Source organism: Chenopodium album, chromosome 16 (assembly GCF_948465745.1).
Source record: "Chenopodium album chromosome 16, dcCheAlbu1.1, whole genome shotgun sequence".
In the NCBI taxonomy this organism is placed as follows: Eukaryota; Viridiplantae; Streptophyta; class Magnoliopsida; order Caryophyllales; family Amaranthaceae; genus Chenopodium; species Chenopodium album.
Window position 1 is genome coordinate 108,473 of NC_137849.1, and position 132,274 is coordinate 240,746.

General features: G+C 37.0%; 6 protein-coding genes and 1 non-coding gene across 11 annotated transcripts; 3 read left to right on the forward strand and 4 right to left on the reverse strand.

Annotated features, from left to right (window-relative positions):
* Positions 1–4,726: 4,726 nt before the first annotated feature.
* Positions 4,727–24,737, reverse strand: LOC145585961 (leucine aminopeptidase 1-like). Its single transcript, XM_081642652.1, has 10 exons — positions 24,431–24,737; positions 23,723–24,128; positions 23,425–23,619; positions 22,969–23,191; positions 22,267–22,393; positions 21,972–22,067; positions 18,341–18,418; positions 13,167–13,227; positions 12,550–12,737; positions 4,727–5,178 (listed from the first exon to the last, which is right to left on the reverse strand). Exons 1-10 carry the CDS (start codon positions 24,662–24,664, stop codon positions 5,047–5,049), a joined length of 1,740 nt encoding a protein of 579 aa, XP_081498778.1. The 5' UTR covers positions 24,665–24,737; the 3' UTR covers positions 4,727–5,046.
* A 972-nt stretch (positions 24,738–25,709) lies between these two features.
* LOC145584555 (ras-related protein RABA5a-like) lies at positions 25,710–29,913 on the reverse strand. 4 transcript variants are annotated; one of them, XM_081641372.1, is made up of 6 exons: positions 29,773–29,901; positions 29,449–29,545; positions 27,311–27,374; positions 27,197–27,217; positions 26,759–27,107; positions 25,710–26,209 (listed from the first exon to the last, which is right to left on the reverse strand). In XM_081641372.1, exons 5-6 carry the CDS (start codon positions 27,096–27,098, stop codon positions 25,875–25,877), a joined length of 675 nt encoding a protein of 224 aa, XP_081497498.1. In that variant the 5' UTR covers positions 27,099–27,107; positions 27,197–27,217; positions 27,311–27,374; positions 29,449–29,545; positions 29,773–29,901; the 3' UTR covers positions 25,710–25,874. The 4 variants fall into 4 exon arrangements, with proteins under 4 accessions (XP_081497498.1, XP_081497496.1, XP_081497495.1 ...); XM_081641370.1 differs by lacking the exon at positions 29,449–29,545 and having other exon boundaries at positions 29,773–29,913; XM_081641369.1 differs by having other exon boundaries at positions 27,197–27,374; positions 29,773–29,900.
* Positions 29,914–56,559: 26,646 nt separating this feature from the next.
* LOC145585964 (protein ACTIVITY OF BC1 COMPLEX KINASE 3, chloroplastic-like) lies at positions 56,560–66,809 on the reverse strand. 2 transcript variants are annotated; one of them, XM_081642654.1, is made up of 9 exons: positions 66,670–66,809; positions 66,057–66,477; positions 65,747–65,974; positions 65,201–65,536; positions 64,309–64,864; positions 63,982–64,168; positions 63,530–63,899; positions 63,055–63,206; positions 56,560–56,888 (listed from the first exon to the last, which is right to left on the reverse strand). In XM_081642654.1, exons 2-8 carry the CDS (start codon positions 66,447–66,449, stop codon positions 63,078–63,080), a joined length of 2,199 nt encoding a protein of 732 aa, XP_081498780.1. In that variant the 5' UTR covers positions 66,450–66,477; positions 66,670–66,809; the 3' UTR covers positions 56,560–56,888; positions 63,055–63,077. The 2 variants fall into 2 exon arrangements, with proteins under 2 accessions (XP_081498780.1, XP_081498781.1); XM_081642655.1 differs by having other exon boundaries at positions 66,057–66,495; positions 66,670–66,802.
* On the forward strand, positions 59,659–61,423 carry LOC145585928 (uncharacterized). The gene is made up of 3 exons (XM_081642629.1): positions 59,659–59,856; positions 60,336–60,397; positions 61,057–61,423. Exons 1-3 carry the CDS (start codon positions 59,659–59,661, stop codon positions 61,421–61,423), a joined length of 627 nt encoding a protein of 208 aa, XP_081498755.1.
* A 101-nt stretch (positions 66,810–66,910) lies between the features above and the next one.
* Positions 66,911–84,514, forward strand: LOC145585963 (uncharacterized). Its single transcript, XM_081642653.1, has 12 exons — positions 66,911–67,353; positions 67,731–67,901; positions 69,768–69,911; positions 70,947–71,052; positions 71,201–71,349; positions 73,813–73,938; positions 74,432–74,575; positions 75,232–75,319; positions 76,380–76,753; positions 78,020–78,340; positions 80,662–80,883; positions 84,006–84,514. The coding sequence occupies exons 1-12, from the start codon at positions 66,925–66,927 to the stop codon at positions 84,138–84,140; spliced, it is 2,409 nt and encodes an 802-aa protein (XP_081498779.1). The 5' UTR covers positions 66,911–66,924; the 3' UTR covers positions 84,141–84,514.
* Positions 84,515–87,265: 2,751 nt separating this feature from the next.
* LOC145585929 (xyloglucan endotransglucosylase protein 34-like) lies at positions 87,266–89,074 on the forward strand. The gene is made up of 4 exons (XM_081642630.1): positions 87,266–87,461; positions 87,562–87,662; positions 88,402–88,595; positions 88,672–89,074. The coding sequence occupies exons 1-4, from the start codon at positions 87,266–87,268 to the stop codon at positions 89,072–89,074; spliced, it is 894 nt and encodes a 297-aa protein (XP_081498756.1).
* A 10,419-nt stretch (positions 89,075–99,493) lies between these two features.
* LOC145587087 (small nucleolar RNA R71) lies at positions 99,494–99,598 on the reverse strand. The gene has a single exon (XR_014101127.1). It is a non-coding gene; the product is annotated as a small nucleolar RNA R71 (small nucleolar RNA).
* Between the last annotated feature and the right edge of the window lie 32,676 nt (positions 99,599–132,274).

The window sequence follows — 132,274 nt, forward strand, 5'->3', positions numbered from 1 at the left end:
AGGTTAATTCTATTTACTGGCATTGTTCATGTTTTGTAGAAAATTAGATGCAAAATGTTGAATTTTTTGAGGGGATAATTTCAAGAACATTTCTTTTTTTTCTTGCAGATTTTTTTCTGGGAATTTTGAAGCTGATATGCTTTTGTTAGAGCTGCATTTTGCCTTTTGTGATCTAAAATTGGTTTCCCAATGATAATATCTCTGGGATTTCAGGTGGAGGGATAGGGATTTCAAGTGATACGTGGCGGTGGGGTTTTCAAGTGGCGGCGGTAAGCTGTGTGGTGGTGACTGAGAGGGGTGGGGTTATTGAAGTCGTATATGGAGGTGGTCGGATTTTGGGGGTTACGGTTGTCGAATTTTGGGGGTTACGGTTGTCGGATTTTGGGGGTGGCGGTTATGGAGCTGCATTTTCATGGAGGTGGAAGGGGAGAGGAAGAAGAAAGGGGAAAAAAAAGGTTTTTTGAATTTAAAAGTTTTTTAAAAAAATAAATTGAAAATATTTTTTTGGACAAATGAACTCATGACACATGGCATGTGACCTGCTATTTTAGGTCAAGTAACCTGCTTAGACTAATAGAATAGAACACCCTCTAAAGCTTGGATTATTGTAGAATAATCAAAAGGTCGGATTAATAAAAAAGATCGCGCAAAGGTTGGATTATTAGAATCAAATTTTCCCTTTCAGTTTGGGGTAAGATAGAAGTTACTTCAGGCAATTAAATGAGGGCTTTTGCTCGAAATTATAGCGTAAAAAAATTAATTTGGAATAATTCTATAAATTTAACTCAGATCATTTATCTTGAACAAATTTTTTACCTCGGTTTTCTAAGGTTCACTTAATCATTAGGATTACTCCGAGTTCATTTTTATACGAATGAAGATATGTTTTCTCTATGTCAATTCAAATCCTATACGGATGATGAATGAGATCCTAGATCAAGACTTCTTCCCATGGTATTCCTCCTGTAATTAACAAAATGATTACCAAGAAACCACAGAGCTTTCATAACATTGTTTCATTAATTAACTAGCCTTTTTTCTTCATTTAATTTGCTCACATATACATCACCATGTTTAATATTTATGCTGAGAACATAATTCTTGCTAAGAGTTGTGGTAACTAGGGTTATACACTCATTACACCTAACATAAAACCTAGAAATCGTTACCTTCTAAAGTCCCGTTCACTTCACCTTATTTTTAATTAAGTTTGCTTAACTTAAATTATTCATACTAAACTGAAATTATTTTTACTAAATTGAAATTAATTTTGCTGAATTGAAATTATTTTTACTAATTTTCTATTATATTACTTCTTTATAGTTACTGATTTTTATTGAAGTGACATTAATTTAATGAACTGAACTGAACTTATTTTTACTAAACTAAACTAATTTGGAAAATTTACTTTAAATAATCCAACTTTTGCTCCATTCTCCCAAAATAAAACCTTTGGATTATTCCAGAATAATCCAAGCTTTATACCCCTTCTTTCCATAATGAACCCAAATGACCAGTTACCTATACAACCGGTCATCCCTTAATTTCTCCTCCATCCCACTATTTTCCTCCATTACCACCACCCCAAAAGCTCCACCGGTCCACCCCCCATGATGACCACCTCCTTCATCTTTCCTCCATGACTAACAACACCACCGACCACAAGCACCGAAAACAACCACCACTAACACTAAAACTGCACCAGCAACACCAACATCTAAACTGCACTTGGCCCAATCACCCAACAACACCAACACCAAAACTACACCTCACCTAGAAAAATTGTCCTCAAACAACCCCTCACCTCAATAAGCAACCACCACCCCCACAAGGCCACACAAAATTAGCCCCCCGCCCAATACCCACCGCCCCACCCCCGAAACAACCCCTCACTTACACAAATCAGCCCCGCCTACCGAATAAGTACGACATCCATATAATCAGCCCGCCCAAAAATAGTGGATTGGGGTTTTTCGGGGTTTTTTTTTTTTTTTTTTTTAAAAAAAAAAAAAAAAATTTTAATTTTTTTGTTTTTTGGTGTACAACTTTGCATGATATGACAATTTTTTTTTTTTTTGGAAAATTTAACAAGAATAATCTACCTTTTGATTTTTCTAGAATAATTCAATCTTTGCTACCTATTTTCTTCTAGCAATCCTAACAAGTCACCCTACCCATCAAATCGGTTACTAAGTCGTGTCACTTTTTTATTTGTTATATTTTTATTTTAAATTTAGGAGTAAATTTAATTTTTAAATTATGATAATTAATTTATATGAAAATTAAAAATTCCCCCCCTCCCTTCTCTCTCTTCTATCAGCTTCTTTCTCTCTCCTCTCCATTACCCGAGTCACCACCTTCCTCCATTACCACCTCAAATCGCCTCCACTTACCCACCAACAATAGCACTTACAACTACCTCAACACACCAACATCACCAACTCAACACAACCCCTGCTGCCACACAAACTCCCACCAGCTGTAAGCAGTCACGCGCATCATGCAATGACTAGCCTGTCATCACCCACTAATTCATATGAACACCACAAACCTCACTTCAACCAAAACTCCCACCCCCACTACGACCCTCCACCAACCACAACCACAACCACAACCACAAGCTATTACCCATACCACCCCACACTCATCAAAACATGTCAACACCACGATTCTCTCCACCCTTATTCACTAGTCACCACCACCATCACAAACCCCAAATGATCCACAAATTTTAAATCCTAATCTTACCTTTTTTTGAATTATGGCTTTATTTGGTTAAAATTAACCATGAAAACTCTAGCTGGTTAAGTTTAACCATCGAAACTTCACACTTGAGAGATTTATGATGGTGATGAAATGAAACAAAAAAGGATGAAAGGCAGCGGCGGTGCGAGGTGAAGGCAGGGAAGGGGCGGCGGCGTGGGGGTGAGGTGGTGGTTGTAATCTAGGTGGAGCTGAGGATGAGGGAGAAGAGAGTGAGAAAGGTAGGGATGAAAATAATGTTAAAATTAAAAAGATATGTTTAAAATAAGGGAAATTCTCAATGGTAGCCTTATATTTTTACTTTTTCTCAATGGTAGTCAACTTTATTTTTTATTATCATTAGTAGCCCTTAGTTTTTTAAAAGTTGCAACCGTAACCTTATTAATTAAAAAACGTTAAGTAACTATTAAATGTAACTAGAATTAGAGCATTTAACCATGTTTTCTTAAAATAAATAAATAATAATAATAAAAAAAAACATTTAACCATGTTCAATTTTTTCTCCCTCCTTTCCTTCATGGCTATCACGATCTTTTCCCCCAAATACCCACCTCCAAACCCCTGAAAATTCACCAACAAACCCATTTCCACCCCTTCAACTTCGAGATCCGCAACCCCATTTCCAAGGTTAGCCATACACCATCGCCACCCTGCCACATATTCTCCGGTAAACAACTGATCAACAAATCCATTTCTCTCTCCTTCTCTTCATGGTTGCCAATTGCCATCCTTCATTTCCCCAACTACAAGCCTCGACCTCCTTCCCCTTCTCCCACCACAAGTCACGCCCTCATTTATTTGGAAATCTTAATACTAATTTCGAAATTGAAAAAGGATTGTGAATTCAAATTTGAACAAGGAAGAGAAAAATCTTTCTCAATTTCTCGAGTCTAAGGCTCTCTCTGAAGTTTTCGATCAAGTTTGGGGGGAATGGAGGGGGCGGTTCAAGTTTCGACGTGAAATCGTAAAGGGTGGGGGAAACGGTGGGTATCGAACTATCGATATCGGGAAAAGGGTGGAAGAGATGGGTGGGGTCTCGGGGTGGTGGTTGTAGTTTCGGGGTAGAATTTCCAGTGGGGGTTGGTCGACGCTAAAGGGCAAGGGTTGGCCAGGCGCCGGCAGTAGAGGTGGAGACGGTGGCTGGAGGAGGGGTGGTTTTTTTTTTATTATTTTTTTTAATTTATTTATTTATTTTTATTATGTTATTATTTTTTCAAAAGTTAACCTTGGTTTGTATTAAGGTTAGATTTAACAGAAATTTAACGAAAAAACATAATTAAGGTTACGGTTGTAATTTTTAAATAGTTGGAGGCTACCATTGAAAATCCAAAAAAAATAAATAAAAAAAGGCTACCACTGAAAATCCAAAATAAAATTGGCTACCATTGAGAAAAAGCAAAAACACGAGGCTAACATTGAGAATTTTCCTTAAAATAAATTAAAAGGGAAGAGAAAAATAAATTAACTATTATACTCCTACATGTTGAATTATTCAAGAAAAATCAAACGGTAAGATTATTATGAGAGAACCGGCTAAAAGTTAGATTATTCTTTTTAGATTTTTCCTCTTTTTTCTTCCAAAATGTACAATTTGCCATGATATGACAATTGTAGAGATTTGCTCGATTAGCGGTTAGAGATAACTACTGTAACTTTGTTAAACATCATCTTTTCTTATATTTTTGCCATTTCCTGTAGAATGATTACTGATTAGTATCCCCTGAATAGTTTAAACCATACAGATGTCTAACCAGGTGGCTGAGGTGGGCTCTTGGAGACTTGGAGTAAATAAGGGTTTCTGAGCGTCATTATTATGATTTTTTCCCACTGTTGAGCCTTCGCGCACCCTAGTGCATGAAATTATAAGGAATAAAAAAAATTTAAAATTAACCTACCATGGAATTATATAAAGCATAAAAAAAAAAAAAAAAAAAAAAAAAAAAAAAAAAAAAAAAAGTATATGTGAAAGAATTAGTACAAAATATATAGCGTGGGTCAAGTTATGGGATAAAAGATTGTTGCTTTTAAAAGACCCCAATTAACTACTTATTTTATTTGGAATGCTGTGGAGCACGAAAAAATAAGCATTTTTTGTGAAAAAAACGTTCCATAATATCAGTACAAATGAATTACAGTATATTGAAAGAAACGGAAAAATAGGGTGTGGAAGGGGCTGCATTCCAAGTTTCCAACGAACTTGTAATATTGAGGGATGGTCATGCTGAAAGCAAAATAACTCTCTTTGAACTGTGAGTTGCTCCAAATCTTTCTAGTAAAATACCGCTATGAGGTTGAGTTTTTCAGAACCCACTCCACCAATGTAGATACGCCAAAACCTGTTGCTGAACGTTTCTTTTCATTCCAAACTGGGCCAGCCATATCTATATGCATCCACTGAACTTTCTCATCCACAAACTGAAAACACTTGTAAAGTCAGGATTGAAAATAAATAGCAATAAACAAAAATAACATATTATACAATCAGGTATGATGATTTTGCAATAAATCTTAAATATTGAACCGGGATCTTTGTTAAACAAAAAAGAACAGCTAAAAATTAGAGCAACTTTCTATGTACATATAACTAAACACGGTCTTAAGGAATGTTATGATGAGCAGAAAATTTAAACTAAAAAGATCATCTATACATTAGAGCAACTTCCTATGTATATATAGGGAAACACGTCTTGAAGCATGTTATGACGAGCAGGAAAGTAACATTGTTCCACCAGCAGGCACCTGCTACCTCAACTAAGGATCTATTTTGTTCCATATTCCTAAACCACCAGATATGCAATTGGCAACATTTATAGAATATAGAGCAGGAAAAAATATTGACTTGGACACAGCCACATGACATCGCAAGAAAGTGGGTGTTGCAAACATTGCAAACAAACTAAGGGAAAATCGTCTGCGATGTTTTGGGTATGTAAGACGGAGGGTGCACTGGTACAAAGAGTAGAAGAGTGTGATCATGGAGAGCTTAAACAAACTAGAGGGAGACCGAAAATGACTTGATTGGAAGGAGTTAGGAAGGATATGAAGCAAATGGATTTGCATTAGAATGAGGAATTTGATCGTAAGGGATAGAGGAAGATCTTTGTGGATGACTATACGGAATAATCACTTTTGGTTTATGTAGCCGACCCCCCTTATTGGATTAAGGCTTTGATGGATTGATTGATTGACACAACCACATGACACCTAGAAACGTATCATGTGCTAGTAAATGACCAGCAATATGTGTCTTTAGGCTATGTTATGGACTTATGGTCACCTTATTTGAAACTTCCTTCATAGCACTTAATCTTGTTAGAATTAGACCAGATAATCAGAAGTGAAGAGAAGACACTTCTGGCATTATGTGCAGTAAGACGGGAATTAAATTATTGAATTTGTGGCTTAAAACGTTGTTGTATAGTGGTTGTGAAATCACCTTAAGCGGTAGTTTGACATGACCCATTAAGGCGAGCACTAGAGTTCATAGTTTTGCGTTCCAGCAATCAGCGTGAAGGATGCCATGGTGTACCATGGATTGGTTATGGGTTACGACTTCAAAGAGTGGCAATTGAAAACAGTTTAGGACTGACAGTCTTTTGGTAGTGATTAAGAATCCTTAAGCCTTATTAACATAAGTTCTTTGGGAGTTCAAAAACCTATCTAAATAATCGAATTCATTTTCATCCAAAGAAGCACATGATTAATCCTGGGGATCATCTCCTCACCTGTAGATCACATAAGAAAGTATCATGTCCTTGGCACCATTTCTTTACATGGGAGGGGGACTGAGCATAACTTATATCATGACCTTTGATGTCTTGCGCTTTATGAATTCCAATTAAAAGGAAAATAAAGGATCCTTTACCCTATTATTGATTTGCAGAAAGCCCATGAAGGTTAAACCAGGACTTTATCACAGCACGTTTGCCACAATTCTCTAATGAAACCTCAATAAAGCTTTATTATGAGCTGCATCTCTTCTATATTCTTTTTAATTCTCGTGAAATGGCTACACACTTGAAGTCTTTCTAGACTCCAGGTATCAGGTAAGGAAACTCCATATCTCCATCACTCTTTATTTGCATGGGCACTATTTCCCACCTAATTCTAAAGGGTTGTAGGCATGCACTACAAGGTAAGAAACCCCTTTCAAGTCACTACATCTCATGGCAACATATTCCACATCCCATTTGGATCTCACTCCCTTTGAAGTAGGAACGAGTCCACCCTTTTAGTTGAAGCGTCGAGGCTCCTAATAACTATCTTTATAACTTTATTTAGGAACTCTTGGTTTTACCTTACTCTTGAAGTAGGGGTCTTACAAGTGGGATTTTAATTTGTCTTTATTATCAATGGATTTCATTTTTAGGTGTTTAGGGCTTATAGTATAGGTAGGTTCTAAGTTGTAAGGGTTAGTTATTAGGTTATATAGGTCATTAATACATTCTTTGGGTGTTCTTGAGACTTGAGAGGATACTAAATTTCCATTGGTTGCTTGCGAGCTTCAATAACATCAATCCCTTTTATTTATCACAAAAAAAAAAAAAAGGTTCATGTTTTAATTCCGTCAAGATACGTACAGCTAGCCATGAAGCACTCCTCGATAATTTTATTTATCAAATCTTGGCTAAGAATAAACATCAAGAAGAGCATAATTGTGTTCTCTCCCAATTACTTTCTTAAACCGAATCTCTTTTAAAAATATCTTGAATGTAAAGGCAATGGATGGCATTGGATCCTATTTATGATTTCCCCTCTTAAGAAGAGATTTAACTCCTCTAACCTCCTTGTAGTGGGAAATGGCAACAGTAAAAAAAAAAGGTCAGTTTGTATGGAAGTCTATGTTCTAAGGAAAGTGCTGGTTAATAAGGCCTCATTTAATACTGCATACACAAGATTAAGAAAAACCTTGAACAAATGGATAACATATGTGCCAATTTGTAACTGGATGAAGATAAAAGAATTATACAGAAAAAAAATTTCATATTTTTATCTCGAAAGAAAGAAGATGGTTGGGATGTAGAAGATCAAAGCTCAAGTCCTCACGAACGCTGTTCTCTTGGCGAAGCTTGTTGGAACATCAACTCTTTTAACAGTCTATAAGCCAGTGTTTACAGGCCATGATTTGAGGTAAGACCTTGACAAACCTTACTCTAACAAGTCTCTATGGAGCAGAGTGGGAAAAGGTTGGAGGAAATAAATGAAAATTTAAGGGAAGGGAAGTGTTTTGTTTTTGGAAGGAGATGTTGGACCAAAAGAAGGTTGGGTGTTTGACTCTGGAAGTTCTTGTCCAACAAAAAGTGTGAAGAGAATATTTGGTAACTTCACCATATGGTAACAGGGTAAAATTGAGTAGCATTGTTGAGGCTGCAGTGAAACTTTGCAAAAGTCATGTTAGCTGAAGTGAGGTACACACTAAAGATAAGATTGAATATTTGAATCTGAATTCATCGAGTAGATTACGTATGTTTAATTAATTTATTATGGTGCACATTGGAGGTTCCCAAACGACATACAATATTAATCATGGTTGAAGAGCACATTTGAGGTTCAGAAATTATATACTTCCTTAATTTCCACAAATATTGCACCTTTTACCTTTTTATGAAGTTTCTTATTTATTACACCATTTCCCTTTTAGGAAGCTTTTACCTTGTACATTTACCCAATTACCCTTACTAAAACCCATGTGAAGTGTCTCCCACCCCATTTGCATGTACTTATTAGTTGAGACAAGAACATTTTTGCCATTTTATCGCTCTCTCCTCCTACCTTATTTCTTATCCATCCCTCCATGATGCAATATTTGTAGGACGAAGGAAATACCAAATGATTTTGATTAAAAATACAAGTCATAATTTGTGTGCTTGGTCAATATTATATTGTCTTACACTATATGAACTTATAGGCCTTGAACTTTGCTTTATTTTTCCTAAAAAATATTTGAAGGTGAAAAGAACAGAGTTCCAACCTTGTATCATGATATAGAGGAAGTAATCCAATTTTTCTTTAGCCTACTCTTTCATGTATGTTGAAGGATCTCTAGATAGGGTAGGTTGCGATCATTATATTGTTCTCCTAGTCGGTGTTCTTTAGTTCTTTTTCTTAAATCTCTTTTTATTGTAATTTCATGTTATATTACTTTGAATTGCAAGTGTGTTATTTCATTATGAAAGGGATTTTATTTAGTAGATTAAGACAAGATATGTTCTTTAGCTCCTGAGGCGCACTTTTAAAAACTAAGCTCCTCTGTGTATCAAAGCGTCATACCTTAGCTTAAACCCTTTGCATTCTAACCTTTGCCTCCATTGCTCCAATTTGGTATTAACTCCATCTTTAGTTTCATCCACGAAAACGATATCATCCGCAAATAACATACACAATGGAACCTAATCTTGAATTGGCTTGGTTACTTCATCTAAAACCATTGCAAAAAGAAAAGGGCTTCATGTAGACCCTTGATGCAATCCAATTGTAATAGGAAAATCTTTTAAAACCTTTTACATGTCCTCATATTAGTTGACACATCCAAATACATATCATTAACCAGTGGAATACCTTTCTTCAACATTACCACCAAAGTACCTTTCTTGGCACCTTGTCATATGCCTTCTCTAAATCAATAAAAACCATATGGAGATCTTTTTTCTTTATTCTATATAACTCCATTAGTTTGTCTTATCATACGGATAGCTTCCATAGGTGGACATAAAACCAAATTGGTTATCCGAAATGCTTGTGCATGCACTCAATCTCTGTTCAATCACGCTTTCCCACAACATTATAGTGTGGCTCATAAGCTTGATCCCATGATAGTTAGAACAATTTTACGCTTCTCCTTTGTTTTTATAGTTCGGGACTAAGGTGCCCTTCCTCCAATCTTGCGAGATCCTTGTAGCCCTCCATATCTTGTTAAAGAGGTATGTTAACCAATCAATACCAATCTTAGCTAAAGACCTCCACACATCTATCGATATACCATTTGGGCCAACCGCCATTTTAGCCTTCATCTAAAGTATAATTGTTTAAACACTATACATAAGAGTTATCCCAAACTTTTTAAAAGGTATAGATAGTATCTAAAGTATTATACTCTATTGGTACCGTTAGAGGATCAATTCAACCAAAAGCTTAAGCTGATGGTTGAGGCCAGGAATATGTTTTATACTCTATCATGCCCCTTCATACGATTGAAGTGTGGATGCAGCATGTGCCCTCTTTATATCCGGCGCTTAATGTTCCACTTGAAAGTGAAGGGTGGATGAGATTCAAACCCGTAACCTTTGTGTCACACTAGCTTTAATACCATGTAAAAGGACCAACTCAACTCAGGGAAGAAAGGAGGGCAATTTTTAGGGTGGGGAAAGGGGGGTTGATTTTAGAGGTGTGGGAAGGGAAGGGTCCGTTTTAAAAGGTTTGTGTTCGGGAGAGGATGTTTTTGAGGGTTATGCTGTAAGGAAGGTGGCGGTTTATGGGGTGGGGCCGAATTTCGACGTGGGGGTAAGGGAAGGGGTCGGAAGGGGGTAGTTCGAGGTGGGAGGGGTGGTTTAGGGTGGCTTAGGAGGGGTGGCCACCGCTGGTGGTGGTTGTGGGCTGGTGCTTGGATTTAGTTTTTTTATTGAATTTTTTAAAAAAGAAAATATTTTTTGGACCAACCTCGTATTGACATATGTCTGATATAATAGGTTGATAACCAGATAGGATTGATAAAAGAAAACACATATAAAACTTGGGATTATTGCAGAATAATCGAAAGTTGGGATTATTCAAAGTAAATTGGATAAAGCTGGAATAATAAAATGAATTTTTCTTCCATTTTTTTATTGGTTATGTGGCGTGTCGAATACTCCCGAAAAATGCCTCAATAATTTATTAGATTAGTGAAATAAAAATCAAATTGTTAAGTTTTGCTTGAAAAGAATTCTTGCTAAAAATCTTAACTGTTTAATAAGCTTTTAAGGACACTACTCTAAAGATCAAACTTAAATTGTTACCAACTAAGACTTTTGGCAAGTTTCCATCATTAACACTACTTGAAACCTTCGATACATTAAAGGGTCAAAAATCTCAAGACCTATATAGATCTTATCGTTAAGTGCTTCATCAATAAACATCATAAGTGACTAAAGTGAGGTTTTGTACATTATACCAAGGGCCTATTCTAATTGCAAGCAAATATTTTTATTACACGACATTTGAACTAGTCTAAAGCCTCTAAAACTAAGTTATAACACTAATATTTGGGAAGTAGGGCACACCCATTGATGTGTGTATTTATATAAGGTTTTATTCCCCAAACCCATAGTCCTCTTAATGCTTATTTGAGATCTATGGAGTTATTTTTATTGCTAATATATGTTTTTTTTAGTATTTTGTAGAAATGAAATGAATTTTGTAGGAATGGATTTTCGGTGATTTCCGATCATTTTGGACCATAACGAAATACTTGCTAATTAAGGGCTCGGTCTTAGGAGAAAAAGGCCACGAGAATTCAAGTCACGATTTAATGTGAAGAAGGCCCTAAATGGCAAGGCACAACTCAAAGATCCTAAAAAAGGCCAGCCAAATCGAGTTTGTTGTCAAGCATATCACCAGAAATTAATGAGAGAAAAAGCGGGCCTGATTGGGCAACCATTTGCCCGATTAGGCATGTATGTCTTCCTACTGATTGTTATTCTTAAGGATTGTCATAAAAACGAAGACTACCATTTTCTTAAGTAAGGTTTTTATTAATTAATAGAGATTCTTAGTTTTAGAGCACTTTTTAATCTTATTGTCGAATTCAAGCTTTTCATAATTATAAGTTCATATTTCCTTTCGTTTGGTATTATTTCTTAACCCTTTTATTGCTTTCAATATTTTTACTGTAATTGTTACGATTAGTTTAGATTTAAATGTGTAAGTAGTTTAATTCTAGGGTTTTGGGGATCCATAATTAATATAAAGGGATAATATGTAATTGTTGATGTTGCATATTGATTTCCTATTGATTGTTTTAATTCTATGCAATTAGATTCGCGCAGGTTTGATTGCACTAGTATCACAATCGAGAGATGTAATTTTGATATCAAGGTTAGTTTAACCAAGTAGAATTAGATTCAATAAATACGAAATCTTGTTATTTCTAAATTGAATGACTAATAAATGCAAGAGCTTGTTAATGTGATTAATTGCAATATTGATTGTTGATTGTCATGTTTTATCCCGGAGTATTATTCATTGGTGAACTTATACCTTAAGCCTTTTATTACTAATTATTTTCTTTAGTTTAACTTTATACAAATCATACTCATTCCCTAATAATTTAGATTATACTAATCAATTAAGAATAGAAGAACACTACCTTGTTAGTGGACTCTATGATTAAATTTTGAATAGGTGATACGACTTTAGCCTACCAAGTTAAGCCAATGGTAAACTTCCTCCACTCAAGTTTCTCAATTGAAGGTGCAACAAACCAACAAGGATACATAACTACATAAGGTAACGATGGATGCTTGACAGTATATCCCAGTAACCAATAAGGTAAACCTTCCCCCTAAGAGGAATAAAAAAAAAAAAAAAAAAAAAAAACCTGAAATTTGCGGAAGCAGAAGATATTGTATTATTAAATTGGAGCCAATAATTAAGCAAAATGCTACTAAAATGAAGATAACAAGAAGAGCCAAATATAAAGGAGTTGTAACAGTAATGGCTTGGGGAAAAGCTTATGTAAAGGTGATAGAAAGTACTACTATGGACAACTTTTAAGTTAAAATAAAAAAGCAAGATAAATATTGAGCCTACCTGTTTCAAAAACAGAGCTGCGGTGATGGAACCACCTTGACGCCCCCCAGTGTTAACCATATCAGCCACTCCTGATTTCATCGAGTCCCAGTAACTTTCTTCCAAAGGCATCCTCCAGAATTTCTCTCCAGCAGCTTCTGATGCAGCAAACACCTCTTTTGCAAGTGTGTCATTGGGTGTAAAGACACCTGGACAACAAACAGGGATAAGTGAGTGCTAGCTGAATTATATCAACAATCAAAGACAACAAGAGAGAAAAAATCACAGATTGTGCTTGCATTACATCCTTGCCTTATGGGACTAATTAGTCCCTATTCTCTTCACCTTATTCAAATGCTTCCAGTAAAAATAAGTTCTCTTAGGTAAAAATAAGTTCAGTTAAGCATAATAAGTTTTAATGGGTAAATTTCCGTAAGTTCAAGGAACAAATGTAATAGAGATGAATAAAAATAAGTTTTAATCAGTAAAAATAATTTAAGTATTGCAAAAATAATTTAAGGTTAGAAAAAATAAGGTGAATAGAACAGAGGCTAAATAATAACAATATTGATTAACTTTAAATACCGCGTTTGGCAAATTAGTTGATGGCAAAGAAAGATCTTAATTATGCACTTTACCTGCTATGGAAGGTCCCAAAGCAACCACACAGGCTCCAGTTAATGTTGCGAGATCAATTATCTGCCAAAGGTACAGGAAAGTAATAAGCGCATCTCTTGGATGCCAATTTCACACACAAAGAAAAGGATTGATAAAAGATAGGATTTTCTCTTAAAATAAAAAAAATCATAACACCTAGCTCACAATCTCGTTAGAATTATACCATGCATACAAATAAAAATGTAGTAAGCTTGCCTTCTAAGAAGTTCAACACATTGTTATATAGAACGCGGGGCAATACAATTTGCAATACAAGTACAGGGAAGCGAAAACCTCAATTACTAAATTAACACAACAACAAAAATACATAGTTCTTCATAATATTAAACAGTAGTTAGGACAGCTAATTATGTGATGTCTTGTTGTCTTCTGTATTACACCATTAAAATAAGTGAGCATTTTTACAAGAATAAAGGAAATGGGGAAACATAAAGAGGCCACGTAGACAAGGACCGCATGCTTTTGTCTCCTCTATAATAGTTATTGTTTCCTTTAAAAGTAGAACTAACGTTTCATAGTTGTCTTTAGTAGCTAAAAGCAGTTATTAATTTTATGAGTAATTACTTTTTAACTATACTCCAAATAGTTGGGACAAACAACATTGTCAAGTCCATAATGCAACCCTTCCAAGCCCGCTCAATTATGATTAAATAAAATTAATGAAAATTTGTGTTGTTATCTCCCAAAAATGAGAGATAAGACTTGCTAGGAATTTGTTACTAATTTTGGATTAACTCAATTAAATATATAAAATAGAAGTTAGGACATAACAGTTTTAGAGGATTTGGCAAGAGTAATGAGAAGTTGTTATGGTGCAATCCTTTCATGACAATTTCGAGGAAGGTGTTGATCTTTCTGTGTGATTTATATGATTTGGTGTTTGTGATAGGTTATAAGGTGGAACGCCTATCTAGGATTAATAAATTGAAGTGTAAATTTTAGCGCTTAAAGGAAAGCTTGTCCTCTTTTAATTGTGCTCCTTTTTTTTTGAGTTGTTAACATAATCCCTATTCTTAACAAGACTAAACAATACTCCCTCCGTCCCCTAATACAAAGCCTCGTTTCCTTTTTGGGTAAACCAAAATACAATGCCTCTTTTTACTTAAACATTGTATTTTTTTACATTATTACCCTCTTTTTGATGAGTTGTCATCTTTTCCCTTTACTTTTTTGTACTTTTAACATCAATTTCCAACACTTTCTCTCTCTATCTCTTTAATTATTCCCAACTACTTTTTCTTTCTCTCTATCTCTCTTTAAACCCACATGCACATATGTATTTTTAATCATTAGTTTTAAAGAATTTACAACTTTCTTAATTCCCGCGCAAAACCAAAAGAGGCTTTGTATTAGGGGACGGAGGGAGTATTTAACATTGCCCATGTTGAAAATGTCATCTAAATCGATAGCATAGGCCGTTTATGGTAAGACATAAATTTCTAATAAACTAATTAAAAATATAAAATTTGACTTCTATTGTTCTACTACCTATGTTTCTTGGACTTTGGTGCTCGTCACTTATAATGTAGACTACCGATGACAAAGTGGTATGGGTTTGGAATCAGCAATGAAACTAAAGTGGTATATGGTTGGAACTTGATTCTTAATACTCATATGAGCCATACTCACCTCTTGGATTTTTAAACCACATACCTTGTAGGTTTGAGGTATAGGTTTAAAAACTGGATTTTATATAAAATAAAAATTAAGTATTAGTTTTACTCATTCCAACCCAATACCTCATAGGGGTATGCAAAAAGAGACTTGAATCCGAATTGGGATAGGTTTGATCTCCGGTAGCATGAAATTAGATGATTTTGGGTCTGCGTTTCTGTTTGGGACACACCCACTCCCTCCCTCCCGGTTCATGTACACAGTTTTTCTTTTTTAACCTACACACCCACTTCTTCCCTCTCAAAACAAAAAACCTACCCACCATCCCTTTCTCACTAATCCTAACTCTCTTTTCAAAACAAAGAGAAGAAAACACTAAAAAGCCACTACTGTACACATTGTTGGCCACTAGCGAGGACACCGGCGGCCACCAATCCACCACTTCGGTCTCTGCAACCGACATCGACAACATATATAATCATTTTTTTTTTCCTTTTTAGGAATTCATTTTGTTTTTTAAAACTTTGCATTTCATTATTGCTTTGCTGTTTAGATCAATGAAGGTAAGAACCACGGAAGTAAATTACTTAATTTTTGGTGCTTTTAGATTTTTTTATTTTTTTTTTTTTAATATTGGTTCATTGAATTGCTTAAGCTTTATTCATTTTTGGAATTTAAGTACTATGTATAATACTATAATGTATATTCCCCTTTTTCCAAACTTTTTGGTTTTAATTCAGTAATTTTAAATTTAATCTTTCTAAATTCTATACTTTTAAATGTTATAATCGTTGCAAGGTGTGGGATTATTAAAAGCACTAAAATCAATGACTCGACTTAAAAGATAGGGATGAAGTGGGTGATTGGCAATGGGCGGATTCTAAATTTATTGAAGGATTTATGGTGAATGGGAAAAACCCTTGATAGAGTTATATCTGCAGTTCCTCAGGAGGACTTATCGAGATGCATGGCTTATTTTGTTGATGAAAATGGGTGTTGGAAGTAGCATAAATGTCAGCATCTCTTACTAGTGCTATCGTGTCTTAAAATAGCGGGCATTAAGCCGCCTTCTATCTTATTCTTCAAAAGGCTAGTTAACAAACCAAACCCTATTGACAGCGAATATGCAACATCCCGAATAGTTGGGATGAGCTGCGAGTCTCCACATTCATCACTTCGAGCTCGCACAATGGTGTGTAGCTTGCCACCAAGAAGAATAAGGGCATAAGATATTCTTTCCTTACCTAATATTCAACAAAAGGTTTGTTCTCTTTCAGCCACAACTAAGAATGCATTAAACGTAGGTAGGATCTACGGTAGATTGCCAAATTGTGTATTGCTTTGTTCTCTTTCAGCCACAACTAAGAATGCATTAAACGTAGGTAGGATCTACGGTAGATTGCCAAATTGTGTATTGCATATTTATACTTCCTTTGTTTCATATTAAATGGCACATTCCATTTAGGTACATTTGTCAATGCATGCTTTCTAATGCAAATATCCTTGATTACATATTAGCAATAATAATAAAAATTTGATATTTAAAAGATAGATGTTGAGACAAATCTAACAAAATCCCACATGACTACATTTTTTTACAAAACAAAATCACGAAGCGAAGTCAAAGCAAGTTATGTAAATAGTGCACAAAGTCAAATTGTATCATCTAATTTGGAACGGAGGAAGTATGTTGTAAATACTCTAAATTATACATATATGTTAAAGTTGTTTTTATAAATATTTAGATCTAACCATTATAATTTAGAACATGTGAGGGATATGGTGAGAATAGGCCCATATGTGAGAATTCATACTTATACGAGAACTATCTAAAATTTAGAACATGTGAGTAAAAATTTAAAATATCAGATTTAAAATTTAGAACATACGAGTAAAAATTTAGAACATAAAGAGTGTTCTCACATAAGAAAGTGATCTCACATAAAAGAGGGGTGAATAGGTCCATATATGAGAACATATACTTATATGAGACTGATCTAAAAGTTAGAACATGTGAGTACAAATTTGGAACATATAAATATGTGACTAAAATTAAAATTTAGAACATATGAGTAATAATTTTGAACATCTGTGTGAGTAATAAATTATAACATGAGTAAAAATTTCGAAAATCCGCTTGACGAAATTCAGAGCATATGAGTAAAATTTAGAACATTTAATTTAAGATTTAGAGCATGTGAATAAAAATTTAGAACACCAAGTATTAAATATATAAAGTGTAAGTAAAAATTTAGAACATATGAATAAAAATTAGAACATATGCTTTAAAATCTAGAACAAATGATTTAAAATCTTAGAACACATGTTTTAAAATTTAGAACATATAAGTTAAAATTTTGGAACATGTTATTTAAAATTTATAACATCTAACTTAACTTATTTATTTCCTCAAAAAAAGAAAAAAAAAACTTAACTTATTTATGGTTTAGAACATGTGAGTACTAATTTAGAGCATCTGACTTAATTTTAAACACTTGAGTAAATATTTAGCACATTAGATTTAAAATTTAGAACATACTAATAAAAATTTAAAACATCAAGAGTGTTCTCACATAAGAAATGGTTCTCACAGTTCTCACATAAAGGAGGAGTTCTCACGAGAGTCTTCCTCTATATTAGTTTTGATCTAACCATCTAAAATGATCATTTAGTAATGGCATTTCAATATTAAACCTACTTGGGATTCGAACATAAGCAAAAAAATTTAGAACATAAGATTAATTTAGAACATAGGAAAAAATCAAACATAGGCTGAAAATTAAATTTAAAACATAGGAAATATTTAGAACATAAGTTGAAAAAATTTAGTACATAGGAAAAAAAATTAGAATGTAAGAATAATCTAGAACATAGGAAAAAATTTAGAACATAAACTGAAAATTAAATTTAGAACATAAGCTAAAAAAAAAATTAGAATATAAGAAATAATTTAGATCATAAGTAGAAAAAATTTAAAACATAGGAAAAAAATTTAAAACATAGAAAAAACTTTAGAACATAAGCAGAAAAAAGTTTAGAACATACTTTCTTATATAAGGAGGGGTTCTTACCGCATCCCTCCCCAATATATATATATATATAAAGGCAAACTCCAATTAGATCTAAAACCGAAATCGGACTACTTTTTAGGTACGGACCAGTTATTCCGATACCAGAAGAATCTACATTCAGATCCCGGTCCGGTTTTGGACCGGTGCTCACCCATACCTAAAACCTATGAGCCAAACACCTCCTCAGTTTTCTTTAGACATAATTGAAAAGTGGCCCAAAAGCAATGAAATTGAAAACAAATATCAAGCAAAAGTATATCACACAAACATCCACACAAAAACACTTACGGGGTTGGGGGTAATAAGAATTGAACACTCATGAATTGTGCCAGATGTGAGGGGTAAAGGAGCAAGCCACTTCAATTCTCCATCCTATGTTTGTGTGCAGGCGCATGCATGCATATCCATTTAATCATCATTTTGCAACGATATATACCACTTAAATATACCTTCTCTACACCTTGATTGCAAGTGTACACCAAAGCATCTGCAAGAGTAAGCCTACCTTCTGCATCGGTATTGTTTACCTGATAATGATTGGAAGGCAGATTTTAGATATTGAAACACATACAAGTGAAACACGCAGACAATATTTTCTATATAAAAATAAAATACGGTTATTAAATGTAAATTAATCACATGACTCTCTTTATTGCTTATCATCAACTCAGTTGTTGTGATGGACCATACTAGCTAATTGCCCCATTTTTCTTCACTTTCAAGGATTTCATCAAAAGGATCTGCAAACTTTCCACACTAGATGCATCAAGATGGAAGAAATATTTTTATACCAAATTACAATAATAATAACAATAATTAATTAATTAATTATTAAAAAAACAGCCTAATGGTTTGCTAAGGAATCTAAGATGACCTAGTGTTCTCGAATTTGGCAACCTTCATTGGATTCGAAATTTCAAGTTTTAACGGTGTTTTGGTTGACGCCAGAATATTTAAGTGGTGTAATATAAAAAATCTTCCGTATCAAGAATCTACTAAAACCCTTTTATCAGCGTGGAAGACTACCTCATCTACTTATCATCACTACCTACTTAATTTACATATTCTCCCTCTAGTCCCTACATTTGTTAATAAGCGTCTTAACATTATGCAAGACAAAATATAAACAATACTCCCTCCATCTCATATTACAAAACCTGTATTCCTTTTTGGGTAAACCAAAATTAAAAGCCTATTTCTATTTAATGGTTGTACTTTTTTTCGTTAAAAAAAAAATGGTTGTAATTTTTGACAATATTAGCCTCTTTTTTATGAGTGGTCAATTTTTTTCTTTTTCTTTTTTGTATTAATGATGTCTTTTGGCATTGATTCTCAACACTTTCTCTCTCTCTCTTCAATAATTCTCAACTACTTTTTCTTTCTTTCTATCTCTCTCTAACTTCACATGCACATATGTACTCCCAATCATTAATTTACGAAATCTACAACCTCTAAAACCCAAATAGGCTTTGTAATATGAGACATAAGGAGTATTGCATAGATCTCTCTTAATGATACAAATATCACATTGATTTTATAATTAACTAGTAATAAAACAACAATAACAACAACAACCAAGCCTTATTCCCAAAATAATTTGGGATCGTTTCACAAAGAAAAAAGAGCATAACAAGATAACCGTTTTTAAAAATTTTACAAATGAAATTTAAGATAGTTTTAAAAGAATACCGAGAATAAAATTTAAGAAAGCTTTAAGAAGTGGTAAAAATGTGTTAGTAAAAAAAACATAATAGTTTGAGAAAACTTTAACAAAATAAATCAATAAAGGTTATAAAAACATGAATTGAAAAAAATTATAAAAGTAAAACTAAGATAATATAAACAAAAGTGTATATATATATATATATATATATATATATATATATATATATATATATATATATATATATATATATATATATATATATATATTCATGTGAACCACGTGACAGGTTCACATGAATTTTCACCCTCCACATCGCCCTATCCAACACCATTTTTTCCTCAATCCCCAAAGCACTAATATCACTCTCAAATTTCAATCACCCTCTTCAAGTTTTCTAAAGTCTTCCCCTACCCCCTCGCAATCCCAACGCCAAGGGCGTAGCCGCATTTTAAATCTACCGAGGCAAATCGGCAGCCCCCCGTAGCTACAACCTTGTGTACTAGACCTACTAGATTATAGTTTACTCACATTCACATACAAAGGTGAATGCCAATTATCATCAATTATCATTGTTAAACCTTACTAATATCCAACTATATATTATGCTTAGAATTACTCGAAAATAATACTAGAAATTTTTTTTGTATAAGCAAGTAAGCATAATGCATAATTAAAGACCAAAAAAAAAAAACATAGAAAGGGCAAAGTCATGAATTAAACAAAAAATCCCACCAAAATATATATATATATATATATATATATATATATATATATATATATATATATATATATATATATATATATATATATATATATATCATACTAAAACACTAAATTATGAATGAAACTAATTAAAATAAAGGAAGAATAAAAAACAACAAACCAATTAAATTAAGGTGAATTTCTAGGGCTGAAATTGTTCCTCTTAAGAATTGGTTTTGGATATAGAAAATTGAATTTTGATATCATATAGGTGATGATTCAAGAAATTTAAAAAGATTAAAAGAGGAATTGAAGAAAGGTTTAAGCAAATATGCGGGGAAAAAAATTTAAAAAAAAAAAAAAGAGAGAGAGAGAGAGAGAGAAGAACTAACATTGACAAAGTGGTCGATTTCTCTAGAAAGCAAGTGGAAGTCTGGAGTTTTTAGAAATGTTTTGGTAATTTATTTTTAACTATTCAATAAAACATTTTTAAAAAAAAAACGTTATAGGCCATATGCATCCTCGAACCAAGTACCCTTGTGTAAAAATTACACCCACTTACCACTTAACCAAGAATATAATTATGCCATACAAGGGAGTTAAATAGTACTAAACTTTACAGGGGCCATAGTAAAAATAATTATGGGGCAAAATTGGCCTCAACACGAACTTTTAACAAGGTACATGTAGCAGCATGAAGTTTGACTAATAGCCGTAACAGCACTAACTTCTTCATTGGGTGCACAACGACCAGAAATTTTATCGAATACATGAAATCTTTAATATTTTATTAACTTTTTGCAAATTTTGATATCATATTTAGTCCTCAAGGTTCAAATTAACCTAAAACCCTAACCGAGACATTTTTATAGCACGGAAATCGATATTTTTTGTAATTTTTTTTTAATAAATTTGATCTCAAAATTGACTAAATAGACCTTTAAAACCTCGTTTGATAAATTTTTTTCCGCATACAAATCGAGGCACGCAATACCAGACGATTTTTGATGATAATAAAATGTTAGATACCATGTCTTCGGTAAAATTTTTGGTATCGGGATTCATTTATGATATTTTGTGCACCTAATGAAGAAGTTTGTGTTGTTACATCTACTAGTCAAAGTTCATACTGCTACTTGCACCTTGTTAAAAGTTCGTGTTGTTGAGGCCAATTTCGCCTAATTATGGGCCACAAGATTGGGCCTTCGACTGCCCCCTGCCAACACTTTGCAACTCTCCAAGCCTCCTTCTACATGTATAAACCACCTTAAACGATTTTCCCTCATCTTGTACTCAATAGATATAACCCCTACTTTCTTCCTAATTATCTCATTCTTCAACCCACCCTTAATTTTTAAAAAAAATAACGAAGAGGATAGATCATACGGAAGGGGGCATTCTTCTTTCTATGCAGAAATTCCACAAAACACCTTCTGTGGTTTGTTAAGATAAGGAAGCGCACATTTGACATTCCCATTCAGACTACACAGTTCAGGGAGAACGCCAATCTTGTTGTAAAATACTTGCTTTTTAACTAGTTCAAAGCCCGCGCAATAGAAATTTCAAAGCATATAGTTTTCACCATAGAACAGATATACCCAAATTATTATTTTTTTTTTTTTTTTTTGAAAGAATATACCCAAATTAATTTAGTCACATATGCCAAATGCATATTTTATAATAATAAATTCTCATTGCTTTCAATAAACTACCTCTATTGTCTTTCCGTTAGAAGCAGTGACTATGTCTCCAGGTCGCATACCAGTCCCACTAATCATATTTTCACAGGCAGCAACAATAAAATGAACCTGCACATGTCCAAAATCCTCAATGATTCATATACAAATTGTATTCGAAAATATAAATGAAGAATACAAATTCACAGCTTTAAAAGTTAAACTAGTTCTAGGATTCTAGCTTTACACAATTTGGAGAAGAATTTTTTTTTTTTTTTCTTTTTCCACTTATTCCTATATAATTAGTGAGAGAATATTTTTTGTGACTTACCTCAACTCCAGCAGGCTTGATTTGACCAATCGCTTTTGCTGCACCTAAAACTGCTGCTGAACCGCCCATATCAAACTTCATTAGCTCAATTGAACAGCCAGGTCCAGTTTTAATGTTGTATCCCCCACTACAAAATCAAAGTGATACTCAGAAATATTCCATATTCAGAATACAAATGTACTTCTAACAGGAAAATACAGATAGAGACCACTCTTGACATTTGATGGGAAAGACAAAGAACCTTACAAAACACACATCGAAATGTAAGAAGAACAAAGTCAATAATTCAGGAGAAGATTATCAGAGGCAACTATGCAATTAAAAAACCCCATCAATTGTCAGCTTCTAGACAAAGAAATGTTTTGTTGAAAGGTGGGAGGGCAGACAAATAGGGACTGTGGTCACAGAGAAACGTTGTGGGGCTAATAGCATGAGCAACAAAGACCATTTACATACTAAGAAGTATCACCCCCTCCCAGGGCATGATGCCATGATAAGAGAAATTTAAAGTCGAATCCACAGTCACGTACAGACTGAACAGCTCATTTTTTTTTTATTCTTTCAGTAAGTAGCATCTCATCACCCCCTCCCACGGTATTCTCATAGATGACTAAAGTAAATTCCAAAATCAGGCACCACTCTGTTTTCAATGGGTAAAACATCATTTTATAATAATAAAAAACCATCCCAACACAAACCCACCTGTCAAATGTTAGTCCTTTTCCAACAATCCCTAATCTAGTTTTTACTGGCCCACTAGGTTTGTAGCATAGATGAATGAAGTGAGGTGGATTTGCAGAAGCCGCAGCAACCGCAAGGTAAGATCCCATTTTCAGTTCTTTGCACTGCTCTACATTAAGAATCTTTGCTGACAGAACATCACTGTACATTGAGGCAATCTTAGAAGCCTCTTCAGCAAGTACACCTGAGGAATACATTGAACACATGTAGTTAGTCATAAAGGCGTAAAGCTTAGTAGTTTATTCTTCCCTTATCCCCTCCTCCAAACCCAACTCAAGCACAAAAAAAAAATTAAAAAAAAAAAAAAAAAACAGATAAGACATGAATTTGATAATCGTGCACTACCCTCTTAGGTAGTTGAACATAGAAAGGAAAGATATTCAGCTGAAACCGAATAAGATATAACAGGCATCTAACCAGGTGTAAGTACGTTAGGAGGTGCATTAACCAGCTCTCTTCCAAATATAATTCCAGAACAAACATCTTGAACAGATTTGAGCTTATTTTCTAAATCAAGGCCAGTTCCAAGGCCAATAATATCCAAAGATTTAAGGAGCGGTTTCTTTGAGTCTGATTTAAACCTGTTATCTTCATGCATTCCAAGAATAGTACCTGAGACAGACGATAAATATATAAATATGAAGTATCAGGAATAGGACAAGCATTTAAAAAAAAAAAAAAAAAAAAAAAAAAAGTAGAGGCATTTAGCAATTACCAGAAGTGATGGCAGAGACAGTGTTTAGGTTGGAAAGGGGGTCAGAAGAAGCAAGGAAGACAGCAATATTACGAGCTCGAGCAGTCTTAGCAGCAGAGGCAAGAGCTTCACCAAGAGCATGGTACGCTGGGATAGAAGGAGGGTTGGAACCAAGTCCGATCAAACCAATCCTCTTGGATCCAAAACCGTGAAGCCTAAGAAAAGTGGACTGGCCAGTCTTGCCCGTGAAATCTTCCTCAACAGAAGCTTCAGTTAGTAACCCACCGAGTAGGGAATCTAACCTCTTTAAGATAGAATTTTGAAAAATCATATTGTCATCCTTGCTCATGTCATTCTCTGTAACACCCACAGCAAGCAGGTCTCCTTTCCATTCTGCCACATCAATATCTTTAACCGCAAATGATATCTACCTTGCAAGCAATTAATTAATTTGATTATTGTGGATGCACAACTAAGCCGAATTTGAAATAGTTTAACCGCAAATGATATCTACCTTGCAAACAATTAATTAATTTGATTATTGTGGATGCACAACTAAGCCGAATTTGAAATAGTTTCATGTTGAGAGCATAATCTGGTATTGTTCTGTTAATCTAATTATTGGTTGTTGGTGATTCTAGACTCATATATCAATTTTTCTCTGGTCGGGGTATCAAATTGTGATTAAAGCAAAAGCCAATAGATAGATAGAAAGAGAAAGAGATAAACCTGAAGAGGTTCGAGAGTAGCAGGTTGAGTGAATCCTAATGTAGGGCTGCTGCTGCTGCTGAGAGAGTGCACCATCATCATCCTCCTTCCGCGGGATTGGAGTCCTAACGGTGCAGTACAAGTAGATATACAAGTAGAGGCAGTAAATAGTCTCAGAATTTGTATAGGTTGCAACTTCGAAATTACGGTGGCCGACGCAACCACTGAAGCAGCAGACACTACGGTGGCCGCCATTATCCCTATTCGCACTACTCACCAGTCACCACCGTCCAATTCCCAACTCAAGTACGACCTATCTCCGAAATCTTTTTTTAAAACAAAATTACCCATGTTTATAATTACCCATGTTTATAAACAATGGTAGTGAGAATGAATTGCTACGTGATTATAACTTCTTACGGAAATTATATGTTGTTTATCCATACTATGGCCTCGTTTGGTTGATGGATGGAAAAAATTCGTATGTGAAATTATTCAAAATTTACAACACATAATCTACTTTAAAAATTACTCCGTATACCTTTAGAACGTCTTTGTAGAATAAAACAAGAACCGCAGGTACAATCCCTCCATTGAAAGTTCATCCGCACGATCAAACCCGCCTTAAGTATATTAGTTTAGAATATCGGACAAATTCTGAAGATTTTCTAATACATGAGAAATTACTAAGATTTACGCAAATAAATTCCTAAAATTTACACAAATATGTTTGGTTGTATTTGTCAATCATAGGAATTGTGATCGAACAAGGGTGGGTGAGTATAAATTCTTTGTGGGAAATTGTAATTACATGAATTTTGACTTTTCCCTTTTATTTTTAACGTTAACCGAACAAGATAGCCAAAAGGAAATTCACGGAAATTTAAAGTTTCTATGAAAATAATAGACAACCATACAACTATACAAGGCTAAGTTACACTTAGCCATTATTGGATTTTGGAATGTAGATACTCTAATGTTCAGAGTTCATTTAGAGACTCAATTTTGAAGGCATTAATTAATTTGCTACATCATTTGCAACCTACTTTGGTCAAGCAATGCATGTGACATATACGTGTCATTACAAAAATACAATTTTCGTGCATTGATCTAGATAAATTTTATAGTTCAGTAATTCTGCAGGAAATTTTATTTGTTAAGGCTTTGGCACCACTTAAAGTCGATAAAGAACAACCATGTCATCGTTGTGATAAACTGGTGTCTGCTTTTTCATGATTACATACGGAGCAATTTAATCATGCAGGCAAAACCGCAAAATACAGATGAATATACAGCAACCTACACCACAAAGACTAGAAATTTTATTAATCTTCAATGAATAAAATTTACAATTTTAGTCTTCCATACTTTCATGATAGCATCCAGTAATAAATGAATGAAATAACCACAAATGATTTAGTTTCCAGAAGCATCAGGACAACAGCATAGGCACCACATTTCCGAGTTAAGAACTGCAACATCCAGCCTTTTTTGGTTGTTCCACGGTGGTATTTTCGTCTCCTTGCAGAACGACTGTCCGGCCATTACTCAAGGACGATAAATCATTCTTCTTTAACTCGTGGGATTGCATAACTTTACGGCTTAAGATGTTATAGATCTCTATAACAACGGTCTGGAAAGCAGCAGCCACATTGGACGAATCTAAGGCAGAAGTCTCAATGAAGAACAGGCCTTGTGCCTCTGCCAAAGCCTTCCCTTCAGCAGTTGACACCTCTCTTGCATCCTTGAGATCTGATTTGTTCCCTACGAGTATTGTAACCACATTCATATCGGAATGCGCTGCAAAACAAATATCATAATATATCAATTCAACGAGAGAATATTTAATTGGAAGGGAACCTAATACAGTCTTAGCACTCATCACATAACCTGTTGATACCCAAAAAGGGCACTTTTTGGTTTTAATCAACATCTCAAATTGATTAGACAGATCTTTATGGATAAGCTTCAGTTTAAAACTTTTACAGTACTACCGTCATTTTCAATTTCCTTTCTTCACATATTATTGTACAGAGGAAGTGGCATGAGTGAGAGAGAGAGAGAGAGAGAGACAGCGTGAAAAGAGAGGAGGGGGAAGGGGGAGGAAAGCCAGAGCTGTAAGATGACAATCTTAGCAATGTAGTTTTAAAGAAAATGTCACAATTAGCAAAAACATATAATCAACTCACAATTAAATGCTTCTAAGTACAGATGCTATCTACCTTCAAACATATTGAGAATTGAGATAATATAATTGAACAGAAGTAGACATTGACGTCATGGATTGGTGCTTTATGATATAATTACCAAACACAACCAATAATCAGGTAAATCCATATATATGCTTACTGTGAAGTTCATTGAGCCATCTGCTAATGTTATTGAATGTTTGGCGTCTACTGATATCATACACCAAAAGAGCCCCAACTGCACCTCTGTAATATGCTGATGTAACAGCTCTGAACCGCTCCTGACCAGCAGTGTCCCAAATTTGAGCTTTTATTTCCTTTCCATTTATCTCCATCTTCTGCGTTTGAAACTCTACGCCTATAGTAGACTTTGAATTTGGGTAAAACTCATCTCTAGCAAATCTTGCAAGCAAATTAGACTTCCCAACAGCAGAATCACCCACTAATACTATCTTAAAGAGATAATCCTCAGTAGTTTGTTCCTCTGAATAAAATGCCATCTTAAACACCTGATGATAAAATCAGCTTAGATATTCAAACAAAGGTTCTTCTAGTCTTCAAAAAATAAAAAAAAATATCAAGAGTTTAGTAACAGTACCAGAATATAGATGCTTCTTCCCTAGTGAAGTGACATGAAATATAGAGAGCTAGTGAAGACTAAGCAAAACCCTTGAAAGGAAGCCAAGAAAATCATCAATAGTAAGGTACTCACTGATTCCTCTAAGCAAACTCGCAAAGTTCCCACCAAAACAGCAAGCAGGGTAGCAATAGCTAACCTGTAACAGGGGAAAAAAACCGTACAAATTATGGGCACGTCTATTTAATGTTCACAGCTAGATGGAAAAACAAATATATAAAGGAATCATATAACACAGAAACCTCATTTTTACATCAACTTAAACCACATTACCCAACAACCAACACCTCATACAGTCTACTCATGGGTTAATTATGGTTGGATGATATGGAATTGCTACACTGATTCTGCATTTACCAACATCCAAGGTAGGATTTTGGATCATTAAATGACATTCAAAAATATCCTATATGATTATCATTTACCAATCATTTCAAGGTCAAGTTTGAAAATATTGTCAACTAAGAAATTGTTTATATGTATTCAACCGATCTTATGTTTATGAAGTTTCATGATGTAAAGTGTACAAGGATTTCAAAAGGCAAATCGATCCTCATAGGCTTTCAATGATACCTTTCTACAATAAAGTATAACTTGAAATGTCATGAATAAGAAGATTTGATTGTTAGTTGAACTAGTTGAAGCATACTAAGTTTATACATTCAAGAAGAGCTGAACAAGATTCAGCAGGGAGAGAGCAAAAGTAACTGCAACTCCCACTATCTCGGCATTCTATGTAATAAATCCTATTCTTATCAGTTATCACCCTTGGGACAATGACTTCTGGAAATATACTTTTAGCCTCCTATGCAATAATTCAATATGACGTAAAGAAAAGGCTTTTCCAATGAAATTATTGGTAAGCCTCATGTACAACCTTCATCTCCTAGATGAGTGAAAATCCATACAAATTTTGGCATTCATGATTATTCCATGGATGTTTGCTTTAGCTCTAAATTATGTGGAACATTAATCGATACAACCACTTAATCAAGATCTCCGATGACCTTCTCTTTTCCTACTTTAGAGCACTACATCAATGACACAATTTTGAGCAAGGAGGATTGTCATACAAAGGGACTTCAACCACTTAAGCTCATTAAATTCCCTTACAATTGACCTCTTTCCTCCGCTTTAAGTATCCTACATAAACCATATTTGACAATATTTGGGGAAAAGAGAGCCATCGAGTTTCTTAGTCACACTGGAAGCAATTGGTTGATCTCATTCCATGAGCCTTGATGTAACTGGTGTTTGTATCCATTACACTAATTTTCACCAACAACAACACATCCTCTATCCCAATAGGATGGGGTCTAATGCATGAATAAGATTGGCCATTGACAAATATTATCTTCCTATATTAACTACTGATCCCAACTGCTTCATGTCATTTTGCACCTCCCTCCCCATTCAAGTCATCTTTGCCCTCCCTTGGCTTCATCTAGAATCAAACTTCTCTCATATCAATGCTTCTATTGGTTGACATTTCACATGCTCAAAACCAAAGTTATTTGTTCTACCTTATCTTATCCTCAATACTGTACTTGCATTTTTAACCTTCCTTCAAATACCATCAATTTGAATTTTATCTCTAACGCTGTTTTCACACATCCATCTCTAACCGATGCATCTTTGCAGATCCAATACAAGGTCAATTCATGTATTTCACTGATCTTTGCTATAGTTCTCTTTTAAAAACTCCATAGTAGAGAAATCAAAAACAATGAGGTTGAGCTCTTATTTAACTCACTATAATCGAGAGGAATAAAATCTTCAGGTAAATTAGTCTAAATTCATACCACATGCAGCATTGAGCTGGTTAGAAATGCACCTTGATTCTATCAAGGACTGATCATCATTCAACCAACAGCGTCACAATTAAGGTAACTATTGGAGGTAGCATTGCACCGGCTTTGAAAGTTTTACCAATGCCATGATTTTTACTTTAATTAGGTGAGTTTCAGCCAAAGATATCAGTACAGATGTATAGAATCTATGACCAGCTAGATAGACCTTAGTGGATAATCAATAAGCATTAAAAGTCAAACACCCAGATATAACATAAATCAGCGAAGTAATCACCAAAGAATTTGGATTCAGATCACGGGTTAATCACCAAGTACGTTTTGCACAATTTTAGTTTCAAAGCAAGTAAATAATTCAGACGCAAAAGCTAAAATGATGTTCTAGGCAACAAGAGAGAGACGAACCTGAGTACCGTAAGTACGCAGGCCCGTCCCTGAACCAGGGCAGGAAGAGAGGCCGCCCTGAGTCCAGGGCGAAAAATTCCATTTTCAAAGTTCCATCCTAACATTCAAGGGTTTTGCAACACATTAGCAATCAAATCTGACTCAATTATCAATTTAAATTCTTCTCGCTTAAAAATTTGAATAGCAAATTCCAGCATTCCAGTAATTAAATGTAACCAATGGTTCCATAATCAATCCACCCTAGAAGAACCCTAAATTCAATTAAATCAACCATTAACACTAGATTTTGAAACTGATATTCGATGATTAACAAAAACATCTTACCTATGCTTCAATGGAGGAGAGAGCTCACACGCCGCTTCAACGGAGAATTCAGAGTAGCCGCTTCAATGGAGGAAAGAGACAGGGAAGGGTGCACGTGAAAAACTCCAATATCCTTTTGGAAAGGTTTTTTTTTTTTTTTTTTTTTTCTTTTTTCCTTGATACCGTACTTGTATTAGACTACGTTGTTTTTATTGGCTCTACATGACACATGTCGTCGTTTTATTGTTGTAGAATATTTCCTCTATTTTTTTTAAATGCATCACTTTGACAATTGCACTATTCAACAGTTTACTTAATTTTTTGACTTCTAAAAAGTAAATAAATATTATTATATAATCCTAGCTCCGTTAACTTTTAGTTGTAACTTTGGGGTATTATTTATGAGATATAAAATATTTTTGGAAGTTCTTTATGCATATAATTTTGTTACAATTTTTACTAATACACAATGACTTGAAATATTATTTATGCATATAATTTTGTACAATTTTTACTAATACACAATTAAAGATATTAATAGTCAAAGTAGTCTCTCGACAAATATGCTTGTCAAAGTGATGCATATAAAAAAAATAGAGGGAGTATTAATTTGTGTGAAAGGTTAAAAAATAGGAAAAATTGACCGGAATAATTTCAATTTTGCTTTATTCGCCCAAAATAATTCCAATTTTTTATTATTTTTTAATAATCCCTATTTTATATTTCATTAAACAGTCCCAATGACTTGAAACCGGTTAAACAGCTTGTGACAGTTTAAAAATGCTTATGGAAAGGTTTTTTTTTTCTTGATACTGTACTCTGTATTAGAGTACGTTGTTTTTATTGGTTCTACATAGGGGTGTAAATGAACCAAGTCGATCAATAAACTACTCGGGTTGAAGCTCGTTTGTAATCCCCCGTAATTTTGTGAAATTTAAAATTATATTTTAACATATTTATGTGAATGATTTGATTATTTATTTACATAATTTATTTTACTATGATATAAGCAAATAAATTTAATATTTATAAAGTTAATAAAAGTATTTTATTAAATTATTTCTCTACCCATATTTTAATCATGAATGATTATGCAAGTCCAACCCATTATTTGCTAAGCCTATTCTTTTTCTAAAACCCATTTACTTTAAGCCCAAGTAACAATCCTAGTTTTATTAGAACTAGGAAACCTAAGCCCACTTAATTTACTAGTAAAAACTCACAAACCCTTATTTTTTCCCCCTACTCTCACGTATTCCCCTCTCCTCCTTTTCCCTCTTACTGCCTTTCCCCTTCTCCCTTTTGTTGTTCACGATCAACACAATAAAAAAAAAATAAAAAAAAAGATGCCCAACCACCGCCGTCGCCTGCAGTCTCCGACCACCACTACGCCACCCGCACACCATCCGTACATCACACTCTCTTCTTCCTCCTTCTTCTTTCTTTTCTCTTTGTTATTTAATTCAAGTTTTAATCTTTATTTAAATTTTGTTCTTCATTTGTTATTACTATGATTTGATTATGCATATAAGTTATAAAAGATTATAAATTTCTAAATTTTGCTATGTTTAATTAAATGACAAAAATTTCAAATTTTTATAAATATGAAAATTAGGGCTTAAACCTTGATTTTTCATGATTTTAGGGTTCATAACGTGTTGATTAAGTTATCTAATTACATTATGTATAAATTATGTTTAAACTCAATTATCTTGATTATAATTGAATTTTCAGATTTTAATTGTGTATATTTTAGGGTTTAAAGAAGTTTAAAGGTTTGATTAAGTTCTTATGAAACTAATTGAATTCCAATTAAATATTTCAAGTTTAAATTGTTGTATTTATACATTCTATTACTTAATCAAAATTTCAGATTTTAGGTTATTGTTTTTGAAGCCTCTAAATACATTGAATTGGTGAATTTTTGGGTTTAAAGCCTACTAACTTAACATATAATGTAAGTAGTTTCAAAGATTACTACAATTTTGAGGTTTCATGTATAAAATAAATTTTCAGATTTTTATTAAACTTTAAACTTGCTGTAATTTCATGTATAAAAGTGTATTTTAAGGTATTTTGAAGAAAATTTAAAGAACTATTTATAAGCTTTTGATTTTAATTAAAGGAAGGTTTTAAAGTGTTCTTTGATTTGGATTTTGAAGGTTTTAAAGTAAGTTAATATTGCTGTAAATTTGATTGATTGGGTATTGATTGAGATGTTATTGTTTGGTTTAGAAGAGGACTTTATAGAAGGTGATTTCTAGTAGAGCTGTCAAAAGCTGACCCGACTCGAAATACCAACCCGAACCCGATTATTAACCGACCCATCTGAACCCGAAAAAATGGTGACCCAAACTCGACCTGACCCGACCTGAAACCAACCCTATACCCGAGTTGACCCGAGTATGTGAGACCCGAACCCGAACATGAACCGACATGGAGATGACCCGACTCGAATGTAACCCGTAAATTATTGACTTGAACCGAACCCAACTTGAACCGAAATTGACCCAAACCCGTTTTAACCAGTCAAAACCTGAATTTAACCCGACTTGTTACTAACCCGACCTGAATTCAACCCGACCCGTTCCTAACCCGACCCGAATTTAACTCGACCTGTTACAAACTCGACCTGAAATCAACCCGACTTGTTATTGACCCGACCCAAATTCAACCCGACTTGTTATTGACCCAACCTGAATTTTACCCGACATATTACTAACCCGACCCAAAAATTCAACCCGATCTATTACTAACCCGACTCGAATCAACACGACTTGTTATTGACCCGACCTAAATTCAACCCAAATTGTTCCTGACTCGATTTCGAATCACCTTAAATTCAATTTAGACCACCTTATTATTGTTGATAAAAGCATTTTGTCTAGGGAGACCAAGTCGGTCCAGGCTAGCAAAAGAAAGGAGCATCATTCCCAAATTTAAGAGTTAAATATAGTATATATTTGTTGTATGGTCAAAGGAGATAATTATCTTCCTAAATTATAGACTATAGCTCCCTAGTATGTTTCCATATATATTATAGTCAAAGGAAATAATTAGCTTGATAAAAATGATAATTATCAATTTATAGTTAGTTGAACCCGAATATGACCCGACATGGAAATGATCCAACCTGATTGTAACCCGCAAATTATTGAGTTGAACATAATCCGACTTGAACCCGAGAATGACCCGACTTGAACCCGAATATGACCCAACTTGGAAATTACCCAACCTGATTATAACCCGCAAATAATTGACTTGAACTGAACCTGACTTGAACCCGAGAATGACCCGACCTAATTATAACCCGCAAATTTTTGACTTGAACCGAACCTGACTCAAACCCAAGAATGACCCGACCTGATTCTAACCCGCAAATTATTGACTTGAACCGAACTCGACTCGAACCCGAGAATTACCCTAACCCGTTTTAACCCGTGAAAACCCGAATGAAACCCAACCTATTGTTCACCTGACCCAAATGTAACCCAACCTGTTATTAACCCGACCCAAACCCGATAAGATGTATGACCCGACGTGACCCGACTCAAGCATGACCCAACCCGAACCGACCCGCATAGGTGTAATACCCCGTATTTAATACGTATTTTATTTAAAATAAGTATTTTGTGAAGTATTTAAATAATTTGAAATGTTTTATTTATAGTATTTTAATTATTTATTTTAATAAGTTTGGAAATATTTTATAAAAGGAAAGTTTGTTTAATTAATTATTTTATTTAAGTTGGGGTTTAATTTAAGAAAGTTTTATTTAGTAAAGTTTTAATAGGAAAGGGATTAGAAAAGATTAAAAAGGGAAAGTTTAGGAAGAAGGGTTTCTAGAGAAAGGGGTAAAATATTCAACACTTGGGGCAAATCAAACTTTGCCCAGAGTGGAGAAAACCCAAGGTAAACTTTCTCTCTCTTCTCCTTCATTTTTCTTTTCTTTTTCTTTCTTTTTCCCCTTCCCCTTTTTCGTCCTTCACCACCGCCGGCCACCAGCAGCACCAGCCGGCAGCAGCCGACAGTGGCGCCGGCCTGCTGTCCGGCTACCCTTCTTCATTCGAAAAAAAAATTAATCTTTTGTTTTAAAAATTGATTTAATCCTAGATCTAATTATCAAATATGAGTTTTGTGATTAATATTATGGTGTTTGATTACAAGTAGTATGTAATTTAATTTTCTAATTTTAATTCTAATTAAAAAGCCCCAATTTTGAAACCCTGGATTCATAAATTATTAATTATTAAAGGATTATGATATAGGATGGTTTAAACCTTTAATTTAAGTGTTTTAAAGCCTAATTACAACAAGTTTTCATTAAAATATAATGCTGGAATTTTGGTAGTGCATTAAAAATCAAGTTTCTTTAAGGAATTTTAATTACCCATTAATCGGGATTAAAGTATGATGTTTTAAATATAATTTCAGCTTATTTTAATTAAATTATGAGGGGTTTAATAATGGTATATATTTCTGGAAATTTGTGTAGAGAAGATTTTAATACTCTTCTATGATTTTAAATTGTAGGAGACTTCGAAGTGAGTGATTTCTATTAGTCGTGGCGATATTAAGATCGTATTCAAGGTACATTCGTGTACTTAGCATAATTTTTATGATGTAGTAGCATGCTAAATGTGTTTAATTGATTACAAGTAGTATCATGCTAGATTTGGAATGGAAATTATGATTTGGTTGATATTGGTAATTGAATTATGAAGCATGATTTATTTGTGATGGATTAATGATTGGAAAATAATAGTTTGGAATGTTGAATATGAACCACACTTTTGTTTATGGCATGATAGAAAGCATGTTTAATTAAACTAAATGATTAATTTAGTTTGGAATATTAAAAGAGAATTTTATTATGGTTTATATAATTTTTATTGAGGCTTTAAGCATGAGAAAGGAGCTAGGTAAGTATCTATGTACACGAGGAATAAATTGTATGGATGTCTTAGTGCACTAAAGGTGTTTTTAACACCGAGGGATAGGATTTTTGGCGCGTTAAGCGTTTAAGGTATCTTTGGCACCGAGGTAGATTTAAAAAGAGTTCAACATTAAATATTATGTGGTCACTAATTATTCAAGAATTAAATTAAAGTGTTTAATTGTTTGAATAGTCATAATGTTTGATGTTGTTATGATTTGTGAGTCATCACCAAGTTTAATAAATGGTAAAGAATTTAAAGTGAAAGAGATTACACACCAAAACTCTTGGAACGTATATACCTTAAGTATGAACATATGGGGGGAGTTATGTGACTTTATATTTGACCATAGCTATACATTCCTTTTATTATTATGTGCAGGAATTCTGCCACTTACGAGTGGTTCTTTTATACTAGCATGGTTAGCTCCCGTGTTAGTACCCCTTTATTGGGGCAGGTTAGGGGGAAAACCTGTTCAATGCATAATCAAAACTAAATAAATTATTTAGTTACCTAGTTGAAAAGTTTTGTTGAATGTTGTATGCTTGAAAAACAGGTCCAACAAGGTAAGTTGTGTGTTGATAGGTAAATGCATATTAGTGTGTTTAAATACGCTTATGTACCCAGCTTTGTTGATTGTGTGTTTGCGTGTTTGTTGGCCTTGTCTTTACCTTGGCCCTATGATGACCCATTTTTAATGGAGAGTAGTGGAAACAAGTAGAGAGAAGCTTTTCAGGTGATGAACATATTCATGATGGGCATGAGTGAAGAGCGAATCATGCTAGTTTCCATAAGTAATCGATGTGTTATTGCTTTTATTTATTTTATGATATTTCTATTGCGAGGCTAAGGTAAAGGTTTTAAATTGGATTGTTTTGTTAAGGGCCTACAATGGTTCCAAGTTGTAGGTTTGACTTTATTTTACTTTGGTTTGACTTTATTTTCGCGAGTTGACTTTTAAGTTGATTTGGTTTAAAATATTTTAAAGGAGAGTCTTCCGCTGTGTATCTTTGATAGTTGCCTTAGTCATTTTCACAGTGGCGGTAATATCTTAGATGTTTCTGTTTAAAGTTTTAAACAGGGCAAAACGGGTATTTTAAAAGAAAGGAATTTTAAGGGTGTTACAATAGGTTACGGCATTAACCCGAATTGACCCGACCCAAACCCAACCTGTTTACCCGAATTGACAGTTCTAATTTCTAGTTAGTAAAGTGGCATACCAATTCGTTTATTCAAGGTACGTACGAGTTACGAAACCTTGCCTTTAGAAGCATGTATAGGGATGTATCGAGAACTTAGTATCATGTATAGAGAAGACTGGCCTGTGCTTAATTTTTTGGTTATACATTGTGATTTCCGTATATTGTGTACTATTCTACTTTGCAAGTATTATTTATGCATTAATTTTGCAAGATGCGCTTAGAGGCTAAGGTATGTGATTTGGTAGAATGATTTTATTTATTACTCGTTCATGATTATTGAGATAGAATGAATAAAGGAAGAATTTAAATCTTATAAGACGAGGTAAAGGTTTTGGGGTGCTTTATGCACTCTAGGTGTTTATACACCGAAGTAGTTAAAGGAATCAATAATAAATATTGCTTGTCACTAATAAATTAAGAATTGAATTGGAAACTTGCTTTACTTGATTGAATTGATATTGGATTGATTGTATTGTTTGCATACGAGTCATCACCAAGTCTAAACCTATAAATCACGTAAAGAGCAAGATGGATGAGCAATAAAATTCCAGATTGGTGCACATCTAGAGTAATGATAATCAAGGTTGGGGTACACGGGGTATTAGCCGTGCACTTTTCTAGAGGTCGTCTGATCTACGAGTCTCTTGTTTCAAATACTTTTCAAAAATTATGAGTTAGATGAGATCTACGAGTCGCGCCCGTGGCCGTTGGATGTTTATTGATGTTTTCGAAAGGAGGCATGGGGTTTTCTTATATTGATGTTCCACATGGAGCATGGGGGGACAACCTTGTCTATTGTTTAATTCGATGAATAAAATAAAATGGTTTAGCTATTATTAACTAGTGAAGTCTTGGTAAATTTGACAGTTGAGTCGTGTGTTGAGTCTGTAATTTAATTGTGTGCGATGATTGAATATTAGTAGCATGCTAGGGATTTCTTATTATATTTCGTAGCTTGTATGTACTTAGCGTTGCTGATTGCGTGCTTTTGTGTGTCTTTCTTTGGTCATGGCCTTCGCCTTTCAATGACCCTGTAATGATCCTATTTTTACACTTGTAATATTGGGGAGTAGATTAACCACAGGTTTTTATATATTCAGAACTTGCATCAAGGTGGTGGGATTTTGAGTGGAGTGTTGGTTACCATTCACAGTTTATGTTATTTCTTACTTTTTTAATTTGATTTTGATCGTTGGTTTTTGAAACTTATTTATAAATGAAATAGTTTTTCCGCTGCTAAATTCTGTTATAGCCTTAACATTTGAACACGTGGCGGTAGCACGTTAGTAATTCTCTTGGAATTTTTGTTCAGGGTACTTACAGGTTTAAAGAGAGAATTATTGGGGTGTTACAACATGTGTCGTCGTTTTATTGTTGTATAATACTCCCTCCGTTTTTTTTAAATGCATCACTTTGACAATTGCACTATTGACTTAATTTTTTCACCTCTAAAAAATAAATAAATGTTATTATATAATACTACCTCTATTAACTTTTAGTTGCAAATTTGGTGTATTATTTATGAGATATAAAATATTTGAAAGTTCTTTATGCATATAATTTTGTTACAATTTTTACTAATATACAATGACTTGAAATATTATTTATGCATATAATTTTGTTACAATTTTTACTACTACACAATTAAAGATATTAATTGTCAAAATAGAGTCTCAGCAAATATGTCCGTCAAAGTGATACATATAAAAAAAACGGAGGGAGTATTAATACCAATTTTTTATTATTTTTTAATAATCCCTATTTTATATTTCATTAAACAGTCCTAATGACTTGAAACTAGTTAAACAGGTTAACATTTATGACTTGGAATTATTTGTACACATGGCATCACGTAATTGGTAAAAAATCAACAAAAAAAATTAAATCAAAATTTTTTGTTAAGAAAAAATACTGGAAAAAAACGACAGCCCTGCCAATCACCCAGTCAGCCATCCCCTTCCCTAGTTCCCTCCACCAGCTAACCCAAACCACGTCGGCGCCCAACGAGCCCCATCATCGCGACGACCCACATATCCCATCCCTACCCACGATAAGCCCACGTCCACCTTCCCTAACCTCACTCGTCGATCCGACCAGTCCGGCAGCCCCCCACGATGCCACGATCAACACAACCTATCTCTACCGATGATAACCCCATCAGCTATCACATTCACAGGAATTGATATCAGCTATCACATTCACAGAAATTGATGACATGATAACCTGGTTGCAAATTGAATTGGGTATTTTTTTTTCTATTGATGATCTGAATAAGATAGATAACCCGATAAACTAAAAATTAGGGAAAATTGCAAGCCCAAAAATCATACGACTAAATATAATTGAGTAGAGTAAAAATCAACCAAATTGAATTGGAAATCTGATCTAGAATAATGGAGATTCCGGCAACTATTCTGGTCCTAAAAATGATTAGGAGGTAGAGATTCCGGCAACTATTCTGGTTGTCAACAAACTCAAGGACACTAGCAATATCATACTTGTATCATTGCATGATAATTGATGAATAGAACACTACAAATAGTGTGGCCGGATTTAAGGAAGGGAGAGGAGGGGATGGTCAGAATCGGGAAGGGAAAAGGATGGGGTTGTCGGATTCAGGGAAGGGTAGAGGTTGCCGTATTCGAGGAGGGAAAACAGCAGTGGCAGGCGCTGCCGCCTGCCGGAGGTGGTAGGGTCTGCCACTTATTAAGGCTGGGTTTGGGTATTATTTGTTTGTTTTTTTAAATTTAATTATTTAGACCAATCATAGATTGACACGTGTTTGATAACTTGTTATAATACTAGCATAACACCCGTGCGATGCACGGCTTACAAATCTTATTACTTATACTCATTTCACAAAATTTTAAGATAAAACGATTTAATGAGTAATAATGAATTTAGTTACATTGATGTCTTAATCATGCATTTTTAAGCTCTTATAATAATGATATCTAATTTAAAGAAAACTTTTTTATTCTTAAATTGAATGTAAAGTTTTTAAATATAATTCAACTCAATCAATGAACTACTGAAAATCAATCCCTACATTAAGTCATTTTTTTTTCTTCTCATTTCTACTTGAGTCATTGGCCACCTCAATTTAAAAATGATTAAACTCTGTCCACTAGCTCAATATATACAACACTTTTTCTGTGTGACTAGCACGGCTGACACACGTCAAAACACGAGTAACCCCAAACTGACTGAGTGACCCTTGACCGATAGGATAACCCTTGACCAAGTAACCCCTGACCGATCGAGTAACTCCTGACCAAGTAATTTCGGCCACACGGTGTAGCCAACCAGATATGAAACTTTGTGAACTCAATATATGCTTGTAAAAATAATTTCTATTATAAAACAACATGATCATTGTATTAATATTGTATTTCGTATATCACAAATAATGTCATATCTTTTTTCTCCATGGCCTCTAAAACACTTGAAATTTAACATGTAACTTCTAAAATTAGGAATTTTTATATTCACATATAGCATGAATATAGTCACATCTTTTTATAGACATTTGATATGCTATCACAATTTTTTGTATGCGGCTTGCTGTATCGTGCGACAGGGGTTACTCGAGTTACTCGGTCAGGGGTTACTCGAGTTATCAGGGTTACTCGAGTTGTCGGGGTTACTCAAGTTACTCGGTCAGGGGTTACTCGAGTTACTCTTGACCGAGTAACTCTTCAAGTAACCCCTGACCAAGTAACTCCTCAAGTAACCCCTAACCGAGTAACCCCTCGAGTAATCTATGACCGAACCCCTCAAGTAACCCCTGACTGAATAACCCCTCAAGTTACCCCTAAATCCTTAAATAACCCTTAACCAAATTACTCGAGTATGTAACCCCTGACCAAACTCCTTAAATAATCCTGACCTAGTAACTCGAGTAACCCCTGACCGAGTAACTCGAATAACTCATGACCGAATAACCCCTCGAGTAACCCCTGACCGAGTAACCCCTCAAGTAACCGTAGAACTGAGTGAACCCCTCGAGTAACCCTTGTCCGAACCCCTCAAGTAACCCCTAACTGAGTAACTCGAGTAACCCTTGACTGAATAACTCGAGTGACCTCTAACAAAATAACTCGGGTAACCCCTGCCACACGGTGTGGCCTGCTGCACCAAAAAGTTGTTGTAGTTTTATTATGTATGTAAATATTAGTTCTCATATTTTTCTTTCCCCCGTGGAGATTAAAAAATATGAAATTATCTTGTCTCATCACCTACTAAATTTTATCAAATGATGAATCATCCTTATCACCACACACATATTGCATCTTCCACATCCAAAAATTTGCACGTCTAAAAATCTGAAAAGCCACTGCTTAGTATAATTTATTTTTTTTTCAAAAATTGTAACCTTTAGCTATATATGACCTTAGAAGGATGCGTAGGCTTCCCTTAATTGTTTGATTAATTGTCTTTTTTTTTAATTATTATTATTATTATTATTATATGTAATCATTTGATATTTTTATTGCACATACAAGTATATAATAGTCAAAAAAAAATTTATATGTACACACATATAAGAGAAGTAAAAAAAAAATGCATATTACTCTTACCTATCACTCGTGACGACATATACAAAATATACAGCGCATTTTCTATGAGACTGGCACACCGTGTGGCCGCTTGTAAAAAGAAATAGTAACGCTTATGACACCGACAAGTTAACCCATATTTTACTAACAGATTAGAGTAGCCCCTTATTATACTTATTGAGTAATTATTAAATAATTAACAAATAAAGTATCCCCTACAACACTCACAATGTAACCATTATAACATTTACTAATAAGTAAGCCCTATATTTTCCTCAAAAAAAAAAAAAAAAAAAGTAAGCCCTATATCACTAATTGAGTGACCCATATAACATTAACTGGGTAACCCTATGGTGGCTGCCCACATTGATGAATAACTAACACAATCAAACTTTGCATACATGTCGATGCAATAGTTTGACTTAGTTTTTATGTAATTAAATATCAATAAAAATTATATTCTTTTTAATTATAAAACCTTACATCAATATCTATTTAACAACTTAAAATGATAAAATATGAATTTATTACATTTATCAAAAAAAAAAGTAAAATAAATAAACTACAATCAATGTTGATATTATAGATAGTGAAAAAAAGTCTAACGTGTCAGTTATAATAGAAAGAATGGAGTAAAAATTAGTGTCGAACTCTATATTAAAAATGAGAATTATAGTTTATAAAGAATTATATATCAATCAACTTTTTTACAATTTGTAGATGTTATGCATGAGTGTGTTGTGACTTTAGTTGTCGAATAAATGGTTTGTTTATAGGTTTAGCAAAAGTTTAAAAACTTATTATAATAATTCAGAAATTTCGCGTTTAGGAGTTTTATAACAAAATATTATAGCAAATGAATTATATATAGAATGTATAATTTTTTAAAAAAAAAATTAAGTATGATATACCTAAAATCATATGGTAGAAAATTAGTAAAGTCATTATAATTGTATCACAATTTACATTTATTTTTTTAGAGAAAACACAATCTACATATTTATAAGCTATTTACGATTCACACCATGTGTAATTGTTTAAATATAAGCTAGAAAGCACATTATTATCAAGTTTGATCTTATTAGATTAAAATTGTTATAACTTTTCAATATATCAAATTTGTATAATTTAAATTAATGCACAATTATATATAAAAAATAAAATTAATGGTCAAAATAGTGAATTGGAGATCGTTTAAATGTAACACTTAACAAAGTGGAGGTAGTACTCCGTATTATATTTTTTAAATAAGATATATAATTTATACACATTAGTATATTTGAGTGATAATCCACATTTAATATATAATTAAATATATCTTTTACTAATCCGTAATATAAACTTGACTTAATTATAAAAGATATGGATGGAGGAAGCCAAGGTGAGATCCATGAAGAAACTTGAAAAGGTCATATCCCACAATTATAGTCTCAAGTTGAATTTTTCAGGATAAATAATTGGTTGAATTGAGTTTGATAATATTAGTGAGGATGACAACAGAGCACAATTAGGTTCAACATCATTAGGAATGGTGTTAGTTGCCATAGGAATAATGTGGGGAGGAAAAAAAATTTGGTTGAAGGAATAACCTGCTCTAATATAGTTGTACTTGTGCTAAAATATAATGTACAGAGTACAAAATAACAAAATATACTCTCCTTGAATTAAGCAATCTAAAGTCAAAATAACAAAATATATGCTGAAAATCCATGAAAACCAATCCTAATAATTTAGGAATAACAATTAATAGGCCCTCCTCTAGATCATTGGGCTGCATATAAAATTCATTTCGGGCCAAATCTAATTTAATCCATAACTTCCTCATTATTTATCGGAATTGGGCTTATAATATATCGTTGGAAAGCTCTTTTCGAGCCCAATCCAACTACACTATTTTTGAAACCTTATTATGGACCAAACTAAATTGGACTGTCTATTTTCTTAAATAGAGTATAAAAAGAAATATTTTCAAAAACAGAAAGAAAGATATTTTAATAAAAACAACCACATCACTAGACTTTTCACACTTTCACCTCATTCGATAATCAAGCGACATAAAAAGTATTCATCACTGGGTTTGGTTTTGGGGAGACACATTTGGGTGTCTATAGAAGTCCCCTCTTTGACTAAGTTTGGAGAAACGCAAGTTTTGAAAACGAAAGTCAAAATAGCGATAGCGACGGAGAATGATTCAAAGCGTTCTGCGACCCTAAATCATTCTTGTAACGCCGATACCTGCAAACTAGCATTAGTTTAACACATAAGAGAGTTAAGAAACGCGTATCTTGCACCGTCGAGCACACGTATCCGGAGTAACCGATTTTTGTTTGACAATCTTCCTCAAGCTAGGGGATATCGCCTGAAGACTGCTCCGCTTGTAGCTGCCTTCAATTTCTGCTGTTTTAGTCTTCCACATCTTAGGGAACACCATCGAAGATAACTCCGCTTGTAGCCATCTTCTATTGTTTATGACAACTCTCCACATCCTAGGGAATGTCATCGAAGACCGCCCATCTCGTGCCATCTTCTCAAATCTAGGTGACAACCTCCACAATCTTAGCGAACGTCGTCGAAGACCGCCCATCTCGTGCCATCTTCTTAAATCTAGGTGACAGCTTCCACAATCTTAGCGAAAGCTATCAAATACCACTTCATCTCGAATCGTTCTTTTCTCAAATCAAATAATAACCTCCCCAATCATAGTGAAAGCTATCGAAGGCCGTTTCATCTCGAACTGTCCTTCTCAAATCTAAGCGAGAGACTCTTTTGGAGCCTTCTGTAGAAAGCTTCTTCATCTTGAATCTTCAAATCTTCTTGTCCTTACTTTTAGGAGCAATTGACCTTTCTAGCTTTGGGAAGAACTTTATCTTAAGATTCTTCGATCTTCAAGTCAATCTCTGTAGAAATCTCCATCCTAGGGATCCTTTGTGATTATAATCAATCACTACTCGAATCAGTTTTCAAATTCGCTTAATTAATATGCAATCGATAATTTGATCGTCATCATGCTGATCATCAATCAAGATCGTAATCGGGCCGACTACTAATCAAAGGTGTAAGTTCAAAGTTGTTCATTCGATATGATCGTCATCAGGCCGATCAACCAATCAAAGTCGTGAGACCATCGAAGGCTGGCGCAAAAAAATCAAAGTCGTCGCGCAGCGACAGGTCTGTCATGCCGCGTCAAAGAGTATTGTGATGCGCCAAGGTGTATTGACAGGCTCAAGTCGTAATAACCTAATAAAAAATAATACCTAAATCCACTAACTATGTAGATAGGGAAGAAGGGTCGAACCACAGAGAAACAAGTCAATTTATTCGTAATAAATCTATATAATCTAGATTATCAAGTAACCAATTTGTTATTATAAAGGAGAACTAAACTACTAGGAGTAAACGTGAAAAGGAATAAAAAGTAGGAGGAAAATCAAGGAATAAAAGACCTAGGGCATAGGTTCACCAATAAATAATATTCCAGGGTAAAACATAATAATCAATCATCAATGCATCAATTAATCAGATCATAAAGAGCTTTCGCTACGTATTACAATCATAGAATTAATCTACCGGCATTAAATCTCATCTCTCGAATCTCGACTTAACCTTTTATAAATTAACCTGCCTATTGAAACGAGACCTAAACATCAATTCTCATCTCTCGAATCTCGAATCAATATTGTCAAACTCATGCATAAAAGATCAGGCCTAATCTAGTCACAGAGCATTAAATCAATCAATAGGAAATTAATCAAGCATTGACAATCAACAACAATAAATTAACCCTTCATATTATTTATGGATCCCCATAAACCCTAGAAAGAAAACTACTCAGACATAATTGAACATAAACTAAACAAAGCAATTAAACAAGTCATGATGGAAGAAATAAAATAAATAGCTGAGATTAAAGAAGAAGAAATCGTTACCAAAATCAATGGAACTACAAAGTTGAGCAAGAACAAAGTTGAGAGAATTTTAGAGAGAGAAAATAATCTAAGTAGAGAGAGAAGGTCTAAAAGAGAAGGTAAAAACAAGATTCCGTACTAAAATCGTACTTAAACAACTCTAAAAACAATCCTAATTAAAAACTAAGAATTCGGCAAATCTGAACCCTCAAAAACACGCGCCCGATCGGGCGAAGGGCCGCCTGATCGGGCCCGCCTTTTCCTTCGCAACTCTCCTGGGTAGCCGCGCCCGATCGAGCTAATGCTCACCCGATCGGGCGCGCCTTTCCTGATGCTTCTGACTACGCGCCCGCCCGATCGGGCGTAAGATTGCCCGATCGGGCCTGGTCTCTTCCTCGAGGCTTGGACTTCGATTGGGCTTGATTATTTGGCCCAATCCGGATTTCCTCTTCGAGTTTTGAATACTTGGTCCAAATGCCTCGGTATCACACACCGAGCCCTTAATCACCGGATCTAACCGGTCCTGGGCTTCAAAGATGGTCGTGTCCTCCTAATGTCCGTAGTTGCTCCATGAAAAACCCGGAAAACGCTCCAAAGATGCAATTTCCTACAAAACTCAAGCAAAACTACAAAAACACTAGAAAACACCAATTAGTAATAAAAGTGGCTCTAAAGAGCCAAAAACACTTATGACCAAGGGACGGGGGTAAAATACTATATAAATTGGACACATCATGTATCGTCTTGCTTTGGGGTGCATCCTGCTGCATGGTGCTTTAATCCAAGTCCGAGCTTTTTTGCTCATTCATTTGTGCTCAATCCAATTGCCTGTGATTGTACCTCTATCTATATTCTTGGACTATAAGACTTTGCTCATGTTTGTAATTATCTTAGGGTTGACCTAAGGCTCGGTGTTACTCAACTTAATGTGCAAGTTCACATATGACTTGGCATGACTCAAGGTGATTGACACGTGTGTTAGACTCAACTTGATGTGATATGACATGACATGACATGACTCAATGTGCATGACTCGTGTATGCATGTGCTATGTGCTTGACTCAAAATGCAGAAAAGCAAAAAATTTCCGTCATTTTTGTGGAGGGTACCGACTTTCTCCCGAAAAAGAAAGACGCAAAAAAGAATTGAAGTGAGTGTTTGATGGTGCATGTTGAATGAGTTTAGTCAAATGTATGGATTGATGTTGTTTCTCATGGTGCAAGGATTATAGCATCCTAGACTATCTCAATTGTTGACTCGATGATGAAAGTATTTAGGTAACTTAGGCGCGGAGGCTAAGCACTTCATACTTTGTGATGCAATGATGATTACAACGATGAATGATTTTGATATGACAAGGCGTGCTTCGACGTTGTGTTAAGATTTCATGACAAAAGGTTCCTAAGGGGAGGATTATTTGGACATGTATCTGTGATGTGTGTGAAAGTGACACTAAGTCTAAGCTGCAAAGTCTAAGTGTATGGGAAAAAATATATATATATATATTTTTTTTAGAAGAGTCAAATAGTGGTGACTCTTAGGCTAGGTAAGCTAATGATGTAGGGATCAAGCCCCCAAGTCTAGTTCTAAATGGATAGGAATGAGCATAGGAGATCCCTTGATATGATCATGTATGAATGTAAATATGAATGTGAATGAATGCATTTTTATTACGGTCGCACCCCAATGCGAGGTTGCCTACGTATCCGTTAGGAATCAGGCCGAACGTAGCTCTAGCCGAACCTCGCACAAGTGTGTGTATACCTCAAATAGGTCTTTCAAGGGCTGCAACGTGGTTAGGCTAAAGGTTAGAGAAGAAAGGTGATAAAGGCTCAAGACCCTAGATAAGCCCCCAAGGTGTGCAATCTTGCATTTGAAATCTTTATATTTTTATGCTTGAGGTTTCCTCATTTTTTGAGCTCTTTCTTTTTTATTTTTTACTCTCTCTCTCTTTTTTTGCTTTATCATTTTTTTTATTAGTGTGGGTAATGCCGATCATGCGGTCTATCACTCACTTGGCATTCATGTTTCTCAGGCACGATACCTAGCACTCGACAAGAGACGCAATCTGAGACGTGTTCTTATCAAAGATATATTCATATCAAAGATATTGGAACACTTGCCCTTTTGCACACTTTTATTATTTTTGCTTATTTTAATTTTTTGAAATTACTCAAGCTTTTGTTCTTTGAAAATTGCATAAGTTGCACACCATCCCATCTCAAGGTTAGATAGATGTGGGTCGAAGAAAGAAAGGTCTATCGTTAGACAAGGCTCGAAGTGGTTTATCAAGAAAGAATTGTATATTTGAAGGGTGAAAGGTAATATGATATGGTTACAAGGGGTGCCTCTAATCATAAGTGTAGAGTATTATTGATTGTGAGGGTGACATGGTGTAACACCCTAGAAATTCCTTTCTTTTAAAATACCTGTTTTGCCCTGTTTAAAACTTTAAATAGGAAAAACTAAGACATTACCGCCACCGTGAAAAACGGCTAAGGCAACTATCAAAGACACACAGCGGAAGACTCTCCTTCAAAATATTTAGAACGACTCAACTTAAAAAGTCAACCAACAAAAGTACAGTCAAACCAAAGTAAAACAAAGTTAAACCTACAACTTGGAACCATTATAGGCCCTTAACAAAACCGAACCAAATTAAAACCTTTGCGTTAGTCTCACAAGTAATAATATCATAAAATAATTAAAGCAGATAACATATCATAAACTTATGGAAACTAGCATGATTCGCTATTCACTCAATGACCATCATGAATATGCTTCATCACCTGAGAAGCTTCTCTCTACTTGTTTCCACTACTCTCCATTAAAAATAGGTCATCATAAGGCCAAGGTAAAGACAAGGCCAACAAACACACAAACACACAAACAACAAAGCTGAGTACATAAGTGTAGTTAAACACACTAACATGCTTTTACCTATTGTAGGGAATATTTCAAGCATTACGATAACCCCAAACTTGAACCCCACTGTGATCATACACTAAAGTACGGTGGCGTTCCAAAGGGAAAGACAAAGAGCAAAAAGAGTCGCCAACAAGTTTTAGGAACTTGTAAACCCAAAAGACAATCCAAAAGGACCATCAACTACTCCATAAGGTCTTGAACCAAACAGGGTCCGGGGATGAGGGTACGAATCCAATCTACAAAAGAAAGGACCCGCCCTATAAAATAGGCCTCTACTTTGTTCTGCTCGTATTCATGTGCGCTTTTCGAATAACATACAAACATTATATTAATCCTACCCTGTTTATCTATGTTGGTTGAATATTAATGCACAAATAAGACTATTATTGGCGATCACTTGAGTTAAAATCACATTAGCCTAAACCAAATTAATAATTATCTTATTAAGCGTGATTTCAAGTACAAATTCCCTTTAACAATCATAAAAGGTGTGATCAAGCAATAACAATAAAATAAATCAAGCAACATAATAATAAATCAATAACAATAATGATAATAGCATGATAAGGCATAATAAAGCTCAATAATAATAGCAAGATCCTAGGCATGATACTAACAAGATTAATAAGAAATCCTAGCATGTCACTAAACAATAAAGATCAAAGCTTTAAACCTAACATGGTACTAACATGATATTAGAAAGAGTAAAGGCACCCTAAACATGATACTAGAAAGCATAAAATAACATCCTAACATGATACTAGGAATTAATCAAATCTAAACATGCTTTCTACGTTGAAAGAGAGTAATAAGATTACATACTTTGAAGCCTCGTACCTCTTTCTAATAACAAAATACACAAGTTAGTAACTTCAATGAAAATAATAAAGAATAATTAAAGAATCAAAGAATTAAATTGAAATCAAATTAAATAAAGTTTAGACTAGTTTTGGACCAAACCCTCAGAAATTATCAACCTTGCACGTCTAGGGCGAAGGCAACTTCGAACTTGGATAAGTGTTTCAAGATCTTGTGAATGCGGAATATTGTATGTAAAAAGGTAGTTTAGAAAGAGAGAGAAAAATTAGAATTAAGTAATTCTTGATGAGAGAATAGAGAGAATTGATTGGGAGAATAGATGAGAGTTCATGAGAGTTGATAAAAGTTGAAAGAGAATTGTTTGTTGATGAGAATTGATGAGAGATGATGAATAAAAACGGAGGTTTGAGACCCTATTTATAAGGAAAAAGTCCGGAAAATCATAGAATTTGATAAGGAATAAAACTACACGCTGTCGCTAACCAAACCGACCTTGTCGCCAAAGATTTATCCTGTCGCGAGGCGACAGAGTCTGTCGCGAGGCGACAAGCCTGTCGTTTGGCGACAGAGACAGTTTTTGCGGATTTTGTTTTTATCATATCTTTTGATCTAGAAGTCCAAATAAGTCATATAATATGTCGTTGGAAAGCTCTTGAAGTCTAATTTCTAATTCAATTAGAATCAGATTAAAATCTTTTGTAGATAAAAAGATATGACCGAAATAGTGAAAGGGTGTCAGTTTTGGATAGAGTTTCGTATATCTTTCATATCTTTTTCGTTATAGCTCGGATTTAATATTATAATATATCATTGGAAAGATAATTTCAAGATCTATCCAACCATATAAAATTTGGACAAAAAATATGAGGCACGAAAATAATATCTGACTATCTTTGAACATCTTTAAATCCGAATAGAATTAGGAAAGTTTTAAAAAAGGAAAGTTTATATTCAAATCAAAACTCTATGATCTTATCTTTTCAAAAAAGGGTAATTAAGATTTTTTAAAAACTTATAGAAGATTCTAATCAATCCTAATTAGTTTAGGAATAGGATTAAACCTTTGGACCCTCCTCATGATCATTGGGTCGTAGGTAAAATCCGGTTTGGGCCCATTTTAGTATTTTGGCCATAACTTCCTCATTATTCATCGGAATTGGGCTTATAATATATCGTTGGAAAGGTCTTCTCAAGCCCCATCCAACTACACCATTATTGGACCTTAATTATGGACCAAACTAAACTGGATTGGACGTTTTCATAAAATGGAGTGGGTTTTCGAAAACAGAAAGAAGGATTTTAATAAAAACTAACCGCAACACTTGACTTTTCACACTTTCACCTCATTCGATTATGGTTCGACGTGAAAGGTATTCATCACTGGGTTTGGTTTTGGGGAGACACAAATGGGTGTCTACACCTATCAACACACAACTTACCTTGTTGCACCTGTTTTCAATCACACAACATACAACAAAACTTCTCAACTAAGTAACTAAATATTTTATTTAGTTTTGATTACGCATCGAACGAGTTTCCCCCCTAACCCGCCCCAATAAAGGGTACTAACACGGGAGCTAACCGTGCCAGTATAAAGGAACCAATCGTAAGTGGCGGAATTCCTGCGCATAATAATAAAAGGAAAATACAGCATCCTATACTCCCAGTAGAAGTTATGGTTAAATATAAAACCCCATAACTCCCCCCATATGTTCATACTCAAGGTATATACGTTCTAAGAGTTTTGATGCGTAATCTTTTTCACTTTACGTTATTTACATATTTTTAAACTCGGTGATGACTCTCAAATCATAATCATTCAATCATAATAATTATTCAACCAATTAAACATTCCAATTTAATTCTTGAATAATTAGTGACCACATAATATTTAATGTTGAACCCTTTTTAAATCTACCTCGGTGTCAAAGACACCTTAAACGCATAATGCGCCACAAATCCTATCCCTCGGTACTAAAAACACCTTAAGTGCACTAAGGCACAAACATACAATTTATTCCTCGTGTACATAGACACTTACATAGCTCCTTTCTCATGCTTATAGCATCAATAAAAATTATATGAACCATAATAAAATTCCCTTTTAATATTCTAAACCAAATTAAACATTTAGTTTAATTAAACATGCTTTCTATCATGCCATAAATAAAAGTGTGGTTCATATTCAACATGCCAAACGATTATTTCCAAATAAATGATCCATCACAAATAAAGCATGCTTCATAATTCAGTCACCAATAACAACTAAACCACAATTTCCAATCATAATCTAGCATGATACTACTTGAAATTAATTAATCACATCTAGCATGCCACTATATCATCAAAAATATGCTAAGTACGCGAACGTACCTTGAATACGATCTTAATATCGCCACGACTAATAGAAATCACTCACTTCAAAGTCTCCTACAAATTAAAATCATAATAGAGCATTAAAATCCACTCTACACAAATTTCCAGCAATATATACTCTTATTAAACCACTCATAATTTAATTAAAACAAGTTGGAATTTTATTTAAAACCTTATACTTTAATCCCAATTAATGGGTAATTAAAATTCTTTAAAGAAACTTGATTTTTAGCATACTACCAAAAATTCCAGCAATATATATTAATAAAAACTTGCTGTAATTATGCTTTAAAACCCTTAAATTAAAGGTTTTAACCACCCTAAATTATAATCCTTCAATAATCAATTATTTATGAATCTAGGGTTTCAAAATTGGGGCTTTTTAATTAGAATTAAAATTTGAAAATTATTTTGCACCATACATAATATAAATCATCATAAAATTAACACAAAACCCATAATTTATAATTAGATCTAAGGTTTAAACAAAAATAAAAACAAAATATTAAGTTTTTTTTTTCGTGAATATGGGTGGCCGGACAGCAGGTAGCACCACTGCCGGCTGCTGCCAGCCTGCTGGTGCTGGTGGTGGCCGGCGGCCGACAGTGGTGAACCGAAAAGGGGAAGGGGAAAAAGAAAGAAAAAAAGAGAAAAGAAAATAAAGGAGAAGGGAGAGAAAGTTTACCTTGGGTTTTCTGCACTCTGGGCAAAGTTTAATTTGCCCAAGTGTTGAATATTTATAGTCCTTTCTCTAGAAATGTAACACCCCAATAATTCTCTCTTAAAAACCTGTGAGAAACCTGTATATAACCTGAACAATTTCACGAGAATTACTGGCGTGCTACCGCCACGTGTTCAAACGTTAAGGCTTTCTTAGAAATTAGCAGCGGAAAACCAAAACAGTTTTAAATAAACCTCAAAACAAAGGAAATAAATCAAAATAAGTATTACAAGTTGGAACCATTAAGACCCTTATTTAAAACCCAATAAATGTAGTCAGTGATTAAATTCAGTGTTCAAATAAATTCAAACCCAAAGGAATTAGTGTCAAATAAAATCGAATTAAAATAAATTCAAACTTGCCAAAGAAATAAAATACAAACAACCAACTCTCTACTCAAGATCCCACAACCCTGATGAATGCTGCATGTGTAAGAACCTGTGGTTATTCTGCTCCCCAATATTACAAGTGTAAAAATTGGATCGTCACAGGGTCATTGAAAGGCGAAGGCCATGACCAAAGAAAGACACACACAAAAGCATGCAGTCAGCAAAGCTGAGTACATACAAGCTGCGAAATCAAATTAAGAAAATACCTAACATGCTACGAATAATCAAGTACAAGCATCATTAAATATAGACTCAATTCATGACTCGATTATTAAATTTATTAAGACCTCACTAATTGATATTGACTGACTCATTTAATTAGTTCATTGGATTTGGCAATAAACAAGGTTGTCCAACCTATGTCCCATTTGGAACATCAATAAAGAAAAACCCCATGCCTCCTTTCGGAAACATCAATAAACATCCAACGACCACGGGCGCGACTCCGTGACCGTAGTTAGTATGAGATCTCACCTAACTCCCAGTTTTTTTTTAAAGTTATTTGAAATAAGAGACTCGTAGATCAGACGGCCTCGATAAAAGTACACGGCTAATACCCCATGTACCCCAACCCCTGATTGTCATTACTCTAGATGTGCACCATTCCAGAGTTTTATTGCTCATCCATCTTACACTTTACGTGATTTACAGGTTTATACTTGGTGATGACTCATATACATTTCAATACAAACATCCCAAAACAATTCAATCAAACATGGCAAATTCTCAATTTAGATTCTTGATTTATTAGTGATAAACAACATTTATTAATTATTCCATTACTACCTCGGTGTATAAACACCTTGAGTGCATAAGGCACCCCAAAACCTTAACCTCATCTTACAAGACTTGAGTTTCTCCTTTACTCATCTTGTTTACATAATCATGAATGAGTAATAATTTGATCTTTACACCAATCACATACCTTTGCCTTTAAGCGCACCTTGCATAATTAAAGCACAAATAATACTTGTATTATAAACTAGTGCACATCATTTGAAATTCACAATGTATAACCAGACAATTTAACCCAGTCAATCCTATACATGATATTAAGTTCTCGATTCGTCCTTAAACATGCACCTACAAGCAAGGTTTCGTAACTTGTACGTACCTTGTGTAAACAATCTGGTTGGCCACTTTAAAACTAGAAGTCGCCTTCTACAAAGTCCTCTCCTAAACCAAACAATTAGAAATAAATCAATACCAAAGCAATTAAAATTACAGCAATACTAAACTACTTTAAAACCTCTTAAATCATCAAAATAAAGCCTTTAAATTGTCCCCAAAAATCAAAGTTAATAATATAACATCCCAACTTCAAGTTTATATGTTAGATTTATGAAAATATAGTGTTTTATATCAAATTACAGCAACTTTAAAGTGGGTAAATAAATCTGGAAATTTGTTTTAAGTATATAAAATAACCCCATAAGCATAATTACTTGAAATAGTCATTATATAGCAAGTTAGTGTGTTAAAAACCCAAGAATATATCAATTCAATGCAATTAGAGGCTTCAAAATAAAAGGTACGAAATCTGAAAATTATTTTTAAAGTTAGAATATAAAGTTCAAAGCTTTTTCAATCACAAAATACTCACAATAATTATTTTATAGGCTTAGAAGCATAAAAACATGAAATTAACACTACTTGTTCATAAAAATTGAAACTTTAATAAATCTGAAAATTTATATATGATTAAAAGAATTATACTTTAATGTAATTTAAACATAGTATGATTAGATAGTTGATTAACACGTTATCAAGCCCTAAAACATGAAAAATCAATGCTTTAAACCCTAAAATATACAAAATACATAATCTGAAATTTTATTTAATAAATTAAACATGTCAAAACTCATAAATTTATAATCTTTTAGAATCCAAACATATTATCAAACCATAATAATATAATTTAGAACAAAATTTTAATTAAAGGTTGAAACTTTAAACAATTTTAATTAAGATAATAAAACAATAAAAAAAATAAAGGAAGAGAGGGAGAAGAGGGGCGAACGGCAGCAGCAGCAAGGGGGCTGGTGGCCGGCGGTGCTGCAGGCGGCGGCAGGGTGGCAGCTTCTTCCTCTCTTTTTTTTTTTTTTTTTTTTTTTTTTTTTTTTTTTGTTTTGTCGTGAAATTGGAGGAGGGGAAAGCTTGAGGGGTTTTATTATTAGAGTGGTTTAGTTTCCTAGTTCTAATAAAACTAGGATTGATACTTGGGCTCAAAGTGAGTGGGTTTTTTTTTTTTTTAAAAAAAAATAGGCTTAATGAACAACGGGTTGACTTGTATAATAATTAAAATATAAGTAATGAAATAATTTTTATGAAATAGTTTTATCAACTTTTAAAATAGTAAAATAAATAATCATCTAATAATTTTTTTTTGAAATGGTAGAATAAATCATATAAATAAATAATCATAGTTAAATATTCACATAGATATAAATTTTTGTATTCACATAATTATGAGGGATTACAAGAAACCCTTCTTACCTAAACTTTCTCTTTTTATCTTTCCTAATCCCTTTCCTAATTAAACTTTACTAAAATAAAACTTTCCTACATTAAATTCTAACTTAATAAAATAATTAATTAAATAAAACTTTCCTTTTATAAATTATTTCCAAACTTGCTTAACATAAATAATTAAAATATCATAAATAATTCGTTTCAAATTATTTAAATACCCCACAAAATACTTACTTTAAATAAAATACGTATAAAAATACGGGGTATTACACATGGCATATTGAGGAGTTGAGTGGGTGATGTGGCATATTGAGGAGTTGAGTGGGTGACGTGGCATAATGAGGAGTTGAGTAGATGACGTGACGTAATGATAGGGTCTATGTGACGCATAGACGTTCTAAGAAACGCTTTTTAATATATATTAGTATAGATTTTTTTTTTGTAGGAATATATTAGTATAGAATCATAGATTAGTATAAATGTAACCATTAATGAAATGGATATTTGTAATAACTAAAAAAAACACAAGAAATCATTAGTTGAAAAGAATATTCATAATGATAGCAATATTATACTACTATAAGATGATAATTGTAAGAATCATATGGAAAAAGGGTCACAAAGAAAGCTTTACGATGAAAACATAAAACCACTCTTGAATTATAAAGCAAGTTAGTAACTATAAGATGATAATTGTAAGAATCATATGGAAAAAGGGTCACAAAGTACGCTTTATGATGAAAACATAGAACCACTCTTGAATTATAAAGCAAGTTAGTAACTAAAAGATGATAATTGAACTCGGGTCCATTAGAAAATAAATAAGAAGCCATACCACCTTTGCTATCTAATACTTTTATTTATTTATGCTTCTTAAATATAGTTAATGTATGACACGAGAATTTATTTATTTATTTATTTTTATACAATTTATTTTCTTCAAATAAATCTATAATAAAAGTATTTAAGATTATTATAATACAAGAAAACTATAATGTGAAGTAATGAATATTTAACTAGGGCCGTCTCCGGCAATTCGATGGCCTTGTTCTAATTATAAAAATTGGGCCCTTAAATTTTTAAAGGACTATTTATAAAAGGTTAAAAATATTATTATTATAAAATGACTTTGTTTGGTTTTTCACAACCAGAATCATATTTCTTAATTTTAGGAGCCATAATTAAAAAACAATAATTTATATTTCAAAAATAAAAAAATTATGCATATATATATATATATATATATATATATATATATATATATATATATATATATATATATATATATATATATATATATATATATATATATATATATATATATATATTACCTGCTCTTTAATCAAGTTATCAACCTCTGCACTCCACTACTCCAGATCCACCGAACAAGAACAGTTCGCCAGAATTTTGAGTGCTTCCATTAACGTTTTTTCCACCTTTTGACCGTTGAGTTAACATTGAAAGAAAACTGAAGATTGTAATATTTTGTGGGTATTGCTTGATCTTAAAATTGGTATAAATAAATAAAAATTTGGCCGTTAATATCAATTGAATCGTTATTGATTCTGATAAGAGTATAAATTGCTCTTCAATTTTGCCTAAAAAATAGAGAAAAAATTAGGTGAATTGGAGATAATTAGGCAAATTAGCCATTTAGGAGTGATAATTATTGAGTAAATTTAATTTTGTTTTGGAAATCAAAATGCAAAAGTCAAAGATTGAATTTTGGATAGGAAGATTTTTTGGGTTTTGGTTTGAAAATGGAGGTTTTTACGAGGAAGAAGATGAATAGGTAAAGTAGATTTTTTTTATTTTTTATATAAGTCAGCGATTTTTTTTTTTTTTTTTAAATTGTGGGCCCTTGATTTTTAGGGGCCCTGTTACGTGTGTGAGAAAAAACGGCTTAAAGTCGGGCCTGTATTTAACGTATGGACCCGGAGCATCGTCCGGACTAAACATTAGTTAATACTTCTTCCGTTTTTAAATACTTGCTCTACTTTCATTTCTCGGCCGTTTTTAAATACTTGTTCCATTTGCTTATTTGGAATGTTTTTACAATATTTAATTCATTTCTCTCGCCTAGTGGATCCAACATAAATCATATTTTATTAATTTCATATTCTCTTTCCTTCAATTTTCTCCACTACTTTTGCTTTTTACAATTTTTTTTATTCTTCCACCTAGCCCACTACCTCCATATTTTATTATTTTCTCCTATTTCTCCTAATACTCCGTGCATGGAGAAATGAAGCAAGTATTTAAAAACGGAGAGAGTAGTTAAATACGTGTATTGACAAATATACTCTGCTTCGTATATGTAATTATATTGATAGATGCATTTGCAAAAGTGATTAATTTTTACCAAATTATGAATACATACATTTAATAATAAAATGGAGAGAGTGAGAGATAGCTCAAGTGGTTAGGAGCCTCCCGGTTCCAAGAGATCTTAGGATCGATTCTCACCCCGACTTTGGCCCTCTCTAATCACCAAAAAAAATAATAGAATAATTTTACTTGCTGTCACGATTTTCTTAAGGCGTTGTGCAAGATTTGCTACTTGCATGTATATTCATTGCATATTTCCACATACAGAAGCTTGTAAAATTTAGTGAAGTAAAAAACATTAATCCATATTACCCTAAAATATAGGAGTAAATCGATAAGCATGTACTCCTTTCTTTACCTGCATTGCATGACATCAAATTTACAAATTTACAAGTACCTGTAAATACAAGAGAACACACACACACACCCCTATGCCCAGTCTTCTGCCAATGGTAATCCAGCCTTTACTGCCGCTTACAATGGTTGTGAATTCTTGTAATACTGTTGGAACAAAAGCAGTATCAAACTACCAGCACAAGGTGACTACAATTGTTTTATTAAAAGCAGTGAGGACTAAGGAGAGTATGACCCTTTTCTCTTCACCTGATATTTACCAAACTTGGATAATCTTTTTGCTGAAATTAATTTGTCTTTTGTTAAAAAAGCAGTATCAAACTACCAGGCTACCAGCAGAAGGTGACTACAATTGTTTTATTAAAAGCGGTGAGGACTAAGGAGAGTATGACCCTTTTCTCTTCACCAGATATTTACCAAACTTGGATAATCTTTTTGCTGAAATTAATTTGTCTTTTGTAAAATTAAATCTTTTTTTAGTGAACTATATAAGTATTTTTACCGATTCACCATGTATTTGTTTTTGAAGTTATTGAGAGGTAGAAACTATGCAAAATGATTCACCATGTATTTGTTTTTTGAAGTTATTGAGAGGTAGAAACTATGCAAAATTAGATGGTGCACATGAAAAAAGAAAACTTTTGTTCTTTGGAGTTGACATATATGTTCTTTAGATTTAAACTATATATTCTTTTACTTTATTTACTACGTATTTGCTAATATAACACACGATGTTCCTTAATATTGTAGGAAAATTGCTTCATAACCTACACCTTAAACCCCAAAGTACATACTTTCCAACAAAGCTCAAAGTCTAGGCCTATTTGTCCTTGGTCTCCTTTTGTATATGGGTGACACCCCCTTGGTGTCTTTAAAATAACTCTCAAACAATTATTATAAAAAAAAATCCAATATGTTTTTTTTACTGTTAAATTATGATTATGTTGAGAGTGATTTTGCCATTTAGGGCTTAGGCTTGGTACATGGGTATTCTGATACTTCATTTTGGAACAAAATCATGGATATTTTGCACTACATAGCCAAGTTGAACAGTTAAACTCCGGCCTTGAGTGTCACTTTGTGGCATATACTGTCGGTCACAAGCCCGGATAAAGGAGGAGAGTTGCGGTAGGTTTGTGGCGCCCAGTGTAAAACATAGTCACATCTTATGGACATGAGTCGACATTTAGATATCGTGGGGAAGTTCCCTACTCAGTGACACGCTGCACTTCATAGGCCCGGGTGTAGTGAAAAATATGTAAGGGTTGCTAGATCATCACCCTGAACTCCTGAAGCGACACGCCATCTTGATGCCTGGGGGGTAGTATCAAGTATACAAGGGTTCCCGCATGGCAGACGAATGCGGATAAGGGTAAAGAAGCTAGTCCATGGAAATAGTAAGGGTAGTAGGATGCATTGTGGGACTTGGAATGTTGGCTCTTTGATCAGGAGGTTGGTTGAATTAGTAAAGGTTATGAAAAGGAGGAGAATTGACATAATGTGCCTACAAGAAACTAAGTGGGTTGGACACAAGGCAAAGGAAGGGGTTATAAGATTTGGTGATTGGGTAAGGATAAGGGTAGGAATGGAGTAGGTATCCTCATTAATCAGAAATATATTGATGATGTGGTTGAGGTGTCTAAAAGGAGTGATTGAATTATGAGTGATAAGCTTATGATTAGGGTTGGCAATGGATCTCGATCCGAACCAAATTCGTGGATCCATATTCGTTTTTGGATATGGATCTTCAAATTTTGGACCCGACGGATCCGAGTTGGATCTGACCCGGATCCTATAGAGAAAAACGGATCTGAGTACGGGTCCAACAACAAGACTCGTACCTAGATCCGTTTACCCGCTTTTTATACACGAAGTACTAAATATCTAAAATTTGAAATTGCATATCTTATTATTTCGCTAGCCCAATGGTTCGAAGAGCCCAGACCTAAGTCAAACTAAACATATATTTATGTCTACCACAAATTGCCAAACCCTAACTATTTTCATTCACCAACAATTCTCACTTTTCTTTCTTCCTCTTTCCTCCCATGAAGGATAATCTCTACCTTTCTCTTCTTTCTTTGTTATCGGCTTATCCCTTAAAATACACTCGAGCTGAGAGATAAAAGCTCCTCCGCTTCCCAAAGCGCGCTGCCCTCCTAGGGAGTCTTATCAATTAATCTCCTTCATATAAGCGCTCGATTTGAAATCTGTAATGAAGCATACTCGATAGAATTCTCTATTCATGCGCGTACTCGAGTTGAATTCTTTTTTCATTGAGTTTTTTTGGATTATCTTTTGATTATGTTGCTAATTTGATCGATTGAGATTTTTTTATTAAGATTGTTAATAAAGTTTGAGTTTTATTTGTTCTTGTAAGATTTGATTCTAGTAATGTGTACCAAATTAACAATTTAGAAAGCTTTATTTTTTTTTTTTGTAGAATTGTTGTTGTATCCATTTATTTTCATTGAATGATACAAAATAGTTGAAAATATAAATTTGTTTTCGCTTAAATTATTGATCAAATTAACATGTAAAAGTGATGGAAATAAAAGGGAACCATCAATTTTGATACTTTGATGATCTATAAAGTTGTGAATTTTATATTTTATAATTTTTATTGACCTGTTATATACCCGTTTTGGACCCGAATGGATCATCATTTTTTATACTCGATGGATCCAAATCCAACTTATAAAAACAGATCCGGATCTGGTCCGGACCAGATCCGACCCGTTGCCATCCCTACTTGTGATAGGTGATGAGGTCATAACTATAATAAGTGCTTATGCACCAGAAGTAGGACTGGATGCCTCTATTAGACAAGTATTAGACAAGAATTTTGGGATGACTTCGAAGAATTGGTGCAACAGAGGGTGAGAAAATGGTCATTAGGGGGGATCTTAATAGACATATGGGCATTATGAGGGATGACTTTGAAAGTATTCATGGAGGTTTTGGTTATGGAGATAGGAATGAAGAGAAAAATGATATTTTGGATTTTGCATTGGCATATGACTTGAGTATCATTAACACATGGTTTGAAAAAAGGATCTCTCACCTAGTGACTTACAGGAGTGGGGGCAATGCAAGACAAATTGATTTCTTTATGGTAAGGAACGCTTGGAGGAAGAGTTACGTTGATTGTAAGATATCCCCTGGGAGAGTACAGTAACTCAACATAGACTTGTAGTGCTTGATTTTCTTAGTTTTAAAAAGCATGCCTCAAGAGCGCCCAGGCGCAAGGCGAGGCCCAAGCCAAAACACCTCCGGTTCCCAGGCGTAGCGCACGCACTCCAGTAGGCGCGCGCCTCAAATCGCCTCCACAAAGGCTCAAGGCACAACGCCTCAACCGCCTTATGTTTCAAAGCATGAGAAAAGGGGATCTGGATTAATCTTTGAAAAATAAACGTATTTTTGTTTCAAATTGAAGCTTACCTAGTGTTTAGAGTGATAATTCAAACAAAAGCCCCTTAATAATCGAATGAAATCACTTCACTTTGACCCTCGATTTAAAAACCCTAATTTTCGAAAAACCCTAATTTCCAAGTTGCTTTGCAATTGAATAAATTTATGGGTTTGCTACGGCAGACATCACCGGAGATGACTTCCCGGCGGTTTTCGACAGCATGTATACCGGCGGCCGGCGCCAGGTAAGTTTTCTTTGTTCTGATTTTTTTTTCTTTATCTATTATCTCTTCGATCTCTGTTCTTCTCCACCTACTGACTATAATGTAAAAGAGATTGTATTTTTTCTTTTACTGATAAAGTAACAAAGCCTGCTGCGTCCTTCTGACTTTGTTAATCACGTGACCATCTCCCCTTTTTTTATTTTTTATATTTTACAAAAACAAATTATTTTTATTTGTTTTTTTTTTTAAAGGATTATTTTTATTTGTTTACTATACCTAAAATTGAGGGTTTTTTTTTTTTTTTAAAATAATATTATTAATATAAAAAAAAAAACAGTAACATAAAATAAAATAAATTAATTTTGACATTAATTTAATGTTTTTCATTAATTTTAATGCAAAAAAAGAAGTAAAGTAAAAATATATAAAAAAATAAAAAATTTGCGCCTCGTATCCAAAAGGACTGCGCTTTCGCTTTGCGGCTTACACTTAGGCTCCAGGAACCCTTTGCGCCTCGGTGCGCCTCGCGCTTCTTAAAACTAAGTTGATTTTCGAGGTCCTAGATATGCTAGGACGCAGAGACCACAAGTGGAGCCTAAGATCAAGTGGTGGAAACTTCAAGGGGAGAACCAACAAAAATTTGTAAGAAAGATGGAGGATGTATGAATTTGGTCTGGTAGCACTTATTTAGATGTAGATGCAATGTGGAGTAAAATGGAGCATAGCATAAAGGAAGTGGGGAAAGAAATTCTAGGAATGAAGAAGTGCACCAGGCAATTAAGAACAAACGAGATTGATGAAAGATGTAGGAGAAATGCAGAAGTGATGAAAATTATGAGAAGTATAGAGGATGCGAGAACAAAACTAAACCGAGACCTTTATGCAAGCTTGGATACAAAGGAAGGAGACAAAGACATCTATAGGCTTGCTCGTATTAGAGATCGAAAGACGCGAAATATTGGAAAGGTCAAACGTGTGAAGGATATTGAGGAAAGAGTTCTTGTTGGAGACAAGGAGATTAAGGATAAATGGAGGTCTTACTTTTGATAGTCTATTCATTGGTGATCAAATTCAAGATATTGGTGATACAAGCATAGTTTTAAAAGGGGCACCAAGGCGCAAATGGTCCTTACAGCCTAGGCACAAGGCGAAGGCGCGCGCCTTTTGTATGAATGGCGCATGTATTTATATATTTATTTCAAATTATTTTTTTACTTTGACTGTACTTAATACCAATTAAAAAGATTCATAATAAATTAAATAATGAAATATGTAAAGCTAAGGTAATCTGAATTTGAAAAAATGTCCATCATTCTTCAATAATAACTTAAATCTTAGTTATTTTCCTTGAGGCGCACGAGGCGCGCGCCTAGGTGACTGAGCCTCGCCTAGCTAAAGCCCATTTCCCTGGCGAGCCCGAGGCGCGCTTTTTAAAACCAAGGATACAAGTGTCCCTCATGATATGGTTAATCGCAGCTTCAGAGGATTCAAAAGGGAGAAGTCAAAATGGCATTAAAAAGATGGGAATGAAGAAAGCGGTTGGACCTGATGGCATTCCTATTAAGGTTTGGAGATGCTAGGGAGAAAGAGGAATTGAATGGTTGACAACTTTTTGCAACAAGATTGGAGGATGTAATAAGATGCCTTTTTAGTGGAGGAAAAGTACTTTGATACCTTTGTATAAGAACAAAGGTGATGTCCAAGATTGTGCTAACTATCCAGGGATCAAACTAATGAGTTATACTATGAAACTTTGGGAGCAAGTGATAGAACAAAGGTTAAGAAGAAGACGTGTCGTGATTATATATACTTTCTAAATTTATTTTTGTATTTAATTTTATTTTTAGCCCACTAATGTTTTTATAAATACTGTATTGATTTCTTTTGCTAAAGTTTTCTCAAACCTTTATGTTTTCTACTTCAATTTTTTAACCACTTTTTAAAAAACTTTTTTGAATTTTATTCTTAGTTCACTTTTAAAATTCCCTTAATTTTTCTTAAATGCTCTTTCGTTTACTTACTTAACTTACCTTTTTTCAAACTCTTTAAATGATGATTTTGTTATTTCCTTTTCTTTGTATCGTACGATTCCTTATGATGATTCATGTTAGTTGACCGCAAAGCATTTTGGGACTAAGGTTTGTTGTTGTAGCCAAGTGCCCAAGTTGAACACTTGGACATGTATGGTGTACCCGTGAGAATTTGAGTATCCGGATTTGAGAAGCATAGCTATTGAGTCATTGTGGGGCATTAGTATGGTTTAAATTCAAATGTTAAAATAGAGGGTCAATTCCATATATAGAAGTTTGCAAGTAAAGTAGAAAAAATGTAGAAAGCATTGCAAGTAAAATAGGATGGAGGGAGTAGTAAAAAACGAAAAAACTTGAGAATAAACTAATAAGTCAATCAAATTGATCGAGTCTCAACGAGTCCATGAAAAAATCCATAAAATGACTAGCCTATCTATTTCACTCAGATCTGAAGCCCTTGATTGAAAGGTGAGTTTGGTCATCTAGTATGAACTGAATTATTCTGTGTCAAATTAACCCTTATGTAAGATATATTAGTAGAAAGCACACTAAAAAGCACAGATTATTGAGTGTAAATTACTGTCTATGAATATATCAGATTAATTAAAGTGCTCCAAAAAAAGAAAATTTTAAGTTCTAGCATTTTACCTGCAGTTATATGTTGCTTTCTTCTACACTTGAAGGCTTGTAGTTGAGGTTGGGGCCTGTAAGACTTGCTGCAGAAAACGTGCTGCCAGACGCTGAGCTATACCACCAAGAACACGGCCTCCAAGATCACGTGCTTCGCCTTGTTGAAGTACCTGCAAAAATGAATTTTACAAGTTATCAATGGACCATCATCAAATTCAACAATAACTGCACAGTAACCACAGACACTGACAACAAGACAAGAATAATAGCCAATGATGAATTTTGGTATTCGTTCATAGAGTTCAATGAATAAAGTGCTTATGCATGGATCATATACACTGATTAATCAAGCAGTCCAGACAGCTTAATATGATCCACCCAGTAAAGTAGCCTTCTATTTTTACAGATCAACATTTCCCCAACGCAAATCACATGCATAAAAAATGTAAAAACGTGAAATTAAAAGTTTCGTTGTTAAAGTAATTATTAAGACCTGTAATATAGGTTGCAGGAGGGAAGGTTCAAAGTTATTTGAAGACTGTAGAAGCCCCCAAACCTTTAGCACTTGTCCTCGAAGTTCCAACATACTTTGCTGTTCAGCTTCCTTTGGTAATAAGAAAGGTCCTGTCGAACTACCATTTGTTACTAGAGTCCTCATGAATTCAGGTAGAGAACTGTATGTATCCGTCAAAGAACCCAGAATTACTGCTTCAGTAACTCGCACAGCTTCCTTTATAACTAAAATTCTTAGTTCTTCACCATCCGGCCCCAACAATAGCTTCAGAACAGGTTGTAAAGCGTCTTTTGCAGAAAAATCCCTGTCTTTACGCCCCTGAACAAGTAAATTTTCGAGTCTATTCCACCTGCAGTTAACCACCATAACATAAGAACTTTCATCTTTGGGTTTTCTGCAATCAGTTTCAGCAATGATTAAGACAGAGTAACCTGAATTTCCCATCCTTAAACAGCAACTCAATAAGAGCATCTCGCAGATATGGGTTAGGATCAGTAAGAAGTCTCTTAGCAAAATATGGATAAGATGCAGCCAGAACCTTAAAATTTGGATCTGCATAAAGTGCTAAACCTTCCAGCACAGTAAGCGACCTCAGTATCAATGCATAATATGCTGGAACTGCCACATTAATTAAGAATAACATCAGATGTAGAACAGCTTCAATCTGAAGCAAATATTAAACCCACAAATTATCAGGTTAAGGACCTGCATAGACTCTGTTCCCTTATGGATGTATAATAGTGGAATGAGAAGTTTACCATTGAATGGATATTGATAAAAGACGGCTCCTAGACCATCTACAAGCGTTTTGAAGTTTAGTTCACTAACAGTTGAACTGAGTGCATCATCAAAGAAATCCCGAAGTACAGGCACAATTGGAGAAACATCCACATCAGGGGATAAAAAATTCAGAGCATAATAATCTTGAGCCATGGCTTCATAATCACGATTAACCATGTGGACAACATGACCAATAATTGCAAACCTTGCTTGTTCTGGGGTTTCACTCATCATTCCAAAGTCGATGAATGCCAGCTTTCCCTCAGGAGTTGCCAGAAGATTGCCAGGATGTGGATCTGCATGAAAGTATCCGTACTCAAGTAATTGTCTAAGGCTACACTGGATACCAATGGTAACAAGATCCAACACCTTCAGCCCTTGTCTCTCAATTGTGATTTGTTCATTTAACTTGACTCCATCAACCCACTCCATTGTTAAAACTTTGGCACTGGTGTAATCCCAGAAGATATCAGGAACAAAAACATCTTCCTTGTCAGCGTATAATTTCTTAAATCTTCTCGCATTCTTACCCTCCTGCAAATACCTGTCAAAATTAACATCCAAACCCAAAGAAAGTATCATAAAAAGAAAACATGGGATGAATTTCAAGTTCCAAAACTTTCAAAACGAGCAGTTTGATCAGAACAGCTTTACTGAAGGGAAAATTATAGCTTCCAAATTTACCACAGAATTGGCAATTATTGCTATAAACACTTGGGCATCAGATAATGCAAAGGCCTCTCTGACATCCGCAAGGAAGCTGCTCTCTTTGACATGGCTAATCCAGATCAAGGGTGGGTGACTGTTGTTACCTCACAGAGTATCCTGTTAATAAAATGACAAAATAAATATTGAAGAGGGAGTCCTTGCCTGTACATAGTTAAGCTCTTGATAAACTCTTCTTGCAAATTCATCAACTAGGGCAACAACATCACTTGTGACAAAGTCAACATATTTATTTATAAAAAGGGCCAGTCCTCTTATCAGGTAGAAGTCAACCCCTATGGCCTCTTCAATACCAGGCCTCTGTACCTTGACAGCAACCGTCTGACCAGAATACTTCAATTGAGCTTTATAAACCTGACCCAAACTAGCAGCTGCAATCGGATATGGAGATATAGATGAGTATATGTCCTCAAGTGGAAACTCCAGCTCCTTCTCAATGCATGAGAATGCCTCCGCATTCGGGAACGTAGGCAAAGCATCCTAATCAATCACACACAATCATAAGAATTCCCTACTTGACATGAGACCTAGACAAGAGAAAAAGTAGAGCTAATATAAATTCAGAATACATTTGAGTAGGCACTTGTTATTTGGTTACCCCTGATGTAAGGCAATTTCTGGTAATATAACCCTTTGAAGTTAAGAGGAGTAAGTAATTAGCAAGTAGTTATAAGAAAATGGAGAGTGAACCTGTAGCTGAGAGAGTTCCTCAAGGTACTCAGGTGGGCATAAGTCAGGCCTTGTGGATAAACCCTGGCCAATTTTGACGAAAGTAGGGCCGAGAGCGGTAAAAATCTTGCGGAGCTGAACAGCTCTTAAGGATATGTTTTGATTGAGCTGACCATTCCATTTATCAAGCAAGAGCTTGAAAGCAAAGGAACCCAAACCGAACAAAATATCAGAGGTCCTACGGAAGACCTAGAAAATATATATGGGGTGGGATGAGTTAGTCCTCAAATAATCATAATCGGAAGAAAAATAAATAATGAATGGAAGCAACCTTGATAGGGCGTGAGCCATATTTAGTAGCAATCATCTGAGGAGTGTAGACAGAAGCGGCGGCTGCTCTGGACATGGCCCTTGCCTCAGCTTGCATATCATCAGCAAGATTCTTCTTCCTCCTGTCAGATTGTGATAGTGATAGTGCTGCATCATTGGTTTTGGTAATGCTCCTACTATTACTATTACTATTGCTATTACGATTAGTATTAGGCCCCCCTTGAGAAGGAAAAGTACGGGCATCTGCCTCCACCAAGGCCGAAAGTGTTAATGGTCTAGACTTACGCCTCCGTCTGTGACTGTGACTTATGCTAGGAATGTTGATGAGTGATACTCCATTTTGATAACTGGAACTCAAGGGATGATGAGACAAGGACAACATCCCCGATGTCATGGATGGGACAATTATATACTTGTGATTCCTGTCATCAATGGAAAACCTAGATATCACTGTATTAATTTTTAAAAACTTCCACCATCATGAATTCATTCATACTGAATTCATACTTCCAAATTACAGCTTAAAGTCAACAAATAATTATAGATAATCCAATAATTGAAATCAAATTGGTTATTAAAATAACAGATTAGAAAGAAGAGGTAAACTAACTAACCTCGGTTAGGAAATCGGAAAGCCGGCTGATGGAGGAGACCGGAGTAGGATGTGAGGTTACGAGACAAACTCTGATATAGCCATCCAACCAACCATTCATCCGGTTATTGATTACAAATAAGACACGTGGCCGGTTAATCTCTGTTTTATATTAATAATAATAAATCTCAAATGAGTGTAAGCATTTGTGTCCGCAAAGCTGGGTTGCCTTGGTGGAACGTTTAAGGCTTTAATTTTAGAATGGTTGGGATGGGACATGGGAGTAGTCTTTATTATTTTATTTAGGAGAGTATTACAAGCAACTAACTCAAGTACTACTTGTTCACTTGTTCTACTACAGTACCAGTCTGCTACTGCTGCAATGGCGTTGGCTTCACCAGCTGTTGCACATTTTACTGAATTCAGGAATACCACCTTCAACCGCCGCAATTTCACGATTCGCGCCACTGCTACTGCTCCTCCTCCGGGCCCTCGGAAAGACGTTGATTCCAATTCCGATGATTTCGCCTCTTTCGCCCGCAGAAATAGGAGTGTCAGTGTCGGAGAGATGTCTGCCGATATCAAGCGTGTCAGAGCTCGCATGGAAGAGAATGAAGATTTGGCTATTCTTATGCGCGGTCTCAGGGGACAAAATCTCTCCGACTCCCAATTTGCTGCCGATGATGTCCAACTCCGCTTGGTTGAGGTTTCCGTTCTTCCTTTACTTTCTTTTTCCGATCACATTCTTAACTTCACTCACTAATTTCTTAGCAATTATGAAATCAATACCAACCACACCAAACATTTAGGAAATATTATAGGGTGTCAATTTTTAATAATATGAAGCTGAGTTAGTGAGGGTACATTTAATTGTTATTGGAAGAGAGAAATAATTTGCATAAAAACAAACTTGTTTTGTAATGTTTCTTATTATAGAGAAATAATTTTTCATAATCTAAAGCTTAATTAGTGAGGGAATATTTTGCATTAAAAAAAACTTGTTTCGTGATGTTTCCTGTTTTTGTCTTCCTTCTCTTTCCTACTAAGAGAATTGTCAATCAGCTCATGCGTGCTATTGTCTAGGTTGATGAAAGCAGCGAGTTCCTTCCATTGGTATATGATCCGGCAAGCATATCCTCATACTGGGGCAAGCGGCCACGTGCTGTTGCAACACGTGTTGTGCAATTGCTTTCTGTTGCAGGAGGTTTTCTTTCTCGTCTTGGATGGGATGTGATCAATAAGAAAGTCAAGGAGGTACTATCATCTTTTCATTCTCGAATTTTATAGAATAGTGATAATAAATAATACATTAAGGACGACAATATAGTGTTACCCATCCATGCAAGGAGGCAATATATATTTTGCCCTTAAGCTATCTTGCATAAATGGGGAGTGATGATATATTTTCTGCTGCATGTTATGATTAAATTTCTGTGTAAATCATGCTGCTTTTTTATTTTTTCATTCTTATGATCACAATCTTTACATGTTTTGTTTATATGCCAGAAACCATTAAATACAAAACCTGCAGCCTGAACATTTAGTGCTAATCATGTGGTGTCATTTGTCTATAGGTCAAATCTCACTTTCATATATGTAAATGTTAAGCTTAAGATCTAGCCTGACCAAATTTTTTTTCTCAACAAGTCTGGTGGTAGATGTAATTGTAAGGCTGTTTATGTCTTGGACTCTTGGTGTGAGAAACCAACCTCCTTTCTATGTTTTAGAAGCTTTATAAGTCTTTTACTTATCTTTTCTAGGCCATAGAAGAAATTATTATGACTTTTTCAATCCAGGGAACATTTGGTATAGTAATTTTTGATGTAGGAAACGGATTCAATTAAGTGTTTCCATTTCTAATTGTTTGTTATGGGTAAAAAGTAACAAATACCATTTCCGAAGGGTAACAAAAACCCCCAATTTGTAACCCTTGACAAATTAGTGGATTCAAAATACGTTTTCTTACTCAATCACAATCTAGTCAAATTGTTTCTATTCCATTAGGATACCAAACATATAATAAAGGTAACGTTTATCATTATCCTTTCCCTTACTTATTTGAATCCTTTCCGTTTCATTTACTAGGTTTACACCAACACTCCCCCAGTGTTTAATAGAGAATATTGTAATTCCATAAAGAAGCTCTTTAGGGAGCAGTGATTAATGAAATCCAAGCTTCCTACCCATTGTTGCCTATCGCTTTATTACTTGTGTGTTGTTGTTGTTGTAGGCCTCTATAGATATTGTTCCGCCCATATTTTAAAGCACCCAAAAATAGTTAAAATCACAAGAAACCCTCAAACTTCATTGTCGGACCCGCTTGTGCCTGCCTCAATTTGCTCAGCCATCACAAACCCCAATAACCCTTGACTCCACTCTTGTCTCCAATCGGCAGGAGGACCCATCAAACCTATTTCCCGCTTGTGCTACTCCGTGCTTGCAAGCCCCTTTCGCACTTGGCTAGCACCCTCATCGCCAATAGATGAAAGCACGTTGCATTGATCTAGTGTCAAAACATTCGGACTGTGACACTTGGTCTCTCCAAGCACTGGTGCACCCTTCTGTACTGGTATTGCAGCCAATATTGTGAACGTAATCTAGATTCTGTAAGGAATTTATTGGCCAGTAATCTCTAAGCACAACATAAAAGTATAAACTCACTAAAATAGATGTTAGTTATATGTATAACGACATTGGATGTTGCTCTATGCTCTTCATATTTAATCAAATAAGGCCCAAAAACAGTATTTTTCCAGCCATTCTGCCTATTATATCTGTGGATTCCCCCAGAATTTTTAGTGTTGAAGCTGCTTTTAGATGGAAACCTTCTTAATGTGGCGTCTACTTTCCCCTTTACTTGCCAGTTTTGTGAATAATGCTATGTACGTTTTTTCTATCTTATCTTGGGTGACATATGCTTTTTAAAATGTGTTACTAGAAGCTGTGGATCAATGCTTTGGAGTAGGATTGAACTGCTTCTTCTCTGCTGAAGATTAAACAGTTCTTTATTCCTAAAAAAAATTCTCCATTATGAATTTTCATGCTTAATTTTCTATCTTTACTACTAGATTGATTTCAATGACTCTAATGTTTACCAACTTTACTTCCCCCACTTTTCAGAATGAAGTTGCACGAGCAATTGAATTAAGGGAGATTGTGACCTCTTTGGGACCTGCATACATCAAACTGGGGCAAGCTCTTAGCATTAGACCAGATATACTGTCACCATCTGCAATGACAGAACTCCAAAAACTATGTGACAAGGTAATGTTAGGCTTGTTTTAGTATGTTTTGCTGATTTCTATGGCTGGAAATGTTGGTGATTGTCTGTCTCCTTGAGCAAATTAGCCTAAGTTTAAATTACTTGGATCATTGTAGTTTCTTACCTTCTATATGTCGTGATCTTTCATTCTCAAGCTAAGGTTAGCATTTACATTATTTTTCTCATCGTGCTTGTCTAAAAGAGCATTCATATTACGTGATGAGTGAATTTTCATCTACCTTCCTAATCCTCGTTTCATATTTAAATAAGTGAAAGATGATTTTCACTTATTTCCCCTCCATTTTCCTCCAATTCCACCATACAAACACAGTATTTTCTTTAGTAGCCGGCTATATGTATATATATACTGGTTTTTAGTGAATTATTTTTCTGTTTTGTTTAAATCCCAAATTGAGGCAACCAAACTACATGAATGTGCGACTTGTAGCATGATAATGAATTTAAGGGGCTGGCTTTGAAAAAGAAAGGGCTACTTCGAGATTTGGGTTAAGGGCACTTTGGTGGCTTTCGATTAAGGTATTTTATATAGATATATATCAACACTTACCCTAAGTGAGTATGGCCACCTTCTATGGAAGATAAAATAAAATTGATGGTTAGTTAAATATAAAACCATCCTTCCTAATGGCTAGGTAGGCAGTGATATGTAAAAAGTGCTTTTGAAAAATAAACCTAAGTAAATAGATATCATTGGACAACAATTCTAACAACAATCCTGGTAATTGTAGCAGTAAGAGGAGACAAATCATTTTTTATCAGCTAAGTGATGTATGATCAGCTTTGAGGTATTATACAGCCCACATATGCCTGTCTAATTGTTTCATCTACATATTACCATGGTAATATGGTAATATGCCTGTCTATGGTAATATGCTTCATCTACATATTACCATGGTTTATCTAAAAAACCTTTCTAATTGTTTGCATCACCAATAGATATGCCTGTCTTGTCAGGTCTTACCCTTTCCTTTTATATGTTTGATGATGAGTTTTATTCCTCTTTGGCAATATATAAGGTTCCGTCGTTCCCGGATGATGTTGCAATGGCTCTAATAGAGGAGGAGCTTGGAAGTCCTTGGCCTGAAATTTATGATGAGCTTTCATCCTCTCCAATTGCTGCTGGTATGCGCAGTAATTTATTGGTTATTGGAAAAAAAAGTGGCTTTTGTTTTATTTTGAGACACACACAAAAAAAAAAAAAAAAAAAAAAAGGGTGCCATTTAATACACTGTTAAGGTAACTTATTATGTGCTTGCACATTCTGTTTCAGCATCTCTGGGACAGGTTTATAAAGGTCGATTAAAAGAAAATGGGGATTTGGTTGCTGTCAAAGTGCAGAGACCTTTTGTTCTGGAGACTGTAACAGTTGATCTGTTCATCATTCGTAACTTAGGATTGGTTCTTCGTAAATTCCCTCAGGTAATGTTTCCAAAATTCTGGTCATAAATTGTTAATTACTGCCTGGTCCGCATCCGTCACCAAGAGAGAGAGTCTACTTCACAAGTTCAAGGAGTTTCCATTCCAAAACCATATGGCAATAGGAGTAGCCCCGTAGCCTTCCGAATTGGGACTCTTACATGTATTGTTTAGGAAGGTTTTGCCTTAACACTCCCCCTCATATGTAAGGTCTCTTTTATAATCTGGTCACATGTGATGTTTCAATGGTGTCATAATGCATTTTCACACTCCCCCTCACAGGACCCATTCAATTTGGCCCAAAGTACATTACAGCCAGTAAAGGTCCTAATCGTGGGCCTTGCTCTGATACAATGTTATATACGGGCCTAGCCACACCCGTTAGCTAAGAGAGAGAACGCCCACTTCATAAGTCTAAGGGGGTTCCATCCCAAAACCATATGGCAACGAGAGGAGTAGCCCCTTAGCCTTATAAGTGGACACAACTTTCTCTCTTCCTCAGTGTAGGATACACATCCTATTACGCACCCTTACTTTTTACATGTGTTCAATGTGGGACAACACTTCCGCTCATATGTAAGTTTGTTCATGGGCTCAACATTTCTTCTCACATGTGAGATGTCCATTATACTAGCCCAAATCACAACTCAACCCAAGATTTGATACCATGTTAAAAAGGTGTGGGGAGTAAAATGAAGTCCCTTTTGACAAATTTTCCTATTAAAAGATGAAAGGTGGTTAAATGGCGATAGGATGAAGAGAGGAAGAAAATCGAGGTTTTTGATGAGGGCATGTACTTTGCACGTGATAATCTATGCTGGAGTGTGGCGGTCAATGGCTGGTATCTGAGTAAAGATCCTGGCCAACTAAAAAATTTTGTTTAAGGTCCCAAAAGCCACCTTTTTTTGTATATTTATTTATTTATTTATTTTTTATAAAAGGTCCTTTCTCACAAAATGACCAATATAAAAGGTCTCCTTCCTGACATATTTTCCAAAATAATATTTTGGGCTAAACTGCCGTTTTCCAAGCTGTTGATTGTCTCTTGAACCATGGCCTCGAAATAACATACTAATTATGTTTTTGTTTTTGGGCCTTGGATAGATTTTTCATAATTTATGCAGTTCTAGGTCCAAGGGTTGAACAAAGCTGCCAGAAATTTGCTTTTATTTATTTTTGATTTTTTTTTTTTTTTTTTTTTTTTGGTAGTCTGAAGTGTCCAAATGAAAATGTCATCTCTTGCTAAGACACAATTAAAAAAGTGAAAGTCATGTAGCTAGGAGTAGGAAAGTTTGCACACTATCACTGGAACCAGGAGTCCTTTACTAGGATTTCTGTTCTTTGTAGTTGGAGCCCTATTGTAAGAATATATGGAGTATTAGGTTACTATTACAACTTTATGTTAAAGGGTGAGTAATAATTCTTTTATACATCTCCCTATTGTCATCATTTCATTTTGTTCTGAGCTCACAAATCATATACAGCTTCTGGATATAGGATGTACTTTCTCAGGACAATTCTCTTTTTAAGGGCCTCTTCATGCAGTCTGTGTGCACACTTCAAGCTCTTCTTCCCTTATTTGCTTCAATGTCATATTTTCGAATCACAAACCTGGAATTCCTTGATCGGCAACGACCAACTGTTGATATGGTGTCGAACCACCAGAATCAATTTACCAACCGCAAATTGGGCTTCTAATAATTAATATTGACAATAAAAGCAAGTAAATTCATGCAATTAATAGAGAGCATGTCTTTACTTTTTCCCAACTCATGTTTTGCAAACTTTATAAAATTTTCTCAATCCTTTATGGCTTTTCTTTTCGACTCACATGTTTTCTCTCTCCTTTTTCTCCTTACCTCTCTTATAAAACTCTCTTAAATTTACTTGTATAATACTCTTTATGTTTCTCACTTTACGCACTTTTTTTTTTTTAATCTTGCTATGCCCCTTTTCCTTTTCGGACGGTTCCTAATGACAATTCTGTTAGCTGACCCCAAATCAATTTGGGAGTTGGGACTAAGGCTTTGTTGTTGTTGTAGTTATAGAGAGCATGTGTACAGATTTGTCTATTGAAGACCAGATGCAAGTTAATTTGATAATTTTTTGGTATTCTGTAAACTTCGGATCTCCCTCCTCAGGGTCTTTACCTCTCACAATGCATTGCACCTAGGTGGGAGAGGTGCGTTGACACACCTTACTCCTGGATGCAAGTTATAACTAAAGACTAGATGTGCAGTTTCTTTTTTTTTTTTTTTGTAGGAAATCAATAAAGAAGTCAATACCTATGTAATGCCCATGCTCCATAAACTGCATTACATGTTGTGTTCAATGCCTCTTTACTGAGAAATTATGTTTGACAATGCTCAATGTGACCTGCTTTCCTGGTCTGTAACGAGGACCTTCATTAAGTTCATTAAATTTTTCATCTGACGTCAACCTCTTCCTTTTCATATTTGCCCGCAGATCTCAGTTGATGTGGTTGGCTTGGTCGATGAATGGGCAGCACGTTTCTTTGAAGAGCTTGATTATGTAAATGAGGGTGAAAATGGTACAATATTTGCAGAAATGATGCGAAAGGACCTTCCACAGGTTATTACTCTGTCCTGCTTTTTTAATATTATATAATAAGTAATATATAGATGTATTATAAAGCCTTGAAGGGGGTGTCACCCATGTACAAAAGAGGGGCTGTGAACAAAAAAAAAAACCTCATGCCTTCAGGTTATCATGAAGCATACTATCTAAGAAATTGAGAATTGTATCACCCAGAATCTAATACTTAACTCCAGCTAAACAAAAGGGAACTTGAAACCTTGACCCACGAGGGTTATGCCCTCAGAATTCCATTATGGTTTTTTTTTTTTCCCTTTCCAAGCTAACCGCCAAATTGCCAATGTAATTATTTCCCACACTTCAGCAAGTCAAATGTCATCCTTCTTGGGTTTTCTTAGAGCATATGTTTGTGTGCCTACATCTTCCATGAGCATCTCTTAATGTCCAATTGTACTTTTGATCTTTATTTTTTATTTTTTCTCTATTTTGCGTATTTTCAATTTTGCCTAGCTGATACTGGCACTTTCAGGTGGTTGTACCAAAAACCTACACTAAGTATACTTCAAGAAAGGTTCTTACTACTCAATGGATTGATGGTGAGAAACTATCGCAAAGCACAGAGAGTGATGTTGGTGAGCTGGTTAATGTTGGGGTTATATGCTATCTGAAGCAGGTATAAAATGCATAATGGATCATCATTCATCTATTAAATGATAAAGTAATTTTTGAATCGTTTATTCTGCATAGCTGATAAACACAACAAATAAAAAAATACATGTAGACTGTATTCCTATTTGGATACCTGGGGGATCATCTGCTCCTTTGGTTGACATTGAAAATTGCTGGAAAACTAGAAGTACAACTTCCTGTGAAACAGAAAAGTGGAGAGTTGTTTGTTTGACATATATGCAACTTTCTTGGACAGTTTACCTTTCTTCATCTGACTGAAGGACTACTTATTTAGTGTGTCCTTAATTTTCAAGTTAATGATTCTTCCATGTCAGACTTCTGAGCCCATAATTGAGTAGTGCACTTTTGTGGTCGCATATATGAGTCGGAGCATATTAAGCATCCTGGAAAATTGTATGAATAAGAAATGAAAGATCCATACCTGGATTTCCAAGTTGGACAATGTGAGGTTTGATTCTTTTTATTTTTCATAGTGTTCAATTGCTATCACTATGAAAATAGCGCTTTTCACCTATGCTACAAAAAAATTTGTTGAGCCTCATGTAGTCTTTAACGATTATATTAGATGTAGCTAAAAGCTTAATCTCTCTTCTCATTCCCAGATATTTACAGTGATCTTTTTGGTAAAATTGTATGCAGTTGCTTGATACTGGTTTTTTCCATGCTGATCCGCACCCAGGAAATCTAATCCGAACTCCTGATGGGAAGTTGGCGATACTTGATTTTGGTATTACTTTAATTTATGTGGCATGTGACATTTAAGGTTGTATGTTACATTCTCATACGCATTTGTATGGCCATAATTTTATGAGGGGGAATTTTTTATTTAGAAAAATAAATAAATAAATAAATAAATAAATAGATGAGCAAGTAGCAGCAACCACAATAGCAGAGGAATTTGAATATATTAATTATTAATTACAGTTCATTGCCTTTCAGACCCCCCCCCCCCCCCCCCCCCCACACACACACACACACAAACATTTTTATAATTACAAATTAAAATTCATCCCCCCACCCCCAAATATCAAGAATGCAGTGCTTTACTAGTCCTACTGCAGCTTCAGAAAAGAAATTTGATCCCTTGACACCTATAAGCACTGACCTTTAAGATTCTTGTCCTATATCATACCATGTAAAACATCAGATTGTAAGATTGTAATGTATCATACCCTTGTCTAGGATTACAGCAAAATCGCTTGGGATCAAAATATAAGTTGTTCTCCAAAATGCTTGGCTCATGTTCTTATTATATCAGAAGCTGATGTGATTTTTGACCCAAAAAAATAAAGGAGAACGGCACCCATTTTATTAAAATTGACTTGAACTTGACCAAGTTTTTTCAAACAAAAGAATAGTTGCATTGTGCACAGGATTGAATTTATTAATATTGCTTCAGTTTCACTATATCTCAGAAGAACCGAGTGCCTATGAGAAACTCATTATCCAGAGGACCACGAAAAGAAAATAATACTGGATCTGCAATCTTAGTTATGTTCTTCTTTGTAGGCTTGAGTCTCTTCATATTCTTGTGCAAAGACCTTGAATTTTCCTGATCCTTGACTTCCCCAAGGATCGAAATAGAATACGTTGGAAGAAGAATATTAACCTAGATAAAGTGTAGTCACATAATCTTCCCATTTACAATAAGGTGGATAACATACATGCACCAATGTTACAGCTTTTGCTTTTCCATTTTATGAATAGGCTATTTACTGTTTAAGAACATTATGCTTTCTTTTATTCTGGAGTACTAAATCTTTTGAGGTAAAATTCTGCTCCAACAGGCTTGGTTACAAAATTAACTGATGATCAAAAGTATGGGATGATTGAAGCAATTGCTCACCTAATTCATAGAGATTATGAAGCTATAGTCAAAGATTTTGTCAAATTGGATTTTATACCGGAGGGGGTTAATTTGGACCCCATTTTACCTGTTCTCGCAAAAGTTTTTGACCAAGCACTTGAAGGAGGGGGAGCGAAGAACATCAACTTTCAAGAGCTTGCATCAGATCTAGCACAGATAACTTTTGATTATCCATTCCGTATACCCCCTTATTTTGCTTTAATAATTCGAGCAATAGGGGTGTTAGAAGGCATAGCTTTGGTCGGAAATCCTGAATTTGCTATTGTGGATGAAGCCTACCCATATATTGCGCAGGTACCTGCTTTATGCTGGGGAATTTTTCAGTGAAAATGACTTCATTTTTATTGATCTTCTGCAAGTAGCTTGCATAACTTTATTTTTAAGGTTATTCTACCAGTTATATTAGCTACTTTAATTCTGTGGTTCATGAAATGGCTGCAATACAATCCACAGCTGGCTGACTGCAGAAGAATTAGATCCATTACCATGTTAATTTTTATCCTTTAATGTTGTTCCTGACTTGCCCGTACTTTTTTAGAACAATCTTTGGACTCCCAATTGAATTCTATACATGCGGGCCATGCGGCTAAACAAACTATCTCACGAGATTGATATTGTGAATTTGCAGTACATGAAGTCATATAGACGCATGATACAATCACCCGCCACCCTTATTTTCTGGTGTTGTACAGCTTGTATTCCAATTTAATTACTTCCTCATTTGTTATCGAGATGCATTTTGTATCTCAAATTTTACAACGAGAGGATTTAAAATTATTGGCATAGAAGTTAAAGTTTAAAAATCTACTATAGCTGCACTGTTTTTCTCAGCCAATTGATTGGAGTTTCTTAGATTCACGCAAGTTATTAACATTCTAGCCATTGGGAAATCACTGGGAATCTTGTCTCTTGGTTCATATATTCTTAGTCCCCAAGTGGGCTTTAGCATTCAGTTGTGGGTTGTTGTGTGGCAAGGGGTTCATGTTGGCAGCTTTGGGGTGGTAAGGTTGAAAGTGTAATTGGAACTTCCAACCTTGAGGTTGGGGGCTCAATGCCTATTATGTGCACTTTAAGGATGGGAATCTCTTACCGTGTCCCTTCATTCTCTTAGTGTCTGGCTCTTTAGTCGGGGCCAGGTGGACCTGTGTGGGGTTTGTCCTGACTCCCTGTCTCCCAAAGATTGCCCCTTGCCCAAATTTTACTTTATTAAAGCTTGGGCAAGGTTGTGAACATGGCTTGGCTAAGTTGTGCACATGAGGAGAGAGGGCAAGTGGGAAAACCATACCAAAAGTGATATGGGGAAAAATCAAAGGGACACCCAAAAATAGTGTACGAGGAAATTTTAAGTGACGGAGGGAGAAAATTTCACCTTTGGGGTACAATAAAAGTTGATGATGATCAAGTAGATCTGCCCCCTTATCCTACCTTCCTACTATCTAGGCCGGTAAAACTGTTACTGAACAGATTAATTTTGTGAATTACACTTTTGGGTTGCCTTCATTTCTTTCTCACCTTTGCAGTGCCAGTAGTTTGTAATTCATTCTTTTTACATATTTCCAGAGGCTCTTGACTGATGATTCCTCACGTTTAAGGAAAGCTCTTCGATATACCATATATGGAAGATCTGGAGTTTTTGATGCTGAGAGATTTATCGATGTGATGCAAGCTTTTGAAAATTTCATTGTGGCAGCTAAAAGTGGAGGAGGAGAGGATTTGAATGGTAGAATGGCAGAACTTGGGATTCTCCAGAGTGAACAGAATAATGATTTTGCTGGTTTCTCAATAAATTCATCAACGAATCAGCAGATTCAGACAAGAGCAGCTTTGTCATTTTTGTTATCTGACAAAGGAAACTTTTTCCGGGAATTTCTTCTGGATGAGGTATGTCTTATATATTAATTTGCTATTATGGATAGATTTGTTGATTTAAATGCTTTATGGGTGTTGTTCCTCAATCCAATAAAGCATGTACATGTGAAATAAAAGGTTTTAATAATGTGGTAAAACTTAATTTTATGCTGGAAATGCAATGTAAAAGACATTCTTGTATAAACTTAGTGGATAGACATTCATTGCTCTACCCTAGTCATCAATACCCCTTCTTTTTATCTTTTGGGAGTTGGTGGATTGGCCGTAGGGATTAGGGACAAAATTCATCCGTTTAAAAGATTGCAGTAGGTTGAGCTGTGATATCAAATTATCAACTTTTAATCATCTAAATTAATAGACAATTAAAGATATTTATGATCAAAATTGTGCCTTGGCAAGCATGAAATTCTAGTTGCTGCAGTTTATCCGTAATACTCCATGTGTCCCTATTTAGTTGACAAACTTTGACAAGAACACAGTTTAGGCCAATTTAATTGATTTCTTATTTTATTGTGCAATAGTTGGCTTTTTTTATTTTATATTATTTATTTATTTTCTATTATAGTTATTAAGTAGTGGTGTATTATTTTATAAGCACTACCTCCGTCCCTTAAAGATGTGCTTGTTTTTCTTAAAAGGAGTCCCAAAATGATGTGTCTGTTTCTATTTCATTCCATTTATAGATTGTACTTTCCTCACTATTATTCCCCAATCTCTCCCTTTATTTTTGTTGAAAAATGCAATAAAGTACACCTTAAATAAAGTTGACAATGGCATGCCATTAAAAAGTTTGAAATTTTTTACTCCCTCCGTCCCCAAAACTTTGACCCTTTAGGGTTGATTTCGCGGTTATTAAGAAACTTAAATTTAAAAAAAAAAAAAACATATTGGAAGATAAATTTACATGGGGGTTGTAAAAAAGTAGAGAGATAAAGTATTGAAAATACATGAAAAAACAAAAATTTATATGGGGAAGCTAATTTTGCACAAATATTGTTGTAATTGGTGGGTATTTTAATGCAAATGGGTCGATCATTTTGGGACTAAAATTAGGCCAAAAGAGTCAAAGTTTTGGGGATGGAGGGAGTATTTTTTTTAATTAAAGCAATAAAGTACACCCACACCCACACACATGCACCAATTCTATTTTCTTTACTTCTCATTATTGTCAATTCTAGAAACTCCCAATTCCTTAATTCTCGTGAAATATTAGAAACGGACACATCAATAAGGGACGGAGATAGATAGTGGGTAAAAAGTAAGGTGAAAGTAGTAAATATTTTAAAAAAAAATTGGCTCCATGTCATTTATGGAAAGAAAAAAAAGTGTAAACTAATTACGGATGGTTTTATAAGTAATGTGTCTCAACTAAATAGGGACAGAGGGAGTGTTTCCTTTGGCAGCAAGTAGTCACTTTATAAAATTTGCTGCAATAGGACCGACTCTTGTAGGGGGAGTACTTCCTTCTTTAATGCCTCCTTTTCACTGTTGTGTAGGCTGTAAGCCATGGATGAAACCCAAATTAATTATTGCCTGCACAATATGATAATCCCTCTTCATCACATAACTACCTGCCTTATTTTTCGTTTGTTGCCCAATTTGAATATCAAGTAAGACTTGCTGTAAATTTTTTTTAAAGATTTTTCTATAAGAATCTTAGATATCTGTGTTGTAGTCATTTCCAAGATGATTGTGCCAAATCATATGGCAATCAGTGTAGGATGAAGAAATTAATAAATCGGGATACTAGTAATATTTAGTTTCACTATGAAAGAGATTGACACACCTATGCAAGCAACGCTGGTGTCACCTAATTTGCTCAATCGCTCACCCCCTCCCCGCTTCTCCCAAACCACTTAAAATACAAGGAAAGCAATATGGATAAAAACCTGATCCTAGAACCAAGAAGGACCATATCTTTTTATAGAAATTCTTTGGGTCAAACAAGATTTGAAAGGATTTGCTTGGTGGCATCACGCAATTGCAACCAGCTAATATCATCATTTCTATTGCTTTGTTTCTTCTTTAAAATTATTTTAGACATTTGATTCTTCTCCCATTCTCATGTCCTCATCCCCATCAAGAGTGGTAAATTGTTTAGTTACGTGTTTTTAATCGTGACATGTCAATTTCTTATTTATAGCAGCTTCAAGTGCAATATGAATTTCACTTCTGATATCAAGAAAACGTTTCATTGGAGTATGGCATAGCAAGTGTGGGCACAAATATGGATTTTCAATTGGATTGTGATTTACAGGATTCTTGCATCTTACTCTGATATTTCAAATTTCTAATTGTTGTATATGCTTCCTATTTTTCTGTCTGTTGTCCAGATTGTAAAAGGCATTGATGCAGTGACAAGGGAGCAGCTGGTAAAAATTACATCTTCCCTTGGTATTGCTCCTGTAATCAGTGTATTTCCTGCCTTTGGGCCCATTAAACCTGTATCACTTCTACCCACTATCAATGAGGAGGACAAAATCATTCTAAACAATGTCCAAAGAGTAGTTGAGTTTCTTATAGCTGGAAGTTCATTGACAAGAAAATCAAATGAGGTATGGGATGCTTTTCAACTTCCACTCTAATTATTTTTACCTAACCGTATGCCTATTAATTAGAAATTTGCTTTTATCTATTTATGTTGAATAATTGGAAAAAAGAAAAATTTTATCTGTTAAGGAAATCCTTTATGTGGTGTTCTCTTGATGAAGTCCCTTGATGGTTTGATATCTTTACCTCTGTAACTACTTGTGTGGTTATGGTTACTATTTTAATTATAATGTTGAAATTGGTCTTTGATATGCAAAGTGTCAATTGTGTGCCCATTTACTCCCTCTGTTTCAAAATTTTAACACTTACCTAAAACATGGATGTCACAATACTTTAACCATGCTCTATAAGGTTCAAACCAAAATAACTAAAAAGAAGACTTGCGATGTTGTCCTATTCAACCATCTAGATTTATTAATTGTTCACCATTTCCCACTTTTTTACTTCCCTTCTCTCTTCTGAGTAGAGCTGTCAATTTGAGTGCCCAGATCAGGTTCGGTGAAGTCAGGTCGGATCTATTTTTAAACTTAGTCGAAATCTGAATCGGATATTTTTTCGAATTAGGCTGGGTCGGGTTAGGTGTGGTTTTGACACCTCTACTTCTAAGTTCTCACCTACCTGATAGCACAAAGACCGCCATGGAACCACAAGCCTCATCCCACATGAACTGCCACTAAACTTCAAACAACACCAGCAGCACCATCAATCCCACACCAGCAACGAAGAGCAGTAGCCCCAACTGTTGGTTAGGGGCAAATTTGTATGACTGGGCTGCTGGTGTTCATGGTAGAAAGAAAGGTAGGGGTAGAAGAGTTGTTAATTGAGTGGTCTATATGATCTTCAAACATTCTCTTTTTCTTTTTCTTTTAATTGAGTGAACTAGATGCTCTTCGAACATTTTCTTTTAATTGAGTGGTCTAGATGTTCTTTGAACATTGAATATCCTCTTAATGTGTCAACCCACTTAGTTGCAAGTGTTTTGAAAAAGAGGAAGTATATGTTATAGGAGCTAATACCTTGTCTATAAGATAAGGTGGGAGAGCGTCGTGAAAAATGAAAGAATAAAGAGGGGGGGAAAAGGATGAAACCATTGTTGTTAGCATCGCAATCCAGATCGTAATGCATCCTACGATCCAATTTTGGGAAAACCTTCCATATTAGAATCGCATAGCAATCTCATAGAGTATAAAACATATTCCAACCATCAGCTTAAGCTTTTGGTTGAGATGGTCCCTTAACATGGTATCGGAGCCAACGTGACATAAAGGTCACGGGTTCAAATCTCATCCACCCCCCCCCCCCCCCACTTTCAAGTGGAATATTAAACGCTGGGTATGTGAAGGGCCCATGCTGCATTCATACTTCAAGCCCAACGGGCTCTCGTGTGAGGGGGCGTGATAAAGTATAAAACCATCAGCTTTAACTTTTGGTTGAATTGGTCATTTAACACAATTGCTATAGGATCGGATGATCCTTTTTTTTTTTACTTGGATTTTTATTAAATTGTACAAGATCGGACATAATCGTGTGGGATCTGTTAGAATCGAGTAGGATCTGTCGGGATCATCTGATCCCACTTTTTACTTATTAAAATGAGCCTAAAGCAATCAACCTTTTCTCTAAGCCTAGAAAATTATTATACAACTACTTAAACTATAAATTTTAGCATTTTTACGGCTTAAAAAATGTGTACTTAGCTATGTAGAAACCTTTTTACTACTCCTTTATCAATTTCGTAGGATCTTACGATTCTACGATCCAATTCTAGCGATTTAATCCTACTTCTCTCACTAATCCAATGTGGGGACAACCTTGGACCAAACTTTATGTTTAGACTATGGTACGCGGCTGGTGGGGGTAGGAGATGAAGTTAAGAAAAATTGGGGTTTTACTATTTTAGAAGTGTAAAATACTCCCTCTCATTTTCTTTTGTTTGTCCTATTCATAGAATCTAAAACATTATCATGATAATATATAATTCAAAACGTTATGTGAGATCATCGATGTTTAGTTACCATAAATATGCGAGATCATCGATGTTTAGTTACCATAAATGACTTGGTTGGAAGGACCGAAGGAGTTAGGAAGGATATGAAGTATTTGGATTTGTATGAGGATGAGGTATTTGATCGTAAGGGATTGAGGAGGAAGATTTTGTCGATGACTACACGGAATAATTACTTTTGGTTCATGTAGCCAACTCCACTTATGGGATTAAGACTTTAATTGATTGATTGATTGTAAAATATTACAATATTGCATTGGGAAATGTGCTTAATGCAAATACAAGAAGTAAACAGAGAGAGTAAGAGCATGTAAATTGGGGTTCTTAAACTAACTCTCCAATGGACTTTTAGAGGAGAGAGAATTTAAAATCTTTATATGCCAACAATGGGGCTTTTAACCGGCTCTTGGGTGGCTCTCCATCATGAGAATGACTCTTTCCTAAGAGCCACTAATATCGAAGCACAAGACAAGAACCACTAAGATCGAAGCACAAGACAATATACTTTGATATTATTGATCAGCTTTTGCAAGGTATTCCTCTAATTTTTATACTTTGATCAGCTTTTGCAAGGTATGCTTAGCAAGTGTAACTAGCGCTTAATCTTTTTTGGGATTAAGAGAGCTCTTTGGGTCTTTTTGAATATGGCTTTTAAGTTTCTCTTATAAAGAGAGGTATAGAGAGAAGATTAGAGCTAGTTGAAAAGATGACACCAATGTCCAATTGTACATACTTAAATACACTTCTTATTCTATCAGGCTATCAGCCAATCATTTGTTTATGTGACTAGAAGTGGAACATAAGGCATCTGACTAATTAGGGTTTGACATCACTAAATTTGCGACTTAATTTGGATATCTAGTTTCTATATGACATTTGTTCCACTTGATTTGTGATCTGTAAGGATATATTTTCTTATTAATGTTTAGAAGCTAATTGCTATGCTATTTTAGTCCTATGACTCCTATCACCGAAGAAAATTTGTTTCATGGCTAATGAGTTTGGCTTTGCTTTTACATGCCTAAGTTGCTGGGAAATGGAAGTTGGTTGCTCTTGTGACTTTGTGAGTACCCCTCAATTGAGCAAGAAGTGTCATACTATTTGCTTTGTTAATGTTGACAGGCCATAAATGCTGATCAGGCCATGAGGGAGCTCCTTCCACTGTTGCCAGGCTTGTCTGCTAAAGTGTTGCCTGAAGTCGTGAGTCGGCTGGGTTCAAGAGTGGCAGCACGTTTGATTCGTGATACATTGATGTAAGTAGTCACAGGTTCACAGTTCGTTTATGCAAAGTGTACAGTCTCACATACTGCCTGGCCTTATGCGCTGATAGGATTCATCAACTGAGTATATTATATCTTCTGCCACACTTATATTATACACTCTGACAGAATAATTTCTGTGAGACCAGGTGAAAACTAATTAGCAATGGAGCAGTTGTTGAGTATACATGTTTAGTTATTTGTACCTTCCCACAAAATTCAGTGAGATATAAAGTCCCCAAAAGTTGCTCTAATTTATTTTTTGTTATATATATCAATGAAATGTAATATGGAGTCTATCAGGAATTTTGGGAGGAGGGATGAAGATGAAAGCATTCATTAATTGCCATGCTTTGTCTTTTTTCTATTGCAGTCTCAGTTGTTTATAGTGTTATACTGTTATTAATGCCATAGTGTCCTTTATAGCAATCTGACCTATAAAGTGATGATAAACATTGTTGCTAATATATGTTACCAGTAATGTCTATTCTTCAAGGATTGAATTGCAAGTGGTCGAGGTTCCTCAAATTGAAGGTATGAGGCTAAGTTCACCAAGTGGTCAATTGTATAAATGCTTAAACTTTAAGTGCATCCATGTATTTATGCAGGCTTAATATTAAACATAGTAATGGATTGGTCATCAGTCGTCATTGGTCATTGGTGTGCATATGCTGATTGCTGCAAGTACAGACGGGAAAAGTCCCAGCTTGCTTAAATATACGAGGAACACTTAGAACTACTCTTTACTCTTTAGTCGAGGAAAACCACCCACGTGACCCATGTGAGCTGTGACGCCAATATCAGTTATCTGTATTCTGTAGGCAACAGTATCAACTACTGTACAGTACTGTATCAACCCAATCACATGAATTCTTTTTGACGTCAGAAAATTTAATCTCATTCCCTAAACATCAAGATTTCAGTACCTCAGTACCATTACCTTAATAAACAATTGCAACTGGATTGGCCTCCAATTAACAGCTGGACTACTATTACACCCACTCCTTTTTTACGTTTTACAGTGGGAGTACAATATTGTCAAAAATTAAATTAAATAATGTAAAAGTGACTCTAAAAAAATTGTTTAAACTTTTTTATTTAAACTTTAGAGCAAGATTATTAAAGAGGATACTTGTATCCTCTATTTTACTCTCTTTCTCCTAATCTCCTATCGACACATTATATTCTCTTTCATTCACATCATTTTCCATTATCTTCTTCCTCTTCCTCTTTCTCTTCCTCTTTCTATTTCTATTTCTATATTTTTTTCACACATCAAAGAGGATCCTCTCTCCCACTTTAAATACCCAACCACAGATTAATTATAACACAATGACAATAATAAACTAACAATGACAGTAACAACTCCTAGCATTGACAATAGTGGAAACAAATTTCATCCACTATCGTTAATTAATACAATACTACACAGACAGTAATTAAAAAGCAATGACAATAAATGGAAAAAATTATAGTAATTATCCATAACATTGACAATAATAAAAACGGATGTCTCGTTAATCAATACAATACACTGATAGTAATAAAAAAATGATAGTAAGTGAAAAAATTAATAGAGTAATAAACCCTAACATTGACAATAATAATAAAAATTACAGTTACTCTTAATAATTTTTCATGGGACCCGCATAGTAGAAATAAGCAAACTGTTTCGTTAAAAGGAAAGGCAAAAAAAAATATGTAGTATTAAAATATGAGTTTATGACCCACTCAACATTCCTCTCCCAAACATTTAATATCCTCTTTACAAAGATGATATATTGCATTCTTCTTGAAAATAGTATCCTCTCTTACATTTTTACATCAAAAGGGATACTAGTTTGGAGGAGAGAGAGTGAAGGGAGGATGATATATCCTCCCCAATGTGTCTGCTATTAGGAATGGAAGTAGGAGCTAGGAGCATTGTTAAAAGGTAAAAGCTAATGAACGTTCTGGGGGCATTAAATAAGTTAGCTAAAAGTAGAAAGATTAAATTAAAATGAACATTAATTACACTGATCGACGTGTGATTTTGTGATACTTTCCCAAATTTATACCACTTTTGGTAGTATTTTAAATACTTATCCAACGGCCTGAGGGTGTTTGTTAGCAAGATCCTTGTTAAAAATACTAATGTTTAGTTTAATCTTTATGATGTTGGATTATTTTAATGTAAATATATATTTTCTATATATAACCTTTGCAGTCAAAATTAATACACCGCATTTATGAAATGCTTCATGATTGAGCTACTTCCGGAAATAGCAATAACTCAACTATTTTGTTTGCTAAACACACAATGTGTTGCTGTAAATTTGAAAATTTTCCTTAATTAATGCAATTAGATTAAAGGCCACAGTTAGTGATTTAATATAATCCCGTAAATAACATTATTGGTGATGAAGGAAAGAAATAAAAGGGAGAGATGATACACATAGAATCATTGTATGTTGTTCCTACATACAAGTATACAATATCATTAAAAATTTGATACATTATAGGGAAGAAAATTAGAAGTCAAATATAATGAAACTTGGGTTCATTATTCTACCAATAAAAACATAAGAATTTAAAATTGTATGTAGTAGCCTTTATCTGAGGGGTGTCCGCAAAGTCGAGAAATTTACGGTAAGAATGAGAGTGTGAAGGTGCACAAAGCACAAGGTACTGGGTATACTGTTGAAGCCTTGAAAAAATGATTTTCATCTATAAATATTAAATAGGGAATATCATAGGCTCATCCATTCTGTTTTGCAGTATAATTCATATCCTTGTCTGTCTCTCCTTTATTTGTTTACGTGTTTCAACTTTCTTTCTTTCAAACAACGACCAACGTGTTTCTTGAGGTATCATATTCATTCATTCTAATTTTGAATTTTTACATACAGTATGAGTGAGGTAGTAATTAATAAGCTACGGGGTACTTGGGTTTATAGCTAATTTAAGCTGCTAACTCTAAAACAGAGAGCTGAGCTTACCTCACTTAGTGAGCACTGTGACGTGCTCTACTTTCCTTACCTATTACTTTATTATATTACTTTGTTATTTCTATTATTCAATCAACAAATATAAGTGGGCTTGTTTTGTATTGTGAGTAAGTGTAGGAAGAAGAAGAAGAAGAAGATGGGATTTATTGACAAGGAGAAGAAACTAGTTGTAATGCTGCTGTTTTTGGCGATTAATGGAGCACTGGGTGCAGCTCCAAGAAAGGCCATTGATGTGCCATTCGGAAGAAACTATGTACCAACTTGGGCTTTTGACCACATCAAGTACTTTAATGGAGGCAATCAGATTCAGCTTCTACTTGATAACTATACTGGTAGATACTCTTATTAATTATTATTTACAGTTTACTCCATAAATTTGTTTTATAGATTAGAGTGATGGGAGTATAATAAATAAATAAATAAATAATGCAGGTACTGGGTTCCAATCCAAAGGATCATACTTGTTCGGACACTTCAGCATGCATATCAAACTGGTTGGAGGAGATTCTGCTGGAACCGTCACTGCCTTTTATGTCTGTCTTACTTTCCTCTTTTACATTCTCTATTCTATACTCCTTTTTATTACCGTAGACCGTAGTATTATTTCTTTGCTTTCACTCTTATTTTTTTGCAATACTTTATACAACTGCCTTGCTAACTCTTTATCATAAATAATGGATCCGAGGTAACAATAGTAGTTGAATCAACTTTCAACTTCAGTAATGGTAGCTACCAAACAACCAACTAACAATAACACCAATTTTACAATTTTTATCTTCATATGTCCAATATCTTGATTCTCGCCAAAATTTACGCAAATTTATAAAAGACAATTTTTGTGAAACTCACTTTTGAATGTCATTTTTGCATTTTTTTTTTTTTTTTTTAAAAAAAACTTTAATTTGTTTTGTTAAGACAACTTTAATCCCTGTTCTTAATAAAGTCTTCTTTATGGGCTTTTATACAGTAATTTTGATTATGTTTTGCTCTTAAATATTTCTTGTCGCTTTGTTCTTCTTTTCATTGCTTTTCTTTTTATCATCTTCAAGAGTCAAAGCCCCTTTATCTGCTATTTGAATTTATGCGGTAAGTTTTAACTGCCTTAATTAATTACGGAGTACTCGTACTATACTTGGTATAACAAAAGGCTCTTCTAGATTACACTTTTCATGCATACAAATTAAGAGCATGTATAGACAATAACTTGATATGATTTTTGTTAATCTGTATACAATTAGCTTAATAAATGAATACTTGTTTGTTATTGAGAAGCTGTCATCACAAAATTCGGAGCACGACGAGGTAGACTTTGAGTTCCTGGGAAACCGGACGGGGCAACCGTATATTCTACAGACTAATGTATTCACCGGAGGAAAGGGAGACAGAGAGCAAAGAATATATCTGTGGTTTGATCCAACCAAAGACTTCCATAGATACTCCATTCTGTGGAATCTTTATCAGATTGTGTGAGTAACTTATTTTGTTGGATATTGATTTTAGTAATTGATTTAATTTAAACAGTTGGGACTCGTGGATGATCAGGTTCTTTGTGGATGACATACCAATTAGAGTGTTCAAAAATTGCAAAGATTTGGGAGTGAAATTCCCGTTCAACCAACCAATGAAAATGTACTCGAGCTTGTGGAATGCAGATGATTGGGCTACCAGAGGGGGATTAGAGAAGACAGATTGGTCAAAGGCTCCATTCGTGGCAGCTTATAAAGGATTCCATATTGACGGTTGTGAAGCATCCGTTGAGGCCAAGTTTTGTGCAACTCAAGGAAAGAGATGGTGGGATCAAAAAGAATTCAGAGACCTTGATTCTTTTCAATTTAGGAGATTGAGGTGGGTTCGCTCCAAATTCACCATCTACAATTACTGCAAGGATCGAGTTAGATATCCAACCATTCCTCCTGAATGCTCCAGAGACAGAGACTTGTATTGATCTCATTCATCTATGTTAACTAATATCATTCATCCTTCTTGTTTTGAATGATACTAATCACCATATCGCGCTATGATTTATTATGAAATTTCTATCAGCAGTAAATAAAATAATGACACATTACATTTAACTTTTTTAAACGTCGACCCCTTAGTATCAGAGCATTTCCAATGATATACAAAAAGGATTCTACTTGCAAATTAAATAAAATTGCAAGTATGTAGCTTATCATTGAAAATGCTCTTATAATATTGGAGATGCGACGAGTTCCAACAAGGAGTGAGGGAGGTGCAATGAGGGGCAACGAGTTCCAACGAGGTGACTGGGTGGTGGGGGTAAGGTAGAAGGGTGGTCGGGGAAGGTTTTCAAGGAAAGGGAGGGCTAATTGGGGGGCAATGGACGGGGGAGGGGTGGCGATAGGGGTAGAGTAGAAGGATCTTTATATACACACCTGGGTGCACCGTACACTCATGAGTATTTTGTTTTCATTTTGATGATTGTTTTTCATTTAATCATCAAATGAAGAGTAAAAAACTAACCTTAGATTAGTTGGATATACGGTACACCCGGATATATATAATAAATTCCAAAGGGTGGTGAGTATGGTGGTGTAGTAGTGGCTAAATAAGGAAAGGGAATAGAAAAGACTAGGGGTGGGATATCAATGTAGAATAATTTTGGGTGAACTCAAAAATGAAATTGGGTAAAGGGAGTGAAAAAAAGTGACAAACAAAACAAAGAGCAACAAAGGGAATTAGGCATGTTAATTCCCTTGTCCTTTGATTATTAGCCACAACCAAACGACCCCTTAATATCTAACAGGATAACTAGACTAATAATCTGTATATTATGAATTTGTTCTAATATTTAAAATGTATTACAATAGAGACAATATGCAATTCTCTAATGAGTAGAGAAGAGAATAGGCATAATAGCATGTAGGTAGTGTTTCGGGGTTTTTTGTGATCTCCTCGGATACTGGTCACGCTCTACTGACAATGAGACTCGGACACCTGCAAAACAACGAATATTCCGGTGATCGGAATATTCGCCTCCGACGATCAAGTTAGTGATCGGAAATCGGAAAAGCTAGAGAGAGAAAGTAGAGAGAAGTTGGAGCTTTTTAATGCTCTATATTTATGTTATGTCACAATCCCCTCTCCCATCATAAATGATTGGGGTATTTATAGGGGTGGGAATATGTGCCCCTCTAGGGTTTGTACCCTAGAATGTCGTGACGTAATTGGCTGCGCAATCAGGGGTCGCCACGTGTCATGGGGGGGGGGGGGGGGGCGCCGTTTTACGGCTTTCAAGGATTTCTCGGGATTTGGGCCTAATGTAATCAGGGCCTTTTTCTCTTTCTGATGTTGTATTGTGTATTTAAAGATAGCTGACATGTGTCACCCTGTCAGGTGGACACGTGTCACACTCTCATAGGGCCACGTGTCGCCTTCTTATTGGGCCACGCGTCACTATGAGATTGGGCTACGTACCTGGGGTATTTTTACCCTAAACATTTGCCCCTCAGAGGGGGTGGCTCGTACACTTACTGGCCGCCTCCTCTGATCTTGCATTCTGGATGTCCTGGTACTCTAGGTTGGGTTTACCTCCCATCTGCCCTGGACGTCCATATACTTTGGACTCAAAGCTCTCTTTGCTACCTGGACGTCCGTATATTTTGTTCCGGACGTCCTCGTAGTCTGGAGTGAGCTTGTCTTCTTGCTCATTTGGACGTCCATACTTTGTACTGGACGTTCTCGTACTCTGAGAGAGGCTTAACCCCTGGTTCATTTGGACGTCCACATACTTTGGACTGGACGTCTTCATGTTCTGGGAGGAGCTCATCTCCTAGCTCATCGGGATGTCCGCATATCTTGGACTGGACGTCCTCATACTCTGGGAGGAGCTTATCTCCTGGTTCATTTGGACGTCCACATACTTTGGACTGGACGTCTTCATGTTCTGGGAGGAGCTTATCTCCTAGCTCATCGGGATGTCCGCATATCTTGGACTGGACGTCCTCATACTTTGGGAGGAGCTTATCTCCTAACTACCCAGGGCGTCCACAGCATTTAAAATGAACATCCTTGCTTTTTAGTCTGGACGCTCTCGTACTCTGGGAGGAGCTTATCTCCTAGCCACCCAGAGCGGCCTCAGCAGTGGGACTAGACGTCCTCCTATTTTGGTCTGGACGTTCTGATACTCTGGGAGGAGCTTATCTCCTAACTACCCAGAGCGTCCACATATTTTTGAAATGGATTGGGCTTCCTTGATTTCAGGCGTACTCTATGGTTCTTTCATCATGCTGCGTACGTCTGAACTTTCCCCTTTGGACTAAACGTCTGGGAACTGGGCGGACGCATTTTCCTCTTAGATATTTTTAAGTTCTGGAGACTAAGTATTGAAGGTGTAAATCTCTTGAATTTGTGACTTAACTCACTTCAACTCACTTTGACGTGCCGTCAATTGTCCGTCTGATTTTTTCACAACTTAACAGAACCCTAACGTCATTCTGTCCCTTTCTTCGAGTAATTTCTCAAAAAATTACCGTTTGAATGTTTAGGCGGGAAAGATGGTTTTACCATTTTGCCCCCATAAGTTCATACTATAAATATGGGAAGTGAATTCTCATTTTCACACTTTACCCAATTGTGAATTCTAGAGAGAAGTCAGAGCAGTCTAGTGAGAGAAAGTGATTTTCCTTTTAATCTTCAAGAGCGCCGCCGTGAGTTTGAGTTGTCCGGGCATTTTTTGAGTTTTCCGGTCAATCTTCAACAACACCAAAGACACTTTCGAAGTTTTCAGAACGTACACAGGTAGGCCGTCTACACTTCTTTCTTTTCTTGTGTTTTTCTTTTTTCTTTACTTCAATTCTGGATCCATACTCGGCTTCGTCCGACTCTCCTCATGAGGCCGGCCGTTCGCCTGGGACTGAGGAGTCTAGAGTGGACGGAGAAGAGTTGTCTCCTCCTTGGAGTGAGTCTATGTCTGATGCATACATACTCACCCCCACTTATTCTTCTCTGTCCCAACAGGCAATGGCAAGAACAATGCGTACGCGCGATCTTCATGCGGCCAGGAACCCAGACGGTAGTCTGGTTCACCCTAGGGTCCCTTATGACCCTAATAACCCAAGTACCATGGAGGTGGAGACTACCTCCACCACCCAAACAACGACCGCCTCCACTGGCTTTCATCACTTGGCCGTGGAGGTCACTTCTTCTTTCGAGGAACGCCAACAAGCTCAAGGCGCCTCGTCCACTCTTGCTCCGGGACTTAGGTTCCCTCAATTTGTCAGTTCAGTCATGGATGGGGCCGAACTGGTAGCCTGCAAAGACCATCCTACCGATCTTGGGGCGGACGCTGCTGGTTCGTCCGTCCCCTCTTCCTCTCAACCTCTACTTCAACTGGGCGGGGCGGACAGACCCATGACGGGAATCTCAATTAGGGAACCGTCCGACCTGCCTATTCGCAACGCCCCTCCTTCGGGAAATCAGGCGGACGCTGCTAAAGACAAAGGCAAGCGTCCATTAGTTGAGGAGGGCGTTCCTTCTTCCATGGGCGTACATAGCTCAAGAGGCCGAAGCTCGGCCGAGGCAGCAGACTTGGACAGGGTGCTGTCTTCAGAGTTTGGGAGTGCCCCTTCTCACCAAGTGGAAGAAGAAGAAGTTGAGAAAGAGGCCGTGGGTGAGACGACCGAAGAAAACGTCGCCAATATTGACAACTTCAGGGACCCGTATGCTTGTACGGTTGGAGAGACGGCCCTGAAGTTCTTGAAAAAGGATTTTGAGGAGTACAAGGAGTCCCTCCATTTGGGGGAGGGATTTGAAATACAAGTCCCCAGGAAAGCCATTGCTGTGGCTACCTGGGATGATGAGAAGCCGCGCAAACGGGCGTTTTGCGTTTACAAGGCCGCTTTGGATGTAGGCCTTCGCTTCCCTCTTCATCCATTCGTCCGGACAGTTCTGGACGAATATGACATTGGCCTTTTCCAGCTGACGCCAAACAGTTGGTTAAATATTTTTGGGTATTTAGTGACGTGCATCTGCAAGGGTTTCACGCCAGACTTTGCGGTCTTCTGTGAGATGCACTCACTTACTCGGCTGGAGAAGGATACGGATGGTTGGCTCGTCTTGAGCGCGACCAGGGATTACATGGTTGTGGTCGACCGTGTCAGCAAATGGAGGGACTAGAAGCACCGATTCTACCGCATCAAAACCCAAGATGCGGAGTTCAACCTCCGCATGAACAAGTGCCGTCCGGATCCCATTCAGCTCGGACGCGGGGACCATAAACCTGACAAGCCGCCCATCCATCCAAGCCACGAGCACCAACTTGAATATTTCATGGTCAACCGAGTCAAGCGGGGTAACAAAACCGAACGTGTCCCTCGCCATTGGGTTCCTCTTGCCAATTGGCTTAGGGACACTACCTTCATGTCTGCGTACGGCCTATACCAGAACATGCCCCAAGGTGGACACTTATATATATAAACTTTTTGTACGCACGTAGAGTTTTTAGAAAAATATTCTAACACTTTGCTTTTTTCTATTTGCAGCGTAGGCGTACGCTATGCTTGACCCGGCTCAGAAGGGAGAGGTGGCGATGTCCGAGGTGGACCTTGCTCGATACAAGGCTCGTTTCAAGATGTACGAGCAACTCAAGGAGGTAAACACTTAGTTTATTTTTTGAGTTTTTCTTTCCTCATTGTCCGTTCTGCTATATTGGGAGGAGCCTGCTTCCCGAGTTTGCACGGACGCATTTCGTCCGTTCATACATGTTGGAAGGGAGCTCCTTCCCCAATTCACACGGACACTGACATGCTTTCTGCCTTGTTGAAATTTTTCTAACTTTGCTTGTGTTTTTACAGTCTTCTTCTACTCCGAAGGCAAGGAGGAAGCAGCCGGCTTCGTCCACTCCTGATGCGAACGCATCTAAAAGGAGGAAGACGGTTGCAACCAGGACGCCTTCCAAATCCGCGGCCAAGGCAAAGTCGCAGACTGCTACAACGCAGTCTCAAGGAAAACAGCCCCGGCTGACACAAAGCGGGGTCTCCAAGCCCGTGGAACCTATTGCTGATCAGGTCCACGATTCGTCCGTCCCACTGGACGATGGGGGTAAGTCATCCCCGGAAAAAATGACCGGCTCCATCTCGACTCCGCATGTCGAGGTAGTTAAAAAATCTGATTGGCTAAATGCCAATCAGTCGGCCAGTGACACTGCTGGCCGTTTAGACAACGAGGGGGACGCCTCTTTGCCGCCCCCTCCCATCAATCTCTCTCCTCCAAGCTTCTCCACTGATTAGCCTTTCTTCCTTATTCTTGTACCATTTGATTTACTTGTACTTGTAAATTTTAGCTAACTCTTCTTGTCCGGTCGTCCGCAGACATCTCAGAGGAGTTGCAAATGAGGCTGCCCGGCCAGTCACTGACTGGCGCGGACAGGAAGGCCATGCGCGAGGCCATGGTTCGCGCGGTTCCCCAGGCGCAGCGTGATAAGCTGCGGGGAATCAATGAGGGCTTCCTCGGCCCTATGCTCAACTGTACTGCTGAGGTACGTCTCCTTTTCTCTATACCCTTTTCTTTCCAACACTTAGCAAATTTTTCTATATTTGACTAAGCTTCCTTCTTCTGTCCGCAGCTCTTCCTCCGCCTGAACGCCTTCCTTGAATGGAAGGATAAAGAGAACGAGCGGCTGAAGCAGGCTTGGCTCGAAATCAAGAAGGCCGAGGATGTTGTGACGGGGATGGCCGCCGTCCAAAGGGTGCATTTTGAGACCCAAATAACCGCGCTGGACGACAAGGCGGCGCGGCAAACTGAAGACCTGGTCAAACTGGACAAGGCACTCGAAGAGGAGTCCTTGGCCAGGGAGGCCATGCGGGTTGAGAGGGACGAGGCCGTCCTGGAGAAAGAGAAATGGAGGCTGGGCTTCGAGGCGTCTGAGGCCTTGAAGAGTGAGCTGAAGTTGGCCCAAGCCAACCTTAAGTCTGCTTTGGACGAAGCGGACGCGCTGAAGGCCGAGGTTGAGGCCTTGAGGAAGTCCGTTTCGGACTATGCTGAGTAGCTAAAAGCTCCTCGGCCGCCTAGCGCGGAGGAAATCGTCCGCATTGAGCAGAATGCCGAAGACAGGCTTAGGGCATACTTCTTCGATGCCTTCGAGCTGATGGTGGATGATGGTGAGGCCGCATACTATGAAGAACGCTTTAAGAAGCGGCTGAACTATGTCTGCCTCAGAGAAGAGGCGAAGAAGGCCGGCCAGCCTCCTCTGGAGCTGGTAGTTACCTCTCCTGAGTCCGGAGAGGACGAGGAAGAGGGAGATGAGGAGGAGGAGGCGGACGGTGATGCCGTTCCGGCCGAAGACGCCAAGGTTGCGGAGGAGCCTGCCAAAGATGATACGGCTAAGTAGAGCTCAGGTCCTCCAGCAACCGTCTGCTCAGCTACCCAGCTTTTTCTTCTTTTTTCAGCTTTACTTTACTTAGCTTATTCTGTACTCTCTTTTTTTTTTTTTTCGAGGCCGCCTATTTGAGCGGTTTTGTAAACATTTCGGCCGCCTTTTGCGCGGTCAGTTTAATGAAGATTTCATCCGCCCGTTGAGCGGTTCTTTAATTCTGTTTCATACTTAGCAATTTTTTGCAATGTTGTGCTTTTTGAATGTTTTTCGTACGTCTCAATATTATGCTTTTTCGTACGCTCCTAGGGGTATGCCCCTTTATTCGGTGTTCGCCTAGTCCATACTCTAAGATGTTTGATTAACTTGGTAGTTTTTATACCTTAAAGGGTATGACGACTAGCAAGTTAATCAAATCATAGTAATGATTGCCCTTGGACTAGGTGAAGCACCGAATCAATTTAATTGGCCGTTCAGCTATCTTTGTACGAGTAGTCCGTTGAATCTATCGCTCGGACGTACCCTAGAAATCCCAAGTATTATCTCAACTTAGAGATTCCTGACTCGGCCGGGCTAAACGCCTAGGTATGCCCTTGTCCTATTTGTAAAGGACACTTGCTTTTTTAAACAAGTTCAGAATACCTTGCCTCAACCGTCCGCCTTGAATTGGTGCGGACGCATTGTTCTCTGAATTGAATCATTTTTTTTTCTCGTGGCCGAATTGCTCCATCGGAAGCAATCTTGCTTCCTTTTTGCTTCGGCCACTCAGTAAGACTGATAAGCCGTGTTGCTATATTGGAAGCAACTTAGTAAGTCATTTCACTCGGCCTTTACTTACAAATCATAATATGCAAATAAAGATAAGTAAAATAGCAAAATAGTTCAACAATGCTTGAATTTTCATTAATTTTGTCAAAAGTACATTGTTGCGGCCGTATGGCTTTGATTACATGGCTCGGTCAATAGACCTAGCTGTATACACAACTTTTTGGCTAAGTACTTAGAGAAACTTAAACATGATATTTCTTCAGATTGTCAGTGTTCCATGTCCGTGGGATCTGACGGCCATCAATTGCTTCAAGGCGATATGTGCCGTCTCGGACTTCTTCCCTGATTCGGTACGGCCCCTCCCAGTTTGGGGTCAACTTGCCGTCCTCATTGGCACGGCCAACAGCTTCCATTTTTCTCAACACTAGATCCCCCATTTTGAGCGGTCGCTTAGACACTCGGCGGTTATATGCCCTTGTCATCCTTAAGCGATAAATTTCATGTCTAAGCGCCGCATTGCCCCTAGCTTCTGGAAGAAAGTCTAGAGCGGTCTTCATGGCCTCCCAATTGGCCGATTCATCATAGAGCATTACCCGCAAAGTAGGCTCGTACATTTCAATTGGGAGTACAGCCTCAGCTCCATAGACCAAAGAGAATGGAGTCTCCCCTGTTGAGCTCTTTGTTGTTGTCCGTATGGACCATAGCACATTAACCAACTCATCTGTCCATAGGTCGCCCACCTTTTCAAGCTTGCGCTTGATCCCATTTGAAATCAGCTTGTTATAGGCCTCAACAATGAGTTATGCCCTGGTCCCCCAACCATTCCTTGAGTTGGCGCGTCTCAAACTGAGGTCCATTGTCGAACACCATTGACTGAGGTACCCCATACCGAGTGATTATGCTCTTCCAAATGAAGGCTGAAACATCCGTCCATTTGATGCCCCGGACGGCCTCAGCTTCAACCCATTTAGTAAAGTAGTCTACTGCCACTAGTACATATCGTCTCTGGCCGGATGTAGGAGTATACGTGATAACTTGTTATTTGATACGATTTTAGGGTGATTTTTGAACCTTGTTTACTTGATATATTAGCATTTTAGTTCACTTCTATCATATTTTCATTCAATTTTTGTGTATCCCTTGCTTAACGGGTTTTTAGTGTTTTTGTTGAGTTTTTAGGTCCAAAAACCGATGATTTGAAGCATATGGATAACAAACCGAGGTTAGAAGCCGTGACAAAGGAGCAAAACTGAAGAGAATGTGAAGAAAAGGGCTTAGAAGACCCTGCACGGCCGTGCCATGTCCTGCACGACCGTGCAGGAGTGTCCCAGCCAAGTCAAGCCACTGCCTGATTTGGCACGGACGTGCAAGGCTTAAGCACGTTCGTGCAAGTCAGCCAGCACGTCCGTGCCAGAAGCTGCACGGCCGTGCATCTCACTTGGCCTAAGTTAGAGCTACTGCCCGATTATGCACGGCCGTGCTTAGGGTGGCACATCCGTGCCACTAAGGCTGCACGTCCGTGCCACTCCTGGCACGTCCGTGCGCCCCTGTAGCCGTACCCGACTCTTGTTTTCTCCGTCTTTTTTATTTGAGGGTCATATAAATACCCTCTTTTGCTCAATTGTGCGGCAGCCAAGTTTTCAGTACTTCCTCTTAGTTTGTAATTGTAGAAACATAAATACTCTCAAATCATTAGTTAGATTTCAATTATTAGTTTGGAATTCTCAATCTCAATCATTGTAGAAGACAAGTCCCTCCATTGTTATTCAATTTCAAGCTTCAATTAGTAATTTCTCCAACCTTTTTCTACTTAATTTCTGATTTCATTTGCTTTTGCATGTTATTAAATCTTCTTAAGTTCTTGGTAGTTTGTTATTGGATGATAGTTATTTCAATCTTTAACCACTTTTCCCCAATTATTGAAGTAGTTAGAACCCTAATTGTTGATTGCATGTTGATAAATATGAGTTGTGAGTAGTCTTCTTGCTAGGGGTTGGGTGAAGCTCAACCTTTTGGGTTAGTTATGCAAATATGGGAGAAACATTGATGTTTGTATTGCAATTAAATTGATTATATGAGATTGCTTGTTAGTTCTTCATGATAGGATTAGCTACCCTTGACTTAGGAGTTTGATAACATGATATGCCTAATTTGACATGGAAGTGTAAATTGAGTATGTCATTACTTATTGTAATTTGATTATGTATCATCTATTGCTAGACTAATGAGGAATCTAAGTTTAGTAGTGTGAGTTGTTTTCTTATTGCATGAGGTTGATTTTACTTATAGTCCTTGCTATAGCTTGTCTATTTTACTCCCCGTTTGCCTAATTGCCTTGGTTGAGTGGATCCCATTCCCTAGTGTCTTTAATCCATTGATTTAGAACCATAGTTTGTTTGTCTACTTGACGAAACCCAATTCACCATTGACTTCGAATTAGCTTAAGTGTTAAGATTTTTAGCAACCATATCCCGTTCCTTGTGGACCGAACTCTTACTTGTCATTATGCTTGGTTTGTAAGGTGTTTGTTAATAAATGTGTTTGATTGAGTGTGGAATGAGCGACCGTTCTAACGCCCATCAAAATGGCGCCGTTGCCGGGGAACGGTGTTGTTGATTGCTAATTGATTACTTGAGTCTAGTTCACCATAAACCATAAAAATTTCAAAAAGATTTCTTCTTTTTGGCTACACTTGTAGCCTTGGTACTAATTGCGTTTGTTGAGAGTGTATGCGCAGAACTCATAACAGGATCTTGGTACCTTACGATCCCGAGATTGAGCAAACTTATAGAAGGAGAAAAAGAGCCAGTTCTAGGCCGTTCAACACTCCCCCAACTAGAGAGACCAATTTCGAGGAGGATCGAGATCAAATGGGTGACGCGGAACCACCCCCTCAAAGACCTTTAAAGGAGTTGGGAACTCCGGGAGCTTATAGAGCTTCAAGCGGCATTGCTCCACCCGTCACTCAAGCCAATGACTTCGAGATTCGGCCCGCGATGATAAATTTGATTGAAAGGAGGCAATATAGTGGAGCAAAACATGAGAGCCCTCTTGCACACTTGAACGAGTTCGAGAAATATTGCAACACAATCAAGGTAAATGGGGTAACTCAAGAGTTTGTGAGACTAAAGATATTTCCTTTTTCTTTTATAGGAAGGGCTCTTGAATGGCTTGAGAAGGAGGTGAGGCCTAACTCCTTGAGAACTTGGGACGAGGTCACCACGGCTTTCTTAGGGAGATTCTATTCTCAAAAGAAGACGACCGAGGCAAGGGCTTTGATCCAAGGCTTCCGTCAAAGGGCTAGTGAAACCATATATGAGGCATGGGAACGATACAAAGAATATCAAAGGGAGTGCCTCATCATGGCATTCCATCATATCAAGTGCTTCAAATTTTCTATGGGGGCTTGAGCCCACAAGGAAAGACTAGCTTGGATGCGGGAGCGGGTGGCCCGATTATGAACAAAACGGAGGAGCAAGTCATCAAGATAATTGAGGATGTGGTGAGACACCACATGGATTGGCAAGAAGGAGAGAGGGAGTCTTTAAGCAAAGGAGGAAATGCGGTCTACTCCGTCGATCACCTCAACGCCATCAATAATTTGACATCTCAAATAGCCAACCTTGGCAAGGAGATTACATCTATCAAGGCAAAACTAGAGACTTCCACTTCACAACAAGAGCATCCCTCCCAATCTAAGGGGAGAGGTATGAATTCTAACTCTTCTCCTTCTACTTCTAATAACATGCCACATGGGTGTTTGTTTTGTGAAAATTGTGGGTCATATGACCATGGTACCTCTTCTTGTAATTATGATTCCCAACCCCAATCCCATTATGAAGAGGGTAATGATAATGAAAATGAACAAGTCAATGCTTTGTCTTATGATAATAGACCTAGGAATGACAATCAAAGATATTTACCACCGAATCGAAGGGAACAAGGGGGAAATGCTTATAACCAAAGAGGAAATGATTATGATTACCATAACCAAAACCAATGGGGTAATAGGAACCAAAGGGACCAAAATCCCCAAGGGAACTACAACCAACAAGGTGGTTATGGTAACCATAACCATAATAATCAAGGGAATTATGGGAATCAAGGCCAATATCACCAAGGGGGGAACTCTAATAATAGGAATAATTGGAACAACAATAACAATAGAGGTTTTTCTAATCAAAATGCTTCCAATTCAAATGTGAGAGGTAATAGAGCTCCCCAAGATAACTATTATGCCCAAGCACCACCTAGTAAGTCTAATCTAGAGGAAATGATGGAAAGTCAAACCAAAATGTTCAACACTTTCATGGCCACGAGTGACAAGAAGTTTAATGAAGTAATGACTCATAATAAAATGATTGAAACTCAAATTTCACAATTGGCCAATGCTTTGAAGGAAGGGGCTAGCACTTCCAAACTTCCACCCCAAGGACTAGATCCTAAGAGGCCCGTTAATGCCATATCTACTAGGAGTGGGAAGGTGTTGGAAGAGAGTGCTCCTAAGAAAAGTAATGAGAGAGTGAACATGAGTGAGCCTCCCCTTGAGAGTGATTGTGAGCAAGAAAAAGAGAAAAATCAAGAGAGTGAAAGAGAAAAAGAATGTGAGAAAGAAAAAGAGTGTGAAAAAAAGAATGATTTTGAAAAAGAGAGTGAAGAGAAAAGAGAAAAAGAGAGGGAAACAAAACAATTGCAAAAGCTACCATATCCTCATAAATTTGTTAGAAACAAATTAGATGTGCAATTTGGAAAGTTTCTTGAGACATTGAAGCAAATTCATCTTTCAATTCCTTTTACCGATGCTATCAAGCAAATGCCTAATTATGCTAAGTTTTTAAAAGACATTTTGAGTGGAAGGAGAAAGTGTGAATTGGTTGAAACGGTGAATCTCACCGAGAATTGTAGTGCTATTATCATGAACAAGATGCCACCCAAATTGAAAGACCCCGGTAACTTTTCTATCCCATGTGCAATATACAAGATGCAAATTGATAATGCTTTGTGTGACCTAGGGGCTAGTGTTAGCCTAATGCCATACTCGGTATACCAAAGACTTGGGATAGGGGAACTTCTACCCACCAACATCACCCTACAATTGGCCGATCGCTCTATTAAATTCCCAAAGGGTAAGGTAGAGGATGTTCCTCTAAGGGTGGGAAAGTTTGTAATCCCGGTGGATTTTGTTGTGTTAGAGATGGACGAAGATGTTAACATTCCAATAATTCTAGGAAGACCTTTTCTTGCTACTTCGGGTGCTTTAATAGATGTTAAAAGTGCTAAAATTTCACTAAAAGTAGGAGATGAGGTAATAGAATTTGACTTGAATGAGAGCATGAAATATCCAAGCTCTAATCTTGATAATTGCATGATGATTGATACTATTGATTCTATTGTAACTTCCATGCATGAGCACTTGCTCACTACTAATGATGCCCTTGAGAATGTCCTTTTCAACAAGGAAAAGATAGGTGACCAAAGCAAAGAGATGGCATTGTATGAAGAGATGCTTGAAGGAAGTACGGAATCAAGCAATGAGCAAGTTTGCATGGGAATCACAACACATGATGCATTAGAAGTGGCTACCTCAAGAGAAGGTAAGGGTGTTCCAATGGTAGAGTTGAAACCTCTACCATCACACCTAAGGTATGAGTTTTTGGGCCCCAATTCAACTTTTTCGGTTATTGTGAATTCTTCTTTGATCGAGTGCCAAACTCAAATGTTATGTGGTGTTTTGAGAGACCACCAAGGTGCTTTAGGCTATACCATAGATAACCTCAAAGGTATTAGTCCCGCTTTATGTATGCACCACATAACACTTGAGGAGGGTGCTAAGCCTTCCATTGAGAGGCAAAGGAAACTCAATCCTCAAATGGGGGAGGTGGTGAAGAAAGAAATCACCAAACTCCTTGATGCCGGCATCATCTTCCCCATTTTGAGTTCTAGATGGGTTTCCCCCGTTCATGTGGTCCCTAAAAAGGGAGGAATGACCGTAGTTGAAAATGAGAATGGTGATCTCATTTCAACTAGAACGGTGACCGGTTGGAGGATGTGCATAGACTATAGACGTCTAAATGCATCCACCAACAAGGATCATTTTCCTCTCCCTTTTATCGACCAAATGCTTGAAAGACTAACTAAGCACAAGTATTATTGCTTTCTTGATGGTTATTCGGGTTTCTTTCAAATCCCTATAAACCCGGATGACCAAGAGAAAACAACTTTTACTTGTCCCTATGGAACTTTTGCATATAGGAGGATGCCCTTCAGGCTTTGCAACGCACCGGCAACCTTCCAAAGATGCATGATGAGTATTTTTGGGGACATGCTTGAAGCCGAAATGGAAGTTTTCATGGATGACTTCTCGGTAGGGGGCCTTTCATTCGAGGATTGTTTGTCCAACTTGGGCAAGTGCTTGGCAAGATGTGAGAAGGTCAATTTGGTTTTGAATTGGGAAAAATGCCACTTTATGGTGGAAGAGGGAATTGTCCTTGGTCACAAGATTTCAAGCAAGGGGATTGAGGTCGACAAGGCCAAAGTTGAAGTGATAGAGAAGCTACCGCCACCAATCAATGTGAGAGGAGTAAGGTCATTTTTGGGGCATGTCGGGTTCTATAGGAGATTCATCAAGGATTTCTCACAAATTGCTAGACCCTTAAATGCTCTTCTTCAAAAGGATGCCATCTTTATTTTTGATGAAAACAAATTAAAGGAGGCTTTAATCTCAACTCCAATTGTGCAAGGGCCAAGATGGGATTTGCCATTTGAACTTATGTGCGATGCAAGTGATGTTGCGATTGGAGGAGTATTGGGGCAAAGGGTAGAGAAGAAGCTTCACGTGATTTACTACATGTCTAAGACCTTGAATGAAGCTCAACGGAACTACACCACAACGGAGAAAGAGTTTCTTGCCGTGGTTCATGCTTTTGAGAAGTTTTGGAACTACCTCATTGGTTCCAAAACTATTGTTTATACCGATCATGCAGCCATTAGGTACCTTATTGCAAAGAAAGAATCCAAGCCACGTCTTCTTCGGTGGGTCCTATCTCTCCAACAATTTGATGTTGAAATCCGTGATAAAAAGGGGGCCGAGAATGTGGTTGCGGACCATCTTTCCCGACTAGAGAATGTGCAAGCTAGCGATGATGAAATCCCTATATGTGATGAATTGAGAGATGATGTGCTTTACATCTTGAATGAAAAGGAGCTTCCTTGGTTCGCCGACTTGGTGAACTACTTGGCTTGTGGAGAATGCCCACCCGATTTCTCCAAGAATCAAAGGAAGAAGCTAAAAAGGGAAGCAAGACATTATGTATGGGATGATCCCATTCTCTACAAACGAGGAGTAGATGGTTTGCTCCGTAGGTGTGTCCCAGATGAACAAGTGCAAGGAGTGCTCAAGATGTGCCATTCCGATCCATGTGGAGGGCATATGGGAGCCAACAAAACTGCATTGAAAATCTTGCATAGCGGTTTGTGGTGGCCTCACATCTTCAAGGACGCTTGGGGATTTGTGAAGACTTGTGACCGGTGTCAACGAACCGGCAACATATCCAAGCGCAATGAGATGCCCCAACAATCGATTCTTGAGCTTGAGGTATTTGATGTATGGGGTATGGATTTCATGGGGCCATTCCCAAATTCTCATGGAAATCAATACATCCTTGTGGCGGTCGACTATGTGTCAAAATGGGTGGAAGCCATTGCCTCCCCAACTAATGACCACAAGGTTGTCATGAAGATGTTCAAAAAAGTCATATTTCCAAGATTCGGTATTCCAAGGGCGGTGGTAAGCGACAATGGTTCACATTTTGTTCATAGTGCTTTTCAAAAGATGCTAAGAAAGCACGGGGTCCATCAAAGATTCGGCCTTACCTATCATCAACAAACAAGTGGACAAGCGGAAGTGTCTAACCGTCAAATAAAGCTAATCCTCGAGAAGACGGTTGCAAAGAATAGGAAGGATTGGTCGGAAAAGCTTGATGACGCTCTATGGGAATATAGAACGGCATACAAGACCCCAATAGGCACAACTCCATACCGTCTAGTGTATGGAAAATCTTGTCATCTACCGGTGGAGCTTGAGCACCGAACCCAATGGGCGATCAAGAAGATTAATTTCGACTTGGCTAGCGCGGGAGAGCAAAGATGGCTTGATTTGCATGAGCTTGAAGAGCTAAGGTTGGAAGCCTATTGTAGGGAATATTTCAAGCATTACGATAACCCCAAACTTGAACCCCACTGTGATCATACACTAAAGTACGGTGGCGTTCCAAAGGGAAAGAAAAAGAGCAAAAAGAGTCGTCAACAAGTTTTAGGAACTTGTAAACCCAAAAGACAATCCAAAAGGACCATCAACTACTCCATAAGGTCTTGAACCAAACAGGGTCCGGGGATGAGGGTACGAATCCAATCTACAAAAGAAAGGACCCGCCCTATAAAATAGGCCTCTACTTTGTTCTGCTCGTATTCATGCGCGCTTTTCGAATAACATACAAACATTATATTAAACCTAACCTGTTTAATCTATGTTGGTTGAATATTAATGCACAAATAATACTATTATTGGCGATCACTTGAATTAAAATCACATTAGCCTAAACCAAATTAATAATTATCTTATTAAGCGTGATTTCAAGTACAAATTCCCTTTAACAATCATAAAAGGTGTGATCAAGCAATAACAATAAATAAAATATCAAGCAACATAATAATAAATCAAGAACAATAATGATAATAGCATGATAAGGCATAGCTCAATAATAATAGCAAGATCCTAGGCATGATACTAACGAGGTTAATAACAAACCCTAGCATGTCACTAAACAATAAAGATCAAAGCTTTAAACCTAACATGGTACTAACATGATATTAGAAAGAGTAAAGGCATCCTAAACATGATACTAGAAAGCATTAAAAGCGTCCTAACATGACACTAGGAAGCATTAAAAGCGTCCTAACATGACACTAGGAATTAAACATAATAAACATGCTTTCTACATTGAAAGAGAGTAATAAGATTACATACTTTGAAGCCTCGTACCTCTTTCTAATAACAAAATACACGAGTTAGTAACTTCAATGAAAATAAATAAAGAATTATTAAATAATTAAAGAATTAAATTGAAATCAAATTAAATAAAGTTTTGACTAGTTTTGGACCAAACCCTCAGAAATTATCAACCTTTCACGTCTAGGGCGAAGGCAACTTCGAACTTGGAAGAGACTCTAAGTCTTGTGAATGCGGAATATTGTTTGTAAAAAGGTAGTTTAGAAATAGAGAGGAAGAATAAGCTATATTGCTTAGAGGGAGAATAGAGAGAATTAAGGAAGAGTTAATGATAATTGATAAAAGTTGAAAGAGAATTGTTTGATTGTTGATTGTGAATGATTTTTGAAAACAGGGATTCGGACGCTATTTATAATGAAAATAATCCGGAAAAACATAGAATTTGATAGGAATAAAACTCCACGCTGTCGCCAGGAATTAACTCTGTCGCGAGGCGACAGGGTCTGTCGCGCGGCGACAGACTTGTCGTTTGGCGACAACCTGTATTAGCGCGTTTTTCTTCACGCGGAATCCGATCTTTAATCAACTTGATCTACGGAATCCGTACAGAAGATAAAATATATATTTTTAAGATAACAAAACGATATTTTATTCCAAATAAAAATCTATTAAAAATAATTAATTATTAAATCTAATAATATTAGAATTAAAAAGAACTTTCTAGAAACTTCTAGAAAACTATAATTAATCCTAATAATTTTAGGAATAATAATTAACATTGGGCCCTCCTCTAGATCATTGGGCCGCATTAAAATAATTAACCAGGCCCAGTTTAGTATTTTGGCCATAACTTCCTCAATATTCATCGGAATCGATCTTATAATATATCGTTGGAAAGATCTTTTCAAGCCCCATCCAACTACACTATTATTGGACCTTTATCATGGACCAAACTTAAACGGGTTTGGCTATTTTCAAATAAAGTCATTTTAAAAAACAGAGAGAAAAGAATTTTAATTAAAACTAAACAGCAACACTCGACTTTCAAACCACTTTCACCTAATTCGATAATAACACAACGTGAAAGGCATTCATCACTTGGTTTGGTTTTGGGGAGACACAAATGGGTGTCTACAGAAGCCCCCACTTTGACTGAGTTTGAAGAAACTTAAGTTTCGAAAAACAAGAGTCAAAGTATCGATAGGGACGGAGAATGATTCAAAACGTTCTGCGATTCCAAATCATTCTTATAACGCCGATACCTGTAAACCAATCATTAGTTAAACAGATAAAAGAGTTAAGAAACGCATATCTTGCACCGTCGAGCACACGTCTCTGAACGTAACCATATTGTTGTTGCATTTGTTGTTTGTGACAACACCCACAGTGCCTCGTGAACGCCATCGTTGAAGATAACCATATGTCGTCGCCTTCAATAATCTTGGTGACAATCCTCCACAGTATTTCGGGAACATCGTCGAAAATAACTGTATGTCGTCATTTCCAGGGTGTGGCCGTACGTCGCCACGGCAGTACGTCGCCGCTATAGACAATCTCTTCTTTACCTTGAGGGACCGTCGAAGTTGACCTTGCTTCGCCATCTCCACTATTTGTGACACTACCTCGCCATGGCCGTGCTTCGCCACTAGACAACTCCTCTCTATGTTGGGACATCGCCAAAGAATCATTTTACTTATTGACCCTTAATATGTTGTTATCATCGCTTTTGTATATTTGTGCCAGTACTTCGGTGCTTTCGCCTTTGTAAACCATTACTTTGGTGCATCTATTGAACCAATATTTCGGTGCCTGTTGAACCAATATTTCGGTGCCTCTATTGAACCATTATTTCGGTGCCTTATTTGCTGAACCAATATTTCGGTGCCTTATTATGAGCCAATACTTAGGCGCTTTAAGCTAAGTGAGACGATCTTTCATCAAGTCGATCACTTAGTGCATTGCAATCAAGCTGACTAAATCATGTCAATTTGCTTAAAGGGGCTAACTGGCGTACCAAGGAACCCAAATTACTAAACTAAACCCACAAAACCATAAGGAGGGGCCCAGCACTCTGTCACCGCTCCAGCGCTGGCCAGAGATGCCTGTCGCGAGCCTTTGCATCTGTCGCCACGCGACAAAGTCTGTCGCCTCCCGACAATTCTGTCGTTTGGCGACAGAATCGGGGTTTTAAACCCGTCTTCTTCCTCATTTCTATTTTGCTGCTCTGCTTCTCACAAATTCACGAAACCTTCATTTCACTCGTTCTCGCTCATTTCTAAACCAAATTCGCTCAAACTAGTTGCAAATCGAAGCTTTTCTCGTCTATTTTCCCGATCCATGTAAGTTTTGCTCAAACTCTACTCGGTTTTTGACGAATTATGCATTGTTGTTCGCGAATTTTCGAAAAATTCGAAAAATGTTCTTGCTTAATTTGCTTTGTTTGTTGAATTTTATGCCTTGAATTTGTTTAATTATGCTTGTACATTACCTTGGGAGTATTTTGAGACTTGTTTGACTCAATTTGGTGAAGAAACGAAGGATTCACCATTGTTGGACCTCTTGAGGTCGTGAATAACAATGTGGATCGTTCTTTGGATTTTTACTGCTTTTACTTGTACAATTTGTCACAATATTCATCATATATTTGCAAGAAATTGTTTATTGGCTGAAAGAACATTTCCATGCTTATTCGAAATTTTGCTCTGTTTTAGTACTACGTACTCTGTTTTTTTTTTTTGTTTTTTTTTTTTGAACATAGTAACATGCGGCCTAGGCGAACTTTAGATACTGTAGAGGCTTAAACTTAATTACTTTTACATACTTTAGCATGGCTAGACGACGTGGTTCCGGTTCTTAGTCGAGGGACACGCGTCGAGAGGACGAGCCCACCAGCGAGGGCGAGGACGTGCCTTCTATTTCCAGGCTGGGTCTCATGCCAAATTGGGACGAGCGCACCCTGTTTCATTCGCCGGTTCATCATTTGTCGGAGCGGATCCGACGAGGTCTTGCGAGTGGGAGGACCCGTAGCCATGGCTCGAGTAATTCTACCATCATTTCTCTGTACGACAACTACATCAGTCGCGATGAGGGTCTTTGTCGTCTTAAGGAGTCATGTGGATTGACTCCTCTGCTGCAGGCCACCCGGGCCATGTTTTCATACGATGGGGGTAACCTCGTCCTCCGAGCTTTGGTGGAGTTCTTTTGGGACACCACCAACACCTTTCACTTTCCCTGGGGTGAGATGACAGTCACTCCAGCTGACTTCAGCCTCATTACGGGGCTAGAGTTTCAGTCTACTCCTCTGCCTTTCGATGCCGGTGTTACTATCTATTCGCCGGAGGTTCAGGAGTTATTGGGGCCGATCGTTATTCAGGCCCAAGCTGAGGCTCAGTCGGGACAGCTGAGTTCCCGATGCATTCGTCGCTGCACGCTGGCTGCAGCTTTTGAGGATGCTGCTACCACCCGAGAGCAGCGGGTGCGCATCTTCGTACTGATCTTGCTATCAGGGACGTTTTCCCCTGATCGAGGTAGTAGAGTACTACTATACTACCTGTCTGCTGTTCGCGACCTCCAGTTGGTCGGGACATATGACTGGGCCAGCATGGCCTATGCGGATTTTCTACTGGGCTTGCGGCGCTCCTGTCGTCACAAGGCCTTGTCTGGAGAGATAGCCCTTTCCAGTTTTTGGAGGGTCGTAGAGGTACGTCTCCTTTCCTTTTTGAGGTTTTAACTATAAATTTAGAAGCACAATCTTTACTGATTTTCATTTGTTCCGTATAGATCTGGTTCTACGAGTACTTTCCCTCTCTTGCACCTGCGAGACCTTCTCCTCGCGTGCTCCCTATCGCTGCCAGTTGGGGAGGCCGCAGAGGTCCGCCGGAGGTGCTGCGCCTTCAAGAGATGATTCTCACGGTTGGTTTCTTCAATTCATACTTTTTCTTTTATCGTCTTTTGGTGTTAGTATCTTACTTAGTAATTTTTCAGGAGCCTAGCCCGGTCTATCGACCTTGGGCTGCTTTCCCTATCTCTGCGCTGGCGGCGCAGTATACAGCTGAGCGTCGTTACTTTCTGGGGACGTACGACGCGGTGGTCTACCTAGGGGAGAGGGTAGCCATCCAGCACTCCTCAGATACTTTTGTTGTTCCCGCTCCTCCACCTAGGCATATGTTCCACGATGCCTCGCAGCGGGATCGTGCTGGTGGACCTACTCGGGGTACTCCTTAGAGGTCCTACGTTCTCCTTGAGCAGAGCTACGAGGAGGACCTGCTGCCGTTGCTAGCGCCGGCTCCCGTCCTTTCGGAGGAGGCAGCGGTATGCTTTCATTTATTTAGTTTATCTTTCTTTAGGTAGCCCCCAAGTATCTTTCTAATCTTTTCATTCTTAACAGGCTGGCCCTAGGGAGTTCATCCCTCCGAGGATGTCCATACGCTACCAGGGTACGTATGGGCCGATCGAGGAGCTTATTCCGCCAGCTCCAGAGGGAGAGCAGTTCGTGGAGCGGTCTATTCCTCGTCACCAGACTCGAGTAAGTAGTTTCTCATATATCATCTTTATATTTGCTTCGTGATTGTTATTGACTTAGTCATTTTGACAGTTTTCTCGCGAGGTGGTGACGGCTATGGCTAGGTGCATAGACGCCTTTCGCAGCCAGCTTGTGAGGTTGCGGAACCGGGCTACCTGTCGTAGCAACGATGCTGAGGAGGTATTGCTTTTTACTTTCATCTTTTTTTTTGACTTTATTTTTTCTTGCTCTTTTATCTTTGCAGGGGCAGCCTATTCCTTCTCCACGCACTCGGTCAAGACCCGAGCCTATGAGAGAGACTACTAGGTCCGACTCGAGGCGTCGCCGGACTACTTCAGGTGGCCGGGGTGGTCATTCTGAGGCCGCAGCGGTAGAGGACTCGGCGTCATCACCTGAGGAGGTTCCGACCGGGCCGACTGTTTGAGGTGGGATGGGTGGTGGGACGTTTGAGTTTGGCTCGTCGTCGCAGCAGCCTTTGCAGCCTCGGCCTCTTTCCGTCGGGTTTCAGTGTGAGGTTAGGTGGCCTGGCCCTGAGTTGCAGTTTGCGCCGCCTGGTGGTTCAGGGGACGATGATGGAAATACTCCGCGGAGTAGGACATTTTTCGATACATTCGGCATCCCTCGCGACTTGCGACCTCCGGCGCCATAGTTGTACCTGTGTTTATTTATTTTTGACTTTTGTAGGACTTTGTCTATCTTATTCATATGACTCATGTATTAGACACTTGTATATATATGCACTTTATTATTTATTAACATTTTATTTGCCAGATTTATTATTATGTAACAAATGTGTTGTGCATGTAAGTGTGTGAGAAAGTGTAATTTTTGCGCGAAATTTCCGTCATTTTTAATATTAGTGGAGGGTACCGACTCTCTCCCCCAAAAAAGAAATAAAAAAAGAAAAATGAAGGAAGAAAATATGATAAGCCTAAAATTAATTAAGCTTAATATGATATATGATAATAATAATAATAATAGTGATACTAATAATAATAATAATAATAATAATAATAATAATAATAATAATAATAATAATAATAATAAGGGTGTATGAATAGGAATAGAACAGTAAGTCGAGTCAAAGTCGAAATCAAGTACGTAAAAACACGGTTTCCTACGCGTAATAGGTGTCGCTGCAAAGAAATAGACTGGTGCCGCGTAATTCATCATGTCGCCACGCGACAGCCCTTGTCGCCACGCGACAATTTTGTCGCCTGACGACAAACGCGCTTTCCTGTTTCCTACAGGATTTGAAGTCTGCCGTGAAAAAAAAAGTTATAAATAGCCCCCGAATCATCCGTTTACTGCATAATTTAACCAGTTTATTAATTAGCTAATTAACTAGAAATCATGCCTTTAGCTAAAAGAACTTTTTGTGGATACATGGATGAATGGTGTCGTCATTTAACTGCTAAAGATAAAAAAGCATTAGATATTTGTCATATGGGGGGTATGTTTGGAATCAAGGGGATGAGTCTTGACATTGATTTTATTTATTCTGCCATAGACTATTGGGATATTGATACTCACTGTTTTAGATTTTTCCATGATGAAATATGTCCTTTACCGGAAGAATTTGGAGCCATTATAGGTTATTATTCCACAGGTCTTGCGGTAATGCCTAGAATCAGTGAATATTATTATAAAGATTTTGAATGCTTTTTTGATTTGAGGGGTACGACTTTAAAACATATAGTGCATGGGAATATAGTTGATTTGACGGAATTTGCACATTATTTTTATGATAATCCTAATCCCGATTTCCGTGTCTATAAGAGAAGGGCTTTTCTTTATTGCTTGTTTAACCAATTGCTCTTAGTTAGTGGTAATGATAATGAAGGCCAATCAATGATTATATCTGTTATAGAACAAATTGAATCTGGGAGAAATCCAATGCCGCTAATTGTTGGAGAGACTATGCTATGGTTAGATGCATTAAGAAAGAATCCGAGAGCACCTTTTCGAGGTTCTCCAATTTTATTACAGGTATAAAATAATGCTATTTTTAATTTACCAAGAATTAAAGAATATTATTCTACACTGTAATACTAATTAAATACATATTTTACAGATATGGCTCATGGAGAGGTTAAAGCTTATTAATCCTCCTGACGATATACACACATATGTTCCAAATTGCATAGTCCGGCGAAAGAAACGATTTTTGAAAATAGGTCGCCGTGAGTGGAGCAAGGTGTTTGCTGCCGGTAACTTTACCATAAGCTGGATTGTTCCTTGGTGGAGGATTGAGGCAATGGTTGGTTGTAGTAACCAAGCATATTGTCGTCTCCCGAGTTTGTCGAGATTAACTTTTTAGTTTCCCTGTAGAGTTATGAGACAATATGGTCTTGCACAAACTATCCCTATAGGAGATCTCCGCCGTCCTTATGAATTTCCTGTGTCACAAGAGATTGAGCGTTTTGACGGATACTGGAGGGGTAGGCCCTTATGGGAGGTGATTATCCACAAGGAGCCACCTCGTTTGTCAAATAAAGTGAAACAATGGCTTGATGGAAGATTCCAAAAATATCAAGTCAAAATCGAGAAGACCAATGTAAAGGATCGTCTGGGTGACAAAAAGGTCCCTGCTAAAGAACGTCTAGGGGAAAGGATTGAATTCAAAACTCCTATTATGCCAGGAAAGAAAAGTGCTAAGAAAAATCAAGGAAAAAGAAAATTTGACTCTACAAAGAAGGAAGTTTGGGTAGAAAAGAAACATGGAGTTCTAGCGGAGGGAGAAACCATCTATACTAAGATAGAGTGTAGGTCTTCTAATGGTTGTCTCCTAGCAAAGGTTATGGATCAAGAGGAAGAGAATGAAGACGCAAATTGGAAAAGAATCAAGAAAGAGAAAAAAGATTAGAGCATTGCTTTTCCTTTGATTTATTAGACAAAGTTAATTTGTTTTAGTTAATTTTTCAGCTTTTATTTTATCAATAATGTACTTTCTTTATTAATTAATAAAATTTCAGCTTTTATTTTAATTAACTTTCAATCAAAGCAATGAAAACAATTACAATATTTATTTTTCGGAGAATTAATTCGAGTACGGAAGTCGAATAAATTTCCAGAACATGCGAAACTGGTCTAGACACTCGCAGAAAGTTGGCGCTGTTATCTGTTTCTCTGTCGCTGACGATTGGGCTCTGTCGCCTGGCGACAAAATTGTCGTCTGGCGACAGAGGCTATCGTCTGGCACCAGTTTTGAAATTTTTTCTGACATGCGTTTTTTACTTCGGGGATACAGAATCTGAAAAGATTAAAGCGACCGCACCCTGTCTGGGTTGCCTACGTATCCTTTGCTTAAGGAATCAGGCCAAACGTAGCTCTCTTGAGTATTTTACTCAAGTACTTATGGGTATTATTTCTTAAGTTGGTCAAGGTTTGTCATGTTTGAAAATTCATTACCATCCATGTCAGTTAATTTAGCCGCGCCTCCTGACAGGATTGTTTTGACAATATATGGTCCGGACCAATTAGGCCTGAATTTGCCTCTTGGATCTAAAACATTTTTTCTTAATGCTTTTAATACCAAGTCCCCAACCTTGATGTTTCTAGTCTTGACCTTTTTATTGAAATATCTAGCCATGCGGGTTTGATAACATTGAGTATGATGTAGAGCTTCTAGTCGCTTTTCATCGAGTAGGATTAGCTCTTCATATCGTGCTCTATTCCATTCGACTTCATCGAGTTTACTTTCTAACGCAATGCGTAGAGAAGGTATTTCTAACTCTACAGGTTGTACGGCATCCATTCCATATACTAAGTTAAATGGCGTATTTCCTGCTGATGTTCGGATTGACGTGCGATAACCCCACAGTGCGAAGTGAAGTTTGTCAGGCCAATCCTTATAATTTTCAGTCATTTTTTCGATGATCGTTTTCAAATTTTTATTAGCAGCCTCAACTGCTCCATTTGCTTGAGGTCTATAAGGTGAAGAATGGTGATGTTGAATTCCATATTTTTGTAGCAATTTTTCACATTCGGCTTGAAAGTGAGTTCCATTGTCACTTATCATTTCATGTGGGACTCCATATCGACAAATTATGTTTCTTTCGATAAAGAGTGCTACATGTTTGGCAGTGAGCTTGGCATATGATTGTGCTTCCACCCACTTTGTGAAGTAATCTATTGCAACTAAGATGTATTCGTGACCTCCTGTTCCGGGAGGTGCAATCTTTCCAATTATGTCTATTCCCCATGTAGAAAAAGGCCATGGTGAAGTGTAGGTATAGAGAAGAGAGGGTGGGATATGTTGCAAATTTGCGTAAATTTGACATTTTGGGCATCTTTTTACATATTGATGACAATCTCTATTCATGGTAGTCCAGTAATATCCTTCTCGCATTATCTTTTGGACTAGCATTTTGCCATTAACATGTGTTCCACATATACCTTCATGGATTACTCTCATAGCTCTTTGGGCATCCTTTTTGTCTACACATAATAGAGCTCGACCCTTAGGTACCCTTTTGTGTAGTTCATTTCCTATGAGTACAAACTGGGAAGCTAAAAGTCTTAATGCTCTTTTCGCTCTTTTGTCAGCATGCAGAGGATATTCTCCTTTGGTGACATAATTTAATATATCTATGAACCATGGTTCTTCTTCGGGTTCTTCTTCTTGAATCACTTCATCATCTTCTATAGCTTGAATATATGCTGGTTTATGCCTTTTTTCTATAGTTAAAGGCATTTGCTCAATTTCCTTAGGTATTCTGACCATTGAGGCTAGTCTTGCCAAGGCATCGGCGAATTGGTTTTCCTCTCTAGGTAGGTAAGTGTATTCCACTTTTTCCAATTGATCGGTGAGAGTTTCCAAATACGTTTGGTAAGGAGCTAAGCTTTCACTCCTAACCTTCCATCTTTTGGAAATTTGATTAATAATTAGGGAGGAATCTCCAAATATCCGGAGTTTCTTTACGCCTAAGGCTAAAGCGGTTTCAAGGCCTACCACACATGCTTCATATTCGGCTGCGTTGTTGGTGACGTCGAAAACCAATTTAATGGATATAGGGACATGTTCTTCTTTAGGTGATACTAACAAGACTCCTACGCCGCATCCCTTTTGGTTTGAGGCTCCATCAAAATATAGAGTCCATGTATCATCCTCTGTCATCATTAAACTTTCATCTGGGAATTCATTCTCTTCTAAGGGTGTCGAATCTTCTATTGGGAAATCTGCTAGGAAATCCGAGACTACTGATCCTTTAATCGCCTTTTGAGGCATAAACCTTATATCGAACTGGGCCAAATTTACTATCCATCTTGAGATTCGCCCGTTAAGTGTAGATCTTTCGAATAGGTATTTAAGGGGGTCCATTCGTGAGACTACGTAAACGGTATGCACGAGCATGTAATGTCTTAATTTAGTTGTGGCCCACACCAGCGCGAGGCACAGTTTTTCCAATGGTGTGTAGCGTGTTTCATACTCGAGCATCTTCTTACTTAGGTAATAAATAGCATTTTCTTTGCTTTTTACCTCTTGTGCAAGCATAGCTCCCATTGTTTCCTTTGTGACGGTTAAGTATAGTCTTAAGGGTATTCCAGGGAGTGCTGGAGCTAATACGGGGGGATTCGAGAGATAGGCTTTGATCTTTTCAAAGGCTTTTTGACACTCATCGTTCCATATGATTGATACATTTTTCTTAAGCTTCTTGAATATTGGTTCGCATATCGTGGTTAACTTGGATATGAACCTACTTATGTATTGCAACCGGCCAATAAATCCCCGAATTTGATTTTCGGTTTTGGGCGGTGGCATGGACATGATTGCTTTAATTTTGGTGGGATCTATCTCTATTCCTCTAGAGCTTATGACATATCCCAAGAGTTTCCCTGAGGTAACTCCAAAAGCACATTTGGAGGGGTTTAATCTCATGTTGTATTTTCTTAGTCTTTCAAAGAACTTTTTTAAGGCTATTGGGTGTCCTTGGCGGTCTTTTGATTTTACGATCATGTCATCCACATAGACCTCCACTTCTTTATGCATCATATCATGGAGTAGGGCAGTTGCTGCTCGTTGGTAAGTAGCACCCGCGTTTTTTAACCCGAATGGCATTACCGTGTAGCAATAAGTACCCCAAGGTGTTATGAATGTTGTCTTTTCCATATCTTCTTCAGCCATGAGGATTTGATTGTATCCTGCGTACCCATCCATAAATGAGAGAAGTGCATGATTTGCTGTGTTATCTACCAAAATATCGATGTGTGGTAAAGGGAAGTCGTCCTTTGGACTTGCCTTATTTAAATCTCGATAGTCGACACACATTCGAACTCTACCATCTTTTTTCGGAACCGGGACAACATTGGCGACCCATTCGGGGTATTTGGATACCCTGATAAAACCTGCAGTTATTTGTTTTTGTACTTCTTCTTTTATTTTAAGAGCCACGTCGGGTTTCATTCGACGTAACTTTTGTTTTACGGGTTTTATTCCTGGAATTAATGGTATTGTGTGTTGAGCTATTTCTCTATTAATGCCTGGCATATCTTCGTATGACCAAGCGAATACATCGATAAATTCTTTAAGTAGATTAATTAAATCGGTTCTTTCTTCTTTGTTTAGTGTTAGTCCGATTTTAACTTCTCTTTTAATGGTTGGATCTTTTGAGATATCAACCGTTTCTGTATCCTCAATTATCGGTGTCTTATTTTCAAGTGTTTCCATTGCTTTAATTATTTCTTTATCATTTTCATCATTAGTTAAGCAATGCTCGTCATCTTTAGATAAAGAAGAACAAGAAGAATACGAGGAAGAAGACATATTATTAAATTCAGAAATCATTACATCAAATAAAGAAATGTCCGTCGGGACTTGATTGCTAACTATCCTAGGAGTAGAAATAGAGGATAAGGGTGCTACAACTAAAGACTTAGAAGACTCGATAGGGGAAGACTCTAACTCAGACTCTGACTCAGACGATTCTTCGAACATTGGTCCTTGTCCTGTAGTCATTGAAATCTTCTTTCCATTTGTAGTGGTCACCTTCACCGTCTTGCGCCATCCACGTTCTTGATCTTTTATTGGAGTGATAAATTCGGAGGGGTCAAAACTTTCATTTTGGAGAACCGCTTGGATAAGTGAAGAATCATCCTCCGTGTATCTTGATTCATTCTTTTCCCTTCCAAAGAGGAGTCCCATGACATTAAAGTCGAAACAAGGAGGTGCTTTCTCCTTATAAATTGGAGCTGGGATCTCGTCTAGGAAGCAACAATCCAAAAAGATTTCGAACCCAGGTTGTCTCATACCATTTACAACGAAGGGTTCGGGGAATTCATGACAAGGATAGTCCTCTCCTTCTCTTATAAATTGTCCATTTAAAATGAGAGGATATTGATCCATAGGTATCTCCCTTTTTTGCGTGCGGGCATTTCTTCGTGCTCTTGATTTTTCCTGGGCCCGCTTAAGGTCTTCGCGAGTTGGTTCAAAACCAATTCCGAAAGTATCCAATTTAGGGAGGCCAGGTAAGCCCATGTGTTTAGCTATTCCTTTCTTCTTTCCTAGAGTCATTCCAGGAAAATGTCCTTGCTTTCTTAGGATAGCATTCGTTGTCATGTTTGAGTGGAGGTCGTAATGAAGAGGGGTCCTTTCATCTTCCTCTATTAAGGAGACCTCTTCGCTAAAGCCCCACAAATCTTCATCATGTTCCACATTAATTAGTGGATTTTCTACTGTTTTGATTCTCATAGATGAAGCATCAATGGTAATTGGAATGCCTCCAACTATGGCCTTTACTTGTTGATGAAGAGATGAAGGGACGACCTTTAAATCATGAAGCCAAGGGCGTCCCAATAGCAAGTTAAAAGATGCCTTGATATCTACTACTTGAAATGTAGTGGCATGCTCAATTGCACCTGCCGTTATATTCATGGTAATTGTCCCTAGTGCTTGACGACGTGAGTTATCATAAGCTCTTATGCCTTGAGTTGATGGGGATAAATCCTCATCTCTTATTCCCAACATTCTTGCGGTTCTGAGTGGGCACACATTAATTGCTGAACTGTTATCCACAAGAGTCATGGGGACATTCATTCTTTTGCATATGACTGTGAGGTTTAGAGCTTTATTGTGTTTGTCACCTTCCGGTGGTAGATCTTTATCCGAAAAAGTGACTAAATTGATTGGACTTGGAAGGTCACTCGTGAGGAAGTTAGCAAGTCCCTCAGGAGTAGTGTCCGAATCTATGCCTACTTTAGCCAACGCATCCATGACTGCAACTCTATGTTCCCGAGATGTGGCTAAAAGTTTCCATACATTCATTTCCACTTTAGTCTTTTTTAACTGTTTTACAACATCGTTGTCTTCTATAATAGGCACGGGAATTTACTGAATAGAAGGTATAGGTTGTGTTGAAATGGGAGGTTGTATCCTCCCGGACCTAGTGAGGACATCTATGGGCGAATCCTCCTCGTCCCAAATGTCACTTACTGGGTATATTGTTGATAAAGGAGTTTCTTCAATGTCTTTAAGGTAAACATCCTCATCATCACTGTCCCATACTCCATTAATCGTGGCATCTGGTGGAAGTTGAACTAATTTCTTCTCATCAATCAAACTTTGAACCAAGTCCTTAAACTTGAAGCATTGTTCTATCGTATGTCCCCCTGATTGATGATATGAACAATAATATTTGTCTATTCTTTTCAGTGATTCAAATGGTCTTGGTTCGAGAGGTTGAACTTTTCCATTCTCGAAGAGCATTTTGAACATGTTTGTGTATGACGTCCCAATTGGAGTATATTTTCTATTATTCTTTTTGGGAGTGTCAATTACTTGGAGAGAAAAAGGTTTCTTTTGTTTAGGTGGGGGTCTATTTTTAAGTAATTCATTTTTCTCTTTTATAGCCTCAAAGGTTTGTGAGATCAACTTTTTCAATTCTGTCAATATTAATGTCAATGCCACTACTTCTTGCTTGGTTGCAGGTTCCTGGCCATGGAATTCGAGAGCATCTTCGAAGATTTCTTCTTCAATGGTCTCGATAGGCTCTATGAGGCTAGATGGATCCTCTTGGTTTTCTTTGTCGGAAATAGCTAAGGAATCCGACAGCGGTGCGGTATTGATACTTGGTTTCTTACTTGCAGGAGGCAATGGGAGCTTGTTACTATCGATCAAGTCTTGAATGGCTTCCTTTAGTCTCCAACAATTTTCTGTAGGATGACCTCTACCTTGGTGATATTTGCAATGTGCATTTGGGTTCCAGCTAGCCGTTCTCCTTTCGACAGGTGGGTCCCCAAATGGTCCAATAGGAGTTATAAGACCTTTTGCATGTAAGCGATCAAATGCGGTGTCATAACTCATACCAATAGGAGTATAATTCTTCCTAAATGGTCTCTTTTGTCCTTGATTATTATTCATTGCCAAAACTTCATTTAGAGGAAAAGTGTAAACATTATTTGAGTGGGTAGATTTGGATGAAGAAGGATTGTCGTTCTTCTTATTTTTCCAGCCACTACTTGAGTTTTTATTAGCAACTTTTTGTTTAGCAAGGTCATCTTCAATATTAATTCCAATATCATATATAGCTTTGAAAGTGTTTAAGTTGCTTTGGTACTTAAGGTGCTTAGAGTATTTTTCTTGGAGGTTCTTAATGAACATTCTAACGGATTCTTTTTCACTAGGCACTTCAACCATTTTTGCAGTAGTTTCCCTCCATTTATTAAAGAAGGAGGTGAAACCTTCATTTTCTTTTTGTTTTAGCATTTCTAATTCTCTATGATCGGTTTCAACTTGTATATTGCATTTATACCTTTCAATGAAAGCGCTCACAATGGATTCCCAACTAGAGGTTTTTTCTTTATCAAGTGAAAAGTACCACTGTTGACATACAGCTTCTAAGGATAATGAAAATACAGAATGAAATGCTTTTCTATCTATCCCCTTAATACTCATTACAGTTTCAAAAGCTCTTAAATGAAAATAAGGATTGTCCATAGCCTTGAACTTAGGGATGTCATTGGGATTGAACTTTTGTGGGAGAAGGTCCTTATCCACCGAGACCCCTTGGGAGCTAATCTCTTGAAATCTAAAGTCGCTGGACAATTTGCCCAAGCTTTCCTGGATTAGGTCCATTTGTTTTTGTTTTTCAGGATTACTTATTTGCAGCGATAGGTTTTGTAACATTTCAGCCAAGTTGGCTGCCTGTCCTTTGACTTCATTAAGTTCTTCTTGACTAGTCATTGCCTTCTTAGCTTTCCTTTTCCTACCGACTGGTTTGTCAAAAAGTAAGACTTGAACAAAAGTGTTGTCCTTGATTAAACGCCCTTCCTTTCTTGACCACGCGCTGTAATTTAAACCATATTTGTTTTAATACTCGACTCTAATTGACTTGACTTTATGTTCAAAAGATTTAAAAGAAAAAGTGAAAAAATGGGGTATATATTTTAAGGGAATTTAAAAATTGGAGGATTAATATCCGACTTACCCCCCCTAAAAAAAATGACGGAAAACACGCATTCAAGACTCTCTAGGCATGGTCATAATGTGACAAACATGTTATGTGTGTGCTTTATGTGTATGTGAGTGACATGCTTTGACTACTAGTGTATGACCATGGGACTTTAAGTGCCTAAACTCAATTTAAGACTTAAACATGGTTTGAACCATTAATAAACTGATTAATCCGATTAGTAGACTGTTAATTAGACTCGTCGTGATGACTCGAGCAAAAGAACTGGACTGTCGCTACGGTTTAGAGCCTGTCGCCAGGCGACAGACACTAAACTGCAGCGCCACAGTCCAAATTCCTGCGCCATTGCTGGAACATTAATCTGGACTGTTTCCAGTAATTTTACTTTAAATGGACATACCTAAAGTCATACTAAGTCGAATTGATTAATTTATTAACCTTTAATTAATTCAAAATTAATTAATTAGACAAAGTCCTTTTAGTCATTAGTCAATTTATTTAGTCTTTAACACAAGTCAAACAAACGGTTAACACATATATAATAAATACAAGCAAGGGTGCACAAGTAGTTCACATAGTCACAAGATGAGTTTGCAACCTAACCATGGCTCTAGTTCTCTAAAGTTCGAGGATATGGGTTAAGTCAAAAAAGGTCCATGGTTAAGAATCCATATGCATTGCACACAAGCCTACCGGGAGGGTTGGAGCGAATGGACAGGATTCCGCGAGTTCGTGATGAAATCGAACTCGACTCCATGGTTTGGTGGATTCACAAACATTACACGTACCCAAATCTGAACTTTGCACATGATAGTGGAATATTCCATTGGGCAGGTGAAGCAGGAACCCCCAGAGGGTTATTTCCATATGTAGAACACATATGGGTTCAGAAAAGTGAGAAAATGACTCAATCAATAAGCAAAATCGAGCCAACAACACTAGAAATGGTCAAAGCAAGAAGGCAGACCCCTGGCTCGGTATTGGAAGAACTTGGCGCCAGACTACAGGGACTGTCGCCGCAAAAAAGCTTCTGTCGCCAAGCGACAGAACTGTCGCCAGGCGACAGAAACTTTTTACGGGCGACAAGCCCTGTTTTCTAGACGCTAGTTCCTACATGCCTTGGCAAGTTTCTGTGTTCTTCGAATTTTCAAGATTTCGCATCATCTTTTCGATTCTAGCCATGAAAGATATTTCTCAAATTTCCTACGTGTAAAATTCTTATGGATTGACTCCTGGGGTGCTCCCATGAGGACCTTTTAATGCATATGACAATAATGTTAATCAAATCACGCACATGAAATACTTAGAATTTTTCGAGTCTCATCCGCTCATTCTAAATAATTGCCAAAATTAAATAAATTTCACGAATATAAATAGAAATCCTCCCCAGTGGAGTCGCCAAAAACTGTAGGGAATATTTCAAGCATTACGATAACCCCAAACTTGAACCCCACTGTGATCATACACTAAAGTACGGTGGCGTTCCAAAGGGAAAGAAAAAGAGCAAAAAGAGTCGCCAACAAGTTTTAGGAACTTGTAAACCCAAAAGACAATCCAAAAGGACCATCAACTACTCCATAAGGTCTTGAACCAAATAGGGTCCGGGGATGAGGGTACGAATCCAATCTACAAAAGAAAGGACCCGCCCTATAAAATAGGCCTCTACTTTGTTCTACTCGTATTCATGCGCGCTTTTCGAATAACATACAAACATTATATTAAACCTAACCTGTTTAATCTATGTTGGTTGAATATTAATGCACAAATAATACTATTATTGGCGATCACTTGAATTAAAATCACATTAGCCTAAACCAAATTAATAATTATCTTATTAAGCGTGATTTCAAGTACAAATTCCCTTTAACAATCATAAAAGGTGTGATCAAGCAATGACATCAATAAATAAAATATCAAGCAACATAATAATAAATCAAGAACAATAATGATAATAGCATGATAAGGCATAATAAAGCTCAATAATAATAGCAAGATCCTAGGCATGATACTAACGAGGTTAATAACAAACCCTAGCATGTCACTAAACAATAAAGATCAAAGCTTTAAACCTAACATGGTACTAACATGATATTAGAAAGAGTAAAGGCATCCTAAACATGATACTAGAAAGCATTAAAAGCGTCCTAACATGACACTAGGAAGCATTAAAAGCGTCCTAACATGACACTAGGAATTAAACATAATAAACATGCTTTCTACATTGAAAGAGAGTAATAAGATTACATACTTTGAAGCCTCGTACCTCTTTCTAATAACAAAATACACGAGTTAGTAACTTCAATGAAAATAAATAAAGAATTATTAAATAATTAAAGAATTAAATTGAAATCAAATTAAATAAAGTTTTGACTAGTTTTGGACCAAACCCTCAGAAATTATCAACCTTTCACGTCTAGGGCGAAGGCAACTTCGAACTTGGCTAAGAGACTCTAAGTCTTGTGAATGCGGAATATTGTTTGTAAAAAGGTAGTTTAGAAATAGAGAGGAAGAATAAGCTATATTGCTTAGAGGGAGAATAGAGAGAATTAAGGAAGAGTTAATGATAATTGATAAAAGTTGAAAGAGAATTGTTTGATTGTTGATTGTGAATGATTTTTGAAAACAGGGATTCGGACGCTATTTATAATGAAAATAATCCGGAAAAACATAGAATTTGATAAGGAATAAAACTCCACGCTGTCGCCAGGAATTAACTCTGTCGCGACGCGACAATGTCTGTCGCGAGGCGACAGACTTGTCGTTTGGCGACAACCTGTATTAGCGCGTTTTTCTTCACGCGGAATCCGATATTTAATCAACTTGATCTACGGAATCCGTACAGAAGATAAAATATATATTTTTAAGATAACAAAACGATATTTTATTCCAAATAAAAATCTATTAAAAATAATTAATTATTAAATCTAATAATATTAGAATTAAAAAGAACTTTCTAGAAACTTCTAGAAAACTATAATTAATCCTAATAATTTTAGGAATAATAATTAACATTGGGCCCTCCTCTAGATCATTGGGCCGCATTAAAATAATTAACCAGGCCCAGTTTAGTATTTTGGCCATAACTTCCTCAATATTCATCGGAATCGATCTTATAATATATCGTTGGAAAGATCTTTTCAAACCCATCCAACTACACTATTATTGGAACTTTATCATGGACCAAACTTAAACGGGTTCGGCTATTTTCAAATAAAGTCATTTTCAAAAACAGAGAGAAAAGAATTTTAATTAAAACTAAACCGCAACACTCGACTTTCAAACCACTTTCACCTAATTCGATAATAACACAACGTGAAAGGCATTCATCACTGGGTTTGGTTTTGGGGAGACACAAATGGGTGTCTACACCTATGAGTGTGCTAGCAACTATAAGAATCGCACTAAGGATTGCCACGACCGGAACATTGAAAAGAAAGCATTTCTAAAAGGCGATAAGGTACTCCTCTACAATTCTAGGATGAAATTGTTTCCCGGGAAACTTTTGTCAAGGTGGAGTGGACCTTTTGTTGTCAAGGAAGTGTTTCCTCATGGAGCCGTGGAAGTTTGGGATATGGACGGCAAGAGATCTTTCAAGGTGAATGGGCATCGCCTCAAGCTTTACTACGAGGGTGCTCATGTGGGTGTTTTAGAATCAACTCGATGTAATCTTATCTCCTAAGTGTGGAGGTCGTCAAGCTAGTGACATTAAAAGAGCGCTTCCGGGAGGCAACCCGAGTTTCTCAACTCTCTCTCTCAATAAACTATTACTTAATTTCCATCACTCTTGCTATTACTAACTTTTCTCTCAATGTCTTTTGTAGGTGTTGATGAAAAGAGAAGTAAGAAAAGGTTTTTGTGAAAGTGAAGTAGTAGGCAGTTTTAATAATAATAATAATAATAATAATAATAATAATAATGGTGATAATAATAATTTTATTATTATTATTATGCCTTACTATTATATTAAAAAATAAAAAAAAGGAGGTGCAACATCAGGTCTGCACGGACGTGCAGAACATCGCACGTCCGTGCAGATTCAGGCAGGAACTCCAAAGATTGCTTCGAAGTTAGGCACGGACGTGCCAAAATCAGCACGTCCGTGCGTACAGTTCAGCACGGACGTGCATAACCCAGCACGTCCGTGCCAAATCAGGCAGTAACTTTACTTGCTACTGCCAGAATACGCACGTTCGTGCCAAATTTGGCACGTCCGTGCGTACCCTGTTTCAGCTGCTGTAAACACGGTTTAAACCTAAAAAAAAAAAATTCACTTTCACTCCTTCATCTCACAATTTTCCCCTCTTTCTCTCTCTAAAAACTCCTCTTCTCCTCCTTCAAAACTCACTCAATCCTTCATTCTCACCCAAATTCAACTCTTATTACAATAATCTTCACTCCATTTCAACAAATTCACAAACTACTACTCCTTTTATCACTTTCAATCCCAAAAATCACCCAAAATACTCAAACCCTAACCTTGAAAAAATTGATTTGGGGTTTTCTTTGGGACATACATTTGAAGCAATTGGTTGAAGGAGTAAGTTCAAGGAAGCAAAAGGAAGGTTAGAAAGGTTCATTTGCGGGTTTTACACCCACGATAAGCTCGGTATAATCGTTCCTCCCTTTAACTATTTTTATGCTTGAATACTTGAATTTTTGCATGAAATTGCTTATGAAAGTTTGTTGAAATTGGTTATGAGTGATTGATAATTGATAAATGTCAAGCATTATTGAGTTTGAATGAATTTTGGTGTATTTTGAGAATTGAATTTTTGTAAGTGAGGGTGAGGAATTGATTCTTGTACATGACAAAGCATGCTTGTTTGAATAAATTGTTGTGTTGGATTGGTTGATTCTAGTGCATAATTTTGATATTAAATTGTTGTGGTTGTGTTGTTGGATTAGTGTTTGTTGCTTGGTAATTCAATTGTCTTAGGTGGGAGACTTAGAGCTTGGCTTGATTGTGTTGTAATTGTTGGCCTTGTTTGAGCTTTGGTTGTGTTTAGTGGACCTAGTGCCTATTGTGAGTGTATTGTATTGATCATTTAGTTGTGGTTTGTTTGATTGCATTGCATAAAGACCAACCATGTCTAGAAGAAATCGACCTAGAAACACGGACGCTAGGTACCGCAACCCTTCTCCTCCTCCTCCCGTTGGTCCACCACAAGTGGATACAATGGGAATAATTTTCAATGACGAAACTTTTGCAAACAATTTTCTAAGAAATAGTAGGAGGAGAATTAGACCAACCAAGTTCTACAGCGAGGAGGTAGCCGAGTCCCTAGGGGTGGGGGAAGACATTAGAATGTTATTCGAGGGATGTGGCCTAGGTAGTTGGCTAGACTTACATGCCTTGACCTACAAGAGATTAACTCTTGAATTCCTCTCCACCCTCCAAGTCCAACAGGACACAACCAGGAGCCCCCGCCGTATCACTTTCCAACTAATGAACACCCAACATACCATGACCATCAATAGGGTGAACCAAGCGTTTGGGTGGCCTACGAACGGAACCATTGGGGCAAAGGATAGGCCACCCCGTATCTATAACGCGGGTGAGTTTTGGAGGAAGATCACAGGCCTCTTTAACTACAACCCAAGGACCGATAAGGCCACGGCCATCATCCACCCCGCATTTAGGTTATCACAGCGCACCATAGCGAACACTACGTTCGCTAGAGGTGACAGTTCGGGGGTAGTGTCCACTAGGGAGCTTCACTTCCTATGGCACTTGAGTGAGGGTAGTTCAGCCTTAGATGTAGGGTCCTGGTTTATAGACCACCTAGAGGATGTTGCCACCGGGTCTGGTAACATCACCATAGGTGGTATGATCACTATTATTGCTGCTGCTCTTAATCTTGATACGCGGATCGATATGCAGTCGCTTAGGACAATGAGGTGGGTGGAGGACGTCGAGGGGCCGCACCCCTACCTGTGGCACGTGAGTGGCCGGTCCTACGCCTACCTCCCCGACACGGAGCGGACCTTCATCTACGACGAGACCAACTGGATCTTCGAGAGAGACCACGATTGGGCTCCCGGCGATGAGGACGATGAAGAGGAGCAAGAGCAAGGAGAGCAGCAGCAACCTCCACAACAACCCCCACAACAACAATTCCAACAACAGCAGCAATACGATCACCAACAAGGGTACCAACAAGGGTACCAAGTTCAAGGCATGGGTGAGGGAAACCCACCCCTCACCTTCGAGCAGCAAATGCAATTGATGAACCAAGGGTTCAACCGAATGACCACCGAGTTCGAGACTATGAGAAAGTCTCACGAAGATATGAGGTCCTCCTACGACAACATGAGGACAAGCTTCGAAGGTCTTCGGTCGGAATTGGGTGAGTTCCGAAATGTCTACCGACATTGGTACCCCGGGGGCTCAAGCTCCCAAGGAGGCCCGAACCAATGAGTTAGTCTCTCTCTCCCCTTTCTTGTGCTTTATTTGTTTTAACATTGGGGACAATGTTTATGATAGCTTGGGGGGGAGTCTTTCTCTTTGGTTTCTATGTTGGCTCTTGTATGTGCTTGATTGGTGATTACCTTGCATGTTGTTTGTTCCTTTCCCTAACATCCAAACCCCTTAACATCCAAATTTGCTCCCTTTGAAATCCAACACCCTAAATCCAAATCTCTTAATGTGTGAATACTTTTCTTCTTTCCTCCCTTTACTTAGTTGTATAGTTGTGTTTTAATTTTTTTTATGCTTATCTTAGTTCTCCTAACTTGCTATCTTTTCTTGCTTTTTAGAATTAAAATAATAAAAAAAAAAACCGAAAAATAGCCCTTGGATGAGACTCAAATGACGATGCTTATACGATTTGCTTGCTTGACTCTTGAGTGATGAGTAAAGTTCTTTTAGATGGGTGTGTGCAAGAGTTGGGGTCATTTAGAGGCTTATTAATCTTGATTGCACTAGTGTATATGAAATGAAAACCGATGAATGCTCAATTGCACGTCTAGCATAGGATATTGTCAAATTTGCCCAAAGTAGGATATGTTTGAATCAAATTGCGGTCCCTTGTGCCCTTGGTGTGTCTCCCTTCCTCCCCGAAACGAAACTCTGCTAGGGAATTAGTTCTATGTATATCTTGTGTAATAAGCGGCATAATAAGCCACATGTTTTGAATAAAAGAAAGAGCCGCTCAAAGTTAAAAGAGGCGAGGGCAATGAATAAAAAAAAATAGAAAAAGAGTGGAGAAGTCAAAAACTCCTCCAAAATTCTCAAAATTTTCACTTTTTCTATTCTAGAGGTCAATTTGTGGATGCCTCCCACACGCTTTCTATTTTGATGTTTCTTGTGTAAATTCCCGAATTAGAGCGTAGTTGAAAGGGCTTGGGAGTGCATTTTGGGAGGTGGACTTGCATTTTGAGATTTTATAACCGAAAAAGGGCTTTGCAACTTTGGAATATCTAGACGTGCTCTAATGAACTAGTAAAAGGTATAACGAAGTATCCTAGTGCAACCTTGCTTAGTTCGCCTCTCTACCCCCAAATTAGGTGCACATTTGTATGAATGGTAATTCTTGAAAGTTGCTCACTTGTCTTGCTTGTGTTTTGTATCCCGATGAGTTGACTTGGGCAATAAAAATATTGGTTTTGTGTGTTTTGACCACTTTGAGAGCAACAATGTACTATGTTAGTTGGTGTGGTTTGTGTGAGTTGTGGGTTAAGCTCAAGGGAAACCCTCACGAGATAAAAACTCGTACTCTTAGGCGACTTAGGGGTTTAAATTGCTTTCACTTGTGCTAAAAGTGTTTATGGTTCTTGCCATGCGGATTTGTGTTCGTGTTTTCTCTCCTTGGTTTGATCATTAGCAAGTAATCTTCCTTCTTGATTTGACATGTTTGTTTTGCTCGAGGACTAGCAAAAACTTAGCTTGGGGGGATTTGATAACTTGTTATTTGATACGATTTTAGGGTGATTTTTGAACCTTGTTTACTTGATATATTAGCATTTTGGTTCACTTTTATCCTATTTTCATTCAATTTTTGTGTATCCCTTGCTTCACGGGTTTTTAGTGTTTTTGTTGAGTTTTTAGGTCCAAAAACCGATGATTTGAAGCATATGGATAACAAACCGAGGTTAGAAGCCGTGACAAAGGAGCAAAACTGAAGAGAATGTGAAGAAAAGGGCTTAGAAGACCCTGCACGGCCGTGCCATGTCCTGCACGACCGTGCAGGAGTGTCCCAGCCAAGTCAAGCCACTGCCTGATTTGGCACGGATGTGCAAGGCTTAAGCACGTCCGTGCAAGTCAGCCAGCACGTCCGTGCCAGAAGCTGCACGGTCGTGCATCTCACTTGGCCTAAGTTAGAGCTACTGCCCGATTCTGCACGGCCGTGCTTAGGGTGGCACGTCCGTGCCACTAAGGCTGCACGTCCGTGCCACTCCTGGCACGTCCGTGCGCCCCTGTAGCCGTACCCGACTCTTGCTTTCTCCGTCTTTTTTATTTGAGGGTCATATAAATACCCCCTTTTGCTCAATTGTGCGGCAGCCAAGTTTTCAGTACTTCCTCTTAGTTTGTAATTGTAGAAACATAAATACTCTCAAATCATTAGTTAGATTTCAATTATTAGTTTGGAATTCTCAATCTCAATCATTGTAGAAGACAAGTCCCTCCATTGTTATTCAATTTCAAGCTTCAATTAGTAATTTCTCCAACCTTTTTCTACTTAATTTCTGATTTCATTTGCTTTTGCATGTTATTTAAATCTTCTTAAGTTCTTGGTAATTTGTTATTGGATGATAGTTATTTCAATCGTTAACCACTTTTCCCCAATTATTGAAGTAGTTAGAACCCTAATTGTTGATTGCATGTTGATAAATATGAGTTGTGAGTAGTCTTCTTGCTAGGGGTTGGGTGAAGCTCAACCTTTTGGGTTAGTTATGCAAATATGGGAGAAACATTGATGTTTGTATTGCAATTAAATTGATTATATGAGATTGCTTGTTAGTTCTTCATGATAGGATTAGCTACCCTTGACTTAGGAGCTTGATAGCATGATATGCCTAATTTGACATGGAAGTGTAAATTGAGTATGTCATTACTTATTGTAATTTGATTATGTATCATCTATTGCTAGACTAATGAGGAATCTAAGTTTAGTAGTGTGAGTTGTTTTCTTATTGCATGAGGTTGATTTTACTTATAGTCCTTGCTATAGCTTGTCTATTTTACTCCCCATTTGCCTAATTGCCTTGGTTGAGTGGATCCCATTCCCTAGTGTCTTTAATCCATTGATTTAGAACCATAGTTTGTTTATCTACTTGACGAAACCCAATTCACCATTGACTTCGAATTAGCTTAAGTGTTAAGATCTTTAGCAACCATATCCCGTTCCTTGTGGACCGAACTCTTACTTGTCATTATGCTTGGTTTGTAAGGTGTTTGTTAATAAACGTGTTTGATTGAGTGTGGAATGAGCGATCGTTCTAACGCCCATCAATACGGCCCCAAGATGTCCATGCCCCATTTAGCAAAAGGAAGCGGACTACTGATGGCTAATAGACTATTTGTTGGACGATGAATAAGGGTTGAAAACCTTTGGCACTTGTCACATTTTTTCACCATTTGCATGGCGTCCGTATTCAAGCTCGGCCAGTAATATCCCAAATGTGTCGCTTTTTCAGCTAAGGCTCGTCCTCTAATATGTGAGCCACAATGCCCCTAACGGAGGTCGTCCAACACATCATGCCCTCTTTCAGGAGTTATACATTTAAGATAAGGCTTCAAAAAAGCTCTTTTGAATAGCTCCCCATCCTTCATCTCGAACCAGGCCGCTCTCCTCTTCATTAGCCAACTCTCTTTTGGGTCGTCCGGAAGTATTCCATCCCTTAAATAGGAAATAATTCCGTCCATCCAGGTTGAACTTCTATCTATTATCTGAACGGGCTCGGCATCAATACTCCTTTTCTCCTTTACTTCCCAAAACACTGATCTTGGAGTATCACATGATGCCGAGGAAGCCAATTTGGAGAGCGCGTCCGCTTGATGATTTTCTGATCGAGGAACTTGTCTGAGAGAGAAATGTTCTAGGCACTCGGCCTCATCCTTCACTAGCTGCATGTACTTCATCATGGTCGGCTCCCTAGCTTCGAAGCCACCATTGACTTGGTGGACTATTAGCCGGGAGTCCGAGCACACATCAACTTTGGTTGCCCCGGCCGCTTTACACATCCTTAGGCCGGCCAACAATGCTTCGTACTCAGCTTCATTGTTTGACGCTTGGAACTGAAATCTCAACGCATACTCATATTTGTCTCCTTCAGGAGATTCACACATAACACCAGCACCACACCCGGTCGCTGTTGCACTACCATCCACAAACACTTTCCAGACTTGGTCCCCGGCCAGCTGAAGATCAAGCCGAGTCATTTCAGCCAAGAAATCCGCAAAAGCTTGCCCCTTGATTGCCTTCCTTGGTTCAAACACAAGGTCAAAGCCCCTGAGTTCCAAAGCCCACTTAAGCATGCGGCCACTTGCTTCTAACGTTGAGAACGGCCTCTTCAAAGGTTGGTCTGTATAGACCATAATTGAATGTGCCAGAAAGTACGGCCGCAGCTTCTTTGATGCCATGTACAAGGCCATGCCAAATATTTCAATTAGGGGGTACTTAAGCTCATCATTGTGAAGTACATGGCTGATAAAATACACCGGGACCTGATGGCCGTCCCTCTTAGCAAGAAGGACGGCACTTAGAGAATGTTCAGAGATGGCAAGATAGATATATAGCTTCTCATTCTTGAGCGGACTGACGAGGCGAGGCAATGTATGCAAGTGACTTTTCAACTGTACGAATGCTTCCTCAGCCTCTTCTGTCCACTCGAACACGGCTTTCTTCTTAATGGTTTGAAAAAAGTAACGGCACTTATCCCCTGACCTTGACAAAAATCTTCCAAGGGCTGCTAAACAGCCGGTCAGTCTTTGCACCTCCTTAATTGTTCTTGGAGACTTCATATCAAGGACGGCTTGAATTTTTTCAGGGTTGGCCTCAATTCCACGTTGATCAATCAAAAATCCGAGAAACTTGCCGGACTCAACACCAAATACACACTTCTTTGGATTCAACATCATCTTATGCCACCTGAGTTCGGTGAACGTTTCTCGTAGATCCTTGAGATGGTCGGCCGGCTCTTTTGACTTGACAATCATGTCATCAATGTACGCCTCCATGTTCCGGCCGAGCTGGTCTCTAAAGACTGTGTTAACAAGCCTCTGAAAGGTAGCAGGGGCATTCTTGCGGCCGAATGGCATGACTTTGTAATAGTACAACCCCTGCTTGGTCACAAACGCTGTCTTTTCTTGATCTTCTTCCCACAAAGGAATTTGGTGGAATCCGGAGTATGCGTCCATAAAACTCATTAGGGCGTGTCCGGCCGTAGAGTCAACCAAACGGTCAATCTTAGGCAAAGGGAAGCTATCCTTAGGACACGCCTTGTTCAAGTCCGTGTAGTCCACGCACATTCTCCAAGTCCCATTCGGCTTTTTCACAAGAACTACATTGGCCACCCAATCTGGGTAGAAGCATTGCCGAATGAAACCGGCGTCCAGCAGCTTTTTCACCTCTGCTGCGGCCGCCTGATTCCTCTCTTCTCCGTGATTCCTCTTCTTCTGGCGGACAGGTTTTATCAAAAGGTTCACGGCCAACTTGTGCACGGCCAGGTCAGGACTTATTCCTGGCATTTTACCAACTTCAAATGCAAACACATCTTTGAATTCTCTTAACAGTTGAACTAACTCATCCCAAAGCTATAGTGCCAACACTAACTGTCCGTTCTGGGTGGTTGGAGTCAAGCACTATATCCTGGTGGCTGCCGGCCGACTGGGGTCTCAACTCATCTGGCCGGCCGACAGTCATTAATTGATAGGCTTCTTCTGCCCTGGCCGCCTTACGCTTCTGGCCGACCTGGTATGCTGGGAGTGAGGTTCCTTCCTCCTTAGGCTCGGACAGTTTTGGGCCGCGCGCTGTTGGCTTCACGGCCAGCTGATTACATTCCTTAGCCATTCTCTGACTTCCTTGAATTGTTCTAATTTTTCCGTTCGACCTTTCAAACTTCAACAACATTAAGTGGGGTACTATGACCGCCTTGGATGCATTCAA

Bases quoted from the DNA above. Each gene is read 5' to 3' on its own strand.
- LOC145585961 (XM_081642652.1), bottom strand. From the start codon at position 24,664: ATGGCGGCCACCGTAGTGTCTGCTGCTTCAGTGGTTGCGTCGGCCACC. The intron at 23,620-23,722 runs GTAATTGCTAAA...CGTCTGTCTCAG, and splicing joins TGTCTCTGCCATCACTTCTG to GTACTATTCTTGGAATGCAT. The intron at 22,068-22,266 runs GTAAGTCACAAA...GGACATGTGCAG, and splicing joins TCAAGCCTGCTGGAGTTGAG to GTTCATTTTATTGTTGCTGC.
- LOC145584555 (XM_081641373.1), bottom strand. From the start codon at position 27,098: ATGGCATTTTATTCAGAGGAACAAACTACTGAGGATTATCTCTTTAAG. The intron at 26,210-26,758 runs GTAAGCATATAT...TTTGTTTTGCAG, and splicing joins ATGGCTCAATGAACTTCACA to CGCATTCCGATATGAATGTG.
- LOC145585928 (XM_081642629.1), top strand. From the start codon at position 59,659: ATGGGCATTATGAGGGATGACTTTGAAAGTATTCATGGAGGTTTTGGT. The intron at 59,857-60,335 runs GTAAGGAACGCT...TTGCTACGGCAG, and splicing joins GACAAATTGATTTCTTTATG to ACATCACCGGAGATGACTTC. The intron at 60,398-61,056 runs GTAAGTTTTCTT...TTGGTCTGGTAG, and splicing joins ATACCGGCGGCCGGCGCCAG to CACTTATTTAGATGTAGATG.
- LOC145585964 (XM_081642654.1), bottom strand. From the start codon at position 66,449: ATGACATCGGGGATGTTGTCCTTGTCTCATCATCCCTTGAGTTCCAGT. The intron at 65,975-66,056 runs GTTGCTTCCATT...TATATTTTCTAG, and splicing joins ATGGCTCACGCCCTATCAAG to GTCTTCCGTAGGACCTCTGA. The intron at 63,900-63,981 runs GTTACTCTGTCT...GGTTAACTGCAG, and splicing joins TTTAAGGATGGGAAATTCAG to GTGGAATAGACTCGAAAATT.
- LOC145585963 (XM_081642653.1), top strand. From the start codon at position 66,925: ATGGGAGTAGTCTTTATTATTTTATTTAGGAGAGTATTACAAGCAACT. The intron at 71,053-71,200 runs GTATGCGCAGTA...ATTCTGTTTCAG, and splicing joins ATCCTCTCCAATTGCTGCTG to CATCTCTGGGACAGGTTTAT. The intron at 80,884-84,005 runs GTATGGGATGCT...TAATGTTGACAG, and splicing joins TGACAAGAAAATCAAATGAG to GCCATAAATGCTGATCAGGC.
- LOC145585929 (XM_081642630.1), top strand. From the start codon at position 87,266: ATGGGATTTATTGACAAGGAGAAGAAACTAGTTGTAATGCTGCTGTTT. The intron at 87,462-87,561 runs GTAGATACTCTT...TAAATAATGCAG, and splicing joins TCTACTTGATAACTATACTG to GTACTGGGTTCCAATCCAAA. The intron at 88,596-88,671 runs GTGAGTAACTTA...GTGGATGATCAG, and splicing joins TGGAATCTTTATCAGATTGT to GTTCTTTGTGGATGACATAC.